Raw genomic sequence first — 105,000 nt, 5'->3', positions numbered from 1 at the left:
TACATTCATTTAATTTAATTCAGTTCATTTTTTTTTATAAATAATACTCTTCTCAATACTGGCAGTTAAGAAGTAGAACTGTGAAGAGAAACTTTCTAAAACAATATAAAAATTATTCTGATGTGCTAATTATTCAATCTGGTCAGAATTCCACCGATGCAGCTTCTAGGCTAATTGATCATACATGTCAATAGGACCTTCTCACAGCAAATAGTTTATTTCAAACCAAATCAAATCACATTTTATTTGTCACATACACATACATACAGAGTACAACATGCAGTGAAATTCTTTTTTAAATTTTTTAAAATTTTTTATTTTAAATTCAAATTTTCAAAATATAACCAAAAGGAGGGAGATAAATAAGAAAGTATAAACTATATAATTAGAACTATATAAATATGAAATTATAAGTGAAAAATAATTTATAGACGTATACATAAATATACATAAATGTGTGTAGTTTTAATTATTGTCCTTAAAGTGTCCATGTGGAGTATGGTGTGTATAAAGTGTATAAAGTGGCACTGTACTGTGCAAGTCCAGAGTTAAAGTGACAGTCCAGTGTTAAAGTGTCAGTGCAAAAAAGGTGTGAAGAAAAACAGTAAAGTGGAGAGGTCCAGTGAAGGGGAGAGGTCCAATACTATATCCAGATCCTTATACTACCCCTTATATCCTGCTTACTGTAATGTGCATGTACTCGGAGAATGTGGTACATTTTCAATGTCAGTATTGTAGAAGCCCTATTTTACAGTATTATTCGGATGTCACTATTTACAGGCTTTTTTTTTACCCCTTTAGTCTATAAAACCCCTAGGTATTTAGGACTTGTGGGGGGAATGACAGTAAACTGTACCCACCTTCATTAGGATGAAGAGTGACGTTTCATACTGTACGTTTCCTCCAGTCAGTCGTTTTCTCTACAAGTAGCAAATTGTAAAACCCTTTGTTAAGTCTGGGAGAACCATTAAGTTAAAAAAAAAGTGTTACACTCTTTGACTGCAGATATGTGCAGGTTCAGGTTTGCCAGCCCATAAAAAAGAAAGAAACACGTGGTGAGTCACAGCACCCTTCACTTAGAGTTCAAGGGATTGATGCTAATAAAATAAAAGCTAGCATTATGCAATTAATATATGCATGGGTTCATTCAAATGAGCTTCATGTTTAAATTCCAAAAGAACGTGAATAAGAAGAGGAACCTGCTGTCTCACTGTATTGATAAATTGCTGAATTCTGGATAATAAGCAGCAGCACAAAAACCTGACAATTGAATCACAAATCCTCCTTGGCCTTCATAATACATAATAAATTAAATCCACAATGGAAATTGCACCATAGCCTATATTCAGTGACAAAAAAGCAGAAAAGGTCATGTTGGGATAATTGTTTGCACTGTCTTTTGTACTGCACTGTCTTTCTGTCTTTTGTCCTGCACTGTCTTTTTGTCTTGTCCCTCACTATTTTGACCAGGTTGCACAGATGCACTTTATGTGGCTAGGTCTAACTTAAGAATTCCTTAGCTCTGTGTTTGTTCTATGTAGCACCATGGTCTTGGAATAATGTTGTCTCATTTCACTGTGTACTGCAACAGCTATATATGGTTGAAATGATAATGAAAGCTTCTTCTTGACTCAAAGAATGTATAATATGCACACTCAAAAATTAAGTATGCATACCTACTATGTGTATTATATATAAGAGTGGAGGTATACACACACACACAATAGTGTATAATTAGGGGCAATATTCAGTCAGTACCTAAACACTGTACAGACTGGATCAAGACAGTCTGGATTTTTTTACCTCTCCAGAAAAATGTTATATAATATTTATTCATATTTTGATTCTGAATATTAATGAACAGTCTTTGGTTGAATCTCATCTTTCACTCAGTTTACATTTTGATATTCATAATTACATTGCCGAATTAGTAGTAGTATTAATGGTGGTAGTAGCAAAGTGCACACACACAGCAGTGAACACAAATTGCACACACACAGCAGTGAACACACACCCGGAGCATTTATGCTGCAGTGCCCAGGGAGCAGTTGGGGGGGGGGTTCGGTGCCTTGCTCAAGGGCACCTCAGTTAAGGCCAGCCCGAGACTCGAACCCACAACCTTAGGGTTACGAGTCAGACTCTCTGACCATTAGGCTACGACTTCCCCCTATTAGTAGTACATTTAAATTTACATTTATGGCATTTAGCAGACACCATTATCCAGAGTGACTGGAGAGTGACTGGATACCCATGACCTTCCGATTAGTAGCCCAACACCTTAACCACTGAGCTACCACATAGTAGTAGTAGTAGTAGTAGTAGTAGTAGTAGTAGTAATAGTAGCAGTAGTAGTGGTGGTATTCATTGTAGTATGATGACAAAGTCGCTTAGAAAATATTTGACTTATTGTTCTTTTTATTTTGACACAGTGGCTTGCTTAGAGGTTAGCATGTTTGCCTCACACCTCCAAGGTTAGGGGTTCAATTCCCAACTCTGCCCTGTCTGTGTGGAATTTACACATTCCACCCGTGCGTCAAGTTTTCTTTTCTTCTGGTACTCAGGTTTTTACCATTCTAAAGACATCGTTGGCTGATTGACTATAATGTGTGAATTGGTTTCTGATTATGTGTGCTATTGTGTCCCTCAATGGGTTGGCACCCCATTCATTTGTCCCCTGCCTTGTACCCTATGAAGTAGGCTTCAGGTTCTCCCAAACATTGTGTGGGATAAGTAGTACAGAAACAGATAGGTGATTTTTTTTTTTCCGCATTTTACAAAAAAAGTCTTTATAAAAGCCCTACACTTATATAACAACAAAGCAAGAAAAGCAAGTGATTTTGTTGAATTCTTCTGCCTGCCACATAAAGTAATTCTCAAACCCCCAGAAGATAAGGACCAAACACAACTTTGGCCAATGCACAGCAAAAACAATTTGCTCCCAGACTGTCCACAGCTAACACTGATTGCCAGAACATCCTGTGCTTTGGGATCAGTTCTGACTTTGCTAACAGATAACGTTTCCACAGGGTTATAAAATGGGTCCCTGAAAAATAACCACAGGAGAAGCAAATACTTATGTCAAAGATTTCTCTGTACACTGTTTACATTACATACACTTCTGTAGCCAAATATTAATAAGGAGTGCAGTATTTCACTTGAATATATAACACCTATACCAACTAACCTATACCTTGATAAACTTCTTGACAAGTCTGGAATATACTAGTATACGTAATTAACTAATCAATCATTATGTAATGGTATTAATCAACCATTATTGAAAATACTGACACCCATAGAAATACCTCCACTCTTAAATGTGCAAAGACTTGAGTTCGTCCTGCATTTTAAATAGGTTAATGGTGGCAAATTTAGGAGCAATCAAGTTTCTCCCCAAAACGATATCACGGTACAATGATTAAAATGTGTGCAAGACTTAACTACTCTCAGAAAAAAAGAAACCCCCTAATCACTCCTCCAGAATTAAAGAAAGAGTAGGTGCTACATTTATTTAAATAACAACCAAGAGAGAGAGAGAGAGAGAGAGAGAGAGAGAGAGAGAGAGAGAGAGAGAGAGAGAGAGAGAGAGAGAGAGAGAGAGAGATTTGCACCTATTTCACCTAGGGGCGTGAAACACTATAATTATGCGCCTATTAATCGTGATCCTGCAGTGTTTCCTGATAAAACTCATTTCTAACGTACATTTTGTTTAAGTTTTTAATATATGTAATTCCTAGTTTGAACACTTAGTGTCGCTATTCATAAAACAGAATGTCTCTCTCTCTCTCTCTCTCTCTCTCTCTCTCTCTCTCTCTCTCTCTCTCTCACACACACACACACACACACACACACACACACACACACACACACACACACACACACACACACACATCGATGAAGAAAGTATGAAAAAAGGGCAAAACAGATTATTTAACTTAAATACACATATTTTAAAGACCAAGTAAATTCAAATGACGATTTAAGTCCAAATCCTGGTATTGATATGTACACTTTTTTTCAGAGCTGAAAAGCTCATAAATGATTTATCGGTTTGAAAATATAACTCATTAGGATGTTCTGCTGTGATATACTGCAGCTTACCATAATGGTAATATACTAATGACGTAGTATGATGAAGTGGATTACATTTTTTGATCTGATCAATCCTGGCGTGAACAATATAGGAAGAGATTTTAATGATTTTTAAACATTTAAAAATCATGTATCTTTGTGGTGTACTCTTTACATTAATACAGTTTATACAGGGCATGCTAATGCGGTGAGCCAAACACTTCAGTTTTTGCTTATTTGTTATTGTTAAGGCCTTGTGTAACCTAAAAGAGAGAGAGAGAGAGAGAGTGTGTGTGTGTGTGTGTGTGTGTGTTTGTGAGAGAGAGAGAGAGAGAGAGAGAGAGAGAGAGAGAGAGAGAGAGAGAGAGAGAGAGAGAGAGAGAGAGAGAGAGAGAGAGAGAGAGATATTGACACCATGTCAATATTTTGTGTAATACATAAGTTGGCCATACTGTATGTACCAGGTTAAAGTGTACAAGAAAAGTTTTTGGCCCATTGGCCCAAAAGTTTACAGCCTGTTGTTACTGTTTCTTTGTTCTACAGTAAAAGCAAATGATATTTAATGAAAGAGGTCAGACGGCTGTGCTGAGACCTCTCTCTCTTTTAGGTGACTTGAAGATTTAGTGTGTTTGTATAAAACTGAAAAGTGGGTTATTGTTGTTTTATTCTAGCTAGGCTTCCAGTTATGTTCACAGATATGTAAATCTAAGTTATTGTTATACAAGTAATAATGTAATAGAAGTTTAGTCAGCTGTGGCCTTCTCAATAGTAACATCTATAAGCAAAGTTTATTAGTTTCAGTCATCATTCGGATCCAAACATATGATGTATTCGTAACAAACACTTGTATGACTTACTATGATCTGCTGTACTGTATGTTAAATGCACGCTTCTTTTAACATTTTTGAAGGATCCATACAACTTGAGCTTCCTTTTCTTGTTATGCACCTCTTAATCAAACGTACATATTAATACGTTGAACATAGACTAATCAGTAAGATGTCTTTGATTATTATTCTTACTAAATCTAACGCATGGTGCTCCTACTTACTTTCCTCTTACCCAGTGTTCCTGCACTTGCCTCCATATCCACTGCAGCTCTGACCAGAATAAAGTTTCTGAAGATGAATGAATAATTTTAAGAAATCACTTTGTTTAGATTTCAAATTACAAAAGAAATATTTGGGGGGGGGGTATTTATTAACTGCTGACACCTTTATGCAATGCAAATTACAGATATGCAGAGCAGTTGATGGTGAATCTTAACCCTCAGCTGTATAAAATGAGATGTAAGGATAAGGGTGTCTGCTAAATGCTGTAAATGTGATTTGAAAAATACAATGGCAGCATGATGTAAAAACTGAGGTGGTATAAGCCCAAAGTTTATTATTTTTCAGTAACAGCATGTCCTGTAGTGTTAACTTATATACAGTTTTAATTCAATAACAGTGTATCATGTTTTTTATCTGCTTATTATTACATTTGATTTATTTTTCACCATTACTATAGGAAGGCTGACACTCATACTGAATGACAAATATTTGGCAATCTTAGACCTTGTGATCCTTAATGACAGATTGTGGAGGAAAAACTGTTGTAGCATGGTCCATATTGACCCTGTTTGTTCCCTGCCTTTTTATTTGAACTTTTAAGTTTGCTGTAAAGGGTGGAGCAAGTAGCCGGTGTTTCTAAATGATGACTGTTAATGACGAATCACCCTTCTAAAGGATTAGCTGGTCATTTCTGGAGAAGGATCTGCATCCGTGGGACGGGACAAGAGGTTGGTGCTTATGGTCAGTCTTTTGTCCTTCATATACTTTATGTTTATGTTCAAAACTTTTGAGATCATATACTAACTAGCTGAATGAAGCAAAACGAACTGTTATTTTTCATTTAAGTTTTATGTGAAACTATCAGGTGAAATTTCACAGGAAAAAGTTCAAATGCTATCAAAATGATTTAAGAGCAGAATCATATAGCACTACCAGTTCCCAGTAACAAGTATACAAAGTTGATTAGGCTACAGTTTTTTTCTAGGGGTACGTTCATGAAATGTATTGGCAGCATAGCAGGACTGTGCAGATTGGCAAACAATACAGTACATGTTCATATATCTGATACTTTTAGTAATGTGATATGTATTTATTGAATGTAGAAAACAAGCCATAACTGCATCCCTTAAGTGTATAACGCAGCTCTGCAACTGTACACCACATTAAGTGACTAGAAATATTTAATCACAAAGTACACTACTTGGTGATTAGATAAGAGTTTGAGGTAAAAGTACTTTCTGTGTCCGTTTCACCTTGTTACTATTGAAATACATTTATGTTTGAGTAATTCTGTGTCTTACCCTTTGTCTGGCCCTGATTAGCTACTTATTTCTCCTGATAGGTTGCAAGATGATTCGTAGACAAAAATGCAAAGCAATAGAACTTGTTCTGATGGCAATGAAAGCCATATAAAGACCAGCAAATCAAGATAGCATTCCAGGAAATCATCATGATAAATGTTACGACAGCCACATTTATGCTGTCCTTTTCATCCAATGTCACGGCAGCACCTGTTGGGGGTTATATCATTTCCTGGAGGATGGCTATGGTCGCTCTTATTACAGTCCCACTCTCAGCCATCACCATAATTGGCAACATCCTTGTCATTGTTGCCTTCCAGGTCAACCCTCTCCTCAGGACTGTCAGTAACTACTTCCTGTTGAGCTTGGCTGTGGCTGACCTTATCCTGGGCACCATCTCGATGAACCTCTACACCACTTACATCTTGATTGGACGCTGGACATTAGGCAATCTGGCTTGTGATGTGTGGCTTGCTGTGGATTATGTAGCAAGCAATGCGTCTGTCATGAACCTGCTGGCCATTAGCTTTGACCGTTACTTATCCGTCACACGACCTTTGACCTATCGGGTCAGCCGTACAACCAGAAGAGCAGCGCTGTTGATCGGGTTGGCGTGGGGTATATCTTTCCTACTTTGGGCACCAGCCATCTTGTTCTGGCAGCACATAGTGGGTGATAGGACAGTGCCTGAGGATCAGTGTTCAGTCCAGTTCCTGTCTGAGCCTGTGATCACATTTGGGACAGCCATAGCAGCTTTCTACTTGCCTGTCAGTGTGATGGTGGGTCTTTACTGGCGGGTGTATCAAGAGACAGAGAGACGTTCACGGCAACTAGCTGGGTTAATAGCATCCCATGGGGGTGACTCAAACAAGTCATCACAGGTGAGTTCCTAATGTTGAATTTTAATTCCATATTAGATTTTAGGATTTACTGGAAATTTTGTATTACCAGACCAAGCAAAAAATACCAATATTTAGATTTTAGGGCATGTTATACCAACATTTTTAGATTTTAATTTCATTTTTGTCATTATTAGTCCCAGTCCAGTAACAGCTATGTAAGCGATGTTGAAGAAACCAGGCTTCAGATAACCATACAGCCAACGACAGAGAAGAGCACTAGGACCCTGTGTTCCTCCTTTACTCAGTGCACAGCAGCATGGTGGAAGAAGAGTAGATTACGTTACTCTGGAGCTCCATCACGCACTGTTAACAGCCACAAACAAACTGGCACAGACTGCTTTCTCAGCAATGAGGATATTCAGAAAAATTCTGCATATATTCCACTTGCTCAGGTCAACAAGAGAATGGACTTATTGAATGATTCTGATGTTGATTCGGATGATATCCAAATGGTGAACTGCCAATCAGACAGTCAACAGTCTCTCAGACAATATCCCACTGTAACTACAGCAGCATCACCTCTTCCACAGTCAGTGACGCAGAAAAGCCGCAAGCCACGCAGCTGGTCCCTGATCAGAGAGAAGAAAGCAGCACGAACCTTGTGTGCCATTCTACTGGCCTTCATCGTGACATGGACACCCTACAACATCATGGTGCTGGTGTCCACATTCTGTGATCACTGTGTTCCTGAGGGACTCTGGCAGTTGGGGTACTGGCTTTGCTATGTCAACAGCACAGTGAACCCAGTTTGCTATGCATTCTGCAACAAGCACTTTCAAGTAACCTTCAAGGCTCTGTTACTCTGCAGGTGGAAAGAGCAGAGAAAGGGAAAAAGATGGACCCTTTCACAGGAGAGCTAATTAACTCACTGGAGGCTGTGGGTTCTTGTCATTTTTTTTTTAAATTCTATGCTTCCTTTCCCTGTATCCTCAAAGTCTTTTTTGGCAGTTATTGAGACTTGTTGCATCACTCTGCTTTTCAGACTTACATAGTGTAATTAACAGCTACTCAGTCAAAACATTATTTCATATATACATTGCATTTTTAAATGTTGTTCAAACCTACAAGATTCCATACCACCGACTTACCTATAACCAGGACATATCAACATTCATGCAGATTTTACCCAGTTTTTCCGTTGTTATTATTTTGCATAGACTTGTATATACATTAAGATGTAACTGATAGCCCCACTTGAAGATTCCTCTGTAAAGATACCATAAAGCTAGAAATGACCTAAACAATGAACTATTAGCTTTAGTTTCTGACTGCTGATGCCAGCTAATGTTCAAGGAGAGGTTGGATTATTAAAAACAAGGTTTCATGTTACAATTAAATGATAGTAAACAAAGACATTCTCTTTTTCACTGCTATATTGGATCAAACATTCCATGTTGCTGTGCAAGTGTGTTACATGTTGGAGCCATGTTTAAAATAATTTAAAACCATGAACACTTGTGTTACATGTATGTTTATTGAAGAAAGAGCAATATAAAAGGGACATAAGACAGCATTACATTAATTACCAAATACTAACAGACACAAAACTCCACAGTTTTGTCAAATACTTAAATAAATGAAGGAAAAATGCTTTTGAGAATGTGGACCTTGGCACCAAATTTTCCTGCGAGAAAAAACTCATCAATGAAAGGTTACTTCTGATACATATAGATATTAAAATACACCATAATCTTGTCAGAATAAGGCCATGTGATTTCTTCTGACATGCACTGTAAACAAGCAAGGAAAGGAAAAAAACAACAATCTGGCAACAGATAACATGAACCGTGAGCTTTTCATATCCATTAGTGATGGATATTCATAGAAATAATCACTTTCTTTACTTTCCTTAGTGCTCAAATCATTTAAAACACTTAATATATGTAGTAATGTATCAGACAGTAACACTGTCACCGTGGCATGATGTGAAGGTGTGATGCACCAGGCTAATAATGTTGTGAGGATCATGTAGTGTAAAAAAGGAATTTTAGTTGGTGTGAGTGAGCGGGACAAAGGGAGTGTGTGAACAGTGGGTTGTTTCATGAGCAGACCTGTACTCTACTCTACTGTTGGATTCTGGCTTTGGTAGATGGAAGCCTTGTCCTTCAATAGATCCAGACACAAACGACAACTCCAGCTTCCTGTGTGTGAGAAACATGAAACATGTTTCTGTTAATGACAATGTAATTGCAGTGCTGACTATAACCACTAATCCCGGCAACTAATTTTACATCAAAGATTATGTAAATGTATATATCTTTAGTTACAACATATTATAAGAATAATTTAATATGTTAGTGAAACAGTTAGCAACACCAAATTGTAGAGTGGACAGTTTTCTTATTGTATTTCTTGTTAGTGAAGATTCGCTATTCATTTATCGTTTTGTTAACAAGTTATATTGAAACTAGTCATTGCCATAGTTACATAGTTAAAGTCCACTGTATTGGGATTCTCTTCAATATTGTACAGTCCTTTATTAAATTATTAATTTCTTATTTTATTTGAAAAAAGTAAAACTAAATAATACATGTTTTGCAGTATGCCTAAAGAGATTTACCTTCTGGTGGGTCAGACATAGGAGGAGTGAGGCAGTACATATGGTATCCTCTGTCACAGTCATCACAGAAAAGAAGCTGGTCCTTAATCCAAACAATCAGAAGAGTCAGTCGACTAGGCATTTGAATATGTGAACAACTGCATGCAAGACATAAAGGGATTGAGACATGAGTGTATATATGAAGAGTTCACTGAACTCACATCATTCTCAGATGTGCCACAAACATTGCAGCACTTGCATTCGATGCACTGCCAGCGGTACGTTTTTACCGCTGCCATCATCACAGCTGTGAACTGCAGGCAAGACGGATGGCCTGAGAAAACAGGAAATTAAATATGAACATTGGTTATAGTGCTACCGAAATCTGTGTAAATAACCAATAACCTAAGTGTGTTACAGTCACTCTGTTGAACCGAGTACTACAAGGTTGCTCCTGTAAGGCTTGAACTTAATTGGATCAGAGGGAAATGCCATACCCGAGCGTCCACAGTCAGAGCAGGAAACCAGTTCCTCAGACTGGCCTGTCTTCTGGTTCATGTTGGAGTCACCCAGGCAGAAATCGCAGTAATCATTTGGTGTTGCCAACCCATTGGGACCTTTCTTAGGAGCTATGGACAAAGTGCACACTTTTACAATGCAACCAATATGTAACAATTTAAACTTAAATACACTTTATATAAATTTGAATGAGATTTGAAGTTATCTTTATTTATTTGACATTATATTTGCCCAGAAATTCACATGGCTAAACTGTGTTAGATAACAATATAATACTGAAAAATTTTGTTTTTGAAGTGCATTATGGTAAAATGTACAGTTGAAAAAGGATACAACTGAGCAATTGAGTATTTTGTGATCCAACAGTAGCAGCACAGCTACTACTGCTTTAAATGCTCCCTACCCTACCATATGTTCTAACCCTAACCCAGTTTTATCGGTGGTTCCATATACCAGTGTTCATAGGTTTAAAAAAAAAAAACAAAAAAAAAAATGCATAGTAAGCCTTGAAAACAGCTTGTTCAAAGCTCCTGGATTGCTGATTTGTCCACCCCAATGCAGTACAGTACACATTACTTAACCACTATCTAGAACCATGCAGCAGGACTATAATATAGTTCTTACATTTGTGAAATTTTACTCATGCAGGTAGGAGACTTCTGCAATCACACAACTTATGACACTTACTCTTTGTTTCCTCCTGGGGTGCAGGAGTGTGGATCTCAGCTTCCTCTTTTTCCTCTCCCTCCTCGTCAGCCAGGTGAGAGTGAGTGTAGTGGTAACTCAGGCCCGGTCTATTCTTATAGCGTTTTCCACAGACTAGACACAAGGTGTACGTGTTAACATAAATATGGATCAATATGCACAACTGTATACAGGACACAAGAGGAAAGCAACTTACTATCACAGGCATATGGTTTATCACGGTCTTCCAAAGCTGCTGCAGCTGCTTCTGTTTTTTTCTTACCATTTCCAACTCCACGACCCTAACAGACAGACAAAACTAGATTATTGTAATTTCTGGAAACTTTTTTTTGCATCAGATCAGCAAATTGTAATTAGGCTACAGCGTGTCCAGTGTCAGCTACCTTAGATTTTCCTTTCCGTCTTTTTGGGGTCTCCTCCTCAAAATCTTCATCATCTAGGTCATCCAGATAGTCTTCTGGTTCTAAGATTCTCTGAGAAAAACACACAAAGGACAGATTCTAACAACACACAATCAATCTTAAGACAGCTTCACACTTTGCTTGATGCCACACCAATTTACCTTGATGCTGATTGCTTGAGACCTAACACAGGATTGTTTAAAGCTGGTTTGTGTAAAAGCAATATGAAACACTGTCTTTTCTGAGTATGTTGTGTAACAATTTTATTTCTGATTTGACAAGTGTATTCAAGCACATTATTGTCTCACTGGTCATGGGTGCTGATCACATAAACATGTGTTGTAGCCCAAGTCAGAATTTTACATAGCAAACAGTCAAAAGTGAGTATTTCATTCCATGAACATAAAGTAGATACCTTTCTCACTCGTGTGGATCCACTGTGGCTACTGGCCCCGGCAGTGCCTGTGATATCTGCCAGACTCTGGTCCTCCTCTGGGCCCCGTAGCTCTGGAGCGGCTCTCTTATCCATGGGTTCTCCTTTTAGCAAAGCCTCCAGGCTGCTTCCATCTAAAGGCCCCAACCCGTCTTTTTTCAATCCCAATTCAATTTCGGCTTAAAGAAAGAAAGTATGGTTGTTAGTGGAAAAAAAAAAGTTGTATTTTAAAAATAAGATACCATTCTAAAATATATTACCTGTTTTGAGTGGAGGAAAAACCAAAGCAGGGTCCTCTGGTGGATGTGGCCTTCTCTTCTTCCTCCAGCGGCGGGCAGGGTATGTGTATAGCTGCCCTGGTGCTACACCTGATCAAGGACATATTATGCAATAAGAAAACACTCGCTGAAATGATAGGGTAGGTGTATAAATCAAATCAAACCTGCACTCCTGTGCCTTTTCTCCATCCAGATGTAACAGTTGCTCTGTGCCACTCCAGTCTGGGAGTCGAGGAAAGGCATGAGAATGCTTCTCTCTGCACACAGCCGGGCATTGTAGCTGTGGCACTGCTCCATGGCATCTTTGTAATACTGTTCTCCCATCCTAAAGCCCAAATCAAACGACATTTCATTAGAAATCGCAAGATAAAAATAAAAAGAGCATTAAATAACGTACAGCAGTGTTGGTGTGTCGCAGTTTTTCAGTCGCAATTAACCGATTATTTGATTAAACACATCCCTAACAAACAAAAGCTACAGCTATGTCACTTATTCTCAAACAAGAACACAAGCGTTCAGCACAAACATACACAAAAACTCCATGCAGTGCTCAAGAATGGCTCAGAACGGTAACACACACAGTGTGCACTAACAACGGCTAGTAACCCATTAGCTAATAAGCTAATGTTGTTTTTTTTTTTTTTTGGAAAACAATGAATGGAACGGTTAGCAAGCCAGTGCTTAAATCGGGCAATTAAGTTACCACGATTCTCTTTCAATAACACACTAGTGCGTTCTGATTATTTAATTAAGAGTACGTTTGTTCGATCCTAAGGAATTGATAACCAACGGATAGTCGTTTTAACGTGGGGGGAAAAAAAATCTGTAAATCAACTCACACTTTAACAACATTCTCAACGGCCGCCGCCATTTTTGATGTAATGGTCGTAACAGGCACTGCGCATGCGCACCGCGTGAACGACGCCAGATGTTTGCACCCCCCACGAAACCTTCCTCTAAGCGTCACATTGTGATTTCTGTCCTTTTGTCTTCGAACAAAACCCCCACTAACACCCCAACCAACTGTTCCTCTTCAGCAGAAAATTAAATCCTAAAACTGGATAAGGAGAAATATTGTTTAAGGCTTTTGAAAGTGAACTAAAGATGTCTTATATCATGATAGTGGGGTTTTTTTTAGATTAAAACACAAAAACTGCCTAGGTTACGATTAATATCTATATATTGAGTCCTCGTAGCTTTTGTTAGAGTTATCCGAGTTATCTTTTTTTTTATCATTTTAGCTTAAAAATCATAAATAAAAATATCAACACGATACAGAACAATCTGGCACTGAATTTTAGACCAATATATTTGTAAAAACACGAGTACAAAATCCATATAAACCCCAAAACCCAAGTATATTTGCTTTGATATAGACTTAAAAATAATACAAGTTTAGTAGAATTGTTTTATTTCCAGTGAGAGCTAAAGTTATTTTAGATTCTATTCTGTTTTATATTCGGGTTATTTTAGATTGTACGTGGTGTTTTCTATCCTGCCTTGATGCCCGATTACGCCTGAGATAGGCACAGGCTCCCCGTGACCCGAGGTAGTTCGGATAAAGCGGTAGAGAGTGAGTGAGTGAGTGAGTGGTGTTTTCTCACATAAACAACCACCCAAGAGCTCTAAATTCACCCCAGGGCAACTGTTTTCAGGTTCACTTGTATTATCGCAGCAAGTTAAACACCTCACAATCTCTGTACAACGCTGTAAACACAATAAGGGATGGATTAATTAAAAAAAAAAAAAAAGGTGCAGCTATTTTATTTTCCGCAGAGTTCTGTCATGGCGACATGTTGTACAGCAGACACGCGCGCACACGGCCGCCATTTTCTCAAACCTGAGAGCGCGCCTCGAACACCACTGGAATTATGGGATATCAACGGCTCTACCGTATACCATTTGTTTTTTAATACTTTTTACGTATATTACCTTTTTTAATTTTTTAATTCGAAACATTTTATAAACGCTATGATTTGTTATACGAGCGTATTTTGGGGTTTGAATTTTAAATATGTGCCTTAATGCTGATGAATTAGGGCCGGTTTAAGCGCCATCGGTGACGTCACAGCTATTGGCTCCACCCCGAATATCGCCGCCATTTATTCCGGGCTACAGACCGCCATTTTAGATTATCTGCTCGCACACAGAAAGACGCAATCATGGAACTGAAGAGTCAACTTTGTAAGCTTTTTGTCGGCGGACTTAACGTCCAGACCACCGATGAAGGCCTCCGTAAACATTTTGAACAGTTCGGCGCTCTGACCGACTGCGTTGTGGTGCAGAACCAGCAGCTGAAGCGCTCGCGCTGCTTCGGCTTCGTGACCTACTCCTCACCGGAGGAAGCGGACGCCGCCATGGCCGCTAGGCCTCATGTGCTAGATGGGAACAACGTGGAGCTGAAAAGAGCGGTGGCTCGAGAAGACGCCGGGAAGCCTGAAGCTCTAGCGAAGGTTAAGAAAATATTCGTCGGCGGTCTGAAAGACGACATCGAGGACCAGCATCTCGTCGATTGCTTTTCGCAGTTTGGTGCCGTCGAGAAAGCCGAAGTGATCACAGACAAAGAGACCGGCAAGAAGCGCGGCTTCGGTTTCGTGTACTTCGAGGACAACGACTCGGCCGATAAGGCGGTCGTGCTCAAGTTCCACAACATTAACGGCCACAAAGTGGAGGTGAAGAAAGCCCTGACCAAGCAGGAGATGCAGAGCGCCGGGGGTCGTGGCGGTGGCGTGCGCGGGGGAAGAGGAGGACGCGGCATGGGCAGACCTCAAAATGGCTACGGCGGCGGAAGAGGTGGTGGCTACGGAGGCAACTATGGCGGCGGCTACGGTGGAGGAAACGATGGCGGCTACGGAGGCGGCTACGGCGGTGGCTACGGCGGCGGGTATGGGGGCGGCTACGGGGACCAAATGGGAGGCTACGGCGGTGGCAACGGCTACAATGACTTTGGCAGCGGCTACGGCCAACAGGCCTCGGGCTACGGCCCTATGAAAGGTAATTACTCGGGCAGAAACAGCGCTCCTTACTCCCGAGGTGGCGGCGGAGGTGGTGGTGGTTACGGAGGCAGGGGGGGTTACGGAGGCCCGTATTAAAGCAGATTTATAGCTAGTAAAGTTTCTTCCCACCCCAGGACTCGAGTGAATTTAGCACATCCATATACAAGAATCTTCGATCTAAACCAGTCCACAGAAGCGTGTAGGGAGTAACTGCGTTTACTATTACATCAAAGTGATGAACCTCCATCTTATCCTCCCCCCCTAAGCGACTAGGCGGAATTTCACCGAGACGTAGGACTCTTTACTCCGGATCCTTACTGTAGGACTTCACATGGTGGCAGGGGTCAGGTTACCTGTCGTTAAAAAACACATTTTTTTTTAAATATTTTTTTAATCCAAGATTGTCTTTTGAATTAAGTTAAGACTTACACTTGCTTTGTTAGATTAGGCATGTGTTTTTTGTTTTTGTTTTTTTCTTTTAGGATATGTATTGTATGTTGTGTAATTTCCTTTTTACTACATTAAGTGTTAAATATGGGACTTTTTTTGATCAACTAGCCTTGTTGATCTACTTTAACTAGGCTTGTTGGTCACTAGAGCAGGCTGGGTGACTCCCGCCTGAGAGGTCACGTGTCCTTCGGCCGCTCATCGCACACAGACGCGCAGCTTCCAATTAACACCATGTTAAAATAGTCGAGTGGTTATTATGAACATTGTCCTAGATGTTAAGTGAACTTTTTTCATAGGTTTGGTCTAGTTTATTCCCTGCTCCAATTAAGACGGCTTCCTTTAAATACTGTCATTGTATTACTGCTTAAATTTATTGCCCTATTAAATATTGTTTATTTCAGTTCCAAGCACGCTGTATGTATTTCTATGAATAAAGTTCTTACTCTATTAGCCAATATGTCTCTCACTAGATGAGCCTTTATTAGTCGGTAGACTAAACCAGAGCGCTTAGTTCGCATCTCAATAGTTCCTACATTACATGGTCTTGAGCCCAAAGTTTATTTTCACCTTGACCATATCTACACAGATAAAATGGGGATTGTAAAATCTCCCCAACAATTAAATAAGGATATGTTGTCTTTACTGTAAAATATGTTTAGAGCTTTGTTCCAGTACTTTTAGTCCTCATATAAGGCGGATCTATACCTTAGCTGTGTCCACTACTACGTCATTGGATTCTCCAGAGGTACCAGAGCTGTAGAAACCCAGCTGAAAGCCCATAGGATATTCACACCAGGTTTCAGGTTTGTAGAAATACTTTATACATAAGACATCACATCGTATGGATCCACCTGGAATGACTGACCTCTTTACATCGGCTATTTGTTAGATGATGGAGCATGCATGCAATTTAACTTGCAACATTTTCTTTAGTACTCAGAAGTAACCATCATGTGAATGACCGAGGTGGTAATTAGAATATTGTTTGGTTCTGTGTGTGTGAAGCTGTGGTTATATTCGTCTCTAGTTTGTCTTGATCCAACATTTTAGGCCATTTTCAGTTTAAGACCATACCGGAGTGTGGGGCTTAGTTCCTGTTTACTTGATGCATTAGTTCCAGATATTAATGACACCAAATGCAAGGAGATCAGCATTATTAAGCAAGGTTTGTGGCTTCAGTTATTTACCTTACATCTTATCAATTCCCCTTCCCTCATCATCTCGGTGTTATGCTTGTGTGTGTCCCTATACATTTATGGTACACTGTGAGGACTTGGATATTTATTACACCATAGTATTAAAGCTTTCATGGCTTTAATTATTTCTAACAAGTCCTGGTCTGGCCTGTTGAAGTGTGTGGATGAACAAGAAACTAAGCTTGCATTATACCTCCCATGACTTAATGGCAGTTATAATGCCTTGAAGGGATGGTGATTCATCAGTAAATGGGTTGGGCAGATTATTTGGCCTGTTTTTTAAGAAACTACTCTCTCGTTGAGCAATGTAATAATATCTATCTTTTCCCCCTTCTGCAGAAAGGACAAAACTGAAGGGGTTTGGTAATTCCTCAGTTTTGAGCCCAGCTGGCTGAAGCTCTGAAAAGGTGGACCCTGGAAAGCTTCCAAGTGAGTATGATGTACAATTACAAATAACTCCTCTTTAGCCTTTGTATAGTAAACACACTGTGTTCCTGTGCCCCCCTCTCATTCATTGGGATTTTAAACTTTTTATCTTCCCTCTATTTAAAGCAGTGGCACTTTGGAAGGTCGTTGCTTCTACCAACATGCGGGATATCGAAGGGTCATGCAGAAGCAGCAGTGGTGAGTTAAGTCTTAAAGCCTGTATTTACTTTTTGCTGTACCGGAATGTCAAGTCCTATTATGATTGTAGGCTTTCTCATGTATGACTCGTGTTCTGGTATTTTCTTTATTCTGACAGGCCAGACTGAACTTGATATGATGGCTTTCTGGATGTTGATGCAGAGATGAAGAATTGCGAATCACTGGCGTCTGTCTGGTCCCACATCTGTAGTGGCTGCCTAGTTTAAATTGACAGTGTGGTTTGTGTTTTGGGGCTGTGGAGTTTGAGTATTTTTATTTTTTTTAAAGATAATAAAAGGATGTTTACAAAATGTCTGAGTTTTTCATTCATTGGGATTTACCTGTTTATATTTAGTGTTTAGTGCTAATAAACTTAAATAGAAAAGGGATTTAAAGTTTAATGTGAACTGAAACAAAATTTGTGATTGGACATTAATTTCACATGTGCTGCAGTGTGCACTTCTGTAGTTAAATATACAATAAACAGTCCACTTTTCTTGCTTAATTTAATTATGCTGCATACTATCCTCTATGCATTTGTGTCTAAATTAATATAAAAAAGCATTTCCTCTTTGAGCAAACCCTGGTTAAACTAAGTTGATTGATCACTCATGTCTGCAGTATTTTATGAATGGGTAAATTGGGGCATGGAAGCCTTTTATATTCTAAAAATTACAGCCCCCATTTTTCCTTGCATGGCCCAACTGAGGCGTTTGGAGTTATTGCACAGGGGCAGCTATGATACAGCACCACTGGAGAAGGGAGGGTTAAGGGCCTAGATATTTAAATATTCCTTGCTCAAGGGCCCAACAGTGGCAGCTTGGCAGTGCCGGGGCCTGATCCTCTGCTCAATAACAGAGCTGTTACGGCTTTAGTTTTAATAACCATTTTATGATGGAAGTTAGGACCTCTGAAATGGCCTTTCATGTTCCTCTGTGGTTCTGGTCTATGCTGACATGAATGGGTCTCACAGTTGCTGCAGGTTTAAATAGTGCACTTTCATTCTGTGTATCTGAGAGGATTACTAAACAAAGCAGGCCATTGGATATTTAGAAGTTTACTGGATTCCTATTGGTGTGTTGTGGATTTGGGATGATCCCATTGGCTGAATAAATGCACAAAGGTGTCAGTGGTCCAAATCGGCCAATGGGATCCTGAGAAATCGCCGCGCGCTCCCAAAGGTATTTAAATCACCCGGCAGCCATTTTAAGCACGAGACCGAATTTTGCAATTTCTCCTTACTTTCCCCTTTACTGAAAATGGAAGGAGAAAAGAAGACTTGTGATTCTGCACCAGAAGATATTTTGGAAAGTGATAGCTGGGTCAATCTTCTATCTGAGTCTCCATCTGAAGAAGAGGACATTCTCCATCCTCAGAACCATCTGAAAGACATGCAATCACTGGTTTGTTATGGATTATGTTTTCCCAAACTTATTGTCTGTGTGAAGTCCAATTTTATCTATTCAGTGAAATATTTCTACAAGTAATTCTATTTACATTTTTTTGCATTGTTTTCTACAGTCATGATGATGATGATGATGATGAGCCACCAAGTTTAGATCAACCACCACTTCTCAAGCACAGAAACACCTGTCACCTCATTTAAGCGATCCGGACGATGATGAGGAAAATAATTCGGGAAAAGGGCACAGCGAAATTTGACAGGATTTGTAAAAGAAAGCCACTGCATACTGAGGTTGTGACCGCATGTAAGGCTTATTTTCAGCCTCACTGGAACATTTCCATTAATGAGAGGATGGTGGCATCAAACAGTACATGAAGAAAAAACCCACAAAGTTGGGATATAAACTATTTGTTCTTGCTGACTCTGTGACTAGGTACACATTGAACCTTTTTTTGTACACTGGTACTGATTCCAGAACAGAACTTGCTCTCCTATAATGAACCTTATGTCATTGTCTTTGCTTGGTTCTGGCTACACGATTTGTACCTGAAACATATAGGCTGTTGTGGGACCATAGGGAAAAATCGCATTGGTTTTCCACAAACTACAGTAAATGACTTTCCCAAAAATGCTGAGAGGGGAGATATACGCTTCATTAGACAAAACAATTTACTTTTTGTTAAATGGAAAAGACACTCTTGAAGTTGCGTTGTGCTCAACAGTGCATAAAGCTTTCAGTGGAAAAACAGTCAAGCGCAGAGTAAAGCAGGCAGGCGTGTGGCAGGTGAGAGAGATCTCAGATCTCAGCTGTACTGGATTACAACCAAAACATTGGTGGTGTGGATTTATGAAATGCTCTCATTGGTTATTACAGTGTCTGCCACAAAACCATGAGGTGGTATAAGACTTTTTTTTTTTTTTTTACAATTTCATAGGCATTGCTGAACTGTTCAAAATGAGGAAAGAGAAAAGCATGATAAATCCATATACATTGAAGAAATTTAGGGAGGAACTTGCAGCAGAAATGCTGAGGTCAGCTGCACCATCAGCTGCAGTCAGCTGCAGTCAGCTGCACCATCACCACCAGAGCCACACAATTCACCTGCATACCTCTTTACTATGGGGGGAATGCCACAGATGTAAGAAGGTACTGTAAAAAGTGCCAAGAGGATGGCAAACCAAAGGTGAAGACACCTATTTATTGCAGAAAGTGCCAGGTCTCTCTGTGTCGGGAACTACTTCCAGATGTGGTTCGATGCATTATAGTGTAACTAGTGACATTGTTTTTGTAGGGTTTACTCTGTTGCACAAAAACAAACAACCCCAAAACAGTTATAGTTGAATGGAATGAACATGTTGTACTGACATAAATCAGATACGTTTTACAGTTTGGTACCTTAAAAGCCTCAAATTGCAGAGGTGTGCCAAAATATACCAAAATGACACACTGGAGAATGACACACTAACATTCCTCTACAAAAACATCTCTATAACACCTCTGATACACAATAGATCTCTCTCTCTCTCTCTCTCCCTCCCTCCCCCCAATTCTGATGGATGATGTAACTTTTTGCCTGTATCAGCATGAATGCCCTGCTGCCCCACCGTCAGCTGATTAGATAATAGCAAAATGAGTAGATACACAAGTGGTCCTAATAAAGTTCAGTAACTGTAGTTATCTACTCACTTTTAACAGATTGCTTTCACATTTTCATAAACCATATACTCTGATGAACACTGTCACCCGATTTTTATACTCGTATTCGATCTGATCTGGTTTGGATCGGGTAAAAAAGAATTAAAAACAGCACTGCCTCTGAAGAACTGGGCTGAATTATTATTTATTATTATTATTACACACCAATGCACATGCCATAAAAAAAATTCTGCCATAAAACCCCTTACTGCTACCTCCGTGCAGCTTAGAGGGCACAAAAGGTAAGATATTTTGGACTGTAACTGAAGATAATCAGAGTTTTCTGCACATAACATTTACAACATTAAACAGACACCCTTATCCGGAGTGACTTACATGGTTTTAATTTTTACAACTGAGCCAAATTGAGGGGCCTTGATCAGGGGCCCAGCGGTGGCAGATTGGTGAGGCTGGGATGCGAACCCATGACCTTCTGATCAATCGTCAAACACTTTAAACACTAGTCTACAACATCCTCCCACATAGTAGTAGAAAGCGTAGTAGAAAGCATGCAAACCTGCCATTTTGAACAAAGTCAGGATCACGTTAGTTTGTTACTTGGTTACGGATCTCAGGGCGCTGATTGGACGACACTGACCAGTTCACCTCGGGTCCTTAGACTTGCCTTGCAATATGTAAACAACATTCAGCTGCCTCATTGAAGCACATAGCAAGTTAACCCACAGCCAAGTGCACTACTCGTAACTCTGGTTGACCTCGCAGCCATAGCGAAACGAAGATTGGGATAAACCCGGCGGTTATGAGGCGCGAGCCGCAGCCGGTCGAACGGTAGCGCTTGCTAGCTAAAGCTAGCTTTAGCAAACCTGCCACCGTTAGCCACCGTGCGAGTGTTCCGGAAATAATGGAGTTTATCGGGTGAGTTTTCACGCAACATTTTTTCACCCAGGCTTTAGGATTTAAATATGCCGAGAACAAGAAAATACACAAACCAATGCTCAGAAATGTGTTAACAGTAGCATGAGGTGTTAGAACGCACCGTTAGCCAAACTAGCTAGTTCTGTTTATCATGGTCCAAGTCAATATTCTAGAGAAAGGATTTAGCTTGATATCTACTCTGGTGTCAGGATAAGACAAGCATATATATCTGCACAATTTAAAATATTTTGTATCTAAACGTTTAAGTAAGTTTAAGCGCTGTACACGTTGAAAAATGAACAGCTAGACATGTCGATAACACTGCGTTCAGTCGACTAGTTGGTGCTAGTTGTTTATGGTAAGGACATGACAGCAATGGTGGTCTTGTATATCCGTAGTCCACCGACCTTAGTGTTTAATACCAGTCTGGGCAACTCATACACTACACGTAGTGTTGTTTCTCCCAGCTTACTTTATTGATTACTTGCTGTAACTGGCCCCAGGTAGGTTCCCTAAAGACTTGTACTTCAAATACAACAAAACAAAATTGTGCCCAAATGTCACCCTTGCTTCAATGGAGAATTTCACCTGAGCACTGTAGATTTGTTCCTTCTAAGAATTGCTATTGAAATTGTTACACAGTTGAGGATGAAGCTCCCTTTTGAGTTCAGTTACAATCAAGGTTTCTTCATTGGTGTCATGTCAGAGAGCTTGTCCTTGGGCCTTTCACCTCTGACTTGTTTGTTAGGGACGGAAACCTAAACCACGTCCAGATTTCTATACATGATTTTTTTTTTTGGTGACAACGCATACTGTTAACAATTAATATACAAATGAAATCTAATTTACATGAATTGTTTGTCATTACCAGGAGCCAGGCTCCATCCGGGACGGTGTTGGAGTTAGACGTGGACGGGAGAGAGCCAGGGATGCACACCTTCAATCACATGCATATGAGGAAAGCATTTAGGGTCATGAACGACCTGAGAAGGTTAGTGCATGGAAATAAATTATGCTAGGGTTGTATAGACATCAGAAAAGGCCTCAGTTTGTCTGTAGGCTTTTAATTCCAACCAAGCAGAAGCTAAACCATAGATATAAGATTGTACACCCCTGAGTTATGCTGTTTAATATTGGATTAAAAACATCCAAATCTCCACCAATGGGTTTTCCTAGACTGCTGCACATATGATTAAGATTATGTCGAGTTTAATCTAAACTATTTTGTTTTATTTTTGCATGTGAACACAGCAGGAAGATGCTTTGTGATGTGCTGCTGGTAGCTGCTGAAGAGGAGATTCCTGCCCATAAATTGGTGCTGGCTTCCTGTAGTCCCTACTTCTGTGCTATGTTTACAGGTTCCTCCCCCTTTTCTTAAGCAATAATTATATATACCAGGATTTACAGAGAGCAGGTTATGATCAATAGATTGCTAAAGGTTTTCTGCTGATACTGTGTCTACTGTGTTCAGGAGAAATGAGTGAAAGTAAGGCCTCATGTGTTGAGATAAGGGACGTGGATGGACAGACACTCAGGAAACTGGTGGACTATATTTATACAGCAGAGATCGAAGTAACAGAGGACAACGTGCAGGTAGACTGAAACACAAGCAGTTTTTCTTAGTGTCACTGCATATGGGTATGTGCCTCTATAGTGCCTCTATATAGTTCAGCTACGCTTTTCACCTGCCTGTTTTTCTCTTCCTTGCATTGGAATGTGCTTATGCTTTCTTTCTCTAGTTTCTCCATCTAGATCTCTTCGAGGCATGCATTTCCTTTCATTTTTAACAGGGGAAATGTGTAAAGAGCAGGGGAAACTGCTGCCTTTGTTTTCTATTGTTTTTTTGGATTGATGGTTCAGGGAAGTGTTGAGAATATCAGACCCTGCTGTGGGTTTTTTGGGCATTTTGTTGGATTGTTTGTTAGTAAAAGAAACTATATTCGCAAGAATTTTTCTCAAGAGCCACATGATATTCCTGTGAAACGTGCACTGGCATCTAACACTTAGGCCAGCAATAACATGTCTGGTAGTGTTTTATTGCTGATCCTACATAAAGTATAATGTGTTGGACAGGTGCTGCTGCCGGCAGCCAGCTTACTGCAGCTAATGGAGGTTAGACAAGTGTGTTGTGAGTTCCTGCAGGCCCAGCTCCATCCCACCAACTGCCTGGGCATCCGTGCCTTCGCTGACCTGCACACCTGCACTGAGTTGTTCAGCCAGTCTCATGCCTACGCGGGTGAGTTTGTTAACTCTGTGCATCCTGCTCAAGCATGTCAGAATAGAGCCGGGGGATATATATATAGTGTTCGTGTAAACTGTGTGTTTGTGGTGTTTTTGTTCTGTTCAGAGCAGCATTTTAGCGAGGTCATGCTGGGAGAAGAGTTCATGAGTCTTTCCCTGCAACAGGTGTGCAGTCTTATCTCCAGTGACAAGCTGACCGTATCCACTGAAGAGAAGGTAACCGTTGTTACTGTTTTTATTCCCATTGTGGTTTGTCTATTGTCTATGTATCCCCCACACACTCACTTCTCCCGATATTAAAAAAAACAAAACAGATTCCTCTCCATTTTCCAGGCCTTGACTACCACAGAATTAGAGACCTAATAAGCTTGAGGAAAAATGCTTCATTTTACATTTTTATTGGATCTTTTTTAGAAGGGCAAGGGTTGGGGATGCTTTAATTTTACAGCAATCATAGGGAAATATGTTTATTACAATTATTAAGTTTATTATGTTTATTACAAGTTAATGAAAGAATCAATTAAAGTTCTACTTACAATTAAATTACTCAAGATGTCATTTTTAAAATGTGTATTACCTTGCATGCATGTCTGCTTATGACCAAACAAAATGTTTATTTATGGTTGTATATGATATAGTTTATATAAATTTCCCTATATTTTCAAATAATTCCCATAAATTCCTGTAAAGTTTCCAATTTCGAATATTTCCAAAATTCCCCAGATTAAGTTACCGGAATACTTGCCGGAAACTTTCCGCCCCTTTGCCACCCTAATTGATGTACTGTTAGTAGGTGAACACATGATTTAAAGACAGTAATGTTTACAAGACACCAGGTTGGCTTTGAAACTTCTATATGTTAAGCCATATTTTCTCACAGCAACATTCAAATAGTTTTTTTTTTCTCCCTTCAGATACATAACCAATATAAAACAGATAGCAGATTTCAAGAAGTTAAAATATTTTTGATTGCACTATTATAGGGCATGTGCTAGTCTTGGTTCCAGACCTCTCTCAGTTTAGGTGCGCTTGGATTGTTCATCTATTTCGATGCCTGATCAGATCAGCAGGCTGCTGTGAGAATGAGGAGATGAGCCATGTGTCAGTCGGAGGCCTCACGCTCCATTAGCTGCTCTCTCCATCTGCTTTACCTCCCACATTAGTGTTCACACATTGAGCTGCTGTCAGCCACTGTTATCCAGTGCAGTGGCAATGTGAGCAGGTGATACTGGATGTGTTCTGCTTTCTTATGCTTTATCAGTCGAAAGAAAACTAAAATGCTTTTATTTTTTCCCTCAGGTGTTTGAAGCCATGATAACATGGATAAAGCACGATAAGGAAGCACGCTTAGAGCACATGCCAAAGCTCATGGAGCATGTTCGCCTGCCATTGTTATCTAGAGATTACTTGGTTCAGGTAGGCAAGTCTACAACTGCTCAGACAGTGTACTTGGCATTCATTTTGTACTGACTCTTTATTTTTCCTTAGAAAGTTTGTTGTTTCATTTTTTACTTGGAGCCACATGGATTACTGAGGTGTTTGTGTATCTTGTCTAGATTGTAGAGGAGGAGCCCTTGATAAAAAACAACAACACATGTAAGGATTTCCTAATCGAAGCCATGAAGTATCACCTGTTACCTGCAGACCAGCGGCACCTGATAAAGACAGACAGGACTCGGCCGCGGACGCCTGTCAGCCTGCCTAAGGTGTGAAATAACGTGTGGATTTCCGCCTGATTTCTGGGTCATCTTCTGAGAAATGAATGTTTATTTACATAAAAATGAAATATAATGAAAATCCTACTCAATAACTGTCCTTAGACTTCCATTAAAATACAATATTGAACAAAAAACAGGTGTAGACAATAATGTCTATAGCTCTCTTTCTAGCACTACTTGTTTACCTTGTGTTTAAATATTTAAAAAAATAAAGATGTTAGCTAGGCTTGAATGATCTTGTTTACAAGCAGTGTGAGGATAGAACATTGCAGCTTGTAGATGGAACATTGCCCAATTATTTGTTTTTTTTTTATTCGAGGACAGAATGTGATGTCCTTTAATGATATACCTGTTTGTTTTCTTACTAGACTTAATTGTTATGTTACACTGTTCCTCATATCCTATTACATTATATTATCTACCACTTTTTAGCCCAGTCAGATAGCGAAAATAGGAGTGGGTAACAATGGGGCTTTTAGTTGCCCAGTTGGCTAGCAAATCATTTTTACATACTTGTATACAGATGATGTGGTATTTTTTTTTCTATATCATCTCACACATTCTGCAGCAGATAAACATGAATATTCCTGTAATGGTGTCAGAATAGTGCAACTGAATTAAAGTGTCGTCTTTTTTTTTCTTTTCTTTTTTTTGCTAGGTGATGATAGTGGTTGGTGGTCAGGCCCCTAAAGCTATACGCAGCGTTGAGTGCTATGATCTCCAGGAGGATCGCTGGTACCAGGTGGCTGATCTGCCGTCAAGACGCTGCCGAGCAGGCATGTCTTCTCTCAGTGTCTCTGTCCTCATTTTTTATTGCTCACATTGAGGGAGCCCTGACCCTGTGCGTGTGTGTTTGTTGTACAGGGGTAGTGTTTATGGCTGGTAAAGTTTTTGCAGTGGGAGGCTTTAATGGTTCTCTGCGTGTGAGGACCGTGGACGTGTACGATGGTATGAGGGATCAGTGGAGTTCTATTCCAAGCATGCAGGAGCGTCGCAGCACACTGGGAGCCGCCGTGCTGGGGGACCTTCTCTATGCTGTTGGGGGTTTTGATGGCAGTACAGGTATAAACACTAGTCTAACAGAAAATAACCTATTGTCCATCTCATAAATGAAAGCAAATTCAGCAGGTAAAGCAAGTGGAGCAATACTGTTATCCAATAGTTTCCAAAAATGTCATCTTTAAACATATGGAGCTTGGAATTAATACATACATATCTTAACATGTATATAGGCAGGGTCTAACATATGAAGTGTATTAACTAAAGAAAAAAGCAACCTCCCAAACCATAACAGTGTTTCTTGTGTATTTCTGTTGCTGTGCATCATACAAGACTTCTGGAGAAAGCAGATTTTTCAAGGCTGTTCAAAAACCGACATGAAGACCAGAGTTCTTTCCATCGGAGAAAAACAAATCGTGCCGAAGCTGATAAAAGAGGAAAAAATTGATTAGTCATTGCACAAGCATTAGGCAAACCAGTACATCAATTTGTAATGTCCCAAAAAAGAAAGAAACCACTAGTGTACTAATAACCAGACATTGAACTGGTCAGCCAAGAAAAGCAACAGAAGTTGATGACTAACATTGTGAGAGCTATCGAGAGAAGCCCAAGGTAGCGAAGTTATCACTATCCAAAGCCCCAAAGCACCTACATTTTCCCAAGTTGTTTATCACATGTATATCTATAACTATCTTGAAATTTGCAATTCTGAGATATTGTCTCATATGATTGTGATATGATCTCAAACCCATGATCTTCAGTATCCAGCAAAAGTTACATGTCTAAAAGTTTGTGGACACCCTACCATCACCCCACGTGTGGATCTTCCCCAAACTATCGTCACAAATCAGAAACAAACATTAGTATAGAATTTATTTGTATGCTGTATCATTACAATTTCCATTGGAACTAAAAGGTCCAGACATGACTGCATGAAGCAAGCCCTATATGACTGAACATATCCCTACAGCCACACTCCAAAATGGAGAGTCTTCCTGGAAGATTGGAGGTTGTTACAACAGCAAAGGAGTGGATTAAATATGAAATCGGATGTTTAAGGTGCGCATACGCATGTGTGTGATGGTCAGGTGTGCACAAACCTTTGGCCATACACGGCTGTCGTGGTAGTTACTGCTATTTGATATTTTGCTTGACTCTTGAATAATTTCCAAGAATTTGGCAAGACTAATGTAGCTTACATGTCAGCAGACACCTGAAGTTTATTATGTCTCAGCATTTGGCATAAGAGTGATTTTTCTTGACTATTCCTGTGATGTGATCTGCAGAAAAACTGCAGTACTACTACAAGACTGTGCTAGTAGCTGGCTCTACTTCAGGTCTTCAGTAAGAGAGAATACCATATGTGGTGATCTGCTGTCTTTGTGGATGTGTGATCTGTTCCATGTGGTTGCTTGTGCACGTGTAGGCATTGCTACACACACTCACTCTTACTCTGGTCTTTTTTTCCCCAGGTTTGGCCTCAGTGGAAGCGTACAACCCCAAGACTAATGACTGGGCTTTTGTGGCTCCTATGAACACCAGGAGAAGCAGTGTAGGGGTGGGAGTGGTGGATGGTAAACACTCTTGCATTTCCCATGTTTTGTTAAATGCACACCTAAATTTGGTTTCTGCTCTGGTTGTGAAATGTTGTTTTGGTTCTTATTTTGCTTCTCCACTGACCAGCACTGCTGACAACAGCTTGGCAAGATATGCAAACTCAGGAACTTCAGTTTTTTTTTACACTTGTGTTTTACTTTGTACAGAAAACCGCAACAAACAGGAACCCACAGATGATGCTGGTGTTCAAATTTTGATTGGATTAACGTTGCTCCTTTTTCTGATCAGTTCTTTGGTTTAATCAGTTCGTTAAAGCAGCAAGATTACTAGCAAAAAGTCTCATTAAAAATAATTTTAGATTTTGCCTATCATTGAAACAAATTTTGTTGTTTTAAGAACTGTAAGAACTTTGTGAACACACTAATAATACCCCTTTTCACACAAAAAGAACCAGGTGCTGGTTCAGAGCTAGTGCTGGTGCTGGTTCAAAGTTGGTTTCACTGGCGAACCTTCTAAGAACCGGTTTGCCTTTCCATCGGTTAGAGAGCCATCACAGAGCCGAGTCTGACGTCACCGTATACGTGTCACCTTTCCCAGCAACTTTAGCGCAGCAGCGGCAAACACAACATCAACAATGGCGGATGTTTTACGGCTTTACTGTTAATGCTCATGGCTTTGTGAACCTACATTAGCATCCAAACGCAGCGAATCCAACGTGTACATGCAGCTTCATGTAAATTGTATAAACGGGGGTTGTAATCGAGAATGTACATAACATTATTTTATCATTAACACAGAAAAAAGTTTGCCTTAGCATGTAGCTACCTACTATCATGTGTGCTGATGATAATTGATCATATTGCGGTAAAGCAAAAGTGTATTAAACATTACATTTACATTTACAGCATTTGGCAGAACATTAAACATTAGTATACTTAAGGTACATTATCAAATACGCTTACAGTAGCCCCGCCCACAACCCCTGATGCAAGCGGTTTTTAGGACCAGCAATGTTTTGGTGCTACTTAAGAACCACTTTTCCTGGTCCAGAGCACCAGCTCTGGACCAGGAAAAGTGGTTCTTAAGTAGCAGCACCAGCACTCAAACTGCCTCGGTGGAAAAGGGGCATAAGAATGTCGGCACATCTTCATGATGATATAAATAATTCTGCCTGTTTGTGATTGCAAAATGTTGTACTGCTTTTGAACACGTTATACTTGAACAATTAAATAACTCACCACAAAAGTTAGCCACAGAAGATCCAGTTTAAGTCACAGAGATCCCACTTTTGGGCTCTAGACGTGTATCAGCATGATGTTGGCGGTGAGTGTAAGGACACTTTCATGTTTGTTTTCAGGTAAACTGTATGCAGTAGGTGGTTATGATGGTGCATCTCGTCAGTGTCTCAGCACTGTAGAAGAGTACGATCCAGTAACTAACAAATGGGACTACGTGGCTGACATGAGCACCAGACGGAGCGGAGCAGGTACTCAACTATCTACCTTCATTTATACTTTGTACCACCACCTCCTGACACTCTTTGACTGGAACGGCAAGTTCACCGAATATAATCAGAAGGTTAATTGTGGTTTGTGTGTACATAGGTGTAGGTGTGCTGAATGGGCAGCTGTATGCAGCAGGGGGACACGATGGTCCACTTGTGAGGAAAAGTGTAGAGGTGTTTGACCCAGCCACTAACACCTGGAAGCAGGTGTGTGATATGAACATGTGCAGGAGGAATGCAGGTGAGCAGCTTCAGCACAGTATAATGATATAGAGGTTTCTCAAGAGCCACATGATATTCCTGTGAAACGTGCACTGGCATCTAACACTAGAGGATGGAAAGTGTTTAGATGTAAGCATCAAGTCAGGGAGTAGTTACAGGATCTCCTACAGCACTCCAGTGGCAGTGGCAGAAGTGCTGGAGCTATACGGAAGTGAGCTGTGAGGGTTTTGTGTTAATGAAAGAACTATGTTCTTCCACACTAATCTTGGCAAACCATTTCATTATGGACCTTGTGTTGAAAATTGTGTCGGTTTATTTAAAAAAACAACAAACTCCGTTCTAATCCCAGCAGGTTTAATTCACTCACTGGGAAACACTGGGTGCTGTATATTTTCCTGCATGCTTTGTACCCTTAGGTGTAAATTTTCAGCAAATTGACATGTTTGCGTATTGTAACTTTACTATGCAGGAGTGTGTGCTATAAACGGTCTGCTGTATGTTATCGGCGGGGATGACGGCTCGTGTAACTTGTCCTCTGTGGAGTTCTACAACCCTGCTACAGACAAGTGGAGTCTGATTCCCACCAATATGAGCAATGGTCGCAGCTACGCAGGTAAGCTTCTCGCTGTGAGCTTCTGTTCCTGAGCTTCGGTTATACTCTCACTCTGTGCTCACTGCTTTTACTTTTATTTTCAGGTGTGTCTGTTATTGACAAGCTGTTATGACAGAGCTACAGTGAGCAGGACCTCGCTGATTAAAGTGAAGGGCCGAGGTAGACATATCGTCATTTAAAGCTCTGAGGGAGGAGAATCTCTCTGCCCTGGTCACACTGAGCCTGTGTTCACCACGATGGTGTGTAAATCATGCCAGATTGACCGCTAAAATGCCCTCACATGCTCTCGACATGTCCCCTCTGTTTCTACTGATTATCAGAGGTCACAGCAATCATCAGCAAAAAGGCCTGACTGGAGCAAGCAGGGTTTAAAGGGCAGGCAAAATGAAGTGAAGCGGACATTCAGCCCGGCATGCAGATCTGAGCCTGTGGTCCGTCTGGTACTGACTACAGGTACAGAGAACCATTTCTCTGCTCTACTACTGATTCATAAAACACTGTACAGACATTTCAGGCATCCTGCAAATTCCAAGGATGAAATGGGTGTGTTCTCTACAGCCTAGCTATGATGTACTGTATCTCCTCCATCACAGCCACAACACTACTTCAAGCTGAAACCGTTTTCACCCCCGAATATCATCAGTTCAACTTGGAGCAGGACAAAGTGTTATTCTGGTTATGTTCTCAAACATATTTTAATGTTCTTTAATCCATTCCTTCAACCTAACAAGGTTTATCATGGAATAGATGTACTGTAGAAGCAACTCTACCAAGCAACTAATCAGTGTGGTTGTAGCCAGCTGCTTTTGTGCCACAGTGATTTTAATATTTTGCACATCTGTGTTTGGGCACAGAGGAACAGTTCATCAACACTGTAAGGAAATGTGCCAAATCATATCAGTAGTCTGCAAAACTCACTTTTATCAGGCAAACCAGCCTGAGTATACACTACGGATTCTGCCAGTTTATTAGGTGATGAGATAACTATCATATAGACCAGGTATGGAGACATTCAGTAGAATACCAGAGGCTTATACAGTATTATTTTAATGTGAAGTCACTATTAAAAAGGTCGCAGATAGAAATGATACCCACCATGTACTGGTTGTTAGGTGTGGTGGTAAACACTGACAGTGATGAAGGGCCTAGAGAGTGATGAACATCCTGCACTAGGGTCAGTAGCCGTAACTATGGAGCTGGAAAGCCATCTAGACAGTAGGGTGACCTGATAAAATGGAGTAGAACTATAGGAATTGTTCACCTAATAGACAAAACTGGCCACTCTGCAAGTTTTAGACTCCTATGTAACTCTAGGGTTTGTTTCAGGCTGATGGATCACTGATCCTCTGTAAACAGATGGACTGAACAGCACTCTGGCTCCAGTGATCATGATATTGTACTGGAGGTAGATTTAACAGCCTGGATACATATCAGAGGCAATATAAGGTTCATGTGTGTACAGAACTTAGTACTTAACACTATCGCAAGCACAATTTGAAATAATTTCAAGTATTATTTTTACCTGTTAATCTTGATGTCGGATGGTTCACCGTTTTTCTAACGGATGTATTTTATAGGAAGAGGACAGTGGGGGTTTAAATACAAGAGCAGATGTTTGTTGTGCTTAATGAATAGGAAAAGACTTTTATTCAGGTTTAGAGCCACCGTTCCAGTGCAATTACACAAGCAGTGGTTTATTATATTTGTCATGAATGAGACATTGCAGAGGTGGTCGAGTCATTCTCAGCATTGTTTATCATAAACTCAGCAATTCTAACAGAAACAGTATTAAGTCCTGTGTGACTATGGGGTCAAAGGTGCACTTGGTATTTGAAAATAAGAATTTTTAGAAACTCATAGTTATTATAATGAGTTTCAAATGAGCTAAGAAACTGAATCTGAATTCAGACTGAATTGCAATAACTGATGCAATATTGCCATGCAGTAGATCTCTGGACTTTTGTTCAGTCACTTGGAGAAGTGGAAATTCTGTCACTTTTCACCGCAATTGCAGTTTGCCTTACAGGCAGCAGAGGGTGCTTTAGGTCATGTTACAAACTGCCCCTTTAATACGGTTAGGAAAGTGTCATGTTATTCGAACACGTTCTGCGTGTGTCAGAAGTGATGGTAACCTTCATATGGGGTTAATGCAGTTTGTATCAGTCTCTGTATTAGCTGAAGCTCTGCAGTTGTGTAAACGATGTTATAGTGTGTAATCTGCTGTTCGGTCATGTGGTCGTACTCCAAGGCTTCCTTCTAAAGCAGTGTTTCTTTAAATGAACATTTTCTGTAAGTATAGAATCATTTAATCACTTGTATATCAAATAAGTGTCATGAATAGCTTTGACCACTGGGAGGCTGCAGTCATTTTAGCAGCAAAAGAAGAAAATCTAAAGCAATATTTCCAGGTATGCAGTTTTTTATTATTATTATTATTTTTAACTGCTGCTGCAGGTTGATTTATTGTATTTTTGGTTTCTGATGTTAGGTTTGGATATTTTCCATCTACAAGATTCATTCTGTCTACTTATTCCACAGCACTGAACTGAAAATAGGTTTAAAATAATGGTTTATAATAATGCACACACTTTTAATAAATGATCATTTCTATGGTAACAACAAACAGTAATTTATGATGGAGGCTACAAGAAAAATCGATTTAAAACCATGTGTAAATGTTGTGTGTTTTCTGACACAGAGGACTTTAGTTTCTCTGCAAGCTATTTTTTTAACCTGATAAGAGTAAAAAAAAAAAGAGAAATAAACCAATAGGGAAATAATAATATAATATGGTAGAAAATAAATATTTTGGGGTGATAAGTGTTACACCACCTGGTCATCGATTGTTGTCCTTTGACAGCATGCGTTTTATTACTGGGTTTTATTTCTTATGTAATAGAACATATTAAAATTCACAAGCGATCCTAAAATCTGCAGAAATCCATGCTGCCGTGGAAACGGCCCACTCACTATAAACATCTCAGCCTGCACCAGAAACAGTGAGAGGTTTGCTCTTGTGTACTTTTTTTAAATTCTCAACATGAGCGTTGTACATTACTACCTGAATGTGTCGGTGAATGCAATAAGAACAGATTGTAGGACTGTCAAAAAATGAACTGTCTGTTGTGTTACACTAAAATTTACGAGGGGTTGTGAATTTTTATTTATTTCTTTTTTTTAACTTGGTAATTAAGGACAGTTTATCAAGTCAATTACAGTTTAGAGTTTGTTTAAAAAAAAAAAAAAAAAAAGGTTTGTCATGCCAAACTTGTGACATTACATGAGCAGGTAGAGTGAATATGACGTGAAACTCTATAAGGGTTTATGCATAAAAATAAAAATAATTAAAAAAACCTTTCTGATCAAAAATTTCTATGATGCAAGTCATCAGTACTGATGCATTTTTATTCGTGTAGTTAAAATGCTTTTGGTTCTAATGTCCAAAAAAATATACATTTAGTAAAATACAGTTATTGTTAAACTTGCAACTTAATTTTTACTGCATAAAACATGTAGGTGACGTGTCATTGGGTGTCAGTGGAAGCCTAGAACCACACATGTCGAGAACCAGAGACAAAACACTTTGCTATGCCTCTTCCACTGTTGCTGCTATTCACATTTATACTTATACAAACCTTATTTATTTCTGGAAGGCTGGTAAGAATTATTTCCTGTAACCTTTTTTAACAAGAATTTCTTACAAGCAGAATATAAAAAATGGAAAAGCATGTTTCCTTTTTAGACATGAAAGAGTCTCAAGCCATTTATTTCAAATGCACACGTTGGATGCAGACGTCCTTTCATTCCACAGATAAAGACCTTGATGCGTCGTTATTGCTTCTTTTTCATGGCACAAAAATAGAAATACAAACATCTGCCATGCAAACTCACTGACGTGTTTTTTTTTTTCTTTTTTTTTTTTTTACAAAACAAGCAGACATTTAGATAATACACTGAAACTACACTGTAAAGATGGATTGTTGAAAGTAAAGGTTAAAAAATGAGTACAAAATAACGTTTGTTAAAAAAAATGCAAGTGACTGTTGCAAAAGTGACACAGGGGCTTAACATGCATAAAAAAAAAGTAACATCCTTCAGATACAATTAGTGCTTAAATTGTACAAGCAAATTTAAACAAACAAACAGTGGGCTGCATTCTCAGAATGCTGTGCAAATAACATTCGCTAGCTTAGACATCTTTTGCAAAAACATCCCATTTTTTACTTGCTTTCAACAACACGGAGTGACTCGAGGAAAAGCCGAGCACATCCACTACCCCGTTTCACACCTAGTGCTTCTCCCTACGACTGTACACACTAAAACATCTCGCACTACACACTTCCTCTCGACTTGGACTCATTACAAGTGCCCATTGTTGCTGCACTTAATGCCCAGAGCTTAATGCAAATAGATCAGCAGTGCTTCTCACTTTCAAGCTGCTTGATCAAGCATAAAAAGCACAATACAAGTTCGACATCTATAAATGTTTGAAGATTTTTTTTTCAACTGATTATATATATATATATATATATATATATATATATATAAAACTTATAGTTTCAGGTCAGTGATTAGTCCACTGAGCTACAATGTCCTCCAGGAAGGAAAGCTAATCTTGACAAGCCCATGATGATGAAGTGAATTCAACAGAAAGATAAAACAGGTGTCCTTGAGCACGTTACAGTCCTTTTAGAGCGAGTCAAGTTGATGGAATGTAGGTTTAAACATGAGTCAATGATGAACTAATGACTAGTTCCAGCTGCTCACTTTCTGTGAAATTAGTATTAGCATCCCAGAGAAGTTCCCCAGGATTTCAGTAAAGCTGCACTGTACTAGAGGACACACACACACACACACCACTGCTTCATCACCTGACCGTACACTAGCCAGGCTGATTAACCACGGGTTTAATGATACCGTCCACAGTGAGTGACATGAGTGAGCACAATATGACCCCTAGACGAAACAAATAATCATTCCTACCCTCAGATTAGATATTTAGTGCGCTCATTTCCCCGATGAGTCTGTGATCCGTTATTTATCCGAGAGACACGTGAACCGTCGACAGTGAGGAAATGCTATAAATAAATATACACCTAGTTACATAGTACTCAAACACAGCGAGAAAGGAGCACAAGCTTAAATTTAACATTCAGTTCTCTGGTCAGTCTGATCAACCGTCTGGTTGCTGAGAAGACACGTGTAAATACAAAGAAACGAATAAGAGCACCGACATGTTCTCTTGTTTATCGTGTTAGAGAGTAGCTAAGAAAAGAAAACACCACTAACATTCAGAGTATAATATTAGTAACTCCTTTTAGATGAAATGTGGACATATGTAGAGTATGATTTTTACACACACACATTTCTGTCCAGAACACACATTAATAGTGTATCATGTCCTCAGGGTTTGGGGACGCAGTTTTAATAAACAGTATAAGTCTTAAGAAAGATGCTGGATGATGTAGGAAGTTCTGTTCTTGTCCACACACGCTTCTGATGAAGCGACACAAATGCCGAGTGTGTCCCTCTTCATGCTGAGGATTTCTCACTTATGATCAAACAAAATCAAGCAGGTGAAACTAAAACTGTATATATATATATATATTTCTATACATAAAACTTGGGACAGAGAGAACGTCCCACTGTTGGATCTCTGAAAGAGAAAGCAGTTGGTTGTTAGGTGATGGGATGTAGACGTGGATGGTTGGTGGTGTTGCGGTGGTGGTACTGACGCTACATGCTGCACTCTAGATGGACTTGGAGGTGTCCTGCTTGTTAATAAGGACCTCGAGCAGGCGCAGTTTGGCTTTGATGCGTTTATACTCCTTGTACTCGTCCAACATGGGCACGCGGTCCTCCTTCTGTACATTCCTATTGGAAGAGAAGAGACTTGGTCAGTGAAACGGCTGTGTGGATTACTTCATTTTGACACCATCGGCCCGAATAAACACTGCAGCAGTGCACTTTTTTCAGCAGCTGCATTAAGATCCAACCTCTCCATTTAGCTTAGTATTAATTTAGCTTATTAAATTTCTCCAAATCTGATTGTTTATGTGCACATGAGAAATATTAGCGTGTTTGACAGCCTGTGATTTTGGGTGTTTGGATGTATGCGTCACATAAAGGTTGTCATGGTTAGTCATGGCTACTAACTGTTAAAACTCCGAGAAGCAGTGTAGCTCAGTATGTGTCTGTACCTTCCATTCTGCTTGTAGAACTCCTCTTCAAACTCGCGGATGGTCCTCCTCAGCTTCTTCTTCTCTGCTCTGGCCTTCCACATTTGCTCCAGGAGCTCAGGCCTGTGGGATGCAGGAGGAGCTATAGTGATCATCAGACAACAAACTTCACCTCCACTAATTTTAGATGTTCCAAGTGTTCCGGATACAGCTTATTGTGTGTAGCACTACAAAACTGTTAATACACTTGCTGCAGGCTGTTCGTGTGCCCACGCACTACGTGGCAATGTTCTACCCGTGTTCTGTTTGACTGAACAAAAATAAAACATTTGTCCCTGTCATGTCTGAAATGTCTGTTACTAGATATTATTTTTGGTTAACACGATTGTTGTCTAAACCACACTACAGTACCACAGAACACCAGTCGTACTAATATTAAAGCAGCGGTACTGCATGCTTATAAATAAAAAGTAGTAGTTACAGTACAGATTTCTGTTTTTCCAAGTGAACTGGAAGCATAAACAGTGACTGCTTGCTCATTTTCATCTAAAAGGATTGTAGTCTGATACAGTTTGAGGTTTTGAGGTGAAGGACTCTAAGCCTACAAGCATTTTAATTAGGTTTTCTCATACAGACAATTACAATATGAGCTCTGTGCATACACAAAGGTGCACTTAAAGTAAACTGGTGTACAAAGCCAGCGCTAAGCAGTTTAAACACTACGAGCGCTAGGTTGCACTGCATTAATTGTGCTAAAAGGTCAGAATGACTCAAGCTGGAGTTTAGATGTGGAATCGTTTATGAGTAGAGAGGAGGTCAGTGCAGGCGATCGCACTTACATGGAGGAGGCGTTAGAGCTGGATAGACGCAGGTCAAGGGTCATCTTCCCCGAGCTTTCGCCTATCTTAGGCCTCAGGATGCTGTCGGGCAAAGGCTGCTGGGAACTGGGTTGGGCTGCTGGGTCCAAAGCGATAATGACCTCTGTTTCCTCACTCTGCATTCCTCCACTTTCCTGCTCATCCTCTTCCTCCTCTTCCTCTTTGATCTCATCGCAGAAGTGGGCGGTCTCACCCTCGATGATGGGCTGCAGTGTCTGATTGCGCCTCTTGCTGGAAGGCGAGGCCTGAACAAAGGAAAACAGAAGAAAGGAGAAAGGGAACAGGACAAAAAAAAAAAGGAAAAGAGGGAGGAAGGAAGGGAGGAAAAAGAAATAATGAATTATGGGAAAAAAAAGAGGGGTGGACAATTGTTTAAAATGAACTCACACGAGGCTCAAATCACACGTCTTCTCTACTAAAGCAAAATTGGCACAAACTCAGATTTCTGTTTTTGTCCATTATAGAAAGTCATTTGCACTTTCACCTACTCAGTCACTTAGACAACTCTGTTAATGCACAAATATACATGAAAGTACATCTAAAAGCTAAATATAATATCAGACTACAAAAGATCACCAATGATATTTAAAAGGCCTTACAATAATGGGCGTGATGCTGACACGAGTGAGCATCTGTTTCACCAGCCGGTATCGGTCATACAGCGGTTTGACAATCAAGCGTTCTTCACGTGTGACCTGCAATTTATACACACATTAGCAGCGACCTGGAGAGCGCACACTGCTCCAATCTTATTTGGAATTTTCAGATGTACAGAGGAAAAAAAGTGCATGTGAATATAAAACTGTGACAGAGTCAAGACTTACAGGACGACCATGCAGCCCTTCGTAATACAGTAAGTTCTTTTGCAGCACTGTTTTCTCACAAGCAAGCTGCTCCTTGGTCGTTTTCTGTCCAGAGGAACAAACATCCAGTAAATTTCCTCATTAAAGACCCTTTATCCTGCTATACTAATGTCAGATTTCTTATCCGTTTTGTACAACTTTCTAAAGAGCATCATGCCTGTAACTGTAGGAGTCGTAAAGAATACAAGTGAGCAAAAGGCTAGTGCTGTTGTCTGGATTATCAGCATTCCTCAGATGAGACCATGATAAATTAACCTCGTTATCTTTTATAATCGCTCAACCATAGTGGATAAAGTACAGTTAAAAGTGATAGAGGACTTGAGTTTGACGCTACTGCTGTGTGAGAGGAATCACTACAGCTGTACTGACTCTGATGTCCTCGGGCCAGCCGTCCTCCTCTCTCTTGGTTCTTAGATGTTGCTCAATGAGCTGGAGCGTCTCTTCGCGTGTGGGCCGGCACCCCCGTCCCTCACCATCTCTCTCGGCGAGGCCATCAGTAGTTGAGTGTTCCAAAGTGGAGCCGAAGCTCTTCGGCAGTGTGTTGCTGCGTGGGCGTGTGTGTGGGGTCAGCTCACTCTCTGCCTTGTGTTTAGCATCTGCGCAAACACACAGACACACACACACACACAAACCGGAAGACAGACACAGAGGTCAGAACTGGGGTGCCATAAAGAGTATGCAATAGTTTTATTTGTTTATTTTTATATCCAGTTAAGATCAGCTCAGATACATTTGCTGTTCAACGTTTGCTTCGTTTGCTTGAATACTGAATATGCTTTAATACTGAAGCTTTTTTCATAAGAAACTAATTTCATAAACCGCATCCGTTATGAATATTTACACATCTAGTTACACATCTAGCTAAAAAAAATGTCTGGATTAAAACAGATTTCGTTTCTCTCTTTCCAGTTCAACCACATGGAAGCAAAGCTGAATAACAAACATGTCTTGGATGATCATCTACCTGGGGAAAAAGAAACTATCTGAGGAAAAGGAAAAAATGGTGCAAATTCATCTGTTCTTGCCATTTAACACGACTTTTTTTTTCCAGAATGTCCACACAATGTGGAGCGAGTTATTAAATCCACCGTATTCTTTATTTAGGCATTTATATATATAAAAAAAAGGCAGTCAGCACAGAGGAAACGAGTTGCTTATAAAATATCATTGAGGTGCCAGAGACAATACATCACCCCCTCCCTTTAAAAAGGACACAACAAAAACACACAAAAAAACCCCAACAAAACATTTTTTTTGCACTGGACTAAAAACCCGACATATGGCTCAGAGTCCACCCGTAGGGGAATGGTTCTACAAGGCCGCAGTCAGACAAAACCGAGGAAAGAGGACAGGAGAGAGGACCACAAAATAGCTCTTATGTCTACTTACTGCTGCTTCAGAGTACTTACAGAAGTGGGCTGTCTGTCTAGAGACAGTGAGGGGGCGTGACTGTGTAAAATAGGGTGTGTTCAGAGCGGAGGAGTGGCGTCTGTGCAAGTGAAGCACTGCCTGGTGCCTCAGGGAAGCTTTGGGTAAGAGGTGCTGTCGTCCTGCTGATCAGGTCATCCATGGGTGTTTAGTTAAAGAGAGAGAAAAGCTTATTCGACAGTGCACCTCTGAGGGGGCGTCACATGGTAATGGAGAATGAAAAGGGTGGCGGCCAATCAGAATCGACCAACATGTGAGAGTGGGTGGGGGTACCATGTGACATGGAGCAGTGATGGGGAGACCGCTCTGTTTTGAGGGTCACACTGTCCATTACTAAGCTAATGTTAATCACTGAAGACCAACTTAAGACCCAGGCACCCCCGCTAGTCACTCACTCAGGGCTTACCTTTAAGCTGTTTACGGAGTTTGGTGAGGTCGGTCATCCACTTCAGGACTTTGGGATTAGCTGCCTTGTCAGCATGCGATGGCTGGGAATAAAAGACATAAATAAGTCTCGGATGATCAGAGACGGCTGGCGACGTTTAAAGAACTGCGTCTGTAGTAGAGTATGATAAATGAAAGCTTGCTGACTTAAAACTCACTTGTAATGGAAGTCAAGGTGCAATTTTTAGGGCAAACAACAAACACTGTTTAGCAGTTTACAGTTTAAAGAAATATGATGCTTGTTACCATAATAAACACCAAAGGGTCTCAGTTCCACCTGATATTCTGAATTAATCACACATTTTCACTTTAGGTTTCATGATCACTTTTTTTAAAGCCAGAAAGAACTGAACTCGATTTTTCACTGTAAGTTTCAAGTGAACACATTTTCCATTCTTTTACAAATATAGGAAGATTTGTCAAAGTTATTTGCCTGTTAAACTCAAACACATTCTACATGCCTACGTAATTAGATAAAGGCTTAGGGGGAAATGAAAGAGTAGCAGTCCCAACCATGTAGTTCTTGTCTTTTTCAAATTGCTCTTCAAACTGCTTAATTTTTTTCTTGAGGTTCTGGAGTTTCTTGGTGAGCTGCTGACAGACACCGTCTCCCTTTACACTCTCCTTGGAGCTAAAGGAGGCCCGGCGAGGCCTAGAAAAGAATGGAGGGAAAGACAGATAAGCAACGCTGCAGTAAATCTAAACTCCTGTTCTAAACTTTAAACTCGTCGAAATAGAGAGGGTTGTCTGTGGATCTCTTCACCTTCCACAGGAGAGTGCTTTATTTGAAGATGCAGCATCAGAGTCCTGCTGCAGGAAGCGCTGAGTGTGACCGAAATCCAGATAGTGACGTGCCAGTAAAGGCTGCGCATCTTCCCCTAGAGGCGATTGCAACATGCGGCCTGCCAGTGGAGACAACTGTGCTTCTCCAGACTCACTCTCCTCCTGCCATGACATGAACACTGGAACGGGATCTATAACACACACACACACATTCAGGGTCACCTCAAATGAAACTCAGAGGAAACTCAGAGAAACGCAAACAAATCTCAGAGGATTCACACATTTTGGCATTGAGTATTAATACCCAACACCCTTGGTCACATGAGGCTTAAGGGATCGGCTGCAAGACGATCATGAAGCATTTTGTAAAGGATGCGGTCAGCACATGAGCATATTCACATGACCCAGGAATGACTGCAGACTAGAGGTCTTCACGGGTCCCCTTAGATCCGAAAATGAACGTTTAAAATTGACGTGCTTTTACCGAACAAACACGAGAACACCCGAACTACTGTATCTCGCGTGTGTGCATTGACTCGAGTCCTTTTCCAAACTCTCCTCTGTTTGCCAAGACCGCTTGCGACATGTGGCTGGCGGTAAGCTAATTTTCATTGAAACAGACCTGTCATTCAATTTTGAATCCACGCTGTAGCGGTTAATTTAGTGTAGAGTTAAGCAACATTCGGGTTCAGTCGGGTTAAAAAAAAAAAAAAAAAATAACGGGTCGGGTCGGATTCGGGTCTATTTTTTTCGGGTTTGTCTCGGGTCGGGTCTTTCTTAAAAAAAAAAAAAAAAAATCATGCGCGTCGGGTTTGGGTAAAAAGTGATCGGGTCACTTCGGGTCGGGCGCATTTTTTTAGACCCGAGAAGACCTCTACTGCAGACTCTTTTGGGGGAGGAGTGTCATCATTTCGGTTTGTTTTCACACACAGATCTCGGGTTAAAATCTGTGTATCGATTGTGAAATTTCAAGTCACACCTGAGGTCCAATATGAGAGACAGAGGTTATATTATATAGGTTTTACATTATACATATTATATCGACTACATTTTCTCATTATTTGTCGAGTTTTCAGAAAGCTTTTCAGTCCTTGCTGTTTACTTGTATGCAAAATTAACGCAACATTTGTATGAGCTGAAGTCACCTGGGTTTTAAATGATCATCATATCTAGCTGCTTGTTTCTGTCATATCCTTGCCATAGTTAAATTTAAAACAGTGAAGTAGAATGACGAGCAGAAGTAACTTGACTATCGTGTTATTCACACACAGTGCAGCAAAAGTATAAGTCAGCAAAAGTAAAATTGTGAGGAAGCTTAGAGCTTCTAAATCAATAGCAACACAGAGCTTCACTACTGCTGTGTAGCACCGGGTGCAGCAAAGCATGCGAACACGATCACACTGGCCTGTAGGGTCCAGAGCGAGATTTCAACCTCTAGAGCTAAGAAGGCCCTATAAGAGTTTCTATAGATAAAGAGAATGTACTGGAGCGCGGCCTATTGCTATGGAAACTTCAACACTTTCCATGTCCGAGCTAGCTGATCATTAGGGGAAAGCTGTTGCCTTTGCGGAGGCCAGACAGCCATACTAATTGGGTGTGAGGGGAGTGAAGGGACACAAGTTAGTTATGATCTCAACGGGGTGATTAGCAGAGATGCTTGTTATAAAAAGGAACATAACAGTGGGCAATAACAGTGGCTAAGCCAATACTTACCCTGCCCTTCTCTCTGCAGGTGCATACATGTGAAGTCTATGCGGGGGAAAGTGTAGGGGCATGAGGCTGACCAGACATGAATGAAGGACAGAGAGAGAGAAAATAAGAGAGAGAGAGAGCTGATGGTGAGCTTTATGTTATGGCATCCATCACCACTGGATCTTAGAATGATTTGGAGTAATGGCTGAGGTGAAAATGAGCGATGTCTAGTTTTCAAATTTCAGTATTTGCACACTGCCCCGGAGTGCAATAAAAAAATAAATAAACATTTAAAGGGAGATTAAGGGCAGTTAATAAATAATCCATTAGAAATTGGTTTCCCCGATTAACCATCATTAACAGTTGATTTATTAAACCTCTCTACCTGCTTATAAGTCACGTATTAAAAACACAGGGTCACCAGCTTATATGCCAGAAGAGAGAGCTTTCAGATATAATTGCATGACCATGAGTAAATGGAAACATGCTTTAAGACAAGTCTCTTTGTGGTGGCAGTGAATTTGTAAAAGTGCAGTCTAAATGATCAGCTGATGTAAAACAGAACGTTAGAAGTGACCCCTGGACAACACGAGTAGGTTTACCTTCAAGGGTGACAGAGTGGGATTGAAGTTGATGGGCCACTAGGTTAGGCTGCTCTCTGCTTTCTGTGTTGGCATTCAGATCACACACTTCTGCAGCAGACTCCTTTAAAAAAAAAAAGAAAAAAAAAAAGAATTGCATCGGTTTAGCTTTTGAGCCAAGAGTCAGCATCAGCATTAAGCTTCAGCAGTTATACTCACACAGGCGGCAACTTGATTCTGTTCCATGTGCTCACACTCAGGGTACATTTGTAGCCTGTATGATGAATGACAACATGGTTGGAAAGAGTTAAAACAGTCACAGTGAGGTCTGTTAATATGCTTCTATAGTTGGAATATAAACAAAGTTATAAGAGATTCCCACACACAAATTCTAATAATGTGTAATGAGGGAAAATTGGACAAACTTCACTTTACAGGCCTTAGACATGTGGACTTCAGGACATGTATGTCGACACAAATAGTATTTGTGCAAAATGTAAGGTAGAGTTAAATTAATAACAGATTTCTTTATGTTATAAGGCCCTCAGTAAACAAATCCATTTAATATTGTATTGTAAGTAAATACTTTTCTCAGAAAACTGAAAACTTTTCTTTTGAACACTGATATCTCTTACACTGCAAAACTAACCTTGGAGTTGTGTTAATATTATTCTCAGCATCTACCAGAGCCTCTGTGTCGAGGTCCATTTTCAAATTTTCCTCTGGCACAAGGGCACAAGCCTGGGGATCTGGAAATGCCTGGGAAAAAAGAAACAGGACTCTGTTGTCTGTATAAACACAAGACATTAATGTAGAAGTTTATGCAAGCATTTTAGCAGTAACAAGATCATAATGCTTGGTTGACTTTATGTGGGTGTACACAAACAGGACGTAGAACTTTTTTACATTACTTTAAAACACAAGGCTGCAACACAAAACAGCACAAGGGTCCTAAATCCTCTCAAGGTTAACTAGTGATAAGAAAAGGTCTTGGTGGCATTACTCATGTTCTCTGTACTGGAGGTCAGCATGATTAATAACTTTGTTTTGTACTTAAACAAGTGAGATCAAGGCCAAAGTGCATCAGACACACACAGACACAGACACACACACACACACACACACAGACACAGACACACAGACACAGACACACACACACAGACACACACACACACAGACACACACACACACAGACACACACAGACACACACACACACAGACACACACACACACACACAGACACACACACACAGACACACACACACACACACACAGACACACACACACACAGACACACACACAGACACACACACAGACACACACACAGACACACACACAGACACACACACAGACACACACACAGACACACACACACACACACACACACACACACACACACAGACACACACACAGACACACACACAGACACACACACACACACACAGACACACACACACACACAGACACACAGACACACACACACACAGACAGACACACACACACACAGACACACACACACAGACACACACACACAGACACACACACACACACCTCTTCATCTTCCAGATACTGGTCGGGGTCTGCAGAAGCAGGCAATCCAGCATCAGTCTTCTCTTCCCCTTCATGCTCTTCTGCAGTCTTTTCGCTTGTACACCCCCTGCGAAGACCAACATGTTAGGGTCAAACACATCAGAAACCTGAGATAAGCACAGCTTAATGCCTATATAGTTCATAACTCATACACTCCAGGTTTTGTATACATAGAAAAGTGTTTGTTAGAGCATGCTAAAACTGTGTGTGGATGTATGCACTGACCCCAGGCCAGCTTGGCAGGATGGGCCTTGGTTCTCAAAGAAATCTTGATCTATAGAGTTCTGCAGATCCAGTAAATGCTGCTCCACTGCAGCTCGAATGGTTCTCTGGAGGATACTGAAGACAAACAAATTTTTATTACTTAAAATATTTATACTTTAGCATTGATGAACACTATATTCTAACTGTTCCAATGGTGGTGTTGAAATTTTGATAACACCACAACACAGATAGTAGCAGATAACACAATAGCTTGCAGGTGGATGGGTCACGTTAACAAAATAGAGGAAGATATGGGAACAAGCTGCCTTTTGTTATGTGTTAGAACAATGGTATAACAGGAACTAGAACTAAAAACTGGAATCGAATCAAATGAAAGACGTATCATTCTTTGATGAATGAATATTACAAATCCTTGGCAAGTTTCTTTGGTTCAAGACATTTTTGGTACTTCTTGTTGATGAGTGTTTCAGTGTTTTATTCATCTTGTTCAAGAGCTATTTGCCAAAGATTACAATGTGTTTGTATTGCACAAACAGATAAATATATTTCACCCTACCGGCCTTATTTGAAAACAAGGTCATTTATGGAGAACATTTCAAAAATTGCATAATTAAAAGCGGAACATGATAATTATAATATCAATCGTCCACTGATATGGAACAAAAGATTGTCGTTATCTGTAAAGCAAACAGTTTTACATTTAGGCCAGTACATTCAGTTCCTGAGCTGTCTGATATTGTGTGACCCATTTAAAGCTGGAAACTGGAGTTTAGCTATTCTCTAACAGGGAGGAAGCAGCCCTGAGAGCACTGCCTTGAGTACTGAAAAATAACCCACCATCTTAAGCACCTCAATCCACTAAGGTCTGCAATGAAGGTATTTGGGGCTTGAGTACACTTTGACAAAGTTTATAGCCAAGCATTTGAAGGCCATACTGCCATGTACAGCAATGGCTTGCACAGCTGTGGCATGAAGTTTGGACTGGAATGCTGAAAGCTCAGGGCTCCCACGTATACAACTGTGCCTGACACCCTGCATGCCAAACACCACAGCATAAATCCTTACTCATCTCTCTGTGGAGTCTTACTTTATTGTCTGTGCTGGTATAGTAATCGCTAAAGACTTGGGCTTTGGCAAAAGCATCCTGAAATATTTGTTCATAATTCATAACAATATTCCTCTTCATTTTCCGTGAAGTCATTCTGAATATATGCTAAGGCTATATAATAGCGCAATAGCCGATAGATCAATGCTTTGACAGCACAGGCCAGTGGAATCAGTAATAGGACCCTGGCAAAGCGGCAAGATTCCTGTTAGTCCAAGCTCTTTAAACTATTCAGTTTTGTTGCTATGCACTCACAGCATGATATTAGCTAACAAATAAAACATCTGGACAACCAGAAAAGGACGCACCCACTAGTCTGTACTCTTTAACCATTCTCCACCTCACACACTTCATACTACTGCAATGGACTCGTGGGTTGTTCTGACTTACCCTATTCATGCTGAGCTATTGTAAGACCGTAAAATATATATGTAATTGGGAATAATTCAGAAGTGCTGGGTTTTGGTTTCCATTACTGCTCTGAGAGACTCTCTTCTCTCTCAGGCAGCATGTCTGCAAGCCTTAGCCTTAAATAGGTTAAGGGCTATGATGGGATTTGTTCAAGCTTTATCTTCCTCTCTATCCACCTTGCAGGAGTGTTTATGACATCACTACTGTTACTACTGTACAATCGTTAGGGTTTACATTAGAAAACAAAGAATATAATTATGAATATGTGGATATGACCGGTGGTTAAAAAGTACAAAGCATATTGAATGCTGCTTGCCTCACATTACTTTGAAATGAAATAAACAAGCAGATTTGTAGTGGAAAAGAGGATGCTTGAGCGCTTACTCTGCAGATCTTGGATGAATGCTGATGGAAGTGATGTGTGAGCTGGAAAGGAAGAAAAGGAAGGTAACGTTAGGACACTTTCACAGCCATTGACCTTATCTGGCATCAAGACAACTAAGTATTACATTAGAGAACGCAGTGATGTCGACTCCTGGACATTTTAAACTGAATTTTTACCATTTGGCAAATAAAGTTGCAGACATTTTTTTAATGATCAGCCTTGATTTATAAAATCAAGGCATACAAGTTTATAATGTCAGCTATGTAACTTTGCTAACATTAGAATTATGATTAAGGAAAGTCTAAAATCTATTGCTCCATTTTGTCCATTACGAATCGCTCCAATACTGATAATCAATCAGTGATCAAGTCCTGAGAGATGTTTACATTCATAGTTTTATCTAACAAATGGAAGGTTAACCATTCAAGGGATGTAACAAAGCCTTGCTGTATAAATGTAGGTGTATACAGACATTTTGTTGTGTTTAGGCAGGTTCTTGGAGTGCTATGTAGGCATAACCTTGAAACACAGTGCTCCAGACCCGTCTACTGACAGCCTGAAGCCCTTCCCTTTTTTGCCACCAGGGGCAGGACATGCAGTATATTCTGTGCTTCCTTGGAAGTGACATTTTTACAGTGCACAGACCAGGAAGATGGTGTCTAGCAGGAAGCGTGGGAGTGGGGTTATTTGGCAGTCCGCTCCATCTTATAAACAACCTTTGGCATGCTGCTTACATGACATGCTGAGTTCCAGCTTTTGCTTAATGTCAGATTAATGGCCTGAGTAGAAGAAAAAAACAACACTGACACAACAGGTGCTTTAAGAACTTGCCATGACATTGTGGTTCAGTGTAACAAGCAACAGTGGCATAAATACACACGTCCGTACACAGAGGAAATTTCAAGTCATCCAGCTATTTGAGCGCTATGGTGCAGTCTGGATCCATGCCAGAATCTACAATGAACTGTGCTGCTGGGCAAATGTTCTCACAGATCTGTGCTGTGCTCTATCTTTGCCTATTCTATTGTTTCTGTGTCTGTGTCTGTTCACTTATTTCGGCATACTAAAAAACACATGGATACAGTTTTAACAAAATAATTAAGCATTGTCAAATAAATCTCTGTGAGCCTGTTGAGTAATCAAAGCAATCAGTGATCATTGACAATCGTGTGTTTGTTTTAAACCAGATTAATACAATTTAGACAGCTACCACATATACTATTATTATTTTAGACATATGGTACATTTCGCTATAGAAAAGCACCACAGAATGCTTCCTCATCTATTTTCATCCAGGATAAAGAGGAAAATCAAGCAATAACTTGCCTGATGAAGTTAGATAATAGGAAAAATGGCATGGGCAAAGCTCATAAGGACTGGCCTAAACAAAATCCCCTCAATCTTTAAGTGACACACCGACAAAACTGAAATAAATCTAATAAGCACGTCCTTTTTAAATCCTTACTGCTGAAATGTCAAACACCACCTTGAGATCAAATACGTGCATGATATTTCAGCAATTTTTAGAGAGAGAAATGTGCTGTAAAGGTAGAAGTAAAAGGGAACAGAGAAACAATACACTTCCTCTGACTTGGCATTTTAGCCTGCCAACAGCTCACTCTCACACACTGCTAATGTATATAAAGCTGTCAAATGCAGAAGCTGGTCACGATTCAGCATCTTTATGGTTCCTGGATGAATTAAAAATGTTTTTCTTAATTTTATATATATATATATATATATATATATATATATATATATATATATATATATATATATATATATATATATAAAAACACAGAGTCTGCTAATATACATACAAAAAAACAGTCAAAAAATCTACATAGCATTTTATTTAAAGCTAGGCTAGTGGGTAACTAGCACATAATCTGATCCAAATGTCACACAAAACCCTGTCCAGAAGAAAAAATATCAGTAAGCCCTGGCCTAGAGATCCAGAGGGACAAATGCGGTATCAATTGTGCTACTCCAGAGAACAAGGCTCTGAATTAGCAGGTCACTATCAATTTTCATAACCTTCACAAGTATTTTTGTGTCATTATGAAAGATAGCATGCCCTTAGATCTCTCTCTCTCTCTCTACATCACCTTTGTAGGAGGACTTCACAAGCCATTTTGGGCAGCCTGGATAGCGTGAGTGAGCCGTTTTTGCCGTTTCCAGTTGGGGCACTTGGTTATCCGGACTGGGCGCTTTGAGGAGATAAAGTCTGTATGAGCAGGTCAAAGAGCAAGCACAGGCTGCCGGTGCTCATCATGCGGCCTACGATCTGCGCTGTGTGTGAAGGGCTCGGCACTCTGTTGAGAAGTGCTGCAGTAAACAAGCTGGACCCTTGCTCAAATACAACGCTGTGTGACGCAGTGCAACCAGCAGCCTTCTGAACCAATACAAGACCTGCAGAGGAGGGCCTTATAATAAACTCTTCCACTCAACTCGCTGTGTAAATCTCCACACACACACACACACACACACACACACACACACCCCAGCACCTGTCACACTCCTGTTTTATATAACTCGCCCATCAGCTACGGTGTCTCTTGGCATGCTAGTGCACTTCTCCTTTGCCCCTTACTGGATTGTGCTTGTATAGTTCTGAGAGAATCTAACACCTCCTCCTCTGAGGAAATCCCATGCTGATACATCCCCCCAAACAAGGTCAATTTCTTTAGTACCAGATATATTCTTCTCGGATCAGATTATTCTAAACCTCAGCTACAGTAGATCACGGCTAATGGTGACTTGGCACAAGTCATTGTATAAGAAAAAAAAGGGACTGCATGTACAAGCAAAATTCTGCCTGAACCTGTACCAACCCAATTATCTTTAACTCAACAAAGCTACTGATGCAAACAATTTTACAAGGAGGGCAAAATAAACAGATAAGGAAGCAGTTACAGATTAACACCAATCAAGCACCAAATACTCACACAGGCTGTGTTCTAAATAACACACAGAATATGTTTGACTGAAAAACATTTTAGATTTCACTGTGGCTGAGGAAGAGTTCGGTCACTCAAATAAACCAAGATGTCACTGTGCATATAGCAGCCTGCTGAAGTGAGTCTGACTTTTCTTGACAAAACAGACTAAAAGTAGCATTCACTATGTGATTTCCTCACATAGTGAATGCTACACTTCCAAGTTGATGGATAGGTTCATGCCGTAACAAAACAGACATTAACCGGATCAAGTCAATTGGTAACCAGTCGTCCCAAAATGTCAGCATGTCGCCTGACTTACATTCAAAACAAAATACTTTAAAATGCTAGAATTTGTAGTTTTCACATCTATACAGTAAGGTAGACAATTTCACCATGTGAAGGAACCTGACCATCACACCTACATCTGCCTGCTGAACATCCCATTCCAGATTATGTACCCCTATACTGTTATAATAACCTCTATGACCTCTCTAAGTGGAAGGCTTTCCACTTTTTTTGGAGCATGCCTGTGGGGATTTGCCCACTTAGCCACAAGAGCATTAGTCAGGTCAGGCATTGTCAAGTTGTTCAGTGGTGTTGGGGTCAGGGCCCTACGCAGGCCACTCAAGTTCTTCCTGGTCACCCAGGGCAAATCATGTCACTTTTTTACTTTGTATACAGAAGCACCTTTACACTTGAACACATTTAGACCATTCTTAGGTTTGGAGAAGGGAAATAAAATTCTATATGACAATTCTGCACCTCCAAATTTGTTGAAGAACCATATTTGGGTGCAATGGACAGGTGCCCAATAAATAAATAAATAAATAAATAAATAAATAAATAAATAAATAAATAAATAAATAAATAACCAATATAGTGACTGATTATGCTCTGCTGCCTGACAATAAAAATGATACAACAGGAGGCAGAAATGTACGCACATGACTTCTGAGCCTGTTGTGGATGTCTGAGCATTTGCTTTTTATTCCTCAACACATGATCATATAGACAAACAGCGTGCTTACTTCCTCTAGCGCCTAAGAGAGAGCAGGAAAGAGCTCGGGTGACACTTCTGAGAACATGAAGTTAGACTGACGTGCTAATCTGATATGTATTCATCATGGCTCCTTCTGTCTTCCAGGCTATAGCCAAAACTTGAGAAAGGATGAAAGAATGATTCAACAATGATTCTCTGAATCTTTTCTCTTATGATAATTCAATTCTGTAATAAACAAAGTAAAGTAAGTTCTGTTATCAATATAATTCATGTAAAAAAAGTGAAGAACTGGAGGATCGGTTGGATCGGTGAGACAAGAGACTAACTACTCCTCCTCCCACCGAGTACAACGTCAAAACATGCTGTTCACACTCCTCTGCCTGACCACCAGCAACATTGTAGCTCAAGAACACGAACGTTTATTTCAGGGGCAGCTGAAAAATACTTTCCATAGCTGGTGAAATGGATATATGGTGGGGTTTAAATTTAGCTTTGAACAGAGTCGGCTTGTCAGATTCAAACTGGGAGAGCTGCAGGAATGCGACACAAACAACTCGGGACTGTCCTGCCACTTATTTGTCAAAGCATGACAGTAACTCAAACTCGGGCTTGTATTTACTGCCTCATGAGTCGTTGTAAATACTTTGAGTCATGCAAGCAACAAACCAGAGTTCTTAGGTTTCATGCGGTATTTTGCCTAATGATGTCTGGTGAGTCTCCTAAATAATACATGAGCAAATCATCTAACACAAAATGTATACCACACATATGCCTGCAATAAGCTGTGACCTGCTGGCTGGGGATATCTATGGAAACTTACACACTCTGGCACTAAAAGAATAAATTAGTAATGAAATTAAAAATAATGGACAAAATCTGTTACAATAAAAATCTGTTGACAACCTAGTAAACACCTTAAGAAATGACTTAAGAATTCACTGTTAGGGGGTTTTTACACCTGGTCACTTCATGCGTTTTCTGTGATCAGATAGCTATCCGATGGTAAAATGACCAGGTGTTAAATGTCCTCTGAAACGGTCTCGAGATATAAATCCAATCGCTCAAACCACTTCAGGAGGTGGTCTGGAACGCATTTCAGATGAAACTGGACAGGTGTAAATGCATGTGGTTGTTCAAGCCACATACGTCAACGCTATACTCCTCCCAAAGAGAAGTACGTCACTCGCAGGTGACTCACGAGTCGTGCATCACGCCAGAAACAAATATATTTTCCCACCAGCGCTGGCTCTGATCTTTCACCCAGGTGTCTCATTGGGTCTTAAAATGCACTGCTGCCAGCGAAAATGCAGCAAACAGTAAATGCTGTTTTTTGTAGCAACCGCATACACCAAAGCGTGTTCCATTTCAATTAGCCCGGAAATTAGGTAAAATATATTTGCAATTTGGGTGGGAGTAGAAAGATCAGATTGCTATCCGATTCGCCGAGACGCATTTATGTGTCCTAATGTAAATGGAACAGTTTTAATAAATCAGATAGCTATCGGATCAGAGAAAACACACGAAGTGACCAGGTGTAAAAAGGACCTTAGACTTTATAGCAGTGTCTGACTCAAATAGACCTTTGTTTGTATTATAATAAGTCACTATGTATTAATCAATGTTTAAACTTTTAACTAAATGATAATGGGCTCATTACTGTATCCGTAGGTCAAATCAAAAATTCAGATTTACTAAACTTTTGGTAAGGTCTGATCCTCCATGTTCACAGCTGAGCATAAGAAATGGCAAGGTTCTGTAAGTTACAAGGCATGTTCATGCCAAAGCACATTTACATTTATTTCAACCACAAACCTCAATAAATGGTGACAGTGAACTAAAAAACACCCCACAGTGATGTGCGTCAGAAGTGCCTCAGCATGGAGTTATTTATTATTAATTCTGAGCATGCAATTAAAATAAGCTATTTAAACTTAAATTATATATAAAGTTGCAGTAACTCGTGCCAGTTATACAATCTGAAGCCTAAAAATCTAGATTCACATTAACAAGTCTCCTTATCCATAAATGTATGTAAACTCAAGAGCTCTTGTAGGATATAAACTTTCTTAGGACTAACTAGATATGAACCACAACCAATTCTGGGCTTGTTTTTATTGTATCCAGCTTGATAATCGATTCCCAATGTCTAAAACACTAATGGTGTATTGTACTTTATGATTTGTATATTATCACTTGTATTATACCATGTAATGTAATTTAATGAAATACTTGAAATATGATTTCAGACCTACCCAAGATAAGAGTGATTGTTTAAATGACTATTAGTAAACCATCTCTGCCTGTCTTGCACTAGGTGGTGAAACCACACCGTGTGTTTTTCATGTTTATCACTTTGGCTGCCTGTGGAAAGAATACGAGGGCACGGACACTCATAAATATACTGACTGCGACTGGTGTCCAGAGCACACAGTATTTTAAAAATGTGAAGCATGTCTATGAAAACAGACGCGTTAAAAAGGCATGTAAATGTGCGCTGTACATTTTCCCTGTTCAAACAGGCCCCTAGTGCCCCTGCCTTTAATGATTTAGCAGCATTTCCCCAGCATGACACGCTAACATTTAGGACATGGCAGGCTAGAGCAATACTATAAAGTCCCAGACTGCTCACCTTGCATCAAAGCTAGAACAGATGGGGAGGATCACTGCTCAGACTGTGAGCCAATAGATCTGTTCTGGTTTTGACCTCCAGGCTCAATTCTCTTCTTCAAACAAGACACTACCCTTTTTAGCCTAGCAGGGATCACGGGAGCTTTGGTGGGAGAAACAAAGAGCGGCCACAAAACCAGCAACGGCAACAGCTCAACTATATAAGCACAATGGTGTTTACGTGGTGTCTTCTGCAAACATAAATTCTGTCAAACTGAGATGTGTTGGATTTTACATGAAAAACAACCCAGCTAAAAACACAGAAACTGTTTCCGGTGCAGTGTCTCACAATGGGCTGGGAGGCTGACAGGACAATGTGACAACACAGGGGTGTCTTCCACTGACTTGTGATGACTTCCACAAGTCTGTGCCACGATATGCTAACGGCGCTTTACCACTAAATGATGACTCAGCAGATTAGCCATGATCCTCCAAATCTATGTTTTACTCAAGTACCCCTGCTGAATTCAGTCATACTTGTTGCCCAGGTACCAGCTGACGTGGAGCTCAAAATAGTGCAGACCAAATCCCAAGTGTCTTCCTATTTACTTCAATTAATGTCCTACATAAAGAATAACAATATTCTCAACAGGATACCAAGTGCACTCGTGCACAGAGCAAAATAACATTGCATTGCACAGTCTCTTGCATTTTAGTTTTTAATGTCTGGTTAGGTTGAAAATCCTTTGCATTTTCAACAAAAAGTTCAACTGAATATTAATGTACGAGTTTCCTGATTCGAGAGTGTGGAAACATAAGTTTCGCTTGTACTTCTATCACTTATCAGTCTTGTGATGGAAGAATCACCTCCAGCTCACATCTGTTCACATTTTTTTTTTTCATTTGTTATGTTATTACACAAAGGGTAGAAACGGAATGACACAATCATTCCTAGAATTGCTCGCATGCCATCTAAAATGTTTATGGTTATTTACGGTTGTATCTAAAATCAAAAGCAGACAAGACAGACACATTAAGTCAGGTTCATTAAATGAACTTTTTTCTAACAATAAAAATACTACAATTAATAAAAACAATAATGATGATGATAATAATAAAACTGTCTATCCTCTAAAACCAATTCTTAAAAAGCTAGAAATTAAATAAAATGGTCACCTACCTAGAAGAAGGGGTGACACTGGTGTGTTGGGGGGAGAGTGAAGAAGGACCGTCCTCGCTATCCTGCAGAAGCTCCTCACACACTTCTATCTTCTCATCTTCCAGGAGCTCAGTGATCTGAAACATGAAGGGAAACAAATCAGAACTGGATCCCATCAGCTGTCATTTAACAAACATGTGAGGATCTTTCATGACATCTTGCAGGTCAAGGTTTTACAGACACAAAATAACAGTCAAAAACATTTTGAACTTCATTTTATCGTGCTGTATCGTGTTTTTGTGTTGCAGTACATTCTGTGTGAGGTTCTATGCATATGTAAATAAGGCTAAATGTAGATGCCAATCTAGATGTAATATGCAAATCATTTCATGGTGGCAAAGGTTTGTAATTCGGTCTTCTGTAATAAGCGAGCTTCATAAAGTAGGCTGAAAATGATTCAGTGCAGGACATGATATACTGCAGAGTTATATAACCTCTAAAACACACTGTTACTGATGAATGCTATTATTCAAGTTGATGACATACTAATAAAAACTGTCATTATGGTAAAGTGAAAAGCCTTTTATGTACATGTAACCTGAAGGCCCATGGTCTACACGATGCCTGCAGCACTGCTTTGAATCCCAAACGTCCTCTACATCTGCTGCAGTGTTACTGCCACGTTGCCATGGTAACCACACCGGCAGCTTCTGATTGGCTGGGTGCGGTTGCTACTCATCGTGTATGCAGATATGAGTCATATGCAGTACGAGCGATGGCTGTGCTGCAGGCTCTGGATCTTTACACTTCTCTCTAAGCTTAGAGCCATTATCCCATTAACGCAACAGTACGAGTGTTAAACACTTGCAGTGTTTACTCACCATGTGAAGGCTGAGTGACCTAGAGATTCCTCGTCTCACTACATGATTCAGACCAAAACAAAAACTGTTGCCCAGGCTGCACTTTGTTTAACAAATTTATGTGCTTCTGCAGGGTACTAATTAGGCCATTTATACTTCCCAACACATGTCTAGATGGTTACGACGTAAATGTAAATGCACAGGCCATAAATGCAAATACATGTTTACCAGAACTGCCACCGTTTCCTCTTTGACTTCAGTAGTAGGTACAGTCAGGAAAAAGCAAGCTAGTGCAAATAGTCTGGTTTCATCCTCTATACCATAAATGAACATCTCTATTCCCTGTGTCATGTACACCCATGATGAGCTGAGATTTATGCAGTGCAAAGCTGGAGGATGGTGAAGCTATTTAATTTACATTATCAAATGGTTAGTGGGTACAATATGAGTACTGCTACTCACAAGGCTACCACTGGTTTTGATGCTTTTTTTTTGTTTGTTTTATTCAGCAGGTCACCACTTCCTTAGTGCAGACTCTACTGAAGTCCCACAAAGCTCAATGCTTAGCCTGCTTGTATTTTTCACTAAGCTCATATCCTACTGATGACACATAACTCATTCTTTCATCCCTGAAATGGGACTGAAACAGAATGATTTTCCCAGGGAAAAAAAACTTTATCCAGCATAGAAAAGAGTCTTAAGTCTGTTTTGAATCGGTTTATGATTAAAACCTGTTTTTTATAATCTATTACAGTATTATATGCCACAATGATGGAGGTTTTAGCCAAGATAAACTCTATATGGTGATATTTAGGAAGGTGTCAGGGAATGATGCATTGCCTGTAAGGTACAGCACCCATGAGGGGCAGAGGTGGCAAAAGTACACACATCCTTTACTCAAGTAGAAGTACAAATACTCATTTTTTAAAAGACTCCAGTAAAAGTTGAAGTAGTGACTACACTCTTTTACTCAAGTTAAAGTAAAGAAGTATGGGCTCTGACATGTACTTAAGTAAAAAGTCAAAAAAGTAAAAATGTGTGTGTGTGTGTGTGTGTGTATATATATATATATATATATATATATATATATATATATATATATATATATATATATATATATATATATATATATATATATATAATAAATAAATAAAATTTTGGAGTGTGCTGATGGATATTTGTGTTCATCAGCCACAAGAGTGTTACGAAAGGCAGGCACTGATGTAGGTAAGGTTGGGTGGAGTCAGCGTTCACATTCATCCCAAAGGTGATCAGTAGGGATGAGATCAGAAAACAACCACATATAGCAGGAAAGGTCAGGTGACCCAATACTTTTGGAAATATAATGTATACCAAGTGTATCACCAAGGCCATATCCCAAACTGTAGGGAGATTCCAGTTCTGTACTTGAAAACAACTCAAAATTATTGTGATGTTTTACAAATGACAAAATTAATGTTAATTAAATTAAGCACTTCGTGTTTTTTGGGTTGACACCAGGGGCGGTTCTAGGATTTCATCTTTAGGGGGGATTATCCCTCAGTGAGAATTTAAAACAAGAAGAGTTCTATATTATATATGACAACTCTGGTAATAAGAATAGTGACATTTCACTGCTTTCGGTTGCCGTCTTTGCGTCTTTCCGCCGATTAACGTTATAGATAAACGCCTCCAGCTCTGACTGCGCGTGCACGCTGCGCGTACCTGTGCTTTTCTGTTCAAATAAAGCAGACAGCTGAAGACGCACTTTTGAAAGACTACAACACGCGTGCAAAAGCAAAGTAAAAAAAAAAATCGCTCTTGGATCAAACTGATAAATAATTTTCTTTCCCATCAACAACATGTTCTGCATTTTAACGTAATTTTTATTGTTTATTTATGAAAGTAAAAATTATACTTATAGGTTTAGGGTGGCTGAGATTACAGACAGGGGGCTGAAGCCACCCTAAAAAAGGGCTAGAACCGCTCCTGGTTGACACAATTCGCAACGCATTCGCCAGGAATCCTTTTTGACGCCGATTATTTCAAACATCTCCCTCATATAGGGCCATGTGTGTTCAGGAATGTCCTCGTTGTTAGTTATTTTAACATCGGTGACTCCCTCTGAATTAACATTAGCCATTCCTTTTGTAGGCGTGCTGCTCATTGTTAGCTCCGCTATCCTTGATAGGCTGGAAACAGCGCTCAGTGAGAAGAAATAATACTAAAAGTAACGAGTCCGTTTTGAAAATGTAAGAAGTAAAAAGTACAGATATTTGTGTAAAAATGTAACGAGTAAAAGTAAAAAGTTGTCCGAAAAATAAATAGTGGTACCAGAAAAATTTACTGATACCAGAAAAATTTACGTAAGTACAGTAACGAAGTATTTTTACTCCGTTACTTCCCACCTCTGATGAGGGGAGAACAATCCTTTTTTCCAGAATGCTGAAGAAAAGCCTTCAACATCATTTTGCTAAACAAAAAGCAGTCCTCTAATAGATAACAATACAGATTTTCCAAATACTAAATTCTGACATGACAACCATCAAAAGCTTAATATTAATAAAATAATATCACAGAGCGACAGAGACAAAATGTGTAAACAAATAAAGCAGTAAACAAATACCTTAACTACAAAGCCACAAGCAACACAAATACCCTTAACACACACCTAATTACAGTAGGTGCAGTAAATTTGTCACTTTTTTGTTAATTATTATAATAATCCAAATGAGTATGTTTTATTCTCCTGGCCTACTAGATTTCAAAAAGTCAACATTCTTTATGTTTTGTGTCTCGCTGCTTGCCAACAGTAAGCACACTAATCTCTGACATCTGAATGAGGTAGATGATGAAGCTTTTTGATGAAGTTTTTGATTATTTGTCAAATATGCATTAAATTATTCTATGATTTTTCAAAAACATTTAGCTAAAAACAACAACAACAAAAAGCAATCACTGACAGTTGCCACATTAAATCATATCCCTAAACAATAGCATTCTATTCAAATTCCATTCATACAGAAGAGACCAGTTGGGTTACATGCGATACCTGTGTCACGTGTGTGAACAGCTCTAAACCTAATGCAGACAATTGTACAAATTCAAGATGTGTCCTTCCGTGTAATTGGGTGTGGTTTCATGCAAGCAGCTGAAGTATGAACAGAACAGACCTTTGTTGTGTCCCTAGAGGCATGGTTAATATGCAGAACTTTCTAATTATGCAACATATGCAATAAAACGTGCAGAGAGCAGAGTGGTTGTCTAATTAGCAGTTGCAATGATTAATGAACGGCTATTAAGTTCACAGACACGCATGAAAGGTGTGTACTCTCATTCTCTGTAGAATAGATGAGCACACACACTGCTGTCTGTGCACATAGGTGGAACGTTTCAGCTGCACTGACAAATGAGCTCTCTCTATGTTGGCACAGTTGGTTTACTCACACAAGACCAGTGGGAAGCTTTAAGAATGTGAAGACCAAAAACACCTGGTCTTTTTCAATTCTTTCAGCTTGGAAGAGATCTTGTGTAGAATGATGTGTAGAAATGAATGTCTTGTTATCCTTAGAAACACCCAATACATCCGTCCCAGTCCAGACATGAAATTAGTGCCTCAAAGAGGACACGGCAAAACAGATATTCCACCATAATTATAAGACAATCCTTTGGAACTTGAAAGTCTTTCTTTCCAGCATGATGTCTGAAGCTTTTAATAAAGAAAATGATTAAAAACCTCCAAATACATTCTTGGCAACATCCAAAACAGCCATAATAATAATAATCACCTGCTGGGTGTTATTTACACAACTAACTAAACTCAGATCCACCCTGAACCACCCTCTATACTAGAGCCCTAAAATAGGCTTGCACTAAAGATATATTAATTCAATCACCAAATCACTACCTAAATGAAAACTGTGGCAGAACTGATGGGACTTTTTTTTTCATATTCTACCCTTTCTCCAGACCACATGACATAGGTCATAACTTACAGTTTCTTCTACTCTTTCAATTAATTATTTAATGTAAGCAATAATACCATGGACTTTTAATTGAATACCATGGATTTGAATTGTTATCTCAATTGATCTCAATCTCAGGATGGGTAAAAGCAAATGAACTGTAATTGTAAAAGGAAAATTCTTAAAAACCTGATAAATTAGCAATGAGAAGTGAAGAAAAATGCTACAGATGAAGACGGATGGCACTAAATGGGAAAAGAAAGATGATGGTGATTCAGATCTATATTCATTTTCATCTGAAACCTGATGCAGCTCTGGCTCTGGTTACAAATGTCTTCCCTTTGCTTCCCCAGCCTTCCCTTGCTCCCTTTGCTTCCCCAGCCTGTGCAAGCTCATGGCCTTGCAGCACTCAAGAGGAGAAATCCCAGCTCATTTGTATTTGGACTCCTCACAAGTAGAAGAGTGAAATAGTAGAGCTGTTTGTCTTGACCAGATTTATAGTGTGTTTGCATGGGTATAGCCTAGTTCAATTAACTCAAATTAGGGTTCTTTATGAAAACAAGACCTGTATGTTTCAGTTTCAATGTCCAAAAGATAATTGTCAGACTATAACAAATACCAGTTCACATGGGAATGAATGTGTGGACTGCGGGATTTAGGCATGAGATGAAGTTAGGTTTCCTTACATAAGGAAGCAAGAAGTGAAGTGGGCTCCATATAACTTTGAAACCACTGAAACAAACATAAAACATAACTGCTTTTCTGTCACACTGGTGGAATACAGCTCTTGTAAAAGTCTGCAGTGAAATAAGCACATCAATCTAATAGATCCTTAAGACAGATCTGGACAAGATTATTGTCTCTGGATGAAGTGTTTAATACCACTTTCATGCCTCCTCTGTGATAAATCTTGTACGTCTGGACAGCAATTAAATTAGAGAGGGACAAGCAAATTAGCTCAGCCTAAAAATGACTACAGCCTACGGCCTAAAACTGCATAATATTTAATTGTGTTAGTGATTTAAACATAAAGAACTTTTTTGTATCGTTCTCAGTTTAATTTGTGTGTATTTACAATGTCTCAAACAGTTTTGACAGACGTTTAAAGTTTGGGTGGCTTACATATCTCTGATTGCATTCACAAGCAATAACAAAATATCATAAGGGCAATTGCATAATTTCATCTAATGATATGAAATCCTGATACAGATACCTCTCAGTGTGAATAAAAAATAAGAAGTTTGAACTGCCAGAGATAAGAAAGGAATGTAAAAAAAACATGTTTGTTGACATGATGACAGAGTGGCCAGGGATGGGTACCTGTTCGCTAATGGAGCTGTAGTCATTAGAAGAGGAAAGATCATCCTCAGTGTCAAAGAATTCCTCCCAGTTCTCAAGCAACTCGGCCAGAATGCGGCTCACTGACTCTTGCTCCCTCAGCTCCTCCACTTCTGTATCTAAGCTGCACAACACAGAAAAGTGTTGAAGCGTTCAGAACTCGGTGAACACAAAAATTAGGCAACAATTCAAGCCTAAAGGTAAACGTTTATTATGGATGTAAAATCAGTCTCGTCTAGCGTCTTACTGAAAGATGTCGGGACCAAAGACGGCAGCGAGGGTGCTGATGTTCCAGCTGTCCTCCTGAAGAGAAGCCACGTTGGAGAGGAAGCGGCATAAAAAGCGCAGCAAGCTGTAGTTGACTTGGGGAAGCTGCTGCAAGACGTATTTCATGTTTCTCGCCAACTCGTCCTCACCGCTGTATTCTGAAATTGGTCAAAACACAGTCAGCAATGTGTGCGAGATAAACAAGGCTGCAGTCAGCATATGAAGGAAGGGGTGTTACTGTTGCATGCAAGATTGACGCGCAGATACATACAGTAGCAGATACACAAAGATGCATAGATAGAAAAAAATGCTGAAATACTGTGAAGACCACATGATTGTGTAGATGATGTAACGTTTGAAGTCTGGGTGGTGGTGCTAGGCATGCTTACACTTGACAAAATATCTTTATATTGTTTTTCTTCTCCCTTTATGGTAGTTTGTGTTTGTATTTATAGTCATAAAATGAAGTCAATCCAGCATACAATGAAAACGCTCTTCATATGGCTTTTCTTTGTAATCTCTTAGACATATTCGTTATTTTAGGAATATTTTATATACTTGAAAAGATTTTTTTATTGAAACCTGACAAAAGACAACTCTTTTTGAAGTACTTACTTCACTGGAAAAAAAAACACTCAGAATACAGACAAACCCAGACTCAGATTCAGTGTTTCAAAGTAAACATTGTCCATTCATTAACTCTAGTTTCAGTTTTTTAAATTTATAAACTCAGCCATGTGTGAAAAAAATTATCCCCTCACTTTCACACAGTAATTTCTGTTATTAATAGTCACAACAGCATCCGCTCACTCGTGATAATTTGCCTCCCAACAAGTTTCAGATGCTTGTAACAAAACTGAACTGTTCTGAATTATCCACAAACAGAACAAAGTTAACTGAAGTGAAATATGCAAAGTGTGTCCACTGAACATTCCAGCAGACCATCCACATCAACAGGCATCACATAAGCCTCAGTGGTGTGAATTCCACTAGAAACATTCGGTGCTTATGGAAAATGAGGCAGCAGCACAAAGCAAATAACACGGCCATGCCAGTAGGTACAATTATGGCTGTTTATGTAATATGAGAAGGTCACAAAGGAACGTTGAACATGTATCCGCAAGAACACAAGAGTAATGTATTGGTCAAGGTTAGAAGTTGGAAAAATGTTAATGAGAAACATGTAGTCACCTTGATAAAGTTGGAGCATGTGTGTTTGTAAGTCTGCAGGGATGATCGGCTCTGGGAGCTCCTGCAGGAAGAGGCGCAGCAGGCTGACGGCTGAGGCCAGATCTGCCTCCTTCTCCAAATTCACCTCCTCGCCGCTGTCATAGCGCTGCCGCAGCCATTCTACACGCTCGGCATTACCGTTCACCAGAAACAGACCTTCAAGACCCAGCCCCCCTGTGAACACACAAGTACATGTACACGTGTACACACATACACAAGGATATTTTGCAGGACCAAGCTCCTGTTTACCGCTTCATACAACGAGGACATGCTTGGAATTTTTAAACAGATACAATCTAGGGCAAGAAGAGTTACACCTATTCACATGGCAGATCATGTGACGATCTAGGCTTGAACTAGAGCATGCATTCCAAAAACGGGGAGGAAAAAAAAATCTCATTAACTAAAAGTTGTTCCCTACACTGTTGGAATTATTGCTAAGTGATAATTAACAATTGATTAAACATTAATAAATGATGATTAAACAACATCACTTATCAGCAGACAAGATTATATAATGCCACTTGCAACCAACCAACTTCATATATTCTGTCACAATTTAATGAGTTCTAGGTAAAGGGCAAAAAAAAAAAAATCTGTGGTCAAGTGTAGGCGGTGCCATAAAATATCATATGGTCCATGACACACCCTAATTACCTAGTAGCTCTAGCATATGTTAAAAACAAAACTTATTCTACCGCTTGTTCTTGTTATAAAAATCCAATCAGCCCCTATTTTCAGAATTAGCCGTTGGCATACGCACTTGGGAGATAAAAGTCTACCATGTTTTGAATGCAAGTGTTGAATCAATTAAAAAATTGTAGCTTCAGAAATTTTCAGGGAAAATAACAAAAGCTGCTTTTAATGCTGAGTCCCTGGGGGTCTGGTTTGTACTAGTTTATACATCACTAGAACTATAATTTGCATGCAGAAAACATTCTGCCTGGGCAGAAGCTGCTTTTAAATACTAGATGCCACGGGAAGATAGCTACTTACTTGACGGGTGCTCTCACTAACTTCCTCAAAGACATTTAACTGAGCCTGTTGTATTTAATTATGCTTTCGATTGCATCATGTTCTAATGAACTGAGGGGAGATGCCACAGGGATGAAATGACAGGAGTGAGTTGCTAAATGAAAATAATTTCACAGTGGACATCCCAAGCCACCTCAACCACGTTTTCAAGGACGAAAATCAATAAAAGGAACTCTTATCTTTTTTTTTTGTTCTTCAGGGTCTCTTAAATATCTCCATACACAAATTAAATTACCACTTTTTACCAAAATGTCTTCCAGAATTGGGATGCCGGAGGTGTCATTTTCATTGAGCCTGGGTTTATCTCCAATATTCCTGTAAATCGTCCACTTCAAACAATACATTTAATGCCATTAAAAACAAAGATGCCAGCCACTACTCACCATGCTCCTCAATGTACTCCACGATGGTTCTGACCAACAGTGGGACTTCCTGGCCTGGTTGGCCGCTCTGCTGCACCTCCTCCAGAGGGATACCAAACACCCTGGCTGTGCTGAGGGACTCGCTCAGGTTACGAGAGAGGCTCTTCCTCATCGCTTCCACAGCCGCACTGCTTCAGTTGCTCTGTGTGGCCAACAAAACCCATCAAATCAGGAAAATGTTTTTACAAATACAACTACAAAAACAACGGGGTCGCTCCCAACCCAGGAGCCATTCTTGTTTTGCTCAGACATTGGGATGAGGAGCCGGGTGACAAAGTTATGTAAAACGATCCAACAGTCTACAAACATGTTACACAGCCCATACTGATGGTAGCAGGTGGTTGAGCTGCAAGGTTATTCCTCACATCATATCCTTATCAATAAATATAATATATAATCACATAAAATACAAAGAACACATCAGAATATGCCTAGTGTACCATTTCAATGTGCATTCATTTATAATAATAACAATACTAATAAAAACAACAAATACATGCAGTGAATCGTTAAATACAAAAAAGAATATTACTCACCGTGTTTTTAATTTAGTAATCCAGATTATTACTGTATCTCCTGCTCTACTCACTAGCAGTAAAATGAAAGACCATCTATGGCTGCTTCAGGTTATGGCAAAAGATGAGCCTGTAGTTCCTCATTGACGGACCGCAAATCCTGTACAGGACGTCAGTAGTTAGACTGAAGAGAGAGGACAAACAGGCAAAATGAGTAGAACGAATGACTTGGTAACCAGGTCATATATAAAAGTCACTAACATCGAGTAAAGGTCATACCCTTTGTTAACCTAGATTAAAAGGCATTCCTGCCAGATTTCATCTACATCAAAATACATTCATTTCAAAGTGGCAATGCATGACATATTTTATTGAAGAACAAAAAAAATAGATATTAATTTATTATTTTAAATAGATATCTGAAAGGTTTTTAAAATGCATGTATAGCAATGTAGCATAGTATTTTCTAACAAAAAGTATTTTGAATAAAACAAAGCTAAATATTTGTTTCCACTGCTTGTACAGACTTTTTATTTTAGACATCAATTTATTAAAGATCAAACTCATCTTTGTGTTTCAGAAGGGCACTGAATCCAAAACCCAACATTCAAATAAGAAAATAAGTAAGCTGGAATCAGTCATCAGATTATTCGCTGAATTACGTCAATTCAAATGAACACACGGCTCTTTTGAGATGGGCGAAGCTGCCAACTTTAGATGAATCAAATGAATACTTACAATTCATTGTGAATGTTGTCAATAAAATTTTCTACATTTCTCTAGTCATTATAATATTTTAGCTAACTGGTATCACCTGCACAAAGGGGGGGAGGGCAAATAAAAAAAATAAAAATAAATAAAAACAGAGTGGAAAGCTGGGAAATGACTCTTCGGTACAAACATCTTGGCCTCTGTGCAAAAGAGAGGAGCTCTGCTATTAATCCCACACATCGAAAGCAATGACCTTTTAGCTCACAAAGTCTGCCATTGTTGGAGAAGTTCATGAAGCAGGCAGACTGCCAATAAAGTCAGGTGTGATCCCGTCCCCACCACCCTGCTATGTGTCTCATTGTTAACCATTTCCATTGTTCTAAACCCAATATTTCAGACAGGATTGTTCATTAGCGCTGAACCAGAGACAAGCCTAGATAATCAAAAACTATATATGTGTATGCACTGGTTACAGAGGCTAGATCTTGCATGTGTGTAATTAATTAGTAATGATAGATCTATTTGAGAGATAGCTGAACGACAGCCATGTGTCATTCTGAATGACAAGGGAGCAGGTCATAGAGAGAGCAGCGCTATGGATACAGCAAAACAACAAATCTTTTGTGATAACACCCATCTCAGTGCCTCTACAGGATGGAAAAGAGAGCTTTCTTTGTGGCAAAGGGAAATTTCTACTCCAATGAACTAACCCCAAAACACTTCAAGTACTTTGCAAGGAGGCAACACAGAATTAAGTACTAATGATTAGCATGCAGGCTAAGAGAAGCGGTCAAAATGCTCAGTGTCCAAAAGGGAAAAGGCAGAGCAGACAGACGGTATAACAGTACACTAGTCATGTTCTCTGGACATGTCATTTCTCAGTAACATACAGTGGACACAACTTCTTAGAAACAGCTCAATCAGAATTCCCCAATTACAAAAAGAATAATACCTAGGGTATTTTTTTTTAACTCCAATGGATGTAAAGGGATTTTTCATGTGTAAATACTGATATTATTACCAACTAGGAAGTAAGAGCAAAAAAATAAAAATAAATAATTCTAAAAAAAGGTTTCTAGGCTAGAATCAGATATTTACTTATATTAATCTCATTGTGATGAATTTGGCTTTTGTGCTGCTTTATTCTGATCTGTTCACTGGCCTGTGCATCCGTGTTATGCCTTCAGATAACAAACCACACACTCCGCAAACACAACAGGAAGTATGCTCATATTTCGGTTTCATTACTGAAAAAACAAATAAATAAAAATGAAAAGACTGAATTTCAAATTACGCTGAACACCCTATGGCAATAAAGACACGTTTTATTGCATTAACACTAACTGACCAGGAATTCACTCACTGTTTGAATAGCAGTATGCCAGATAACTGCTAACACTTATCTAGTGCACTTGCACACACACACATGCACGCACACACACAAACACCCCCATATGGTACTCCAACTGTTTCCAAAGCTCACTATGGGATGAGTCTGAAAAGAAGCTGTCACTTGGCACAGAAGCCTTCATCTGGGCCAAGTAAGAAAAAGAAATCTCCTTGAGGACAGCTGGCTTTAGCTGTAATCTGGGTGACACACATTCAGCATGTTTTAAAGGGCAGGCCACATTTGTCCAGCATTACACAGTACAGCAACTGTACAGCAAAAAAGTTATTCTAGCATCTGCTATTCTGTTTTGGGAAGTGAGATGGTTTCATGCTGGTGTGAATATATGGGTTTGTCTCGTCTTTCAGACATTCTGTCCTTGCCTCATGAGGGGATATTAGTTTTGTTTGGCAACAAAGTTAGATGTAAGACATCACAATTGATGTTCAGTGTGTGTGTGGGCATAAAAGAAAAAACACAAAATGTTGAAATGGTGTTTATCCATCACTTAATACACTTGACTAATGTGTCAAAAGAGCTTGCAGGAGAAAATGAGTCAAACATGGAAAAATGATTGACACATGATTAAGTGGCACATGTAACTTACTCTACTTATTGTCAAGTGATATGTGAATGGGATGGGAGATAAGTCCAAAAATATCATGGTACAATACTTAAAGGCATTTTCCATGATGCACAATATGTTTAATGATGTAAATGCAAGCAAAGTACCCTTAAAATAGTGCTGCATTAAAAAGGTGTTTAATTTTAAGTAATACATTAAAAAAAAAATTGGAGCAAAAATATATGTGTTTAATCAAGTATGTATCACAGAGAGCAGAGTTGATCGGTTTGGCCATTGCATAAATGAGCTGCTAATATGTGCAATATATCACAAAAGCATATTGTGATCTAGGGCTGTGCAATAAGGTGATACATGTCACAGCATAACAGACAAAACATCACTTATTGAGAAGATATTTCTTTTACCGACATGTTTAACTTTTACACCACTAAAGTCGTAGCTAAGCGCTACAAGTGAAATGCTGTAATAACAAAAACAAGCATGGAGAAGTGTGACACACAGTGAAAATCCCTACATAACAGAACAGGCTTCAGCAAACTAAAAATGAGGAACAGGCAACTAAAATGGGACATACATTCTGCTGTTTGAAGGTTGTTTGGTGGCTTCCCAGTTTGACAGCGTTATGTTTCTCTTTGTTTTCATCTGTTCAGTGTCACTTCTGAGTAAAAGGAGAAAAGGAAAAACGAAACCTAAACTCTCACATGAAAGGTTACAACTAAATTCAGAGAATATAGGCAGTCATGAATATAATGCAGTTATTTTGTATAGATTGTTCCTTTATCTGTCTACAATGTGTACTTATTTCATGGCTGTGCACGTTGACAAAGGGTGTACGCGTAACAACCGATAAGAACTAAGATGATTAGACAAGTACGAGGCAAATTCAATGAGCCATTTAGCTAATGGATTTGTATTAACAATATTTTATTTACATTGGGATATGATGATGGGTTTCTTGGCAAAACTGACCCACTTCACAGATACTAACAGACAGCTCATAAATATAAATATAATAAATTAAATATAAAACAAGCATCAAGACCAATTTTTGTTTTTGAAGTGGCACTTCAATTTTATTGCCATTTTGTTATGAAACAGTAAAGTCATGATGCTTTTGTAATATTTATCACCTAGATAAATAGAGAAATCTACAGTACAGAATGTAATGCTTTGGAAAAGGCAAATACTGATTAGATTTTTTAATTTAAGCTACAACAAATGTAGGGGACAAACACTTTATCTCTGCACTTGTTAGCCTTGGCAGAAAGTCAAATATGACCATTTATACCTCTATAAACAGGTAGAAAATTGTTACATAATTGTGGTTTAAGCTAGTTTTTAATCTGGCGTCTGTAAAAACACAGATAAGAGGTCTGCCATTCTGTGGTTGAAAAAAAAAAACAAGTGATAAAAAATTATTGCATTTACATAAAACAACTCATAAAACCTAAAGTGTCCTAAAAGGTCAAAATAAAATAAATAAACCTTCTTTATTCTGATCAAAAATAATAATAACAATGCGTAACTGAAAATGTGTCTAATATTCCAATAACTGGTTTGTATTTATACAGAAATATCTTTTTTTTTTTTTTTTACACAAAATGCCACTTTTTTAAAAGCCCTCTGGGTGCAAAAATAAAAAGCACCAATTATAAGGTTCCGGGTTCAGGAATTTTAAGCGTTTAGCCTCGACTAGATACAGTGTGTGATGAACACACACACACACACACACACACACACACACACACACACACACACACACACACACACACACCAAAACGAAACTTTACACCAAGGTTAATGAGAACAGAAAACGATGAAGCAGAACATAACATATACATGACGGCCAATTTTAATAGTCATTTAATATCGATTGTAGCGAAAGCGGCACTGAAATCCAACCAAAGGCTCATTAACAGCTCAAGTTCGCTAGTAACTTAGCAAACTCGCTGAATTTGACAGGTCAGGATGATTTAGCAGATAAGTCGTTTAGCACAAACAAGTCTTTTTTTTTTTTATATAAATAAAAAGTCCCACATAAAGCACAAAACCGGCACGACAGTGTAATATCTAGCTAGCTAGCTCAAGTTAGGAAACTGAGGTAAAACTTAATAACGCAGGTTATTTCTAAACGAACCGCATTCACACTCTCTCTCTCTCTCTCTCTCTCTCTCTCTCTCTCTCACACACACACACACACACACACACACACACACACACACACACACACTTTATATGTATAAAGTGTAATATCTAGCTAGATAGCTAAACTTAGCTGATGAAACTGAGGTAAAACTTAATAACGCAGGTTATTTTTAAACAAACCGCATTCGTGTTCGCTTCCATTCAGACTACCTACATCTAGCTGGTGACATAATGACGAAGAACGTAAGTAATAAATAATAATAAAAATAAAAACGACGGATAATGACGTGTAACTAGCTTTGAATGTGATGAGCGTTGGAATGTCAGTCCATTCCCGGTGCAGACGGTCAAACAAAGAGTAAAAATGAAATCGGATTAATTTAAAAACGACAAGACCGTTTTAGAGGAACTAGACGAGCGAGGAAAAAAAACAATTAGGACGTATTAAAGAATAGTGATTGGACTAATGTAATATAGGGAAGCTGTATTACACTTGTAGTGGTCATTCAGGTCGCAAGCTAGCAAGCTAAGACAGTGATGCTAAGCTAGCGATAGCTCGAAGCTAGTCACTCAAAACGGTACCAGGAAAGCCGAGCACTTACCAGGTCAAATCCGACGACAATCGAGAGCAACAAATCGCTTTTTTTTTTTTTTTTGCAATTTGTCGTCCCACAGGGTTCGTTTGTGCAACGCGGAACAATAGAAAACTAGCTAAGACAGCCAAATTGCATGCTCAAGCTCTTTTAACTCATTCCTTGTCCGCTTAAAATGGAGTAAAAAGCTTTAGAATCGTCGCGAAACCGTTTACAGTACTGCCCAAAGCCTACACACCCACAACGGACAGATAACATGCCAAAATCCTGGCCCCGCCTCTCGGTCTGCGCATGCGCACTCGGCGTTACATCCTTCAGCATCCACTGCATGATAACTACACAGACACGGGCGGAAATGTTTCTAGAAATTTCGGTTTCTAGATTTTCCGTTTTTTTCATTAAGGCAAGAACGGGGCTTTCCAGCCATGTTTCTCTGATCTCTCCTGGCTTGTGGTTTTACCAGCAACACCAGGAGGCATAATTTTATAATGTAAAGGCAACATGACTAGAGCAACTCCTCTTTTCTTTAGTGTATTACCTGGGAGTAAATAGAAATGTTCAGCGACCAAATAACATCTCTGTTTTTCGAAAGAACACAATTTTTTTTGTAATGTGTAGCTTTTAATTCATTTTCTCTTTATACTGTCTTAGATGTCTGTTCAGAATCAGATTTATTCACCAAGTGTGAGCAGACACACAAGGAATTTGTTGTGTTTTTTTTGGTGCGCACACACACACACACACACACACATAAATATACACACATACAGTATACATACATATACACACATATACACATACATACATATACCCACACACACACACACATATATATACACACATATATACATTAAGCCTTGAACTTCATAGACAGGTGCATCCAATCATGATAAAAAGTATTTAAGGTGGCCAATTGCAAGTTGTTTTTCTCTTTGTCTCTTCTCTGAAGAGCGGCAAACAACTCTCAAAGGACCCGAAAACAAAGATTGTTCAACATTATGGTTTAGGGGAAGGCTACAAAAAGTCATCACAGTCATATAAACTGTGAGGTATCCACTGTGAGGAACATAGTGAGGATATGGAAGACCACAGGCACGGTTCTTGTTCAGGCCAGAAGTGGCAGGCCACGTAAAATATTGGAGAGGCAAAGGCAAAGGATGGTGAGAACGGTCAAAAACAGCCCACAGACCACCTCCAAAGACCTACATCACTTGCTGCCAATGGTGTCACTGTACATCGTTCAACAATTCAGAGCACTATGCGCAAGGCGAAGCTGTATGGGAGAGTGATGCGAAAGAAGCCTTTTCTGCACACAAGCCACAGAGTTGTTTGAGGTATGCAAATGCACATTTGGACAAGCCAGCTTCATTTTGGAATAAGTTGCTGTGGAGTGATGAAGCAAAGATTGAGTGATTTGGTCATAAGAAGGGGTGTTCTGCATAATCCAGACACTCATTACAAGCAATAGGAAGTGTCTAGAGGCTGTTATTTCTGCTAAAGCAGGCTCTACTAAATATTGATGTGATTTTTCTGTTGGGGTGCCCAAATTTATGCACCTGCCTAATTTTGTTTTGATGCAAATTGCACATTTTCTGTTAATCCAATAAACCACATTTCACTACTGAAATATTATTGTGTCCTTCAGTTATCTGATAGATCAAAATGAAATTGCTGATCCAAACACCCAAATATTTATAAATGAAAATCATGGAAATTATCATGGGTTCCTAAACTTTTGCATATGACTGTATATACATGCACACATAAACACATACATATATACATACACACACATATATACAAACACACACATCAATACATATATACACACATGGATATGTATGTATATGTATACTATCTCTACGTTTATTAACACTGTGTTGGCTGTCTAACATTTCAAATACTTTTTATAGCACTCTTAAAAGCTACGAAATGTTACATTTTCAGTTTTATTTATTGCAGTCCTTTTTAGCAGTGCATGCGATCTGCTGTCACAGAAGAGAATTCCACAAGGTTACAACTACAAACACATTCTTCTACTATAGCATGCCGTATCAGAGGTTAACCTGAGCATTGCAGGACTTAGCACACAGGTCCCATCATCATCTTATTATCTTCACAGGCTGTATTTACATTACAATTTGTATCAGATGAAAGATACTACAAATTTCTGTGATGTTGTTGCATCTTGGATGAGAGTTTGACACCGCCGATGATGTTAAAATGTATACATTTATTGGCTTGATATTTATGATCACCATATAGGACCAGTCATTAGTAATAATCTATATGAGATATATTATTAGCAATAATCTAATGCATGTAACATTGTGTAAATAGCATGACCTGCCTAGACTGAACAAAAGCACCACCATGTGTTGAATAGTGGACAGTGAATTTCACCTCTTTCTCCATTTCCTAACCCTATTATACCTAATACCTAATATACCTGGTTTAGTCAAAGACGCATGAAAAATTCTTTAGGATCTGGAGTCCAAGACTGACTTAGCCTTTTGCCTCTAAACCTTATTCAGAGCAGAATCTGAGAGACATCAAGTCCTTAACATTAACTGAGTTATGGCATCATTCATACACCTCACTACTGCCATCTGCTGTTTATATGCGAGTGTAACACCATAGTTTGGTATCAAGCGTATGTAGATTGATTTATCTTTAGCTAGAGCTTTATCCTGGTCAGGGAGGCAGTCTGTCTATAGCTTATCACAGGAACTTTGTGCACTGGGTTGCCAGTGAATGACAGGGACCTATACACACACACAAACACTCACACACTTTCACGGAAACTTGACAGTTCACCGATCAGCATGTTTTTGGAGATAGTAGTGAATCCATGGAAGCTAATGCTACTGGATACACAATTATGACCCCCTGTATAAAATTTGTGCATGGAGCAGTTAAACCTCAATAGTGTTTGGAGGAAGGAATGGAATGGCATGATCACGTTGCCTCAGATATTATAAGCAAATGATATGACGCATTAAGTAACCTTCTACGGTATGTAATTGTGGGAACCAGTTGGGAATACACCTCGAACAGGATGCTGGTCAATCACAGGGATCCATGCACAGACAAACACTCACACATTCTGTCAAATCTAGGCAAATTTAGACTTGTCAGTTCACCTAGCATTATGTTTTTGGGAGTTCATAGGAAATCCAGAGAACCTAATGATACCGGCTGCATGATCACACCACACTGATACGGACTACATACATATATTAATGTGACCTGGTGAGTAGTTCTAGAATAAGCAGTTAAAACAGTCAGAATAAGAGTCAGAATAAGAGTCATTTAAATATCTTTATTGCTGTGCTTGTACATTACACTCCTTGGAATGCAAATGAAGCAGTGTTGGGTGGGTAAACCCAAACACAAAGAATGAAATAGTTCTGTTATTTTATATTTAAATAGCGAAACATCTTTATAATAGAACATACTGTATAATTCTACTATGAAATTCTACACAAATCATCTAGGCCAAATGTTCCATATTAACAAGATAAACACCTTTTCATACATGTGATTTAAACAACCTTCCATTCAGTGGAAATAACCTATCAGACTTGTCATACCAAATAAGCCTGAGTAATAAAAAAAAAAACCTTATAGAAGAGGCTCATGTAGACCATGGAATGATGATGGAAAAGTTAAGCCAAGATGGATTGGCTAGAATCGAATACAAAGATTTAGGTAAACAAACAGACTTACTTTAGGCCCCAAATTTCACACACTCATTTTTTGGAAATGTGAGAATGAAGAGGTTAAACCTCAGAAGTGTATGAAAGAAGAAGTGAAGAGGAGTGGCACACGTTGCCTCAGATATTGAGCGTAAACTAGATGAGCTTTTAAATAACTCTCTATAGTATGTAGATGTGCAGAGCTGTTCATGGTTAAATGGATGGTTTAGCAAATGTGCGTAATTGAGCACACACTTGTCAGTCAGTGTACCTGTTTTGCACAGAATACCTTTTTGTCTCATCTTAACTGTTGTATAGTGGTATGGCACACAGTAAACATATATTTACAGACATGTTCTCATTTTAAATATGGTTGTGCGCTATATCACCACATATGAAACTAGCTTTACTGAGATATCAAAATAACATATGGTCTGTATTAATGTATGGACAATGACTTGGAAAGTGAAAAGCCCCTGTAGAACTCTATGTTGTTTAAACGATCTGGACAGCACATTACTATACACTGTTGTATGGCTTCTCTCAGGTAGTTAAATAACATTTGCGGTAGAACCATTTTAAATACCACAACACAATGAATCAGACCAAAAAGAAATGAGAAGCCTATATGAGGAGTAAAAGCATTTCACCTGAAAAGGCAATGATCACTTGCATCTAAATCTGATTCTCACAGACTTTCTTACTCAGTCTTTTTTTTTTTTTTTTTTTGCAAGTGTAACACTTTTAATAAATACATAGTGCTTGTTTTGGACCATAATTACGTTTGAAATGTGAGTTGTTTTTTTTTTGTTTTTTTTACACATGTCTTCCTACACATTGTTCCTGAAGAAAGGGTCTTGTGCTTGGTAAGCTTGGAAACCGGTCCTCTGCTGATCCACAGATGCACTGGTGGTTTTGTACATTCCACAGAAATTTTAACCTCTGTAGCTCTGTAACACTATGGCATTTTAGATATTTTAGGCTTCGTATACCCTGTAAAACAAACAGAATAAGTAATTAATCAAAGCATAAATTGAAAACATATGAGGGAACTGATTTAATATTTTAGGTATGGCGCGGTTTAGTGGCCCTACTATGGGTAAACATAATTAGAAAATAATTTATCATTATAAATACAAATATAAATACATTTGGGGAGGTTCAAGGTTAACATGGGACACCTAACCAAATCCCAATTACATAGCACACTTAGAGGAAATTGCTATTTACCCTCTTCCTCATACTGTAAGCTGCTCAGGATTGGCTAGTGTCCTCCCACTCAGAGAGCATTGCCATTTTTGTTCTTCTGACTCTTAACCATAGACCCTGTAGCTTGTTATTATTTAGTTGCACTGTGTATATACTGTATATACTGTCTATGTTCTTGGTCATGGAGTATTGTTGGCTTTTATTTTTGTTTCTTTTTTCATGCTTAATGCATATCGAGCTTCCTCATATATGTTGTTCCAGATCTGTATTACAATGGCATTTTCTGTCATTAAAAGTTTTGAGCAATAATAACCGTTTTGGTACTTAATATCATGTTATTCCCATCCGTACCATCCACTAATTCAGTCAAGGTCAAAGACTATAACGTGTTTCACAATAGCAATTTTATAATAATAAAGTATAAGTGTATTAATAAATCCAGTGCAGCCAAAGACAAGTGTGATTTGTGTTTGATATTGTTGTGTTGTTGTTGCATTTACTTGTGCTTGTCCTTCATGATCTTAAACCATTTCACCAGGTTCTTGGTGCTCTGCAGTCTGGGGTGCAGGCAGTATTCCTGACCTTTGAAACGGGACACATTCTCCATGGTGACGCTGAGCAACAGAGAGAGCAAGAAAAGTAAAGGAAAGAAAGGAGCATGGGGATGGGGAAAAGAGGAGGAAAAGGGGAAAACAGACATGCATTGAGTCATAAAATGCAAACAGAACAATATTAATACATTGTTTACTTATTAGGATTTATACAGCCTGTGACCTGCGATGTCCTGTCATTAGGAAGTGTGAGATTATAACGAGAGGCTGTAATAACATTATAATGCTAACATTGTAAAGTAGTTAAAGGAAGACTAAGTGAAAATAAATCTGTCTTTGTCTTCTAAGAAGTGCAATCTTCTTTGTCTTCAGAGAATGAAATCCAAATAGTAGCGATCACAAAACTGCAGTTTCTAAATGGGTCACAATAATCCTGCTAACCAATTAATAGTTACAAAAACAGTTGAAAGACGCTGAGTAAGACTTTGCCCGTTAGTATTCTTTTCATTTGCTATATAAACATTCAGGACTGTTGCCAGCAGATCCTTCTCTTGACACCTAACACTTGACTACATATGGAGAACAGAGAGAGAACTAATACTGGGCTTTGGAGGCTTCCAGAATGCTAAACTGTGAGAGCAAGTTTGCTGCCAGACCCTGGGAAAGTGAGAGAGAAAGAGAAAGAGGGGGGTCTTTCTGCAAGACTTTTTTTTTTTTTACTCAGGCTAGGACCCACAATTTCATACAAAAAGACCTTTAGTGCAGGATTAGACTGAGGTCTTCTGGCACTGAGATTAGAAAGAGAATATTTAGGTGTGAGTAATAAATAAGATTCTCCGTTTCAATTTCATTTCACAGAATGAGAATGCTCATAATTATGAAAGAATGAGATGCTATTAATTTTTTAATCTTTTTGAATTTTTTAATCTTGTCAGATGTTCGCAATGTGCTTTTATTAGTATTGTCAATACATTATGCTGAAACTGCCGAAACAAACAGCATTACAAAACCCTGATGAGTATAAAACCATTAAAATGCTGTGAAATGTCTCGAGTTAAGATTCTAGTTTTCTCACACAAGGAATAATTCATTTCCAAGTATTGTGTACATAATAAATGTATCCACATATCCCTGTAACCATGTAAGCTTTGCCTTTCCTCTTGAATCTGTTTATTTCATATATTATTTGTAATTCCTTATATGATCAGCAGGTGGCAGCTGTGTATCCTTTTTATGTGCTTTATCCTCAAGAGAGCTTTCCACAGCTGAGATCCTTCTATGTCCATCCTTGGTTTCAACTTCAATACAGCATAAACATGAGTATAAACAGGCTAAGAAGGTCTGTGTATACAAGCTTGTTACTTCACAGTGCTGCAATAGATCTACAGTAATATTTGGTCAACATTGCATTACAGCCCCAAATACTCTGGAGTTTTGTTTTTATTTGTGTCACAAAATTACAGCTAATGCAAAAGTTTACTATAATCTTAAAATAGGTACTATATGCTTAAAATAAAGGCTTTTTTTTTTAAAAACTGGAGTGAAAAAATAAGACAAAATAAGCACTGATAATTGGAATTAAATAAGAGATGAGATGCCATTTGAAGTCTCATTGATTCTAATGTAACACAATGTCAATAATAAATGAGCAGTAAGCAGCTCTGCTGCTAAGCTTCCAAAGCTCTCAGTGATGGACACGGCCATCAGGTTACCATCTATGGCAAATACACATTCTTTCTCTTTATCCAGTGATTATTTCCTTACTTTTATTATCTTCCATTACTTATGGATTGTCCTGTCTGTGGGAAAACAACAAAGAATGCAGAGACAAAAAGAAAAACTTACAATATCATCTTCTCCTGGCAGAAAGGGTGTTTAGGCTTAATTTCAAGTTTTTGAACGTCTTTGTATCGTATCTTGGGGCCTTTCCTGGTGCATCTGCATTTGTATGCTGTAATAAAAAAACAAGTTGTTTGAGTATAGAATGTTTACAGAAATATTTAAAAATCGGAGGAAAAAAACCTACTCAAAATAATTAATACAGAGTACATCCACAGCATCCAATGGGATAGTAACTGACCCGACATTCTCATGAACATAATTATATATTTTCCAAATTGCTTTGTTGCCAGCAACAACGGGACATGTTATGTATTGTATGCTACTTAAGATACATATTTGGAAATTACGACTTGATTCTCTAAAAGCTAATACAAGGTACAACAAATGATCATTCCTCTGAAAAAGGTGCACCCATGATGATACCAGTCCAACAACAAGCTTTTTATCTTTATTTTCTTTACTATTGAGAGTGTATTACTTGCCATAACAGAAACCATGTGTAAATACTTATAAAATGGCTTACAATAATGTAATGTAACCTGTTATCTGTTTAGACAAACAGTGAAACTGTGATCTGGTTGTTTCCAGCACGATCTACCATGCCGAGTCAGTGGAAGGCGTGAGTGTGTTTAGATTGCTGGCTTTAAAGCGATGTGTGACCTACATCTTCTGCTCCATCAATCTTCTCCTGTTCCACTCAGCATCCTCCCGGGCCAGGGGCCAAAACTAACTCAACCAACACACAGAGCCACTAAACACCACTGCTGTGCCAACTTTGCATGAAGAATTGTTTTTACCCGGGAAGAAAAAAAAAATCCAGGTCTGACAGTTGTGATGTGCCAAGAAGGGATTGTTTACCTGTTTATATTGATTAATAACCTGAACTATGCTCCTATAACACACTCAGACATATGCATGAATCCAAACAGAATACAAGAAGAAAAACCAGTCACCTTCACACAAAAAAATCCCAAACTAATATACTGTATCTGCTGTACAAGTGTACAATTGTTTTTAATCTTTAAATGAGGTGTTTTTCCTGCATGGGTGCAGGACATGTACCTTTCTATCATACACAAAACATTAGCATTTGGTTCCCTTTAGATTGTTTTTGGATGCGGTGCTGATGCTGGTGGACCAATTTCATAACTTTCTGGGAACATTCTATTTTGGTTAACAAGGTCAGTGCTGTTCCTGAACGAAAAACAAAAAAACAAAAACACAAGCCATTGCACGTTACCACATTGTTTCCCAGCTGTTTAATATAATTAAAGGTGGCTATAAAATGAAGGAATGTTTTTTTCCACAAGATTTCCGTGAGGTTCCTAAGAAATTAGGGGAACATTCTCCAAACCATTGCAAGATGTTCAAATTGAACTTCTGATATCTTTTAAATCATCTGAACCTCTTCTGGTACCATGCAAGGGACCCAAAACATTCCTTAATGTTCTTGGAACTTTACAATATCATGCAAGACACCTGAGAACTTCAAAGTATTGAGTTTAACATTAGAGGAATGTACGCAAAACCATCCCAGGCTATGACAAGGGTGTTTAAAATGTAAGGAAAAGTGGGCATTAAGCAGAAATACATCTTGGATGGTGGAAATTAATGCATACAAAGTTGATATTTTACTCAGAGCATATACTACATAGTTAGGTTTGACATTGTAGGCCACACATTTTCAAGTTTCCTCTCATTGTGACACTCATGATGATGCAGTCCTTCATTAATCCTAATTATCCTTTGTCTGATCGTTTGCGTAACTAACAAAAGTGCTTTATGTAACAATTGCAGTACATTCAAAGACTGTTTTTGAGTCATCTGTTTTGTCTGTCCATAATATACTGAACATCTGAATTATGCAAATGTAAAGCTTACGCATTCGCCCTATGATGACTATTGTACGGCAATGTTAGTGCAATGTTAATGCACAATAAAAACAAAAAATGCCATATTTGACTAAAGAAAACTTTCCCGGATTGTTGAATTTTTGTGCATTGAATATTTGTGCATTGAATTTTAAACATTGTGGGAATTAAAAACAAACGTTTCCATAATGTTGTGCCAATCAGCTTTTAGCTGGGTTTTATTATTATTATTATTATTATTATTATTATTATTATTATTATTATTCATTTTTTTACTCATTTAATTGAATTAAAAGTAAACATTGTTCCATAAGGTGCTATGTACTTGAAATAAATAGCATGTCAACAAGATACATGCAAAAAAAAAAAGGGTTAAAAAAAAGTGCATAGTCCAAGTACAAAATATGCAAAATAAGCTTTTTCTAAATAAAAAATATGCCATATTGTATTAGCAGTATGTTAACTTGAAGTAGGAAGAAAATGACACAGTTTTACCTTCTGTGTTCAGCGAATAAAGTGCAATGACCAGCAGAAGTAACGCAGCTGTGCAGCGATTCATCCCAGTTCACGTTGAGGAGCTCCGACGCCTGGGCTTCTCTTCACCAAAACTCTACAATTTTTAGTATCCTGCCTCGGAAAAAAGTCAATGTGTTGTGACTTAACCGGTCTACTTTACACTTCCGTGTGTTGTTTGTCTCAGGAGATGACAGCAGTGAGCAGGTTGACGTGACTCCACCACAGACTCTCCAAAGATCTGACTGTGCGCTCCGAGCCGCAGCGTTTTAAAAAGAGACCTCGCGCCTCATTAATATGCACAGCAATGGAGACGAGCTGGGTTGGTTTTCTCCAGCAGAGAGAAAGAAAGCTACCAAAATCTAATTTAAATGTTTGGTTGCAAAATGTTCGCTGGTCGTTAGGGGAGATAATTAGATGAGATTTTACGCGCTTTTCTGTCATGCTAATTTAAATAAGATTATGCATGCTTGTGGTTTGGCATTGTAGACAAGCCTAGACTTTGTTTACACAAATGATTGGAAAGAACACTATAGAAAACATGGTGATGTCATTCATTTCACATGGCTTTGGAGGACAATACTTTCACGTGCAAACTCAGTCCAGGTGTTGGATGACTATTTATTTAAAGGCTTGTCCATATTCTTTAGGCTCTCTATTTATATCTATACAAAACTGTCAGACACAAAATGCAGAAAACAGAAGATTATCCACAAAAGTTGCCATGTTTGAGAAATGCATGCAACATAAAGGTAATGGTTGTTCGCACGTTGCTAGTCTTGACTAAGAAAGTCACAGGCTTTTCTTATCCCTAGATCTCAGTTTAATCTCAATTCAATTAACTCAACTCATATTTAGTGCACCTATCATTACTGTTTGTATGGGCATATGCATTTTATACGTGTTAAGATATTTGCCCCCAAAACCATTCATTCATTCATTCATTCATTCATTCATTCATTCATTCATTCATTCATTCACTCTCTCACTCATCTTTAGTAACTGCTTTATTTTGTTCATGATTGTAGTAGATCTGAAGCCCCAGGAAAAGTGGGTGTGAAGCAGAAATACATCTTGGATGTAGAAATGAATGCATACGGAGGTGATATTTTACTCAGAGCGTATACTACATAGTTAGGTTTGATATTGTAGGCCAACCTTTTCAAGTTTCCTCTCATTGTGACACTCATGATGATGCAGTCCTAGCATAAATAACATTCATTAATCCCAATTATCCTTTGTATGATCGTTTGCGTAACTAACAAAAGTGCTTTATGCAACAATTTTAGCAGTACATTCAAAGACTGACTTTTGAGTCATCTGTTTTGTCTGTCCATAAAATACTGAACATCTGAATTATGCAAATGTAAAGCCTACGCATTCGCCCTATGATGACTATTGTGCGAGGTCAACGATAATCTTTCCACCCTTTCTATTGAGTCATCACTGAGATTTGTCATACAGTATGTCTGATTGGTCCTAATGGTTAGACTGTAACAGAAACGTGTGTATGATTTTGTTAATGAAGAAATGTTTCAACGGTGTGAGTCATTTGATGTATATATTGATTCACCGTTTCATGAGATAAAATAAGCTCAGCGCTGCTGGATTCATCCAAATGTCTCAAACCGAACAGAGGACAGCTGGAAATATTCCATTTATTTATGAGAGTGGACTAATAGTGAGTGAATAAATGATCAGCTGAATTAGTAAATGATTGATCAAAAAGAGATTGCCATAGTCCAGATTAGAAATGCTTTCAAACCATAAGAAAGCTGATACATGTTTAAACGTCAGAGCTTTTTCTCTGATCTCTGAAGCATTACAGGTTTCCAGTGATCCAACCCATTTGCATCACCTCCTTTGTTTATCTGTCTATTTGGGGAACAGTATACTTATTTATTTGTGAACTTTATAAATCATGGGAGTGCATTCAGCTATTGTGTTCCTCAGCAGCACCATGCAGGGATTAGCTCTGTAAAAGATAGCCCTGAGAAGAAATGTTGCTCACTCTTCATGAATCAATGGTGGGAGGCACCAGAATGAAATGTTTGAACACACCGTGCCTGGATCTGCAGCCAAGTGCTCTGTCCCTGCTCTCCACAGCCAGGCCACAGTCCATCAAATGCCCATCTGCAGTCCATCATCTGCTTTGGGGAGAAATCAAAAGCATGACAATTAAATGTGAAGCTGCCTGCCACTCATCGTCATGACAGGTGCCTATATGGGCAGGATGACTTACTGGTGATGTAATGGTGTCAGACACCAAGAGTGCTGAAGCCAAATTCAAATCAAACAACTGTCTGTTCTAGTCAGTTGTTTATCTGTTCTATCACAGATCGTTCAGATTTAAAAGTGGAAGCAGGTGCAAGAAAACATGCTGTCAGATACTAAAACTAAAACTGTTTATCTTTGTTTTTTCACCGCTATTCACTGACGAACCGGTCTAGAACCGGTCTGGAAAAAAATATTTGCAGTGTTCATGCTGCCCACATTTTTTGCTAGCTGTCCCTGATCTCTGATACCCTTTAATCCAGTCAAAAGGCTCGCATCTGACCCCTTCCTCTGCCAAACAACGACCCAGGAAATGCCGCAGACTCCCACTCTGTCCCATGGCATGCAAATAATGCAGATCTCACCTCAACCCGTAAGTTTAAGGTTCACTATACACAAATCATGAGTGAGATGCTAAATCAAAGTGAGATGTTATGAAAAAGACCTTGTTTGTACATTACTTTGGCATATATTTTCAGTGAGCCAGTACTCTAAGGTATTGCCCAAATCAGTCGTGGGCTAAACTGGTGTTGATATTGGCAGGAAAGTAAAGCAATTTTCATTGCTTCCTAATTGGTCTGCGCAGGAGGAGCCATAGATCATTCTGAGCAGTAATTAAAAAGTAGGATTTTCAGTGTGGAACATTGGTGTTTCTCATCAACTGTGTTGGGACTGTGGATATAATGTCCAATCTGACCTGCTGATGATGTCACACTCCGATAAACAGTATTAACCATCTGGACAGCCAAGGACATTCTGATAAACCATTCCAGTTAGTCTGGCCAGATCATTTTCTCTCTCCAATTCTGCTCATCATGTTTGTTCTGAAGTATTTTTAGTTCTCCTATCTGCTTTAAGACTACAGTATCTATTGTATTTCTTTTCCCATTTCTTGGAGCACAATAAATAAAACATTTTAGAGTATACAATTTATTTATTTCTTTATTTATTGTATTTTGACTTTTTTTATTTTATTAAAACACAACATCTAGAAATCAAACACTTTCAAACGTATATATGAAAATTATATCACCTATCTGGAAAAAGAAGGACATTCTACAGGATATACTTTATTTAGGATGCACACTTATTATTTTGTTCAGTAGAAGATAGGATTATAAATAGGATCACAAGGAAGGAATAAATTTCAGGTAAGCAGCAACATCCTTTTTAAAAATGTTTATTGAATTTCTAACAGCAGTCTATAAGTTACCCTTCTATCTACCAAGGATCGCTGTTACATATGTGGCTCATTTAAATATATTTATTATATATAAGTCATTGATCTAAAATCATTGAAAAACAGCTTTTTTCTTTCTTTTATTATTATTATTATTTGTTTTTTAATAATATTCTTTGTTTTAAGGCCAAAACAAGTTTTACCATCTTAGTTAGTTCCAACTCATTAATTTGTTTGGTTACGCACCATTCCAAGAGTGACTATATTTACTATAACTGCTCTGCACTTCACATGTTTGAGATCACAACATACAATTAAACTTCCTAGTTCAAATCAGTTACTACCATAGAGTTAGTGACAACAATCGGTTTCAGAAATATAACTTTTTGCTTGAAATATGGAAGCATTGTCAGTTAAAGGTGAACAGGAAGAACTTTGCCAATTTCAGTGGAAGCACCTTGAACAGGAATTAAAAAAAAACTTCTGCTAGCTGCTAGCCAATGAAACAAAGGATCTTTATGATCTATTTTCTTTAGCAGAGCAAAAATAAGCTGCATATTGGGCCATATTGTGTTTGAAATGTTACTGTACATACTCAATATTAGTTTCTTGTTCCTTCAATATTAGTTTCACAATCATAATAAGTTATAAAGAATATCAGCACCTAGGGTATTTGCTCTGTGGAGTTGCGTCTAAAGCAGTTCACGGCTGGGCTGCTATTTACTATTCAACTTCACTTTTGCTTGTGCAATATTGCCTAAAAAATGTACATTGACCTAATTGGTTATTTGACATACGTTTATTATTGTTGCAGCTTAAAATTCATCCAGGCTGGTAAATATTTGATGTTGAATTGCCTAGATACTGTGTTGAAGGACCCTGTTTGACGTTAAAGTGCCCATCAAACCTGTCTGTGCAAAGCACAGAAGCAGGCAGGTGTTAAGTCTAGGTTAAATGCACATAATGGTTTTCACTTTGGTGAGTAAATAGCCTGTGGGGAACGTTATTCTTTTTGTTTACTCATTTGGGTTTCGTAACACCTGCCAGTAAGGAATTTTTAGTGCAGTGTGTCATTATCATCTGAAAGTGCTGGAGATTATGTTCTGGGCCAGCATGATCTTTCTTGTGTGACATGCAAGCAAGCACGTACAACTCGAAATCCACGTGGCTAATCCTGTATACCGCACACCGTTTTCATTATAATGTGCAGCAAAAACATTATGTCTGTCTTCATAATGAATTTAAGAAGAGGTTTATGCTGAACCTAACAGTTCATGCAACCCATTTGACACACAAACAGACAGAGCAGTAGCACATACCAGAAAGTCACAGATCTGATTTTTTTTTTTGCATCCTACTTTCCCAGAACACAGCAAACCAGGGCAAAGTTTCCATATGCCTTCTTCTTGACTTATTACGGAGAAACTAATCACTTTCAGTATCAAATAACTGTGAATCTAATCTTAATTCAGTGATTTTCCATGTTATACAGTATGGTGTAGTGTTTCACTGATCTTATAAATATATATGATCTTTCAGTGCAGCACATAATCTAAAAATGGATGTGTTTATTTAAAGCTCATCTGGAACAAGAGTTTACATAGGGTATTAGATGCTTGAATATATTTCAAATTTTTCTATGTTTGCAAAGCACCCAAGGAATATAGAAACACAAGCTAAATGAAGCACTGCAGTAATCTGAAGTGTTGGGAATTATGTAATAGATACGTAAGGGCAACAATGGAAGCTTTCATGCCTGTCCTGCTTTGGAGAATTCCACTCGTGATATCTTTGTCTTCCAGTCCTCACTAGTCATATCATATCCCTGTCATTCTCTCAGCTGTCATTTCACTATAATAAGGCAATAATAGGAGGCTGTTGCATAGCTGGACCTCAGATATCCTTCCTGAATGGAATACACACACACACTCACACACAAACACACACACAAACACACACACACACACACACACACACACACACACACACACACACACACACACACACACACACACACACACACACACACACACACACACACACACACACACACACACACACACAAGTGACTTTCTATACATACAGTAAACAAGTTAAAGAATGTATGTAACTGTTGATTCTGTGAAACATTCAGTGGAAAAATGTGTATTAAGCATTTTTTGAAAAGAGTCTCGAGTATCAGCTGACTGTAACATTCATAGGTAAATCTGTATATCAGAAAACTTGCAGCTATCTCTGAGGAGGTGTTTATTTAACTTTTAACATAACCAGTGTTCACAGGTAAAGCTAAAAGTTTACACATGGTGGTTTCTCAGCAAAAGTTTAATTTCTTATCTTATTAAATTGAAATGAGAAAAACAGGCTGACAAAACTGTTAGCGGTTACAACATGATAGCAGGTACTAACTTGTCTAATCAAACAATTATTATCGGATAATAACGAAAAGGCTTTGTGTTAGGCTGATTCACATCACTCTGTTGTTGATCGTTGTCCTATAGCAGCCTGCATTGCCATGTTTTAGTCCTTATTTAATGCCTTTTTTTTTGCTGTACTATAAGACAGTTTTATAAGCTCTGAGCTGAAGGACAAAACTGTGTAAAATGCTGTTCCTGTTAAAAAAACAAAAAAAACACCAGTCATGTAGGCAGCTATAATAACTCTCTGGAGAAAACTGAGCTTTGCGATCTAAGATTGGTCTTGGCTGACACTATGGAGACATACTGCATGGAGTCACAGGATGTACATGCCATCACACACGACAGTAATGTATGCAAAAGCATTGCACTGTTGCTTTTATATTCAATGACCTGAATGGAAATATGTGGATCTTAAAAATACATAGCTTGTACCTCACATGAAATGACTTAATTGTATATGAGCTAATGATAAACTAATAAGAATGATTGAATCCATTGTTTTGCTGAAACCAAGCTATCTTAAATCCTTTGGTCAAAACATCGTAGTCTCCAAAAATCCAGGGTGACAAATAGAACACTTGTGTCTTGGCCAGACACAGTCCTGGAGGCATAGTGCCCCATGCAGGCTTGTGCTTAATTGGAAAGGGGCCAAGAATAATCCAGCTTGCATGTGTCATGAGCTTAGATGGGAAAAGAAAGCCCTGCAGGTTTTAGCTGTCAGTGTGGCAGGACAAACCATCATTTCAGCGAAGCGTAAATTGCAGTTAAATAACCTGATTAGTCTCATTAGGCCCAGCCATTATACCCACAAGTTTTCCCCCAAATATTCTTTGATCTGGTTGATAATTTGCAAAGTCTGTTAATGGCTCTAAATTATGTGTATTTTTTCACGATTATACGAACCAGCTGCATCAACAAACATTTCTTCCTGGAGACTTCCCTTTTTTCAGTGTGCACGTTTTTCAATATTCTATCTAATGTTACATCAAGTTACAATATTAAGATTACATTGCAGAGGTATTTATTCAAAGTACCGTTAACTGTGAATAGGATGTAAATCAGCAAGACTACACAAGAGTAACTTGACTAAAGACTTAAATACTTAATGTGACATGTAAAAGGATATCTTTCAAAAAGTCAGGGACCGTATGGGAACTGCCTGAGTAAGATATATAATCCAAAGGGAGTGTGCTGCCATCCAAATAATTTGCCCTTGGCTATGCATTCAGCCCATTCCTCATTGGCTATTCATGGGAGCGGTGAATTTTTAAAGTCTTATTCTTTGTCCAATCTCCATCGCCAGGAGCTATTTTTGAAAATTCTGCAGCCTGAAAGACAGCTCATTCTTGTTCTTTTGTCACTTCACTTTGATATAGCATTACCAGTTTGGTGTGATGCGAAACATCACTACAGCGACTGGCCACATGTTTTTCAGGTTCTGGTCCAAACTCTGTAGTTAACAGATAATATAATGATACATTTCTTATATGGTTACTTGTTATGGGTTCAGGTAAAATTTACACCAAAAGTGTAGGTTTCTGCTGTGGTATAAAAAGCATGCACCTCTCTCTGAGCTCAGAGCGCGACCTTGGCCGAGCCACAACACCGCTAATGGGCAGCGCGGGCAGCATCTTAGCAACTGCCATTGACCTGCTGCGGAAACTATTTGTGAATGAGACACAAGTCCAATGGCAATTTTGGGCCCAGGGCAGAGGGCCATTTCTTCATGGACCATAATGGCGGCTTTGTACACTTATTATCTAGATGCATGCTGAAGCCTACTTGGAATGGGTGGCACGGGAGAGAAAGCAGATGCCCATTGGTGTAATTGCACCAACAACAGTCTGCCACTCTTCCAGACATAACTATTGTTAAGGTAAGTCTAGGTATTTTTCCTATCTTTGCGGTTGTTTCATTTCATGTATATTTCTAATCTAAAAAACACACACCAAAAAAAAAACAACACAACTTAAATCCCTGTTTAATGAAATTTGACTTTTTCTATTTCTGCCAATTGCAAAACCTCTTTCCTTGTGACTCATGAAGCGTTATTCCAATCGTTCAGAGATCCGCCTCTGTTATGTAATTGTTGCTGTGTTATGATACGTAATTTACTGAAAATTAATAAGACAAAGGTCTCTTTTATTGTATTTTGAGGGGGAGAGTTTGACGTCTTTTCCGTCACAGAATGTTTATCTTGTTATTCATAGTACTGCATGTCAAGACACATTTAGATTACGAAATTATTTACAAGTTACGATTACAAATGAATAGGACAATACCCACCGTGCTCACTAAGAAAAAGTGCTTAAATATGGTCTCTCTGGCTGGCATCATGTTATGACCAAGCATGGTGCATGTTTGGTATAAAAGTCAAGAGTTCTGGTAAATTTATTTTGAAAATGACATTTACTGAATCAATACAATGTGAGACTGAGAGTCATAGGGGTTTAGCCTATAATTACCTTTGCCAACTATAATCCTCTTTTTGGATGCCTCAGGATTAATTTCCGGGAGATTATAAGAAAACACTGGATAGTTGATTTTGCATGCTTTGGATCAAGAAGGCAGCGAGGCAAACAAACCAGGGTCACGGTGCTATTAGATAACTATGAGGTAGACATCTCAAGTGCCTCACAGCCTGGGAAAAGGCACGAAGTAAAGACAAAGGAGATTTATTCTGGTCTGAAGCGCAACACATAATCCATGTTTTTTTTGCCTACAGAACAATACAGCACTGAGAAGCTGCATGCCATGACTCACTGCGAAAGGCTTTGTCTCATTGACTGAGTGCGTCACTGGTTGCCTAATGCACTACAAGAGACAAACTTCAAAGACAAGCCAACTGAATGTTGAGTCAATGGAAGAAGTCCATAACCTTCACGTGCTTCGGATAACAGCAGGAAAAACATATTCCTGTCTGCTTATTTAATATATAACAGAAGAATGAATAATTAGGAAATAATTAAGGGCATGTACTTGCTTAGTCATCTCTTGCACTTAATTTCCTTTTAGATGATTCAAAGTCATTGTAAGTCATTTTTCACGTAAAAAGTGCAACCTGCATGAACAAAACCTGTTTTACGACAGGTGCAGATGTGACATGAAGGGGTAGCGGGGATGGTAAACGGTTTTATTGCAGCCAGAGTGCTGTGCCCGCCACCATAATGTCATGGCACACATTATCAAGATCTCCTTACACCGGGTAGTGGAGGACATTGTTCCAGCTAAGCTGGCAGATAGTGTGAATTTTCCACTGGCAAATGGAAAATCGCAGGTGGACGTGTGACAGATGAAGGTGCGGACAGTTTAATTCACAGACTGGATTGTGTTCAGCATCAACCAGACGGGGAAAAACACCAGCGTATATCAGTATTGTTTTATTTAAAGCTCTCACGCTGTTTAATTTTGCCACATCAAATGGTACAAGTGCAGTAAAGGATAATCAGCATTGCTGTATAAACATCATCCGTCAATTCCGGATTTAAACGTTTCTTGAAATGACTGGGAATAAAACCAAGCACACTTTCACCTACAATACACAAGCTTGATTTTTCTTTTCAAACTAAAAACAGTAAAGATAATATAGATCATTTGGACCAATCAAAGATTTAATTTCCTCCGATAGAGGTTCTTGCAAAAGAGACAATGCGATGTCGGCCAAGCAGCAGGGGACTGATGCAGTGGAGCCGCAGTCCCATCTCAGTGTGGATGGCAAGATGTTCATACATTCCTTGCAAGCAGCAGGGGACATTCCCTTAAAGCCACCATCCTCAGCAGGAAACTAATTACTCTTTCTGTGCATGGAATTATGGGGTGTGTGAGAACACCTGACACTGTTCTAGAGGCACTGAGGAAAGTAGAGCAGCAGCCACAAATCAAGACAGACCAAGCGCATATTGTCAAATCTAAAGTTTCAGCTACATGAAAGGTTACATTACAAAACCCTTTAGTGCTATTTTTGGTTCCGTAAAAAAACAAAACAGTTTTATTATGTGGATATACATGGCTTAAAGTTAGTGGACATCTGTCCATCACACCTCCATCGCACGTTTGGAACTTCTCATTCTAGATTTTATTCTTTCATTGTAGTTATGAAATGTGTTCTTCTAATAACCTCCACTATTCAGGGAAGGCTTTCTACTAGACTTTGGAGCAAAGCTGTGGGGATTTGCTCATTCAGACCCCAAGAGCATTAGTGAGGTCAGGCAATGATGTGGAATGAAAAGACCTGAAGCTCATTCAGCTTTCCAATTCGTCCCATTGGTGTTCGATAAGGTTGAGGTCAGGGTTTTGTGCAGGCCTCTCAATCTCAAACTTCAACTCTAACCTTGGCCTCTTAGTTCCAGTGAAGGGAAATTGTAACACTGCAACATACTGTACAAAGTCATTCTATACAATTATTTGCTTTAATAACAAACTATCCATATAGAATATGTCATAGTCTATATTAAGGAAATTAAAAGTATGTTTATCAGTTCTAGTCTGTAATTTTTTATAGTTCTTATAAGGGGGGGGCACGGTGGCTTAGTGGTTAGCATGTTCGCCTCACACCTCCAGGGTTTGGGGTTCGATTCCCGCCTCCGCCTTGTGTGTGTGGAGTTTGCATGTTCTCCCCGTGCCTCGGGGGTTTCCTCTGGGTACTCTGGTTTCCTCCCCCGATCCAAAGACATGCATGGTAGGTTAAAAAATTGGAAAATTGTCCGTAATGTGTGAGTGAATGAGAGTGTGTGTGTGCCCTGTGATGGGTTGGCACTCCGTCCAGTGTGTATCCTGCCTTGATGCCCGATGACGCCTGAGATAGGCACAGGCTCCCCGTGACCCGAGGTAGTTCGGATAAGCGGTAGAAAATGAGTGAGTGAGAACTTCTTATAAGCAAGCAAGTTTCAGCTTTCTGTTCATGGCTAAAGCAGTAGAATTTGATGTGGTCTTCTGCTGTTGTAGACCTCAAGGTTTTTCATGCTGAACATTTTGTGATGCTTTTCTGCTCCCCATGGTAGTAAAGAGTAGTTATTTACATTATTGTAGCCTTCAACCAATCTGGCCATTCTCCTCTGACCTGTTTTAAAAAATACAAAAACCAATTTTATTTTTTCCATATACTTTTCAAATTCATTTTACTTCAAAACTGTATTTTGTGATTAGAAATATATATTTCACAAGTATCTGAAGTAAACCTTCAAGTTTTAGTTATTAAACCTGCTGTTCAAAAGCAAGAGAGCAGATCTTACACAACATGCCGTGCGAGTGAAGTAAAAAAAGAAAAAATAATCGTCTGGAGAATAGTGTTTGAGTGCCAGGCATGAAATTCCTGATAGTTTGGGAGTGGACAGGTTAATTGGAAGTAAACAGGAGGATTAAGAATAGTATGTTTTATGGAGAGGTTGGTATTTTATAAAGCTTGTAGCAATGAAGCATAGAACAGCACACAACCACACTTTCCAAACGGTGTGAAAGTTCATATTATTTAGTACATTGTGAAACAAAGATGAAACTAATAATATTATATACAAAGAGAATATTCTTTATTTCCAAATAGTGTGCATGCCATCAATATTCTTAAGATTTACGGCATTTGCTTTGTATGAATTTCGTGTCCTTTATTATTTTTGTGTTCTATATCACATTATTGTTGATTAGATCATATGAAACACTGTGGAGAACCTCTGATCATACATACAGCCAACACATTCAGCGATTAATATTCTGCAATGTTCTAAACACATCTGCATTAAAAAGTTGTTTCACAATCTTATTGTGATTTCAGAAAGGAAATCTTGAGAATTTCATTATTTTTACATTCCTACAACTAAACGTGTTGCAGCAATATTGTAGTCAAAACTTGACAGATTGACCACCCTTTAGGGTAAACCTTAGATCAGAACAGATTTCTTCCAACACTTAAATTGTTAGCTGGGTTAGTAATTGTGCTTCTGACATTCATGGAATGCTCTGGGCTTTGAAAAGCACATCATCTGGAGCAAAGAAGGGAAAGGTCAGTATTTCTGGACCCCCTCCTGAACTAAAACCAATTCCAGGACATTAATTGGTGTATCAAGGCTTTTTAAGGTAACACTGACATTTACCTCAATGTCCTGATGTTCCCACAGTAAGTCCTTCACATTCCTTCTAGCTTTGCTCTGCAGGTTGGTAACTTCTAATCGAGAAGCTCTTTTAATGCACCTGAAAATATGAATATGAAGTACAATCAAAACAGCTATACAGGGGTTGAAGCAACTTGGTAGTCACAAATATGCACATCCAGCAATGACTGAAGCAAAGAAAGAATCTGAGAAAGCAATCTAAGTCTCCTTCTATGGATATGGAAGACCTGGGGTCTAACATGAATGACTCAGCTGACGGAGATAACTCTGAAGCTGTGGTTATAACGTAGAAGCTCATGTCCTTCATCGGAGCCCACCTTATAGCAGTAAGTGGTCTTTCTTCATGTTACTTATCCGAAGAAAATGAGAGATATCGATGTTCAGAGAAGATCTGATTGCTGAGGTATAACCCAAACTGCGGTGGGAGAATGAGTGATGAGTCCTGACAACAAGACAGAACAGATTGCATTGCTAATTGGCAAAGTTTCATAGCATTTCCTGTATGAAACATATACACACTAGAAGAGAAGAGAAGAGAAGAGAAGAGAAGAGAAGAGAAGAGAAGAGAAGAGAAGAGAAGAGGAAAGAAGAGGAAAGAAGAGAAATGAAGATAGGAGTCTGATGTGTGCTTGAGGTGAGAAGAAAGAAAGAGAATGATGCCTATATGACAGAAGTATTTATTAAAAAATATTGCACCATCCATCACCTTGTGACTCTGTGGAAGGTCTTGGCCTGTGTGTAATGCTTACTACAATTGCTGGGTAGGAGGGTAAAAGAGAACACAGCAAAAAAAAAAAAAAAAAAAAGACCAGATGAATATATGAAAATGAGTGTGATGTGACTGATAAGACTAGAACATCCAGCTGAACAACATACACAAGGGCATTTAATAAGAAGCATAGTCTATAAAAGGAAAACTAATCTGAGTGTTTGAAGAGAGCCCAATGTGCAGTGTCTTAATGCTCTTTGATGGGACAGGACATCAGAGAGTTATGCAATCAGAGAGTTACGTAATAATAAAGTAATGTAAAAGAGGCAACCTAGTTTTCACAAACACACACACACACACACACACACACACACACACACACACACACACACAAACACACACACACACACACACACACACACACACACACACACACACACACACACACACACACACACACACACACACACACACACACACACACACACACACACACACACATCAGTTCCATCTCTCAGTATCCTGAAACTCAATCTTACATATCCAGAGTAGACACTCATAGGATGCACATCACATAATGTATGACGTCTAAAAAAAGGAAGTCGTTTATTTTCATTTGAGCCCAGATTAGTTAATTGATGATTCATAACACTGCATAGTAAAATATCTGCAAGACTGTTGAGTGGGACGTGATAGGCCTAGGAGCAGAGGAGGTGGAAAACCTGTAAACCTGTAATATACTCTGATAAATATCCTCCAGATACATGCCATCTGGTAAGAGAGAGAAATGGAGAAAAGAGGACAAAAGGGGAAAAGGATTTTCTCATCTGCTTTGTTAGATCGACCGGTTTAACAAATTTTGAGGCAGAAGGCATTGATGAGAAAAACAGGCAGGGCCTAAATAATATGGGTGAAAGATAAAAAATAATCAATATAATTGAATGTGTGTGTGTGTGTGTGTGTGTGTGTGTGTGTGTATGTGTGTGTGTTTGTGTGTATGTGAGTGTATATGTGTGTGTGTGTGTGTGTGTGTGTGTGTGTGTGTGTGTGTGTTTGTGTGTGTATGTGAGTGTATATGTGTGTGTGTGTGTGTGTGTGTACTGTGTGTGTGTGTGTGTGTGTGTGTGTGTGTGTGTGTGTGTGTGTGTGTGTGTGTGAGTGTATATGTGTGTGTTGCTTTCAAGATTCAGGCCTATCTAAAAGGAAACAAACACTCTTTCAACTGTGTTAATCTTTTCATCCTTGCACAATATTCTAACATCCACTAAGCTATTATTGTGTAAGTAAAGCTAATGGTGCTGCTCTACTATTAATCCTCTCTCATTTGGAACTTTTGCCATGCTGATTATCCTCTGTTACAGAGTTTATGAGGTGGTTCATACAGATTGAGCATCCTAGAGAAATACGCTGGACTGGGTGTCTGGACCAGATGGCTAAGTATGGAAGGTGACGTGGGACTGGACGTCTCTCATTCCAGATTGAGCTTGGAACAAACAGCAACAACCATGTAATCACACACACACACACACACACACACACACACACACACACACACACACACACACACACACACACACACACACACACACACACACACACACACGTAAGGTATGTGAGAAATTAGACATGTTGAAAAGAAGTCGTGCAGCTGGATTTTGTATCATTTGCAGGGGTAGCTCACGTGGGAGCTAGTGGATAAAGTGTTGGACTACTGATGGGAAGGTTATGAGTTTGAATCCCAGAGCCAGCAAATGCCACTCCTGCACTCCATGCCAGACTAAACAAGTACCCGAGCAGCCTGTGTGGATAAAAATGGCCGAATCCTTTTGATGTTGTAGAGAAGAAACCAGCATGAGTTTGTCACATTAGAATCATGCAAGAAAAAGGACAGTTGATTGTCCATGGTTACCCCAATGTTGTGAGCCATGACTGAAAGGGAAATTAGATCATTATGTAGAGATATTGCAAGATCGTGACCTGGGCATGAATCACCTAGGATGAAGAGCAGTTCAGTGAAGCCGGGATTGAGTTTCAACTGATGAGCAATCATCCAGGATGATATGTCTGCCAGAAATGCTGATTAACCATTAGTCCATTGAGTAATGTTATACTGTACATACACATAATCCCCAAATCTCTTTTAGTTCATTTTTTTTAAATAGAAAAACTGCAGTTATTGTAGGTGAAATCTGTCAGACATTTCTATCCATGTGGGGACAATTGGACCCCATCAAGATATAAAAACATGCCAGGACACATGCACATTGACAGATCAGTTCCCCTCACTTCAGCACCCGCTAAAGACCTTAGCATCTGATTTCAAATAATGATGAGCATTACATAACATAATTGCTGAATATTACCGACATTTCATCATGTTAGCTTGGATACATTGAAAGTGATGGAACCTGTCTGGAAACCTTTAATGTGAATAATCACTATTTTCATGTCAGACAAAATGTTACACATTTCTCCAGACCAAACAGAACAAAGGCACCTGATAGAAAAGTGAATAACGTGTTTTAGGGAAACAAGTCAATGATCCAATGACACTTTAAAGCACAGAAAGCTTTTGAACTTTAAGCTAATGGAAAGATTGAACACAAATGACACTGTGTGAACTGGAACGAGTAAACTGTCATTCTTTGGTAGCATTTTTATTGAAGCCTGAAGCTTAGAGGAAGTCTCTATAAATCAGTTATATCAGCAACAGGTAGTGAAAGTTGGCATGAGGCTTGTCATGCAATCTAACAGGTGTAGAATGTAAGACACATGGCACAGAAGGCATCCCACACTTCTTACTGTAACTGAGGAAACACAAACACAACATGAAAGCAACACATTTATCAAAGACAGCATTAGAGATGATAAATAAATTAGTGTTTGATTTTCCAGGCAACAAAACTCTTTTCTTGAAAGTAAATGATTAGCTATGTGACCTAAGGGCAGTATTCATTGGAATAAATAGTCAGAAAAACAAGTCTTGGATTGTCAATACCGAGTACATAAGTCATTTGACAATACAGGTTCATTGTGTACTTTTACAGCTCTACCGTGCATCTTCATTCCTGTTAGGCCTTGTTTGTTTGACCACAAAGTTACCACTTTGTCAACAACATTCTGTGTAAAAAATAACACGGGGCAAAATTATATGTGCAAAAAACAAAAAAACAGCTGGATCATTTTTAGATTTCATTTGCTGTAACTAAAAAAAATGACAACCCACAAACAGATTGTGGAAGTGGTAAAAAAAAAAAGAAAAAAAAAAAAAAGGCTAGTTGATTAAAAAAAAGGAGGAACAATATGAACTAAAGAAATAGACAAGTTAAATCCTGCTACAGTGCCTCAATTTTCTTGCAGTCTTCAGCCTATAATCACTGCAGTTATAAATGTGTTTTGCCTGTGACTCTGTTTAGAGAAATCAGGAGTGAGATACAGTATCTCAGAGCAAGTGTTGGCTTTGGCACAGGTCTTAGCTTTCTTTGTTAATGGAGGGCTTTGCTGGGTCAGTGGAGCCAGTCTGAATTACAAGTCCAGCTAAGAAAAGAGATACATAATGTTATAAGCTATAATAAACACTTATTTATAACAAAGAAAAGCCTAGACACTGATATATACCTTATGTTACAAATCCAACACTGTAGAGAGAATTTACTGTTTGTGAACTCTTCACGTTCCACGTTATAAACAATATACAGATTTTGTTAACTGTGACAAGTAATACTAAACTACCGCCCAGATAGTAGACTCTTATTTAAGGTATAAATAGGTTATTGTGATAAACTATGCTTGTGACTAAAGTGCATATGGGAAATCTTACACACACACACAAAAAAAAAATCAACAACAGAGCCTTCCTTATACTGTAGATGAGTCATCGTCTGTATTCCTTTCTATAGGAGTGGAATGAAACAATATTTACTGTCACAGCTGCATGAGTCTTGTTCAGCTTAAAAATGTGTCTGGGTCATCTTGTGCTAGTTTGCAGGTTCTGCTGTCAGCCTTTCAGCTCACTCGATCTTAGGCTCAAAATGGCAGCAGCTCAAGCAGAATCGGTTGACGTTATGTAACCTACAGCAACAAAAGTGTTCTTACAATATGTAATCATTTTACCCTTCTTACTGAAGCACTCCAAACGCTCTAATCTACAGAAAATGATTCTCTATAGAAGAGTTGATTGACGCTCCTAAAAGTTTGATTACCAAGATTGCTCTGCTGGATGTGTTCAAATCATCCTCGCAAAATTTGCCCTGTGTTGCCAGGAGGGTCTGGGACCAAATAGGCCATTTAGATGGAAGTGAAACCACTGACCCCTTTTTGAGAGCTAAAGTTGTCATATGTGAATCAGTCATTGACTTTACACAGGTTCATGAGAGTGAGCAGGAAAGCTTTCCTTGCAGCGCCTGTTATAGACCCTAGAGTATTATTTAAATGGTTGCTCATCAAGTCTGCATCCACATTGTTTATCTGCCATGGAGTGGCATCTATGGGGTGTGTCATGTGTCAATAAGTGTCATTGATGGAAGATCATAAAAGAAGTTACATAAAGACATAAAAAAATTTCATCTCAGTATCCCAGGCTTTGTACTGCGAAGAACAAAACAATTGATGTGGACCAACAACATCCAGCTAATCAAGACAAGAAGGCATATCTACCATGTCTACTTATCAGTAAGATTGCCAGTCAGATCTTAATCCATAATGTGTCAGTGACGCGAGGTAAAAAAAAACGGACCCAACTGCAGGATAGCTAAAATAAACGGAGATTTATTAACAAAACAAAACACAAAACAGGACAAAGACAAAACCAGACATGAAGACAATAGGATTCCGTGCTGCACAAGGCAACGTGGCTCAACTAAATAGTACTAATAATCATGACACATGAGGGACAGGTGTGCAGAGGCTGGGAGGAAAAGACAAGAGCGGGGCAGACACGTGAAAACAGAACATAAACAAAAGGCACATGGCCAAAGTCCAGAGTCCTGACATATTGACTATGAGCATTAAAGGTGACTATGCAGATTTCATAGATAACAGTCACCTACTTTAGCTGTTATCCGGCAGATTTATATTGTATTTACCTCCATTATGACATTCTTCCTATAAATTCCTAAAGATCTACTCTCCCCTTAGTATTTTATGGATTGACAGGATAAGAGTAGTACACTGGAATGTGAGATTTGTCAGATACCTTTGACTTCTTAATGGAAAACAACATTCACAGCACAATTATGATTATTATCTACAATATGATTTACAGCAGACACAGTTGTTTTTTTTCAGGCTTGAGACTTTTTCCCGATTAGACTTGATTTTACTGGTTTCTTTTTCTTCCTGTAGCCACTGCTGAGAACCACACCTTGCCTTTAGGTGCTCATATGATTTCAATTATTAAAGCTGATGAAAGAAATTTGTCACAGTAGCTTTCGTGTTGAGTGACAGCCTTTAAAGATTATCTAACCACACGTCAATGAGTTATGCTCAGGTTTTTAAGTTCTTAGGTTGGCATGAGATGCTTTCTGCAGAAATGATTCCTTGGATATAAACCAACTTTACATTGTTTAAATGTATTAGATATAATTTTAATTATATGTTGGCCAATAAAAGTCTATAAATTAAACTGTCACTAGATTCAATTTGACTCTTTTTTATACATGAAGTTGGTTCTAGGTTTAAGGTTGATGTTAATTTAATAATTATAAAAACTAAATCATAATAATATATATTAATAACATATAAAAATTCTATTTTTTTATAATGATCGATTGGGGGGGGCACGGTGGCTTAGTGGTTGGCACATTCACCTCACACCTCCAGGGTCGGGGTTCGATTCCTCCGCCTTGCGTGTGTGGAGTTTGCATGTTCTCCTCGTGCCTCGGGGGTTTCCTCCGGATACTCCGGTTTCCTCCCCCGGTCCAAAGACATGCATGGTAGTTTGATTGGCATCTCTGGAAAAGTGCACGCGTGTGTGCGCGCCCTGCGATGGGTTGGCACTCCGGCAAGGGTGTATCCTGCCTTTGATGCATGAGATAGGCACAGGCTCCCCATAACCCGAGGTGGTTACGGTTAAGCGGTAGAAATGAGTAATGATGGATTATGACTTTTATTTGACCCACCTTGGCACAATGGCACGTTTATATTGAAGATTCAGTTTGAATATTTTAGAGCAAACTGTTCCTTGTAAAGCTAATTGTTATTGAAATGTAAACAATGACGAGCCTTCATCTTGATCCCTCAATACTTTGTTCAGCAGGCCAAAACCGAGGAGCTCTGTTCCTGCTGTAGACAAGGCTTATTTAAAAAAAGACCAGATCCATTCCAGTTTAGCTTAGAAATCATATGTATATTCAATTTCAATAAAAAAAAATAAAATAAACTGTAGCATTAAGTGTTTGTTACAATATTAGAGAGACAAATGTTCTGTCTGTGACCGCATAGGGCCAGTTCTTAGGCTGTAAGTGGATGGTGTGAGAAGTTATGATCTTGTCACTACGTTCCAAGAAGCTCTCCTTCATGTGACTGCTCCTTCAATGAGCACACTGATTGACTGTCTGTTGCCTAGATCTATGAGCAGCTGGCAAGAAGGCAACTGGGAGATTAGGGAATAAATCAAAGACAGACTGAGGCTGAACTGATGATCTACCGAGGACCATGTTGGAGGGGCACATGTTCATAGCCAGCACCACGTCCTTGAATTGTGGCTTAAATGGGTGTGCTTGATATATCAGGTTCTCATCACTCAGGTGAGAGAACATGAGATATGGATCAAATCTCTGGATCAAAACAGACACTCAAAGTATCAAATACACATGAAATTATGGACAGGAATGGTGCTGCTGATATTGGAAGCAATGTTCTCTACAGGGAACAAAACCTTGTACCTTTTGTACCTTATGCAATTAATTACTGTTCCCAAGGCCCACTGATACTTGGTTACTACAGTAAGTAGGCCAAGCTTCTGAAAAATGGAGGTCAGACTCACAGAGTTAAGCCCCAAGTAGACATAATATATTATAACGTGTGATATATGCCATATTTCAGGTGGGGCATAAGAAAAAAAAACCTACATAGAAGCAAGGCTTTCAGTGTACATACATTCACATAAATAACATTACATTGGTTTAACTAACAGAAAAAACATAAACAGGGCTGATGTTCTCTGTTGAAACTGGGCTTGGATCACTTGGATTTTCTAGAAAGCTAATTTCTGAAAAGCAGTATTTAGTCTTAACTAAACAATCAGAATATCTCCTGCTCCTTGATAATACATGTTTCAAAAGAAAAATAGTAAGATTATTCAGCAAAAATGAAGCTAAATATTTAGCATTCCAGCATGCACATGCAGGAGGATTACGTATTAAAAACTTCATTATAAATGTATAGAGACCCTATAAAACTTGTACATGTATATTTACATTACAAAGCAACAGACATCATGGCTGCCTTTGGTGAAGGAATGTAGTTAATATAATTAGCTTGCTTTCTAGTCTGCTAACAAAGCTAGTACAAAGCTTAGCTCATATCATATCTTTCAAACTTAAATAGAAATTCTATTCAAACCACACACAGTATGATATGTATAGAAATGCTTTCAATTTTTTTTTAAAGAACTGCTTAAGCTTGTCTGCATCATAAAGGTAGAATCAATAAAAACAAAACGATTAAAAATATACAAAAAATTTACTATGAACAGAATTTGAATATAATGACATGTTAAAAATACATTAAGCAATCAGGGGTGTGTATAAATCGGATTTACTACAGGCTTTATATTTGATACAAAATGAAGCCAGCCACAAGCAGCAGTGGTAGCAGTTGCTATTTGCTCACAGAAGATAAAACTACAAGCAACAAGCAACATTTGATAATGTGAATCTCAGGTCATGCCACCGCACCCCCTGGATTCAGCAGCTGAGGCATTTCTTTCAGTTGCTTATTGATCTGTGAGATGTTTGCCATACCTCAATTTTAGAGGATTAAGGCCAAAAAGTGTGTGTCAGGAATGGCTGGGACTATTCCCTACCTGGACACTAGGGGGACATTCTGGCAGTTTTTGTGTCTTGTACCGTGTGCTTTTTGTTTTGTGTATTACCTGTGTTTGCCCAGCCTATTCCTTATCCATTTCCCCCTCTGCACACCTGTTCCTTGTGTTTCAATGATTGTCACCCATATTTATACCGGTTGTCTCGCATCTGTTTTTCGGCTGAGTCCTTGTCTCTTTGTCTGTTGTCTCTTGTCTGTTGTTTTTGCTTGCTTCTGTTTCTGTTTTTCTGGCCCTTTGTAATTTTTTCCCTCCTTCAGTAAAACCCCTTTTTTTGTGTTATCCTTGCACGTGGGTCTTTTAATCCATGACGACACCCCCATTCCATGACAGAGTGCTTCAGTTTTAATAAAAATCAAATGTCAAGTGTGTTTTATATAACAAAACGGAAATTTGTTTTGTCATACCAACAATTTGTGCCTCAAGCTTAAAAATACCAGCAGTATTTTAGACGGATATAACAGAGCATGGGATCATGGGAAGCCAGAGAGAGAGAGACTATTCTTAATTCCAAAAATCTGTTAGTTAATCCTGTCAGTTAAAAAACATTTAACAGAGAATAAATCAATGTGTATTAAGTGATATTGGTAAATTTCTGGTGAATTGATACTGGTAAATTGGTATTTCAATGCATAAAGAAACAAGTTAGCTAATGAAAAAATTTTATTTGTCATATTTTAAACCATATACAGTACTTCATATAGTGGCATGCTTTATAATGTTTTGATAATGAGTGTTGGTTGTGAACATACTCAGAACGTACGTAGTCAGGACCGTAGTCGAGTGACAGTTTCTTTTTTCTTTCCTTGAATGTCTTCTTCTTTAAAAGTGGATGAAGTGTGGATACCCTACACTTTGTCCTGAAGGAACACTGGTACACCTGTCTCTTGTTGCATAGCAGTGATTACATGGCTAAGAAGACAAAACAAGGCCTGGTATTGGTCAATGAATAAACAAATGAAAGAATTACCATTTCAGGTGACTACCTCTTGAAGCTCATCAAGAGAATGCCAAGAGTGTGCAAAGCAGTAATCAAAGCAAAAGGTGGCTACTTTGAAGAACTTCGAATATGATACATTTTCAGTTGTTTCACACTTTTTTGTTATGTACGTATATAATTCTGGGGGGGCAAGTTGTGGCCTAATGGTTAGAGAGTCTGACTCGTAATCCTAAGGTTGTGGGTTTGAGTCTCGGGCCGGCCACGACTGAGGTGCCCTTGAGCAAGGCACAGAACCCCCCAACTGCTCCCCGGGTGCCGCAGCATTAATGGCTGCCCACTGCTCCGGGTGTGTGTTCACTGCTGTGTGTGTGCACTTTGGATGGGTCAAGTGCAGAAAAAGAATTCTGAGTATAGTTCACCCTACTTAGCCGTATGTCATGTCACTTTCACGTCACTTTCATAATTCCACATGTGTTAATTCACAGTTTTGATGCCTTCAGTGTGAATCTACAATTTTCATAGTCATGAAAATAAAGAAAACTCTTTGAATGAGAAGGTGTGTCCAAACTTTTGGTCTGAACTGTATTTTGTTGTTCGAAATAAGAAGGAATGAGGAGAATCTTAACTCATGTTAAATGTTTTATGAAATAAAAAAAACATTACAACCTATAACTTTAGGTTATGGCTGAATACATTAAGGATTTGTCACATAGTCATACTTTAACAGCATAATGGACTTTAACAAAATCTCAGGATGTCTCAGGAGTCTTTTGCTCCAGTTTGTTAGTCATAACGTACCTCTGACCTTCATGATCGTGCTTCGTCGTAACTCTGAGTTATAAGACAGTAACAGGTAGTGGTGACAGCTGTACAGTAATGTCATTCATTGTGCTCTTTCAGGATGTAGTACATGTACAGACAGGCATTGTGAGAGGTGCTGTACAGTGAATACACGTAACTACCGGATGCCTGGCCTTTGTGGTGATGGCTTGATGATAAGCAACCTGTATATAAAATTCTGATCAGGTTCAAGTGCAGCCACTAGGCTGCTCCTCATAATGTAGGTGTGTTGATGTACTATAAGCTATAATTTGTTGTAATTTAATAGTTACTTGACATGATTAATATTATCTTTAAAAACAGAGTGACGATTCATGTGCACTGAGGTTTAGTGCAGATCAGATTTCAAATCTTGCGATCCAAAACTCCAAAACAAAACAAAAAATTTTCTGTCAAGACAGAACTGGTGCTTGTAATTAAAGGCCAAAGGGAAAAGAGGAAAAGACAGACAATGAGAAAGAGATGTCTTTAAGTGAAAGGTGTCTGCTGGATGAGAGGTAAAATAATGAGAAGTGCTTTGGTAATATAAGTAAACCACCTGGAAGGAAGTGGAATGAGGTGTAGGTGGAATCTGAGGAGAATATAAGCACAGAAAGAGTGGGAAGGTGTAAAAGAGTAATATAGTTCTGATGTAGCAGAGCCTTGCAAAACCAGACACATTTTAAATTGAAAAAGTGATCGGAATGCTGAAAAGTGGGAAAACACTAAGAACATGTATGTGATACCAATAGCTTAAGCAGAATATGGTAAATTTTTTAAATGTTGAAAAACAAATCACGCAACGTGAGCAAAAAAACATTTGTAAGATATCTTGTCCGCTAGAGTTTTATCTGAAATCTCATCCAACGACAGTACTTAGTAGCCCAGCCTCTCTTCTGCTAGGTAAGCGAATCTGCAACTGATAAGTGAATGAAATGTCCAACATCTTTTTCTTGGAATGTTCAGTCACACTACTAACACTATTTATACTACAAAATGGAAAATAGTCCATAAGTATGGGATTTGAGTCCCACCTTTGGTTTCTGACTGATTCTAAACAGCTAATAAATAGCTCTGATGCACATCTTGAGTCTTTCTGATGTTTTGAATGTTTGTCTGCTCATAGTTGTAGCAAGAATCTGGAAGCCCTTAGAAATGTCATAAAGGGATTACATGAAAGAGCCGCATAAGGAAATTCAACTCGGTAGAATTTAGGAATATAATTTCCTTTTGAGTTTGTCTGATGAGACAGAAGTCAGAGACGGCCCTTCTGAAGTGGCTGTTTGACATGACAGCAAAGATTTAGCACAACAATATTGACAATTACAACAATAATTAAATTATTAGTCTGAACTATTGTCTCCATTCAATCCCCAGAACATGATATCCATATATTAAGAGGAAACCTAAGTGATCAGAGTTTAGTGGTTGTAGAACTGAAAACTGTGGGAAAAAACTTTGGAAGTTTTATCCAAGGAAGTTCAAGAAGGAAATGAAAAAGAAGACAAACAGCTGGATAATTCGAGCCAATTTTACTACAAAGGCCCATTTATTTTGGCTTTAGGATCCGTTTCCACAGAATTCTCACTTTCTTGAAACATATGACTGTGACCTTAACATGCACAAAAGCATGAAGTTGTATGAAGCTGTATGAAAAAATCAGAAACCTGAAACCAGCCAGCTGTGCTATAAAAGCGATTGTATGTGCTGGATCACCTTGTGTGGAGAGCTTTTTCATGCTGTAGTTCATTTCAAGTTGAAAGCCGGAACTGGCTTCCTACAATGACATCAAAAGACTCCTTGTGGGCCTTCGGTGTTCATATTGTCTATTATAGCACTGTAGGATTTCCTTCCGAAACAAAGCGCTCGCCTATGGCCTCGTTCTGTCTTTGAACATCAACTTATGAGTGGGAGCTGTGAATGAATGATGAATTACGCCTGAAACAGTCTTGCCTCACCCAATACAATCTAACTGCTCCAAAAGTACTTTCATCCGCCATGTTAACTCTTCTTGTTGCCAAGGACATTCAGTTTTCCAGGGTCTTCGGGATTAATGAGGCATTCAGGTGCAGCAAGACTGCGAGATTGCCTTGCTCTGTGTGGATGAGTAAAGGGATTCAAACAGATGGTGGCTCTCAGAGGTGTGATTAGCTCCCATCATGCTGGACCATGTGCAGGCAGATGAGCGCGACCCTGGCTGAGGCTGCGCTGCATATGTTCAGCTTATACAACGTGAAAACTTACAGCTTTCAAACACTTCCATCAGGGCTGTGTGGCGAATTCTGCGAGACCTAAACTAGCGGGTAATAGGTTACACATGCTTTTATGTCTCAAACAGTCAGGGGTAAGTTTTAAGAATTTTAACTTTGACCAGAACACATGATATAAACAGCATTTTATTATATCAACAATTGAAAGAATGATCAAGTTAGAAGGTGTGCAAAGCAAATGCCCTTATCGGTATCTGTATTAAAAACATTAATCAAAACAAAAATAAAAAATAAATATAAACCCTACCCCTATGCTCCTGAAAACACTGGAAAACACAGGAATAAAAAAAGCTGTAGAAATGGCAGTGCTGTTAGCAAGGCATGTAGATTCTGACCCTGACAGTTCCTTAACTTCAGCTACATCTCTACAGTTCTTCACTGCTCTCAATCTGTGATGTGACAGAGACCGTTTATAAACTCAGCTCATACAGTTATTATTTTTATTTGTATTACCTGCCTGTGATATTTTCCAAAAAAAAAAAAAATCATACAAATTAGTTCTGTTTCTCAAAATAGCCCCAAACTCGAAATCAAATTCAAATTTTATTGGTCACATACACAATCATACACATACAAAAAAACAATGAAATGTGTGAAATAAAAACAGAATCAAATCGATTAAAAATATTAACACCAAAAAAAAAAAAAAAAAATTCTCAATTTACCAGATTACAGTTACTATGAATCAAAGAATTAAGCTGCAAACGCGTCACATTTGTACGTCCCAAAAGCTTAATTTCAGTCCCTAACATGAACGTGAACCTTGGTTGAGGCACCCTGTTGGTGGAGCCCAGACCAAGTGCACCATTCTAGTCTGTTTACAATAAAAATTGAATAGTGCTTCTGCAATTCATATCTGTTTAGAGCAAATTATCTGTTCATTCTTAATAATATATTCGTATTTGTTTAGATCCCTACAATACGGGTATCTGACAACCTTATACTGTATTTAAGGC

The 105,000-nt window shown here is 38.9% G+C and overlaps 6 protein-coding genes and 2 long non-coding RNA genes across 16 annotated transcripts; 5 read left to right on the top strand and 3 right to left on the bottom strand.

Moving 5' to 3' along the window:
* The first annotated feature begins 6,484 nt into the window (after positions 1–6,484).
* chrm1a (cholinergic receptor, muscarinic 1a) lies at positions 6,485–8,743 on the top strand. Its single transcript, XM_027135536.2, has 2 exons — positions 6,485–7,305; positions 7,461–8,743. Exons 1-2 carry the CDS (start codon positions 6,574–6,576, stop codon positions 8,184–8,186), a joined length of 1,458 nt encoding a protein of 485 aa, XP_026991337.2. The 5' UTR covers positions 6,485–6,573; the 3' UTR covers positions 8,187–8,743.
* A 38-nt stretch (positions 8,744–8,781) lies between these two features.
* Positions 8,782–13,645, bottom strand: dpf2l (D4, zinc and double PHD fingers family 2, like). 2 transcript variants are annotated; one of them, XM_027135537.2, is made up of 11 exons: positions 13,041–13,645; positions 12,366–12,526; positions 12,184–12,291; positions 11,906–12,102; positions 11,473–11,562; positions 11,286–11,370; positions 11,072–11,203; positions 10,363–10,494; positions 10,087–10,199; positions 9,887–9,968; positions 8,782–9,467 (listed from the first exon to the last, which is right to left on the bottom strand). In XM_027135537.2, exons 1-11 carry the CDS (start codon positions 13,070–13,072, stop codon positions 9,385–9,387), a joined length of 1,215 nt encoding a protein of 404 aa, XP_026991338.1. In that variant the 5' UTR covers positions 13,073–13,645; the 3' UTR covers positions 8,782–9,384. The 2 variants fall into 2 exon arrangements, with proteins under 2 accessions (XP_026991338.1, XP_026991339.1); XM_027135538.2 differs by lacking the exon at positions 13,041–13,645 and adding an exon at positions 12,732–12,877.
* Positions 13,646–14,293: 648 nt separating this feature from the next.
* hnrnpa0a (heterogeneous nuclear ribonucleoprotein A0a) lies at positions 14,294–17,778 on the top strand. 2 transcript variants are annotated; one of them, XM_027135540.2, is made up of 4 exons: positions 14,294–15,195; positions 17,183–17,272; positions 17,399–17,467; positions 17,586–17,778. In XM_027135540.2, the coding sequence occupies exons 1-2, from the start codon at positions 14,364–14,366 to the stop codon at positions 17,236–17,238; spliced, it is 888 nt and encodes a 295-aa protein (XP_026991341.1). In that variant the 5' UTR covers positions 14,294–14,363; the 3' UTR covers positions 17,239–17,272; positions 17,399–17,467; positions 17,586–17,778. The 2 variants fall into 2 exon arrangements, with proteins under 2 accessions (XP_026991341.1, XP_026991340.1); XM_027135539.2 differs by having other exon boundaries at positions 17,396–17,467.
* A 277-nt stretch (positions 17,779–18,055) lies between these two features.
* LOC125139273 lies at positions 18,056–20,677 on the top strand. The gene is made up of 3 exons (XR_007138371.1): positions 18,056–18,870; positions 18,989–19,656; positions 19,808–20,677. It is a non-coding gene; the product is annotated as an uncharacterized LOC125139273 (long non-coding RNA).
* A 236-nt stretch (positions 20,678–20,913) lies between these two features.
* Positions 20,914–34,222, top strand: klhl3 (kelch-like family member 3). 2 transcript variants are annotated; one of them, XR_007138370.1, is made up of 15 exons: positions 20,914–21,444; positions 22,316–22,435; positions 22,696–22,802; positions 22,916–23,037; positions 23,518–23,680; positions 23,792–23,901; positions 24,985–25,101; positions 25,242–25,391; positions 26,062–26,179; positions 26,268–26,465; positions 27,875–27,976; positions 29,317–29,445; positions 29,564–29,670; positions 30,155–30,298; positions 30,382–34,222. XR_007138370.1 is itself a non-coding variant. In XM_027136015.2 (15 exons), exons 1-15 carry the CDS (start codon positions 21,431–21,433, stop codon positions 30,408–30,410), a joined length of 1,764 nt encoding a protein of 587 aa, XP_026991816.1. In that variant the 5' UTR covers positions 20,916–21,430; the 3' UTR covers positions 30,411–34,222. The 2 variants fall into 2 exon arrangements, 1 of the variants encoding a protein (XP_026991816.1); XM_027136015.2 differs by having other exon boundaries at positions 20,916–21,444; positions 29,564–29,704.
* Positions 34,029–69,868, bottom strand: fam13b (family with sequence similarity 13 member B). 6 transcript variants are annotated; one of them, XM_047802644.1, is made up of 25 exons: positions 69,613–69,868; positions 67,440–67,523; positions 64,203–64,365; positions 63,628–63,808; positions 62,171–62,383; positions 60,960–61,137; positions 60,695–60,836; positions 54,592–54,707; positions 46,862–46,903; positions 44,962–45,075; positions 44,698–44,803; positions 43,796–43,905; positions 43,366–43,420; positions 43,168–43,270; positions 42,587–42,652; positions 40,854–41,064; positions 40,604–40,742; positions 40,053–40,134; positions 39,628–39,771; positions 38,588–38,814; positions 38,180–38,263; positions 37,955–38,050; positions 37,317–37,600; positions 36,499–36,600; positions 34,029–36,172 (listed from the first exon to the last, which is right to left on the bottom strand). In XM_047802644.1, exons 4-25 carry the CDS (start codon positions 63,776–63,778, stop codon positions 36,049–36,051), a joined length of 2,889 nt encoding a protein of 962 aa, XP_047658600.1. In that variant the 5' UTR covers positions 63,779–63,808; positions 64,203–64,365; positions 67,440–67,523; positions 69,613–69,868; the 3' UTR covers positions 34,029–36,048. The 6 variants fall into 6 exon arrangements, with proteins under 6 accessions (XP_047658600.1, XP_047658599.1, XP_026991815.2 ...); XM_047802643.1 differs by lacking the exon at positions 67,440–67,523; XM_027136014.2 differs by lacking the exon at positions 67,440–67,523 and having other exon boundaries at positions 39,628–39,768.
* A 3,037-nt stretch (positions 69,869–72,905) lies between these two features.
* On the bottom strand, positions 72,906–79,600 carry cxcl14 (chemokine (C-X-C motif) ligand 14). The gene is made up of 4 exons (XM_027136202.2): positions 79,270–79,600; positions 76,907–77,012; positions 75,011–75,124; positions 72,906–74,294 (listed from the first exon to the last, which is right to left on the bottom strand). Exons 1-4 carry the CDS (start codon positions 79,331–79,333, stop codon positions 74,279–74,281), a joined length of 300 nt encoding a protein of 99 aa, XP_026992003.1. The 5' UTR covers positions 79,334–79,600; the 3' UTR covers positions 72,906–74,278.
* A 7,156-nt stretch (positions 79,601–86,756) lies between these two features.
* On the top strand, positions 86,757–93,478 carry LOC125139250. The gene is made up of 2 exons (XR_007138325.1): positions 86,757–87,034; positions 93,333–93,478. It is a non-coding gene; the product is annotated as an uncharacterized LOC125139250 (long non-coding RNA).
* Positions 93,479–105,000: the final 11,522 nt, after the last annotated feature.

This window comes from Tachysurus fulvidraco, chromosome 17 (assembly GCF_022655615.1).
Source record: "Tachysurus fulvidraco isolate hzauxx_2018 chromosome 17, HZAU_PFXX_2.0, whole genome shotgun sequence".
In the NCBI taxonomy this organism is placed as follows: Eukaryota; Metazoa; Chordata; class Actinopteri; order Siluriformes; family Bagridae; genus Tachysurus; species Tachysurus fulvidraco.
The sequence above is the reverse complement of the archived record's forward strand: the minus strand, read 5'-3'. Positions and strand labels throughout refer to the sequence as shown.

Excerpts from the sequence above, each read along its gene's own strand:
- fam13b (XM_047802644.1), bottom strand. The coding sequence starts at position 63,778 with ATGAGGAAGAGCCTCTCTCGTAACCTGAGCGAGTCCCTCAGCACAGCC. Across the intron at positions 46,904-54,591 it reads AGTGTCACCCCTTCTTCTAG|CTCACACATCACTTCCATCA; the intron begins GTAGGTGACCAT and ends CTTCCTTTCCAG. Across the intron at positions 37,601-37,954 it reads TCAGCATCACGCCCATTATT|GCCTCGCCTTCCAGCAAGAG; the intron begins GTAAGGCCTTTT and ends TCCTTTGTTCAG.
- chrm1a (XM_027135536.2), top strand. The coding sequence starts at position 6,574 with ATGATAAATGTTACGACAGCCACATTTATGCTGTCCTTTTCATCCAAT. Across the intron at positions 7,306-7,460 it reads ACTCAAACAAGTCATCACAG|TCCCAGTCCAGTAACAGCTA; the intron begins GTGAGTTCCTAA and ends TGTCATTATTAG.
- hnrnpa0a (XM_027135540.2), top strand. The coding sequence starts at position 14,364 with ATGGAACTGAAGAGTCAACTTTGTAAGCTTTTTGTCGGCGGACTTAAC. Across the intron at positions 15,196-17,182 it reads GGGCTACGGCCCTATGAAAG|AAAGGACAAAACTGAAGGGG; the intron begins GTAATTACTCGG and ends CCCCTTCTGCAG.
- cxcl14 (XM_027136202.2), bottom strand. The coding sequence starts at position 79,333 with ATGAATCGCTGCACAGCTGCGTTACTTCTGCTGGTCATTGCACTTTAT. Across the intron at positions 77,013-79,269 it reads TTATTCGCTGAACACAGAAG|CATACAAATGCAGATGCACC; the intron begins GTAAAACTGTGT and ends TTTTTATTACAG. Across the intron at positions 75,125-76,906 it reads TGCCAGGAGAAGATGATATT|CGTCACCATGGAGAATGTGT; the intron begins GTAAGTTTTTCT and ends TCTGTTGCTCAG.
- dpf2l (XM_027135537.2), bottom strand. The coding sequence starts at position 13,072 with ATGGCGGCGGCCGTTGAGAATGTTGTTAAAGT. Across the intron at positions 12,527-13,040 it reads GTTGAGAATGTTGTTAAAGT|GATGGGAGAACAGTATTACA; the intron begins GTGAGTTGATTT and ends TTTGGGCTTTAG. Across the intron at positions 9,468-9,886 it reads TATGTCTGACCCACCAGAAG|GAAGCTGGAGTTGTCGTTTG; the intron begins GTAAATCTCTTT and ends TCTCACACACAG.
- klhl3 (XM_027136015.2), top strand. Across the intron at positions 23,681-23,791 it reads CCAGTCTCATGCCTACGCGG|AGCAGCATTTTAGCGAGGTC; the intron begins GTGAGTTTGTTA and ends TGTTCTGTTCAG. Across the intron at positions 25,102-25,241 it reads CTAGAGATTACTTGGTTCAG|ATTGTAGAGGAGGAGCCCTT; the intron begins GTAGGCAAGTCT and ends TATCTTGTCTAG.